Source organism: Columba livia, chromosome 2 (assembly GCF_036013475.1).
Source record: "Columba livia isolate bColLiv1 breed racing homer chromosome 2, bColLiv1.pat.W.v2, whole genome shotgun sequence".
In the NCBI taxonomy this organism is placed as follows: Eukaryota; Metazoa; Chordata; class Aves; order Columbiformes; family Columbidae; genus Columba; species Columba livia.
The window spans coordinates 12,111,315-12,247,707 of record NC_088603.1 but is presented as its reverse complement, the minus strand read 5'-3'; the positions used below and the strand labels follow the sequence as shown (position 1 = coordinate 12,247,707).

General features: G+C 42.0%; 3 protein-coding genes and 1 long non-coding RNA gene across 7 annotated transcripts; 2 read left to right on the top strand and 2 right to left on the bottom strand.

The window, feature by feature from the left end:
- Positions 1–14,721: 14,721 nt before the first annotated feature.
- Positions 14,722–63,592, bottom strand: WDR37 (WD repeat domain 37). Of its 3 annotated transcripts, XM_065050502.1 has the most exons (15): positions 62,373–63,592; positions 57,187–57,218; positions 53,219–53,396; positions 49,331–49,427; positions 46,673–46,768; positions 46,440–46,504; positions 41,014–41,149; positions 39,547–39,618; positions 37,365–37,409; positions 35,539–35,615; positions 33,983–34,220; positions 33,313–33,454; positions 20,211–20,345; positions 19,430–19,544; positions 14,722–17,965 (listed from the first exon to the last, which is right to left on the bottom strand). In XM_065050502.1, exons 3-15 carry the CDS (start codon positions 53,354–53,356, stop codon positions 17,834–17,836), a joined length of 1,488 nt encoding a protein of 495 aa, XP_064906574.1. In that variant the 5' UTR covers positions 53,357–53,396; positions 57,187–57,218; positions 62,373–63,592; the 3' UTR covers positions 14,722–17,833. The 3 variants fall into 3 exon arrangements, with proteins under 3 accessions (XP_064906574.1, XP_064906575.1, XP_021145806.1); XM_065050503.1 differs by lacking the exon at positions 57,187–57,218; XM_021290131.2 differs by lacking the exons at positions 57,187–57,218; positions 62,373–63,592 and adding an exon at positions 53,668–53,689.
- Positions 63,593–65,991: 2,399 nt separating this feature from the next.
- IDI1 (isopentenyl-diphosphate delta isomerase 1) lies at positions 65,992–73,667 on the top strand. Of its 2 annotated transcripts, none has more exons than XM_065050505.1 (5): positions 65,992–66,219; positions 67,759–67,919; positions 68,812–68,904; positions 70,256–70,386; positions 71,510–73,667. In XM_065050505.1, the coding sequence occupies exons 1-5, from the start codon at positions 66,092–66,094 to the stop codon at positions 71,825–71,827; spliced, it is 831 nt and encodes a 276-aa protein (XP_064906577.1). In that variant the 5' UTR covers positions 65,992–66,091; the 3' UTR covers positions 71,828–73,667. The 2 variants fall into 2 exon arrangements, with proteins under 2 accessions (XP_064906577.1, XP_064906576.1); XM_065050504.1 differs by having other exon boundaries at positions 66,027–66,219; positions 67,756–67,919.
- A 7,972-nt stretch (positions 73,668–81,639) lies between these two features.
- Positions 81,640–94,824, bottom strand: GTPBP4 (GTP binding protein 4). Its single transcript, XM_065050501.1, has 17 exons — positions 94,635–94,824; positions 91,874–92,044; positions 90,520–90,623; positions 90,306–90,442; positions 89,609–89,709; positions 89,152–89,244; positions 88,468–88,659; positions 88,318–88,383; positions 87,512–87,601; positions 86,964–87,074; positions 86,615–86,692; positions 86,455–86,506; positions 85,771–85,871; positions 84,605–84,802; positions 83,647–83,712; positions 82,345–82,479; positions 81,640–81,840 (listed from the first exon to the last, which is right to left on the bottom strand). Exons 1-17 carry the CDS (start codon positions 94,680–94,682, stop codon positions 81,688–81,690), a joined length of 1,896 nt encoding a protein of 631 aa, XP_064906573.1. The 5' UTR covers positions 94,683–94,824; the 3' UTR covers positions 81,640–81,687.
- On the top strand, positions 93,903–102,231 carry LOC135578403 (uncharacterized). Its single transcript, XR_010469936.1, has 4 exons — positions 93,903–94,254; positions 98,688–99,466; positions 99,574–99,680; positions 100,744–102,231. It is a non-coding gene; the product is annotated as an uncharacterized LOC135578403 (long non-coding RNA).
- Positions 102,232–136,393: the final 34,162 nt, after the last annotated feature.

Below are 136,393 nucleotides of genomic sequence, written 5' to 3'. Positions count from 1 at the left end.
TACAGGGAACTCCAGTAAAGGGACCTGGAAGTGAAATGTCCTTCACCGGGACCTGATCCAAAACAGGCCTTATCAGCTAAATTAAACTCTTAGCACACTGTCAGCCAGCAGCCATAAGTATGGAATAATTCTCAATTCTTTCCCACATTAAAAGGTGGTGCTCAATGCCCCCAACCACTCCCCAGCCACCACTCCTTTACCACCTCATATGCCTCCAACGTTCAAGATTTCAAAGCAGAAGGAGGGGTAAAGGTTGGATTTTTTTCTCCGTTTCAGTGGGACAAGTTGTCATCATGGGAACTCTGGGAGAGTTTTTGCTGGCTGTCAGACTGTGGGTTGTAGGAGATATCTGTCCTACTGAGTAAATTAGCTGTAACGTGGACATGCACCCCCCTTTGGGAAGCTCACCAGAGTTTCCACAGCCAGAGACCAAGGCAGGTGAGGAGTAGGTGCCTTCAGAGCAGAGGCTGGGCAGCAGAGCAGTTCTGGCAATGACGAGCATTTGCTGTTTATTCACCGTGCAGGCAGGGGAGCGGGGGCATCTGGAGTTTCTCTGAACCTGCATGAAGGTTCCTTTGATCATCTGAACTGAAGCTCACTCTGACTGAGATTTCCTTAATAAACGAATCGTTATTTTGATGCAGCACCTCTGTTTCTCCAGCCGAATGCCCCAAAACACACAACAAAGCCTTTGTACTTTTCCCACGTCACAAATTCAAGCTGCAGTGAGAATTCACGGTGGGAAGGAGGATGTGAAAGGTAGGTGTGGCCATCCCGTGCATACACCAGGTCATGGGATGGATGTAACACCCATCCCCTCAAACCACACTGAACTGGAGCCAGGTCTGGAGGAGCTGTTAGTTGGCAACAGGCAGTAAGTCCTTCTGCCTTCCTCTATAGCACCTTGAGGATCCTAGATGAAAAGGTAATTCAAGTGCAAAGTATTTTTAAAGTATTTAAGGCACATCAGACCGACTCACAGAACTCATTTCAAACAAATGAACAACCTTTGAAAACATTTTATGGACATTATTTCCTCTCCAGCTGAACTTCATCTCTTGAATTTGGTCTTATGTTATGGTCTGATTATTCTCAGAAAGAATTAAATTGCAGGAGGGAAGAAATGAAGGTATTCCCTGGAAATCCTTTTGTTTTATTAAAGCCTCTGTTATTGGTTGTGTTGTGTTTGTCCAAACCACTTGTTAAGATTTCATTACCCCAATTTAAAACAGCAGTACTATGTCTAAATGTGGTTATGACTGAAAATGAAGGTACTGTGCAATATTCCCAGAGAGAGTAGAGCACACTGCTTTTCTGGGCTAAGCTTCAAGAAAAGTTATAGAAAACATACATTCATCCATCAAATATCACACCACAAAATAGTGCTAATGTGCTAAAACAGCATTTACAGCCCAAAAACATTAGTGAATCAGATAGAAGTTACCCTTTTTAAGCGTGCAGTGACCAAAACTAATCAGTACAGAATTGTTTAAACACTATTGATCATTAAGAGCCAAGAGTGAGCCTAGTCCTCTACAAGATTACTTAGCAGCAGTAACTTCTCAAAATAAAGGGCTTGTAAAGTGTTTGGTAAGAAATCAGTCTGGGCAGAGCTGTGGTGGCTTCACACCAGCCCCTGGACAACACACGTGGGAACACCACACCATGAACTTCATCATGGTCTAGCTCTGTGCTCTAAGTGGGTCTTATGCCATCATTGTTATCACCGTGTGAGATCCTGCACATGAAGTTTTGGAACTCAAAAACTGTCAAAAGAGCATTTCAGAGAATTGTTTTTTAGAGCCTCATTAATTTAACTATAGCAGATGTCCAGTCTGAAATACAAAGATTGCTGCACTTTTTTCAAAATATACTAGATACCCATGCTTGATCTCTGCAAGCCAAGGTTTATATTTCTTCAATAATTACATGCTTCAAGACAAACATTTAACTTTGATTTGACACACACGTACACAAAGTTAAACTACTGTTCAGGATGATGCACATTTCAGTGTCATTATTGATCTCCAGCGACTACATGTTCTTAGTATCAATCAAACGCAAAATTCATTACTGCAATTCTACTGTGCCCATGCAGTTCCTCAAGTTTTATTCCCATTCCACATAATTACTGAACTTGTTATCATTCTTTCTCTGTAGGAATGTATCATCTGTATTAGCCACTTACTAGAACTGTATATATAATTATTACAGTTATTTGAAATATATTGAAAATGTGTGCCAGCACAAAGGTAACAACTATGAAATTCTGAACAATATACAATATCCAGAGCACAGTCAAGTGTTTCATTCCCACCTAGTGACTTAAATCTGCATACGTCTACATTTTGTTATAGCTTTTGTTATTGAAATTAGCTGGAGCCTGGGTTTGGTTTCAATAGGAAATGTTCAAATCCCAAATCACTTGAATTCAGCACTGTCCTTCTACAACAGTTTTGGCCCCAAATCAGGAAGTCAACTCTGTTTAACATGTAGGTTAATTGATGTTTGAATGCTGGTCAACAAAATTGAATAGTTGATGGATTCCTGGTGACAAAATCGTGGGATTTAGACAAAACTAAGAAATAAAACTTTTGGGGAGTAATGAGGGCCACAAGGGAAGGTGACCCCTGAGCTAGAGCTGAAGTTGAGGACGGCAGGCAGTGGTCCCACTGACAAGGGCATAGCCAAACCCCCCTGAGCAAGGAGAGTCAAGCAGCTCTAGTGATGGAAACCAGGGACAGCCACAGCACAGCAGTTGCTGGTCAAGTCCATGGTGACAAGACTGGTCCATGGTCAAAGCAGGAAGACAAGTCAGCTAAGGACCAAAGGTGAGAGACTGAGCTTAATGCAAATACTAACCCAACAACTGCATCACTATTGGATCAGCTACTCATAGCTTCATTTCGCACAGCTCTTTCTATCGACTTAGCCCTTTTCAGAGAACTTCACTGAAGGTTACCTCCACATCACACCTGAGGTGTTCCTGAGCAGCCAGACCCTGGGGGTGCAGGAAGAGTTGCCCACCTATTACACAGCCACTGGATGGGCTCCTGTGGTCATGATCACTGTGTCTGCAAATACCGCTGAGGGGTGGAAGAGCTACACCCACTCTTAGTTACAACAGAGTAATGTTCAGAAATGAGCATTTAGAGATGGTCATCCAATGGAGGATGTGCACCACGTGCCTTTGGCCACCCTTCCCAGGACCCTCCAGAACACTCTGACTTCCATCACGCCACACCAAGTGCCAAGTTGGGCAGTTTCAAACAGCATTATCTTTATGAAACGAAAGGTCAAAACATCACTCACCTTCAGTGCAAAGTGTTACCCATCCTCTCATCTCTTCCTGAAGCCAGGAAGCGGAACAGCTTGATCCTGCCCACCACAGGCATTTCCAGCACAGACAGGCCATGTTGCCATTTGAACCCTCATCTGCGCGGTGTCCAGGAGCAGAACCTTCATCCTGGAGGGCAGCAAAGGCTCATAGACCACCTCTGGGAACCAGCCAGGGGCCCGTCCATTGGACTTTAAGAGCGTGACCTTCTGAGGGCTCACAAGCTATTTACAAGCAACAGCTTATGATCTACTAGCTTATCTTTTTATCTTTCTAGGAGCTTTGCATGATCTGCCAGTTAGAGGAGCACAAAATAGGCCTAATGACTGTATTCCAAGTTTTCTAAGGCATTTCTGAGGTATGTAATCTATAAAGAATATACAATAGCTTACGTTAATAGCACAGAGTGGCTGACACTTAGCCTAAGTTATGATAAACACAGAGTCAGCTCACAGAGAACAAAATAAGTATGAAGGGTGGAAAAAATGAGATAATTATAGGTAGATATTTTGCTTTTTTAACCACCTCCCTTATCGTAGGAAAATCACATTCCCCATTTTGCTGAACATATCTGTTATAATGGAAAGATATGCAAAAATAGAAGAAGCTTTTGAATTTAACTTTGTGATTTTGTACAAGTTTCATAAAGCCCTCTTGGTTACTCACTGGGAAAAACATGTCAACTTAAAAGTTTGCATACACACCTATGGGGTGTTGTAGGAACTTATCTCCCATAACACTTGCCTTCCAAGAGCCACACGTTCAGTGTAAGCTGGGTGTAAGTACCTATTGCCATCATGCCCCCTCCTTTTTGGAGGTGGCTGGAGGGAGGCGAGATGAGCTCTCTGCTAACACAGCACCAACACAACCCCTCTCCAGAATGTGCCATCAGCCCAGGCAAGGTCCCAGGTCCCCAGTGCCAGCCCAGAGACACCCAGACACTGGGGACGGATGGGGGCAGGCAGCGAGTGCCCAGCAGAAAGGCACAGGCAGCAACATTGGCTATTCCCCTGATTAGTCCATTGATTATAATTATAATTTAAAGCAGGGATCGAAGCGAGCTGCAGGCAGGGCAGCGAGCGCGGCGGTGGGACTGCTGGTTATGCTCAGCTGCTGCTCCTCTTGCTGCTGGCTGAATGTTTAGGAATTTATCCTATTTAGGGAATTACAGAGCAAGAACTTGGCAGAGTAGACAGCATGAGACAAAATTGGTCCATAAGTTTACAGGGCAAGGTTTAATGAACTCTTAGAGTCCACGGAGGGTACCAGTGCCTTAGGTGCTAAAAATGTTTGGTTATTGCTCCATCAGTTCTCAGAGTTTATAGACGTCTTGGCCAACCAAAACAAGTTTTTTTGAGGATTTTTTTGTTGTTGTTGTAATTCAGGAGAAGTTTTTTTTATTGGGAGATTGATTGGATACCAAAGGCAGTATTGGAAATATTACTCTATCTGTATTAAAGAAATCTTCTCATAAACTGCCTGCTGCTTTCCACCTACACATTGCTTTTACAAGTACAGTTTGGACTATCTGTATATATCTAAGTGTCAGTGTCAGATTATTTCATTCTGAAGGGAAAAATAACAAATTTTTGGCTGGATTGAAATATGTTTTGGTTGACTTTGCAAACTTCTTATTTCACTTGGGGAACTTTTTGGTTTTAGTTACATTGAAAAACCTCATGTCACTTCAAAGTAACACAACTGTTGGGGGGTAGAAGTTACTTGATGGCTTTACAAACTATGTCAGCCAGCCATAACCACAACACTTGGGTTTGGGTGGCAAGTTATTTCTGAAAGAAATATTACCTAAAAAAAACAGTAAAGACAAAGACTTCATGCTGTTCTTGAAATAGAACCTAAATTAGTAACAACAAATTCCTTGGAGCTGCTTTCACCTGTGGGCTTGAGCCAGCAGCTTCCTACCCAACAATTAAACAAAAACCTGAAACACCGAAGTCAGGTGTTGCTGTGTACTTTGTGTAACCCATGCTCACGCAGAAAGCCATGTGTGAGCTCTTTCACCTCTTTGCATGTTTAGAACTGCAAAGGTTCCTGAGATAAAGTGCTTAGTCCAAGCCTGTGCCAGCCACAGAGGCTCATCAGAGATATCAGAGTCACCAGCTCTCAAAGCAGCTGTGGGGCTGTCCCCAGCTGTTCCCAGGCACCTACCCAAGCACACAAGGCCTTCCTGGGAGAGGGATCTAACGTCACTCTGTTATTACCATATACAGACAGTATTTCTTCTAATGAGGCTCTTCCCATGTAAATTAGGGTGGGTTTAGCCAACTGCTTTTTGCCTAGGTCCCAAAAGACAGCGGTACATGGCCCTGTATGACCCCTCCTCAGGTTTGCAGCACAGCCCCAAGCAACACAGTGTGTGTTCCAGACTGATGTGAGCTTGATGCAAGTGAGGACCAAGCCTCCTGCCACATGAAAATCTCATTTTAGTGACTCTGAGAAGAGAGCTGTGATCCTGATCTCTAAGAAACTAAAGGGTGTAGGAGAGTTGGATTAAACACATTGCCTGCTTAACTGAAACACTTTAATATCTTTAAATATTTAAAAACCAAGCTTAGCTATTTATTTTTTATGAGCTACCGGGTTTCCCCTCTGCTCTCCATGCTCAGTAAGCATCAGTTCCCTTGCAACTGGGTTGTTCTAGGCCAGGGAGTCACCTCAGCACCTCATTTCACCAGCCCATGGTCCCATCACCACCTCGTCCCACCACCTCCCTGTCCCACCAGCAGCTCTGGAGGTCCAGCACCAAGCAAGCACCAGCTTGAAGCCCCTGTCCTGTGGACACAGAGAGCAGGGGACACCCTGGGCTTGATGGCTTTCCATGGGGTTTTTGGCAGAGCCATCCATTGCATGGTGTAAAATTACAGTCAATTAATCAATAGATGCCATTAATATTTCTGGTAGGAGGCAGTTGTATATTTGTGCTAGCTGGCTGCTTGCATCTACTGCTGGACAAACTTCTAGGGGATATTTTATCCTCCAGGAAGATCCATATTTGGGCATTTGATGTGCAAAATCCCACCCAGAGTAGCACATTAAGCTGGAAAACATCTAATCCCACAGACCTACATAGTGTAAATCCAGCTCTGAATAGCAACAGAATCTAAAGTTTATTTAATTAAAATTATATAAAAATGAGATATGCAATTATTAAAAAAGCAAAAGACTTCCATGCTTTCAAAAGAGCAAAACTCTGCTTATATTATTACCTTTTTCTAACTATTGTGGAAGAAAGGCTCATGCAAGAGGACCAGGTGAGGCAGGGGAAGAGAGGCTCTTTTCTTCCCATCAGCACATCTAAAATGCTACATTCGTAGTTGTTTTACAATATTTTGTTGATAGCATTTTTCAAAGCAAAATACCACCACTGCCCTGACAGACCAATTATATTCCCTTACAATGTCCCACAGGCACATGAATTATGAACCAACAGAGTTTTGCTTAACTCCTCAGACATACTGAACATACGGAATTTTGTTTTTCCCCGACTGTGTATCTTGGCGTGCCCTCTGCTGGCATTTATTTCTAATGACACATCTCAAATCTCCCTCGCTTGAAATACCTGGGGCCAGCAGCTCTGCTCATCCAGGGAGAGTTTCTGTCAAATGCACACGATGTGAAATTTCTGAAAAAAGAAGGGAAAAAAAGGCAGGTGTGTTAGCAACAGAGCAGAATTTTGGTAGAGCTGTGAGATGAGGGCACATCTTGTGTGGATGCTGAAATTGCCCTCCCAAGCGTGCCCACCCAAGGGCTCATCAATGAGCCTTTGACAGGGGTAGAAGGGATGGTTTGGTGACTGCCACACGCTGACAAACACCATTGTCTTGCACGAATCTATCAGATACCTGTTTTCCTGCCACAGCCAGAACATTTCTTTCATTCTTCTCCGAAGGCTTTACATAGCTTGGTGCTGATTTGCCCTTTGAAAAGAAGTTAAATTGAAAAAAATGAAAGAAAATACCAAAAATTAATAATTTGGCCTTGCATATTATTTATTAAATTATGCTGCTGTAGTGGCAGTGCCAGAGATTTCCTCATTTAATGTCTTTTAAGTGTATGTAGATTTCTGAAGAACTGCTTGTTTCTAAAGCAGAGATCTTTGCACTGAAAGGACCAGGGAGCACAGAGGCAGAAAACTGCCATCTTTTCCCTGCAGAGCCCTTCCCAATGAAGAAGAAAAGTCTGGTTTTCTTCCTAAATAAGAAAAAGGATCTGCCTCTGCTCTCAAATACCTTGTAAAAGCTGATGTTGCTGATGAAGCTACCTCAGTATAAAATCAGTGTCACAGAGAGGAGATGGGCTCTCTTATGAGGGAAAATGGTGCGGCCCTATAGCAGCGCTTTTGGCACACAGCACATTTTCTGTGTAAAGCCCTTGGACAAGAGTCACTCCCAACACATCTCTGAAGGGCCAGCCACTCAGCAAGCACACGACACTGTCCTGGAGCCTGCAGCTTTCTGATGGCCAGAGCTTGCCTGCGAGTCTGGCTATTCGCTGCTGTCTCATGGACCCCAGAAACAAAGGACAAGCCCCATCACTTCAAAGCCCCCTGGCCCAGGTACTCAGATCCCCTGGCAAGGGGCAAGGAGCTTCCTTCCACAGCGTTTGGGTGCTAAAAATCCCATGCTCTCATTCATCTTCTAACTGCCCCTCTACACATTCCCAGAGAAGGATCACAACCAAGTTTTCACACCCTATCACCACTGGTCCCACCTCCCCAAACCAGTTCTGACCCACATTTGCACCAACTGCTGGAGGTCACCCCAAGACCGATCCCTCTCTTTGCTGCACCACGGGAAACACAGAAACCCACGGCCCTGCTGCCCAGAGATGCAGAGCCTGTACTGGTGGCCCCAGCTCATCAGCCACTGTCCAAACAATAAGGGGTTGTCTCTGCCCAAGACCTTATGATGCAGAAGAAAAATCTAAAAGCCCGAGGGAACAGAAGCAGGAGGTAAACAGAGTCAGCAGCAACTGCTGTCCTTGGGGTGAGCGTTACGCGATGCTGCCTCTGACCCCAGTCAAGGGAACCACCTGCCCACTGCACTTGCAGAGAAATCCCACCGTGATACAAAATATTTTGTGAAACTACCTTTGTGGGTAGTTTCTTCAAGTCAAAAATTTGATGGAACCACAGGACCAAAAATCGAAGCCTTGGTAGAGCTCCGCTGAGCTCAGCTGGACTTGCACAAGAGTTTGACTCCCAGGATCAAGGTCTGCATCTGCATTTTGACATTGTTTATTCCCAGCAAGAGCTCTGTAACTTGTTGGCAACACTGCCGGTGTTTAGAGGTCATTTGTTCTGCTGCATCTGGAGAAGAGGAGATAACTTTAAATACTTGTAATCAGCTTATTAACAAAGTGGATCAGAAGTTAGATACCATTTCTCCTATGATTTTATACTTGTAAACTTCAGGAAAACAGGTTAGAGGAAAAATCAAAAGGATATTAACCAAAGATCAAGATCAAATTAAGCCGGATTAAAATAGCTCTACATGTTATCAAGTATAACACAAGGCTTTGTTGCAAGGTGGAGTGGACATCCAGATATATTAATCTTTGGCCTTCGGCAGGGGAAAATAAATACAAAGGGTATTGACAGAGCAGCTTGGTTGCAGCATCACAGAAGCTGCTTAGGAAAAAGGCTGACATGGGCTCATTCACGTGTTTGGCTTCACCTTTCTCTGTCCCTTCAAGTCACTTTGAGACAGGAAGACACCGAAAAAAGAAAAAAAAGATCCTTTTTTCGGTGAGGGCGAGAGAAGAGTAGAAGGGACATCTCAGTGGTTGTGGCTTTCTAGCGGGAAGAGCAGAAATATGTTATATTTAGAAGAGTTCTAGGTGGTTCAAGGTGAAAAACCTCAAATGAGCAGATTAGGCTGTTGTAAACATATAATTGCTGAAAGCTCATTGAGGCCAACAGCACTGTGTGAAGGGATGGGCTTTGGAAGAACTGAAGTACATTTGGATAAGAGTCCAACAAATAAAATATATAACATTAAACATAGTGTTTCTAGAGCACTCAGGGCAATGTGCAACAGTACTGCACACAGAGTTAATCTCCTGCTGAAGAGGCCTCATCCCCAGTAAGATTATTAGAATGGATGCTCATCCTTTTGGCAATGCCTCTTGTAATCACTAATGGAAAGCATGGTCTCTTTGGTAAGGAGACTATTATGCCAATCTTCCCTAAATTTCAGTTATACTTTCTAGGAGTTTGGGGAAGTAGGTCTTTTTTTTTTAAGACTTAACCTGATTTCTCCACCTGTGAAAACACCAGTCAGGATCTGCCTGAACTGAGACTCGCCCCCGCAGCCCCAGCTGAGCTCCTCAAACACGCGAGTGCTGCTGCCCCCGGGTATCACTGCGCTCAATCACACCAGCTCCCAGCCCTGCAAAGGAAAACTGGCAAAACCACCCGGCCTGTCCCACAGCCTGTCCCTCCTCCTCTCTCACAGGTGCTGGCTTTATTCAGTATTTTTATCTTCTAACTCCTTTGCTCACCTCGGTGACTCAAGCCCATCGCTTTCACACCCTCTCACCCCCTCCTGTGCTTTTCATGCCAGGGCCAATATATTCCCCCTTGGGGTCCCCGTCCCCTGTGCAGCCACCAGCCCCAGGGGACACGGGCCATAGTTCTCCTGCAGCACTGCAGGGCCACATTGTCAGTCTTCTGCTGGACAACCTCATTTGCAAACACCAGCTGAGCTTGTATACTGATGGCTCACAAACCCATCTCTCTCCAGACCTTTTTCTTCTGCCCCATTCTGGCTGTCCCAGTCTTTCCCAACAGATCAACTCACCTGATGCTGAAGTAGAGCAGAGCTGCTTCTCTCCAAGCTCTGCCCTGCTCCTAGCCCTCACCTTGAGTTCAGAGTCATCTCTGGGTTCTTCCATTCAGGCCTTACATTTCTAGGGTTTTTCATTTGGGTTTCTCGGGTGTTTGGTTTTTATGTTTTTGTTTTGTTGTTGGTGCTGCTTTTGGTTTGGTTTTAGTTTTATACCACCCATGAAGGCTGAACCTTTCCCTGTTCAGCCAAACTAAAATCGCAGCCACACCAACTGGGGGGGATTTTATTCTTTTTATATATACATATATGTGTAATATCTATCTTCAGCTAAACCTACAGTTTCATTTGCTATGGAAAACTCATGCTATGACTTCTGCATAGGCAAAAATATTTTTGCAAGAGGAGAAATGAGTATCTGAAAGAATGTTCTTACTCACTGTCAGTAAGTACTGATATCTGGAACTGATGCAGTGTAGCTTCAGTTTTCAATAGTAAACTCCAAGCAGTTTAGGAAGGAAATAATCTCTCTGGTTTCCTTCTATTTCAGCAAACCATGCATCTCTGTCCAAGAACTTTTCAATACATTAATTCAGCAACGACACAAAATATATTCAAAAATAGGGTAGAGTTTCCAAAAACAGGCACCTAAAATGCAGTTTCTAGATGCACATTTAGGCGCACAAATCTGATGTTCCAAACTACTAACCAGGCGCCAGAGTGCGCGGAACGCTGCCGGGAGCCCGGCACTTCCGCAGGTCGCACCGCTCGACAACAGCATCCAACTATTGGACAGCCTTCTGGCCGAGACGATCTTCGCAAGCTTCATAAAACATGAAAGGCCAAACCAACACATCTCGTAATTATCCACACTGAAAAACAATCTTAACTAATAATGATACCATCGCTACTCCCTCTACCCTTAAACTGCCGCTGAAAAGTTTTCCATTTCCTTCATTTCTCTCCCTTTTCCCTAATATTTAATCCTGTATTTCAAGGCTTTATCATACCATCAACCTGATTTCATTGGGTTTGTTGTGTAGTGTCAGATTTTAGTCTTATTGTTAGAATTAGTCACCTTACTAAGCTCAGTACCTGCAGCCTCAGAGGACACACACTGTTCCAGCAAAATACTCGGGTTCAGCTTTGTGTCCGTACAAGGCTGATCTTGGTGACATAGCAAGGATTTAGATAAGGTTTAAAAAACTAACACGAAAATGAAAATCAGATTTCTGCCTTTATCTAAATTAAGCACTTAGAGGAAAAAAACATTCATTAAAAGTATTAAAAGCTAAATGTACATATGTTTAGAGCATTAAACTGATAAGATTAACCAGTTATTTGTTCTCCTTTCCATCAGGTAGTGGTTTTGATGAAGGCACAAAATGTCACCTTTGCATAAGAGTGATCCTGTCTGTATTCTCTGGAACATATTTTGACCAAAAGTTATTGAGGACAACTGAAGTCAGAAGTTTGATCGCTGAAGCCAAAACTAATCTTTTGACTTAGTTGGATTTATGAGGGAGGGCGGCACATTTTGACATCTCAACGAAGAGAAGATTTGAAGGAAAGGCCAGTTTCACCTTTCCCAGAACTAAAGACCCTACTGAAAATACAGCAGTATCTCCCTGATGAACTTCCACATTCAGACGCCTCTATTTTGACTTAGCTGAAGAGGTTCCCTACTCAATTCAGACTAAATTGAAATAAGCAGAATTAAGGCAAGCGTTCAGAGTATTTTGCTCTGAAGTCAAGCTCAAGCTAAAAATGCTGAACTTTTCTTTGCAATCTGGCCACATAAAGGGACCACGTAAATCAGCATCTCCTTCTTCCAAATCAATTGCTCACTCCAGAGATTTCCAGTCCAGGCACAACTCCCACTAAGCCACATGCACTGCTGTCATACCTTGAGTTTGTAGGATGCCTCTTATTTGTATGTAACATTTGTAATCCTCTCCTAAGATTACAAATCCTAGGGGTGAACACATCAGCCACCTGAGTGATCTCAGCACCATTACACCACTTGAAATAGAGGAGTGAATATACACATTTGAAATGTGGTCTATATAAGCAAACAAGTTTTTCCCCAAACAAAGAGTATTGAAACCAACAGCTTATTATTTAAAAAAAAAAAAAAAGCAAAGGAGATGTTGAACTCCCAGCAGGTTCCACACTGGGCGCTGGACACAAGCACATCCCAGTATCGGCATTTCCCAGCGAGCTCCGTCCCTGCCCTGGTCCCTTCTCCTCATGAAGTCAGGGTCATCCACTAGATTCTGGTTTCCCAGTACAGTTTATCCCCAACTGACAAATAACTTCCACCTTTGGGACATCCACCTCCTCCTAACCAACCCACACTCTTGTTCTACGTGGTTCCCTAAGCTGCCCCATTTTTATTACAGTTTTTCATTCCTCTTCATTACCCTTCATGTTCCTTATCCAAACACTTTTATCTTAAATTCACCTCTCATGTGATCTTACATTTCCTCTTCTGAAATGATATCTCCAACGCTGGGCTGCTATTCCTGCTCACACCACAGACTCCTTACCCTTAGTCTGCATCCCTTCTCCAAACTCTTCTAGCATTGGAAATCACTGTCTGCTCCTTTCTGATGTCTCAAGTCACGTACGGCATCACTGCAAACCTAGTTTCTCTTATCAGTTAAAGTGCATGGACTTGATTCAGCCTTCAGCAACCCCAGACCATTAACGCACGAAACCTTCAGGAAACATTATTAAAAATTTGTATCCGATCAACTGAAAAAAAAAAAGTTATGAAGACGACAAAAAGCACATTCACATTAGAGTCAGCTCCAAACGTCACATCTCTGCTCCCAGCACAGGGCTGCTGGATGTTCTCATGTCACAGAGCTGCAAACAAGGGTTTCTGTTCCTTGGCGTTCTGCTCCGAAATAGAGACAGAACTAAATTAGTTCAACCCTGAGGAGACAGGAAAGACGACAAATACAAGTGGGAGAGGGAAACCACACAAATTTAGCATTAACCTCTGAAGCAGATACCAAGCACGGCAAGTTTTGGTGGAAGCAGGTGGAACTGTGCAGCTGTCAGCAGGGGGAAATGGGGCCTCAATTAGCATCAGGCAATGCAATTAATTAGCAGTGCAATAATTCCGCTGTGGAGCAGGCACCAGCCCAGCTGAAGGAGTTTCCATTTTCAAATCAGTTCAGGCCGGAATTTTTTTGTTTTACTTTTAGGTCCCCTGTACTATATGCACCATCACGGACGCTTTGCACCATTTCCATTTAGCAAAAAGCCTGAATGATGGAATTTTATATTGAGCACTGAGCTGCCCTTCAGAACCTCCCCAAAATTATACCAGCTGCTAATCCAGGCACTTGGGTTAGACGCTGCACACGCTCACCAGCATCACCACTGCGCAATGGCAGCTCCGGGTACTGGTGAATGGTCTCGCTGGGAGGACACCGACCAGCAGCATCCACGGCACATCCGCAACAAACCCCGCTTATCCCCTGTGACACCTCTCCCAGTCACCGGTACCTTGTAACTGGGATTTACAGTCCGAATTAAATGCGATTTCCTCTGTAAGCTCCTGCAAATTACTTATGTTCTGAAAACTATGACCTGTGGGAATTAGAAAAGGTAACAACACTACTTAAAAATAAAATATCACAAGGCTGAATGATTTTTCAGTGACATTCTTTGGTCCCAACGGAACATTAAATAAAATTTTGACACTAGTCTAAAGAGCAGACCGTGAAGCATGACAGAGTGGTTCTCCTGCAGCTCATCTTCAGGTTAGAACACAGACATCCTACCAAAGCCACTTATTTGTGCACACTACTTACTCACAGGTTGAAAAAATAATAATAATTTAGGCCTCAACACTTACTCATCTTCAAGTCCTCTCCCCTCAAAAATAAACAGAAATGAACACTGTAAAGGGTGTATAACTTAGGTCATTAGAAGATTTACCGAGGTTACAGGCACCACAAGTTTAAATCAGTTGCAAACAGTCCTGACTTGATTTAAATCCCTCAAAGTCAACAACAAAGCAGGGTTTGGTGTTCTGTCTCCATCCAGCCCTCACGTCAGTTATGCCACCTTGTAACTTTGGTCTTTTATTTCTAGTCCATAACACCATGGACACCAATTAATAATAGTCTTCCAGAGCACAAGCTCTTGAGGATTCGAAATGAGGCAATAAGGGATCCTGGAACGCACTAGAGGATACTCGGGGATGTATAAAGCAACGTCCTGTGCTCAGGTATCGGCCCAGCAGCGCTCTGCATGGCACCCGAAACCTGAAGGCACCGGAGTTGATTAATTTCAACATTGCAAAGCGTTATGTTTTGAATAATATGGGTGCAACAAGCAAACAACCTTTATTTTAAGCTGGCAGCGTGACTGATGGCACTACACAAGTCCTGCTTCCAGGGACAGACTTGGTTTTCTTCCAGAACTGTGGCCATCGCTGCCTTGGAAATGAACTTTTTGGGTAGAAAAGGGTGGAAAGCGAATAGGAAGATCCTTTGACTACTAACAAATTGAAATTCTAAGATTAACAGCAACCTTAATGTAATACGGAAGAACAGCAACTTGCAAAACAAAATGTTGAATGTTTTAATGCATTTTGAATCATAATGAAGAACAACACTGTACATCTAAAAACAAATTAGCAGAATAATAAAAAGTGGTTCCACATAACTTATAAATTCTCTTTTTGTTTTTTTTTTTCCAAAAAGGTGGTTTTCACAGATTTAGGCAACAAATAGGATGTTTCATTCCAGATCTTCCTGATTGTAAAATATACACAAATTTTGTGAAAACTGATGTGCATTGCTTGAGAGAAAGACAGAAAAAGCTTGATTTTGCCCAGTGATGAGTTTTCTGTGAAATTCTGCACAATACTGACACTCTAACTGCAACTCTCCTCCATTTTATGAAATGCTGGACATTGTTCAGGGCTGAAAAACACTCTTTAGAACGTTCAAAGCCACAAAATGTTTTCCACGTACTCAGTCACTGCAGCATTATTCACTAACACTGCGCACGGGTGATTCTGCTCCAAGGGGAACGGCAGCCTCGGCTTAACCTTTGGTACAGTATAGAAAATTAAAGTAAGTGATAGTTCAGTGTTTAGCTGATGAAGTGTTCGCCTGCTCGTGAGAACATGGCTCTAGCACCTTATTTGGTTGATTCTTTCCAAAGTGAAAGTGTGTGATCATCCCACTCCCAGTGCCAGAGGATGGTCCCTCTGGTGATATAAAAAGTTGGCAGCAATGATGATTAAACTGCATAGAGTCCAGTGGTCCTGTGTTCCACATGTATTGGAGAAGCTTAAACAGACTATTTCGTTTTCAGCAAGACCAAAACCAGTGACCCTCTCCCAAACCTCAGGTAACAGAAGGACACTCATTGCTCAAGACAGCACATGAAACGCTGCAGAAACGGCTTCTGCTGGCTGGAGAGACATTTTCTCTCCTTTTGGTGCTTTTTTTTTAAATGGCATCAACCTGTACCAAGTTCTCTCCATCACCAACTAAAAGAGAAAGTGAGTATTTTTTTCTTAAAGAACAAAATCTGCAACCTAACATCAAATGGCTTTACTCGAGAGCTAAAAACTCAGGAAAAAAAAAAAAAAAGTGAAAATAAACTTGAACACCATCCTTTAACCCTTGTTATCAGCAGAATTAAAACTCTGAAGGTCCTTTCTTCAACCTCACTAGTTTTGGGATTTTAAGATTATTTCGGTATAATTCTCTGTGTAACTTGTATCTAAAAAATTTACAAAAACAAACCAAAGAAAAAAGGACCACCAGAAAAAAAAACAAGGTATTGAGCTGCTGCAATAACCTGTACTATAAAGATAGTGCATACACTCTCCATTAAATACCTTGAGCTCCCTCAGTGTTACACTCCAAAACCATTTCTAGGACCCTAGTTTCCCTCTAATTACTCAGCGATATACTCACCACCCCATCGCATCGCACTCCAATGCCACTTCACGTCAGTTCACAAGAGAATCGGTTCACACACCTGCCCTTATGTCACCACACACAGTGCTGCAGAGGGCAGTAGCACAGGTACAGCTTCACATCAACACGAGATTGAAAGTTCCCAATACTACAACATGCCAACCTGCCACAAATGATTCCTGTTGCGCACCCCTGGCCTACCCTCACCCTGCATTTATGCTGTGATATGTCAGACAGCTCAGGGCAGCATCCCCCAACAGCTAAAGAGGCATCTGTCTGAAGCAGCATCTCATTCTCTAGATGTCCGCTGCCACCTGCATTCACCTGTATGGTCAGCAGCTGTGGTGTGACACCCCACTGCCAGTGCAAAAAAGGTGAAACCCAGTGAGGAGAAAAACCGGAGTAAGATAATTTGGGAGGAAGAAGGGAGACGTGTGTTAATCAGCCCCTTTTGGAGCAGAGCAGGGACTGCAGCAGCCCTTGCCACGGCTGAGAACAGAAAGGTGACAGATGATGTTTACTTATCGTATTGCTCCATTAGCTTTAAGTGTTAATTATCTTAAGGATCACATTTAGCATGATTGTCTCTCCCCTCATGTCAGAGATCGCCTAACACTTCAGCCAGAGACCAAAAGTGCTTTTTTTTCTAGGCTACAGCGAGATTCAATGCATCTTGACCAACATTTGTTTTTGAGGTAGTACTCCTTTACTTTGTATTGCTGGCTCAAAATAAAAATATGGGAAGTGAACACAATTAAAAGTATGCCCACTGTAGGTATATATATATATATATATATATATATGTTTAAAAAAACAAAAACGAAACAATGCTATTTCCTTTCTGGGCAGATCACCAAAAAGATCCAATCCTTCTTACCAAGATCAGCTCACATTCACTGGTAAAGCCAAACTTTCATAAATGGTTTATAACAATAGCTATAAACTAAAGTGCTTCAAAATTTGCTTGACTAGATTTCAGTGATTACAATCATAATATTCTGGATTTTTGCTAGTATGAAATGCCATGAGATTTCAGAATTACTTTGTATAAGAAGGGCAGAATGAATATTTTTCTTTTTCAAAAGAAAAAGTACAAAAAGCATTCCAAATAAACCTGGCAGTTGATACTCACTACAAGTTGCTTGTGTTTTCCTTCTCGAACCTACTATTTCTCCAGTAACTGGAATAAAAAATGGAGTTGAAGTTGCACTATGCCGCAGCACTAAAAAAAGTATTCCAAATCAGATGCAACCAGGAAAATGTTTACAACCATACAACTAGTGAAATTCACACTTCATTTCAAAGTTTTAGCCCTGCAGATTCTTTTTAACACAAGGCAGATATGTAGAGTCATGGAAAAATGTAACAGACTGCTATACGCTCTCTACATGAATTACAGAAGTTTCACATTTGTCACAAATGTAATGCCCTACTGTGTATCTATTAAACGCTAAATAACTTACGAACATTTATGTGCTCTATACAACAGTGAACATATTGACCAGTGGATGCCAAAATAGAAAAGTTCATACACCAGACGAACTAATTTAAAAAAAAAATCACATTGTCTGTACAATTCATGCAAACTGCGCACAATGTGGTAACAAGAACAATATTTGCTAAAGTCTCCACTTAAGGAAGAGCTTTTACAGCGGCAGCAGACCAGTTTTCGGAAAGTCTGTGCAAGTGTTGAAGTCCATGGCAACAGAAAACGCAAAAATTCTTCCAGCATTTCATTTCTCTTGTAGCAAAGCGGGGATGTTGATGTTCCAGCCAATCGCTTGCCGATCGAACCCACATGTGAAGAGGTTACAGATGGGATGGTCCTCACACCAGGCGGTGCAGCACACCATCCTCCTGTGGCCCTGCGACAGGTCACGGGACAACAGCTGTTACTGACGGCATTTTTTGGAAGCCTTTATGTCTGGGGTGTCAAATTCTTTTTCGCCAGGGGCCGCATCAGCCTCACAGTTGCCCTCAAAGGGCCGAACGTCATTTTAGGACCAGACAAATGTAACTACTCATACATTCACACAGTCCTAAAATGACATTTGGCTCTTTGAAGGCAACCGCGAGGCTGATGCGGCCCCCATGAAAATGAGTTGGACACCCCTGTTCTATGTTAACAACTCAGTGCGACTCAAAAGGCAAACCTGCCAATGCTCTCACTAGTTTTCACAAATGGTACTTGGAATCCTAAAGGTCATTGGTACTTTCATGTGCAATGTAAAAATCTTTATAATGATGAAGCTCCTTAATATCAACACCAGGTCCATGATGACAGAAGCAAACAAACAGGGGCATCAAAACTTTTGAGTTTTCCCAAGTATGTTTGCTATTTAATTGCATTTTATCTATAAAAGCAAATCAAATTTTGATTTTAACATTCTTATTTATAAAAGCAATCTTAAAATATGAAACTATTAGCTGGCAACTCCTTTGTTACAAACCTGCAAGATTAAGTATCCAATTCAGAAAGGATAATACTACACAGCACGAATGTCATACTGAGGAAAAGCAATGCCTTATCTATCAGTCAAGTCCAATAGTTTTAAAAAATGGACAATTTTGACTAACATTTAGGTTAAAAAAAAAAAGAAGCCATGATTTCAGCAGTGTCAGTCTGAATGGAAATCTTAGGAATAAAAAAAGAGCCAAACCATACACTACAAAAACCCTAAACTAGAAAATGACTAAAAAATACTAAATGAGTCTTAAAAACCCTTCCTAAATTATTTCAAGAGTCGCTGAATCCACCCAAAAAAGCCCACTGAGGTGACATAATCCAATTAATTTCACTTAGTCTAATTTGCTCCATCAGTGATGGTTGCCATGCCAAATAGCACCACAAATGCACAAAACTTGATGGCTGCAGCAAGGATGGTTTAGTACTTGGTACCAAATACCAAGAATTTATGTGCATAAGCAAGGAAGAAAAAATATAACATTTATCAGCCAATCACACACAACAAGCTTGCAAAACTGACTCCACTTTCATGTTCCTTTATACAACAAATTAAATACCGTGTAATTGAAAAAAAAAAGCATTAAACCTCAGTGAGTCACTTTTCTGACATGATTCACATCAAGATAATGAAACACATTTAAAATTATGATGAAATCCAGTTGGAATATAATTTCTAATTCCAAATAAAAATTCTAAAATTGTTACTTATTTGCATTTTGGCCATTTTCAATAACAACAGCATATTTGTATCGACAATTACCTTTCAGCATTTGTTCAGCTGGTAAGCTAGAGAGACCAAATCCTAGTTTTAATCTTGTATGAAAGAAGAACAGACACACTTGAAAGCTATAGATACTGTTACCTGTCTATTACTGCGAGGGAGGCGGGCTAATCGCACTCCTGACATGTCAAATAATCGGACCTGCCGGTTGTCATGAGGAAGGGCGATGATTCTTTGGCCAACACATACGTTAATCCTGGACAGAAGAGACAAAAGTAGGTTATGAACAAAACAGTGAGCCTGGAAAACAGAACTCGGCAGTACAAGTGTAAGCTCACTAGAAGCAATAGAGCTGATTTTTTTCCTGATTAGAATTCACAAGTGAAAAAAGAAAGATATTAAATCACTAAGATGTTCTCTATTGCAGACGACACTCAAACGGACTTAACATCTACATCCCACAGAAAAAAATTCTCATAAAAGTAATAGAATGGATTTAGTGAAAATTAATGTTGAATACACCCGCATTTGATAAAACCATTTCAGACCTTTTCCAAAATCTCAATCTCAAATTTGATTTTAGGTACTAAAATTAAGTGTACATTCAGTGAATTAATATAATCGACTATTTCAGTCTGAAGGGACCTACAACAATCACCTGTCCAACTGCCTGACCGCTTCAGGGCTGACCACAAGTTAAAATGTTATTAAGTGCATTGTGCAAACGCCTCTTAAACACCAACAGGCTTGAGGCATCAACCACCTCTCTGGGAAGCCTGTGCCAGTGTCTGAACACACGATCAGTAAAGAAATGCTGCCTAATGTCCAATCTGAACCTTCCCTGGAGCAGCTTTAAACCATTCCCATGTGTGAAAAAAAAAAAAACTAATCAAGAAAAATAGTAACTGAGAGATCTGCTTACCTGTTGACTGCAGAATCTGTGCGGATGGTTGCAATAGGAGACCTCATGTTTTTCAAATCCCAAACTTTCACGGTACGGTCATCGCTACCAGATACAACATTGTCTCCCACAGTGAAAACTGCAGATGTCACAGTGCTAAACAATCAGGAGCAAAAACAAAGACATCAAGCTCTAAAATTCTTTATTAAACTAGTTGCTGATTTAAAGTTCTATTTTCTGTTCCTGTGTTTCCTTTAAAACATATAACTTTGCCCTTCTTTTTTAAACTGAAGCAAACTGAAATAGTGAAAGTCTAAGTTGTGTCACTGAAGGTACACGGGTTTGCCTGGCCCAAGCGCTAAGGAAACAAGCCCAGCAGTGGAGTCACTGGCATTTGTCACAGCACAGACGCTGAGGAAATCCAAAACACCCGAGATGTAGCTAAAGCGATTTTGTACACACACCTAAACATGCTGTAATACATACACAGAGCTTCCAGTATAATTCCACCAGCACCTGCTACAGCAATCTAATAATTTCTAGTTGTGATTTCTACTATTTTACTAGTACCTGAAGTCTGGGAGTCAGACAAAAAATATGCCAAGTAGTAGCAGTAAGAAGCATGACCAGACAGTTCTTCAAATTTTACACATTACGTCTATAAATGCACAAGGGCAGAGAAACACTCCCAAGAATATTTCTAACAATTGGAAACGCAAAATATTACTTTCAAAAGATATTAAATATATAAAAATACATTTTTGTATTTTATTATCTTTGTATATAATACTTTCAGAGCTGAGCTCAAATGAATACGTCTCACGATGATGAGCTGATTTTTTCCTTTTAATCTTTTACGTATTATTTCATATTAACCAATTAAAGGTTTTGTATGCCTCTTTTCATTTTAGTACTGTGTGAATTCCCTACTCAAACCCAGTTATTTTCTGCCCACATAATGTACTAACAAAGCCTTTTTGTCTCTCCCTAAAACCATTAGGGAAGGCTTCTCAACTCTTTTTCTACAGATTTGATTTAATGACCTATCTTGTAGCCTGGGTCACACACATCAATTTCTTAGAATTTAGTAATTTTAATTTAAGTTGTCAGTTGTTACTGTCATTTTGGTTGTTCTGCAGAAATTTGAATTCATGTCCTATCCAAGCTGCTGATTGAGATTAGCACTAGCCAGGTCACAATGGACCAGTTTATGCAAGCCTCTTAATTTAAATTGACACCAAATTAAGTTTTAATTAGGATGAAGGCCCACTTTCTTCATGATAGCAAGTTTCCTAATGCATTATTTGAGTGCAGCTAAGCTACCAGGGAGATGATTACAATAAGAACCAAGTTGTTTTTGCCTCATGTTCTGGACTTTACGAACCAAGAGTCAAAAAGTTAACACATACACCAAGGTTACAAGCGATGAGTCTCTTCCATCAGGCACTTTTGCATTTGGGAAGAAAACTCACTCATGTTGTCAAGTTACTACAGAATAGGGGTGGTAAGCTCTTAGCACCAAACTTGTCTCCCACCAGCCTGACCTTCATTAAACTCACCAACACCTGCATTTCTCTCCTCACTAGTTCTTTATACCAGCTGCAAAATACCTCAGTAAAGCATCTCAGACTGTCACTGAACTCTCTACTGCTGTAACACGTTTGAAACAATGTTTATAAGTTCAAAATGCACTATTAAATCTCCATACTTTGCACGCACAGACTTCCTTGTACAGAACAGTATAAAGAATTCAAGTCACAGAAAAGCTCCATGTGAGTGAATAAACACCATTTTAGTATTCTGCTGCTAACACACACATCTGATCTAAGTTTTAAGTAACTTAATACCACTTCTAGAAATGCCAAAAGCAGTATCATTCTCACCAACTTGACAACTCAGCTTATCTGCACTTTGTTGTCATCTGAGTAAAGACCAAGGGTTTGTTTTTTGTGGTTGGTTGTTTGGTTTTGGTTTTGTGTTGATGGTGGTTGTGATTTTTTGTTTGTGGGGGTTTGTTTGTTTGTTTGGGGCTTTTTGTGTGTGTTTTTTTTGTTTGGTTGGTTTTGTTTTGAAGTGGAATATATTGAGTTAATATTAAAAAAACACATACATTCAAGAACATGTACAACACTACTGCCTTAAAACATGAGCAAGTGCTGTGCTCATGTGTTTTCTTACGCAACTACAGATCTCCCCTGCTGTTCCAAACTGGGGCATCTTACCTCCCATGTGAGGAAAGGCTGAGGGAGCTGGGTCTCTTTAGCTTGGAGAAGAGGAGACTGAGGGGTGACCTCATTAATGTTTATAAATATGGAAAGAGTGAGTGTCAGGAGGATGGAGCCAGGCTCTTCTCGGTGACAACCAATGATAGGACAAGGGGCAATGGGTACAAACTGGAACACAGGAGGCTCCTCTTAAATATGAGAAGAAACTTCTTCACAGTGATGGTGCCAGAGCCTGGAACAGGCTGCCCAGGGAGGTTGTGGAGTCTCCTTCTCTGGAGACATTCAAACCCGCCTGGACACCTTCCTGTGTAACCTCATCTGGGTGTTCCTGCTCCAGCGGGGGGATTGCACTGGATGAGCTTTTGAGGTCACTTCCAATCCCTGACATTCTGTGATTCTGTGAAGGTGAGGGACGTGCATTTCATCTCCATTTTTGTTTTTTTCTAATTAAGACAAAATAGCAACAGGAAGAAAGGCCACTTCATACTTACAAACTAGAAGGGGATATCAGCCCAAGTGAAAGGGGAAGGTGAGGAGAATGGGAAGCAAGGTTTGTGTGGGAAGAAAGAAGCTGGCAGAACAACCAATATACAAATAATCTATCAAAAGTATTCCCTCTCTCACATCACAAAAATCCAGACTTTTTCCTGTATTTTCATGTGGCCAGTTTTACTTTGTTTATACTAGTCTAACCCAGCTACAACTGTGGTTAACATCCCCTTGGCTAAATTAATAAAAAGCATCAACAAAAGATCATCATCCTCCGAGTTAATGGAATGCTAGAATACATTAGGTTTTTAATAACTCAAAAAGATGACAGGTATTACAGGACACTAAAAAAAAAACCAAAACCTGGCAAAGAAGCAGCAGCCTCACAACACTTCAAACCGCGGGTCCCACAGGGAGTTCGGTGCGCTGCAACCACTCTCCAGAAAAGCTTCATCCTCCGCCAAACTCCAGCAAAACTCATTTATCTTGTCGCAGGGAGCAGCCGAGCGTGCACTCGCAGCTGACAGCGCGGCACTTCCCAGCGCAGGCGCCTGCCCGGCCCCGCGCAGCCTGTTCTCTCCGCGGGGCTCCAGCGGCAGCGGTTCCGCGGCGCTGGCACCGCTCATTAGGCCCAACAGCTGCCTCCCCCGTCACGCCAAGACACAAAACTGCTTTGCATAACAATCTGCTGAAATTTCACACATAGGGGAGGAAAAGAAGAAGAGGGGGAAAAAAAAAAGTTGGAAACGTTGGACCATGAAATGCTGATGCAGAACCTTTGTTGGCAATGCATCAAGAAAAAAGAGTTAACACTGCTCTTTCCATTTTGATCTGCAATCTGTACTGGGATTTACCGTGGAACACTTGGAGGTAACATGTTTTCTTGCTTGTGAAAAAGTGTCTACTTGTAAGCATTAATATGCGCGTGGGACAAAGTTCTGGAGAAAATGGACTAAACCAGAGCTTTCCAATAAATTTATTCAACGCACACCAAACTGCAGTTAAACCGCAAGATTTGAGTGCTCAAATAACACCCCACTCATTTTAAGATGTAAAATTCCGGAACAAAACCTAGAGGAGCTGTATCTGAGACAGCAGTTCCTGCATAAGATTTTCCTTCCTTTTAGGGGAACAAAGTTCCCCTATAAAACAAAACAAAATAAAACATCCCCAGGCAAAGCCATCCGTAGGGAAGCCAGGACCTGGGCTTAAAAACCTCCAGATACAGACAAGGGTTTGCCCAATGTAAAGGGCAATGGCTCAGGCCGTGGGAATGCAGTCAGGTTTTGTAAGTGCTAAAGGCACTTGATTCCAGGAAGAACTACACATACAATTCCCAAAGGTCTGTTTGTGGATTTATCTCCAACTGGAGAAACAGTAAGAAAAAACCATGAAGGAATTAACACTGAATGGGGAGATGAAGAATTCAGAAATGATTGTTAGCACTGAAAAGTCACTTTTTTGGTGTTTGAATCAACGATGTCTATTCCAGATACACATGTTTCATGACATTTAGAGAAAATTGACAGTATCTCCTTTTCTCTCTGTTTTAAAATAATGAAATCATACAGGAATGAAAACAATTGCTAGCTTTTACAAGAATTACTCAATGGCAACTTAGTACATTAGTTAAGGTGCAGATATCATTAAAAAAAAATCAATCCATTATATAATGATGGGATAAAAAAGGTCCATTTACTTCTGCAGTATTGTTGCATATGTTAAGTAAGCTTTAGAACAACAGCACGCTACAAAACATTATGTTCTATTCAACAGGATACAAATGAAAGGCCTTTGGCTATGCCCTTCCGTGGATCATTTGAAAAAAATCATGGCACTTTTTAGTGCACACATTCAGAAATGGAATTAAGATTCTTTCCATCTACTGCAGCAAAGCTTAAAGCACTCATAAGCAACTAGATACAGATTTACTGCCTACATCCTCTTTAAAGTGACTGACAAACCCCTGATGGCCACACTGAGTGCAGCTAAACTCTGTATGCTACATACCCCATTCCCCAAACTAAAACACCTAAAGGTTTGTTGTTGTTTGTTTGTTTGTTTTCTTTTAGTTACAGGGCTTTTAATTTTATGCACTTACTCTTAAAGCTTAGGGAGTAGTTTATTCAATTTCATGTATTTCTTTATTCATTAGGAAGCAATTTCTAACATGAGGAAGCCAATGACAACAGAAAGGGTTCAAATACATAAAGGAAGCAAAACTATCAAAGAATATTATCTTTCAAAGCACCTTTTTTTGGTCACGTCAGCAGCTCCATGATAGTGCTGTAACATTCCTGGTTTACCAAACTGTTCATATACTGATATATAACTAACAGTTATAGAATTACTCACTTCCCAGAATTTCAAGAGTTGCTGCAGGGTGCCTCCCTCCATTCCAAAGTGCACAGTATTGGTTAGATAGTAGAGAATGTACTAAGATTAGTTACTTAGAACTCCAAGCAGTATTTCCTACAGTGAAAATCAGTTGCAAGGGGCTTTGCTATGTCATCTCTGTACATTCCTTCTACAGAAAACAGGAATTAAACTTCAGAGAGTTTTGATTATTCTTTTAAAATAAAGATAGCAAAAATAATCCAAAGGAGAAAAAGTTTAATTGTCTTCACTTAAAAAAAAAAAAAAATCTGGAGTAGTTATAGAATCTCTCTAATATCAATTCCATATCACATTTTCATGCCTTACCTCCTAGCCTGATAATAGCTTTCCTTGTAAACATTTTAAGTTGATACTAGTTACTGTGGCTTACAAACTCAGTCATGGTACATTTACGTGCACATGGTAGCAATCGCCTAACAAAAACCTTAATTTTTAATCTGTTTTCTTTGGAGTCAATCTCAGCAGGTGAAGAGATGCATGCATTTACTGAAAAAATAAAACAAAACACCCATCAGAAACATCTGAAGAATAATAAACGACCTTACCACTGGGAACCTACTTCAGATTCTATCAAATGGCAAGCTGAGTCAACTTACAAATATTTATCAAAACTGGTAAAAAGATACTGTAAGACAACATGTTTCTGGATAGCCAATATGAGCTTCAGCTGTTAGCATTTCTTTTTCATTGTCACCCAAATAAATGACAAAAAATGGTAGGCCTAGACCTATGAAGAAAAATGTGATAAATGCACATTCATCCCGCTTTTTATATTTTTATAGAAGAATGCTTGCCAGGAAGTAGAAAACATCATAGCATTTGTTTTTCTTGGTCCTCGCTAGGTTGAGAATTAACAATTTAAAGCTGTCTTAACAACTCCAAAGAACCTTTCTGTACACAAAGTTGGGATGGGAGGAGGTTAGATTAGAAAATAGGGTAATTCATGCTGTGCAAGAAAGCAAAGACAGGTAACCTGGGTGAGCTGAAGGCACGTAAAACATGTTGGCCCCAGTCTGTCCTGAAACAGGTACAGGAAGGGGGTACCAACATGGCAAGTAAGACAAAGTCAGGGGGTGCTTCAGCTGCCAGCTAATAAGACAACTCTAAGAAAACTGCTGAAACCTTACTTTTGGTTTACATTTATTACATCCGTGTAACAGAGCATGTTTTTTAATATGTACATGTTTAGAAGTACAAAATAAAAAAACAGCTAACCCTACAGCTTAAAGTCTAAGCTGTAATCTCCATTTAAAGTATGTAAAGAATATGTACATGCAAATGTGGGATCAGAACAGTGTCTGAAATGGAAGTTTGGGGGCATTTTCAACAAAACACAAGAGAAAAATGGAAAAAAACACAGCACAAAGGACAAGCTAGGAATACTAACGGTAATATGAGAATCATCTAGTTAATCGGTAAGGTTTGGGCAGAAAACTGAATGATTTAACAGGAAAATTTTGCCTTTATTACAGTAGCAGGATTGAGAGATCCACACATGGTAAATGTTTAAGGCATTATTTGATTAGTAACAACAGAAAAACGGTAGACAAAGTGTCCCTGACGGCATTAATAGCTGAAGTAAGAACACGACTATCTTGAAAAGTACAGATGCTTTAAACGGGTCAAACTCCACTGGCAGTGTCCAATTTGTGATATTTTGTTTGGCACAAAACACTCCCTCTCCCAGCACAGCTTTTAGTCAAAGGTGCAAAACTTGAATGTCTAGAACTACATCTAGATATGCTTTAGCTTCACCAAGAAAACGTGGCTGAAGCAGAATACCAACAGTAACCTCGCAATATTGGGGATATCTAGAAGACTACTTTCTACCAGGGAGGTCTATTGAGACTGCTGCCCGAAGCGCTGGCATTTCTCCCTTGCCCCTTCTTTCAAGTACAAGACAGACACCTATCAGGGTACAATAATTGCATTTTGCAGAACAAAGAAAGTGGGAAATCCAGCTGAACTTGGCAAAATAGAGTGTCCATGAAACTAAAGCAATTATTAGTCTCTTTACAGAGAATGCCATTTTGACGTTGACTCCCTATTCACTAAATATCAGAATTCAGCCCAGCATCCTAAGCAGCCACTGCTTAAGTATTTTTATATTCTTTAATTCCGATTCTCCAGCAAGTGTAGGAGTTTGAAAACAAGAAGCTGAAGCAGTAAGACATATCTGCAGTTCTTTAGTTCCAAAGTTCTCATGATGAAGCACAACTCACCACCCAGCTGCATATGTAGGGACATATAGACAGCAAATGAACAGGAACTTTCCCTTCCCGTCTCCTACAGCCACACAACCAGAGTGAAAGGAGAAGGAATACACTGCAGTCTGAAAGTGCTGTAAGACACTTCGTTCATCCCTTCCTCACAAATAACATAAGATACACTTTCAGCAAGTTTTTCTCTAAGTTTGTGCAGAGGGTAACACAAAGGTATAGACTCAAGACCTAACACAAATTCACGCTTGATGCACTGGCTTAATCTAGTTACAAAGATCAGTAAGTCTGAGAAATCATACAGAAACTTCGTAACTTTTTCTGGCTAGGTCTAAAGTGTCTGTTCAAATTCCTATTTTTTTCTTGAGCCAAAAATGCATTTAATTGCCATGACAAATTGGTGCATAACTATACACCGAACAATCAAGAAGCATTAACAAAGGACATTCACTTAAAGATAGCAACCCAAAGCTCCTTCTGAACACAGCATTTTTCTATTGGAAAGATGGTATTTGCAAGTCCAGACTTGGAAATCCTGCACATTTTATTCAAGCATTTCAAGAACTAAATGTCCAACCACTCTAACTTTGACCATCACTAAACAAAACAAAACACTTAATATCTACCAAGTAACTCTTCAGCTGCATAAAGCATCAATATACTAGAAATATATAGCAAAAGCAGTGTGTGGCTTAAAATATGTATATGAATCCATGAGCTAATGAGCATTGTTACCAACAGGGTATTCATTTATTTTCACTGTTACTGAATTGTCAGAATAAATGTACGAAGTCTCTAAAGTACTTGACTGAACCTGCACAGACTAAGACATTTTTAAGCTACAAATAGTAAAATATTTCCAATATGAACATTTTAGAAAGCTCCACACATCAAGATAGACCTCAGCACATACAGAGTACTTGAAGACAGAGGAAAACTCATCAAGCATCAATGTCAGAGTTGTTCAACCAGGCCACAGGCTGGACAAAGAACGACCTGCAGAGCCCTCACCAGACAGGGCCGGGCAGGAGTCACGAAACAAGAACAAAGGCAGGCTGGAATGAAAGCCAACGTGTAGGTGCTGGAAGCATTTTGCTCTTCAGAGCACCACCTTAGTTTAACTTGAAGAGTTCTAATCAATAACCTCTAAATACAATAATTTCTCAATTGGTGAACAGTTGCTGCTGTACATTATCAAATATTTATTTTAAAGCAGTATTGCTGGGAAGAGGTATCAGAATTTGAGTTCTCAATATAATTTTTGGAGGTTTTAATTCAGGAAGTCAATTCAATTAACATGCAACGAATAAGTATCCAGAAAATTACATAAATGTAACCTTTTCCTAGGGCTCCATTAAACATCTCACAGAGAGATGTGATCAGGGATTAGCAGCACTAAATTCCTTGAGGTGCACACACAATATCAGACAATAACAAAGACTTACATTTAAGCAAAAATCAGTCACACCAGTTCATTAGTTTTTTAATCAGTAAAGAACAAATAGTGAGACAAACTGGAGTCATAGCAAACCTAAGAGAAAATGTGACATGATATTTTCTCACTATGCCAACAGGGCACAAACAACACATGGACTGAACTGAAACAGTCATATACAAGAAAACTGTAAAGAAGCAATGTTTACAGATTTAAAAACTTCCCTAGGAAGATGCAACTTCACAAAAGACCTGAACGTACTTTGAATAGTCAGCGGAACGCAGGCTTGAAGCGCAGAAGTACTACCAATGAATATCTACAAGTCAAAATACATTGGGCAACAAACTTTGAGGCAAAATAGATAATTCGTAAAAAAGAACTGGAGGAAAATAAAGAAGACTTTTATCATCGCTTAAGTATCTATTAATACAGGAACCAAAGCTCTTCAAGACCAAATCCAGCAGCTAGAAACTGAAACTAGAGAGGCACTAGAGAAACATAGGGAGGCACGAAAAATTTAACAGGGTAGTTAACTAAACACTGGAATTAGCAGTTTCCAGGATTTTATCATTGGAAGAACCTAACATACAACTGGCATGTCTACTAACATTACCTCCTAATGCAAAAAAGGCACTAGTGCAGGAAGCTCAGACAGATACGCTGATCACAACAGCATCCTTCTGGCCTTACTGCAGGATGACTTATTTTCTTGGAGTGTCACAGCAGCAGGCTATAAGAAATATTCTGCTTTTAGTAAAGCAAGCAGTTATATGCTCAGAACATGAAAATGAAAATAATACGTGATTTCTTAGTCCTTGTACTTAAAAAAAACCCTAAATAATTACCATAGCTGATGTATATACACCTGTTTTGACAGAACATCACCTTACAGTACAAGACAACACACAGCAATTGCTTTCCCATTTCAGATGTCAATTCACGTTCCAAAATGATACTCTGCATATAACAAGATTCTCTCAACACATTAGGATAATTGTGCCGTGTTTTTTACAAGATAACGTGCCATTTTGACTAAATCTAACTCATTAAGGCTAGTAAAACGAAGCTGAAATGACACTATCCATGTCTTGCCTTTGGTGCGCAAACAGGCACAAAGCTGCGGGGAACAGAAAACGAGGAGGTGTAAAGTCTCAAGGCCCTCCCAATCATTTCCAACACCAGAAGCTGCTGTTGGTGGCAGGAATCCCACGGCAGATGCAAAGTTTCAGAAGCAGAAGCCGCCTAGACGTCTGTCCGTCCCCCCGCACAGGGCCGGCACCGCCTCGCTGCGCGCGCTCTGCCGCGGGGCGCTGGCGCCACCTGCTGGCGCCGTCGGGCCGCTCCGCGCAAGGCTGCGCCACCGCGGGCGGGAGCGCTCGGGCAGCGCCCGCCCCGCCCCGGAGTCACCGGTTCGATTCCGCTCCGCGGAAGCGCCCCGGGAGAAGCTTTAGGGCGTTCAGGAGAGAAGCCAGTGCCAAGGGAGTGTCAAACACGGCGTGAGGGAACGAAACTTACATTGCAAGCCGGGTAGTGCGAGGATTCACAGAATGTTAGGGATCGGAAGGGACATCAAAAGATCAGCTAGTCCAACCCCCTGCCAGAGCAGGCACACTCAGATGAGCTTACAAACACCTAGATGAGATTACAGTTCCATGACAGTTTGGATCCCTTATGAGGAGGGATATCGGGATGGAATACGATTTTTGGGGGTTACAACACAACAAACACTGTATGTCGGCCTCAGAATTGAGATGTCTGGCATCTAATTACATTGGTTTAATGCATCAGGAGTTATCTGGTGAAATACACAGGAAACAAAAAATAGCTGCTTCATGAGCTGTAGACAGCTATTCATCACATAGTACTTAGCAAGAGGCACTTAAAACTTATGGCTGAGGACTTTAAATCATCACCGTTAATGACTGTAACATCCGATTTACAGAACTGATTCCAAAAGCCTATCAAAATATTAAAGACTTGGCAAATGATTCAACTAGACATTCAGGAAAGCCAAAAAATGTCTTACTTGTACGTATTTTCCAGTCAACACATAAAACAGTTTAGTCTACGCTGCTTAATGCGAGAAGATTGCTCAGTGTTGATTTGAGAGTAATTTAAAAATATTTTGCCAATAGGCAGCAAAATAAATGGACCAAAACTAAAATCCCTCAAAATGTGTCTTGACTGCAAAACACCGAATTCCTGTCTCCCCTCTGACTGCATCCCCCAGTGAAATACTCATCTTCTGTAACAGAATCATCTCTTCAACAACTGAGAGCAGAACAACCTTGGTCACTGCCCAGTAAAGTCAGTTTAGGGACTCCTACAAGTTACAGCGCATTTGGTGAAAAAAAAACCTATGTCAATACTAAAAATTCCTACATCCAAAGAACAAAAAGGATACAGACAAACACAAATGTGAAGACAATTAAAAGTTGGAATGAGAATGACCTAAGATACTGTTTTAAGGTCTGTTCCACTCATAAAAAATAAACTCCCTGATAGTTTACAGGTCTCAGTGACAGAGGCCAAAATAGCAGCTAACAGCTTTTACAGCACGGACCACCACCCCAGAGCAGCATCGTTTGGTCTACACATAGAAATGGAAAACCACGAATGTCAATCACGTTCCCTCCTCCGAAAAAATGCCCTGGGAAAAAACAATTAACTAGCTCAGAAAAAAATTGAGGCACCAATTGACAAAAAAAGTTCCAGTTTTTACAAGCCATCCTATAAAAAGCGATACCAAGAGTACAAATATGATGGCATGAAACAATTCCAGGATGCAGACCACAAAATTTTCCATCGGAAGAAGATGGCTACTTATATGGGAAGACTGTTGGGCACCAAATAATTTACCAAGCTGCAGAGTCTGGACTGGGGGAGTGGTTAAAAAGAGGTTTTACACCACATAGGGGTTAGTCAGCAGCTGGAAAAATGAGAAAGTGGATGCTGAAAGTCATAATGCAAACAACACATTTGAATTAACAAAAAATAGAAACATGAATAAATATTTGTGGTTTCTGCTTCAAGCTACAACTAACATTCATCTTTTATTCTGAAGACAGGAAGTGAAATTTCTTTCTGAAACAGTCTAGTTCAAACATTCCACAAGCTTAAAAAAAGATTCACTTCCTTGGGTAAAGTATTCAAAGCTACTTCTGCACTGTGTACCAAAGCTCTGATGAACAGAATGGCAAGTCAACACCGTAACATAGTTTCTCATGACTACATTTGCCATATTCAACAGTAGCCAGTAAAAAAACTTCAAGTCTAAATTGGCAACCAAAAAATGTTACCCCAAAACCACGCTCTTGACAGAACACAGTAATCAGTGCTCTTACTTTAATTTCTTATTTTAAGCACAAATTAAAAGCTTTAGCTTAAAGAGTAAAAATTAATCCTGCCTTTCTTTTCCCCACTGCTTCCAAGAAGTAACCTTTGTTACAGCCCGAGTATCATGGCAGGCACAGATGATTTGCTTGATCAGCAGCATGACAGCAACACCCCTTGTCCTGGTTTTGGCTGGGTTAATTTCCTTCCTAGTAGCCAGTATAGCACTGTGTTTTGAATTTAGAATGAGAATAAAGCTGATAACACACTGACGTTTTAGTTGCTGGTAAATCAAGGACTTTCCACCTTTCCAGGCCATGCCAGGTGCACAAGAAGCTGGGAAGGGACACAGCTGGGACAGCTGACCCCAACTAGCCAAAGGGATATTCCATACCATATGACATCATGCTCAGTATATATGTTGGGGGCAACTGTCTCGGTAAACCACTGCTCAGGGATGGGCTGAGCACCAACACCAGGTGGTGAGCAATTAAATTGTGCATCACTCGTTTTATATATTATTACTGTTATCATTACTGTTATTGTTATTATTATTTCTCACTCTGTCCTATTAAACTGTCTTTATCTTAACCCATGAGGTTTACCTTTTTTTTTTTTCCCCCCGATTCTCTCCCCCCTGGACTGAGAGGGGTTGTAAGCAAACAGCTGCCTGAGGTGTTTAGCTGCCTGCCAGGTTAAACCGTAATACCCCTAAACTACAGGCACAACCAATGCCAAAAACAACCCTCATACCTTGAGTTACCCTTAATTGTGAGAAGTCTTATCTAGACTTACCATATAAGCAATATGACACCAACAGCCCTGGCTGCCGTTCTAGAAATTAAGTACTGCTGCATTACATTTGAAAGACGATAGTCAGGGGTTTCTGTGAAAATCCATCTCATAAAATAGGTGAATGAACTTAGTACCTCAAAAAGAGCAGGGGAACAGTTTCGTTCAGATTGGCAACTGAATACATTTATACTTTTGGAACTTGTAAAACCTGTGAAGGAACTGTCACTTACTCTGTGTGGCCCTGAAAGACATTCACAGAATGGATGGAAGGATCTCTGAAATCCCACAGACGGAAGGTTGTGTCGCGTGATGATGTCACCACAAGACGTTGGGTGGGATGTGTACAACAATGTGTTAGCTCTTGGTCATGCCCTACAAACGCAGATGAGAACACGTAAGGTAATGAAAATAAAGACTTCTCATTTCCACATACACTTGGAATGAAATGTTGATGATTCTTTTTTTCCCCAAACAGTAAAAGAATACTAATCATTCTGAACTCTGATGTTACTACTACTGCTGTAAACATTTACAACTGTATTTGAAAGAAAAAAAAACACACTACTCTCTTCACATAATTATGAAGTAGGAATAGGTTATTGCTACTCAACATGTCATATCAAGTAATTTTGCAAGAATTAAAATTTGTTTTAATTCAGTTTAAAAACAACTACTTTATAAGATATATCATAAGCTTAAAAGACAACAAATTCATGCTCAGATGATCAACAAGGTTGGAATTCTAGAAACCGCTACAAAATTGAGCAGCGGCTCAAGTCTTGTACACACTCAAATTGTAGTGCAGAGAAACAACTTGCTTTTCTCAATATTACAATATCTACAAACAATCCCACATATAAAAACAAACCACCAATTTATCTTTTGTGAGTGAACAAATACCTGTAAGAGAATGGACAAGTTCGGAAGTCTCTACATCATACAGATTTGCTGTCCTATCCCACGACGCCGTCACAGCTTGCTTCCCCCCAACCAGCCAGTCGGCTGCTATGACGACTCCTTGATGGCTTTTGAGTGAAGTTAAGGGCCCTCTGATAGTGGGGCAATCACTAGAACCTTCTCCATCTCCATCAGGTTCATCTTTATCTGAGCACTCAACTTCGTCTTCTCCGGACATTTGCTAAACAATGCAAGAGAAAAAATATTTAGCAGATATAGGAAGGAATGTCTCCAAGTCACATTTTACAGTGTAAATGCTTCCCAGTCCCCTTAATGGGAATGTGGATTACCTAAGCCTGCAGAATCCAGCCTATTTGGGTATTCACTATCAAAAACTTAGCTGAAGGGCTAAACACCAGTGAGTTAAATGCAGTTTTAGTATCCATTTTAAAACACCTTCTGAACTGTTTAGCTCTGAATTTCTGTCCCCTTTACTATGTGACATGTCTGCATTACAATTAAGTTTCACTGTAGCACATGTATCAAGGGACTATTTTCTTTAAATTTTTAAGAACGGGAAGCATCTAACAGGACAATGACTATTTTAATCTTTGGGAAGACAATAATATACAGCTTCATTTTTATCTATTAGAATCAAAATCATTATATCAACATCTGCCTGTTGGTCAATACACTGTTGTCATGCAGTGCCGATGTAAACTGGATGCAAAATACATTCTTTTGCTAACCAGGAAACATCCGTTTCTGAACCGTATTTCACCTATGCAAGACAAACATGATTTTCTTTGGTGTGAAAAGGATAACATTTGTACTGCTCCTTCAAAACAGAAATGCCAAATCAAAGAAACTGAATCAAACATTTTCCATTCAGAAATGTCTCATATTATACAGCTGTCTCTTGCCCCTACTGAGCTTACTGAGAAGCTTGCGCTATAAAAACTGTTTTCACAATTTAGTAAGGGTGCTTTTAAGTCACATACAGGATTTGACAGCCTACAGTAAATACTGACTAAATAAAAGCCTGGGGAACAACAATGTCAGGTAGTGTGATAAGTGTGGGCAAGGGTTGATCAGAAATCAAATTTCAATATCCAGTTAAATTAAGGTCAAAAATACAAGTCTTTACCATCAGTTTTAAATTCATAGCAACTACAGTAAATAGAGGTGTCTCAGTAAGTTAAGCTACAAGAATTTAACTAGTTGAAAAAGAACATTATTATTTAAAATCTGAATTATTAAAAAAAAATGTACTCAGTTCATTTACTTGCACATTTATTACCTTGAACAAAGAGTCAAATAATGAACTTGTAGCTGTATATTCTATTCTGCACCATAGATCTTTGAAAACAATAAGCTATTTTTTTAAATAAAGGCTGAAATATATGTTAAACTAAAAACCTTAAAATCCTATCTTTTGCATTCCTGAAATAATGTAATTTTTAAATTATGTATAACTTTAACATTCAGTCTTATCATGAAACCTGTATCTGATGAAATTGCTGTGCAATTAGTTTGGTTGCGGTAAGTTGATTGCTTACATTGCAGTCTGCAGTTGGCTGAGGTGTCGGCAACTGCACAATGTACCTCCAGATGTGAGCTGTCTGGTCTCCAGATGCTGCACAGGGGGAAGAAGGGAAAAAAGAGAAACTAGATGAGAACATTTCCATGGACAACAAAAGCAAGCTTTAACATCACACTTGGCAACACTGTCTGAGTTGCACCTTTTTCTAACAGACACCATTATGACCTTTTTGGTAAGCAAGTCTCAACATCAAAGGCTACTTTTCAGGCTTCAATAGTGATAAGAATATAAATCATTATGGAAAATATAGGTAGCAACCAAATTAATCATTCCTCCAGTGAGAGCAACCACTTAAATACTACACATCAGAACATGAATATCACTGCTGATCTAACATGTAGCATGTGAAGAAGGCATTTAATGCAACAACAGGTAACATCCTTCATTTAATGTCTCAAAATACTGGAGTTCCTCCTCATTCATCAATTTCTTCCATTGAAAGTTTTTAGCATGTTTTGAACGAGAAATCCAAGAGAGCAGGTGTGAGGCTATCCTGCATCTGCCTTAAACAACTGAGCTTAACTAGCACCAGTTTACAGCTCAGCAGGCACCATCTGATTTTAGACTTCATTTCGTTTGGACATAAACTTATCCATTATTAGTTAAGCAGAAACTCAAGACTCTCCTTGTTACAAACAGACCAAACATGCTCTAATACCTCTGGGTACAGCACTGAGAGATGTAGACTGAGAAGAAAAATAGTTTCTTATGACTGTGCATACATCTGGCAAATGCAATGTGCATGAAACCACCAGGAAAAATATCCCATCTAATAGACCAAACAAGAATGTTTAGAAGAAAAGTCAACCTCCTATTATTTCTGGTGCCAGTATTCTGGATGAGAGTTCTAAATCAATCAAATGACACTGAAGAACAGGTCCCCGGAAAGCTTTCAATGGAAATAGTTGGCTTCTAGAACCACCTCTCAGAAAAATAAGTGAAGAACAAAAAAATCTAGCTATGAGCAGCTTTTCTTTGGTTGGTTGGTTGGTTTGTTGGGTTTTTCTGCTTTTGTTTGTTGTTTGGTTGGTTTGGTTTTGCTTTTGTGGCATTTTTGTTCAGTTTTGGGGTTTAAGTGTGTTTATTTGTCAGTTTATATAGCAACATTGTTTATAGTACTGAGACAAAGACTACAGTTAGCATATGAAAACAGCAAAATCCAAATTGCCAAACTTAAATCATTGTTGTCCTAGATAGAAGGCATGCTACTCCCTATCTTCCTTTTATAGACACTGTAGATGCAGAATTAAACAGTGTTTTAATTTCCAACCTCAGAAATAACTATCCTCATTCTACAATTACTTACCTAACAGCAACAAATTGAATCCAGATCTCTTTTATCCCAAAGCTAATGCCCTAATTGCTGGACCATACAAACCACACTATTAACCACATTAGACAGATTCCAAACCCAAAGCTGCACTGATGGTATTCTCAGTCCTGAAAACACCTTTACACTAAGAGTTGTATTTTGCAGTATTTTTTCTGCACACTCAATATATTACAATATTATTTTCCTTTATTTCTGGAAATATAATGTATTTTGAAAGGGTTAAGATGCATGATTCTAAGTGTCTGTTCCAGAGCAGGTAAGCAAAAATGGTATGACAAGCACCAATGGAAAGATCTACCTCTGATTTGTTACGTCTTGTAAGAATAATTCAATGAACAAGGACAGTGACACAGCACTAGGAAGAGGGGCTATAACCAAAAAGATGCTAGCAAATGGCATTTATTTTTCCATCACAATTAACATAGCAAAAAAAAATAAGGTTTACATACCTGTAAGAGCCACTTGCTCAGTTGGATGAAACTTTACGGAATTTACTGTGTAAAACAAAGTAAAATTTTAAGCTAGCATACTAAAAGAATTATTTCACAACGTTCTATCATTAAAAAAAATGATAAAAATCATTAAGTCTTCAGTTTAAAGTTATTTTTCATGGTATAGCAATCTCTTAGGTGAGATAAAGCACAGTGGTATTTGATTTCACTACATAAACCTATGCAGTATCAAGGAAATGAGCTTAGTTGATTATACAATACATATTTTCTAGCAAGTTATTCCTGAATCTAGTACAAGTGTTTCATGTTATAAAGGATAAACAAATCACATTGAAATAACTGTGTATAAGCTGGCAGGAGGTAATGCTCTGGACTTGCATAGAGAATTTAAGTACTCATAATTATTTCTAATATAATGAAAACTTGCTATATGTGACCATCAGCTTTCTCATTATTGCTTAAGATTGCAAGAACAAACTCCTAAAAACCTAATGTAAATAATACAAATTAGATTTCAGTCCTGCAACCATATGTAATCAAAACGTGATTGTTCTAAAATAATCCTGCAAGAATTCTCTCAGCCTACAAAGCTCATGTTCTTATTTCAGTGACTAAGATTCCATTACTTTTGATTACTAAGCACTTTCATTTGCAAAATCCATAAGCTTCTCTTCAAGAAAGAGCTTAGAAATCATTTCTACCCATCATACAACTAAAATAGATGTGCATGTTTTCAAGAGAGTGCCATGTAATGAATCTAAAAAGATACTCCTTAAATTGTTCCCACTCAACTAACCCAACAGTGCACCAACTGCTGGCACCCAACATCTTTGCTCTATTTCAAATCAACTGTCAAATGTAAACAAGTAAAGTTTTATGAAATTAAAAATACATTAACTTTTACATCATGTATAGAAAATTTATTGGTTTTATGGATTTTAGTGTATAAACATTTTACGTAACTTTTTAAACTTTGTTTACACACAACTGTTTAAATACAAGTTAGGGCTTTTTTAATTTCCATGGTTAGCCAAATAACAATTAAAATAAACCAAAAACAAACAAAAAAACACCACACACACACACACCCCTATCAGCATGAAAGTACAAGTGACTGGAGTTTTCAAACATGACTTTATGGAGGCTAAAGATACCCTCTCCATGCAGCGAGCAACCTAAAATCTGAACAAGTGAGTGTTATCTGTTGTTCCTATGCACCTATCTTGGTGCTGCAGGAGCTACAAGTCACATAGCAGGGAAAAAGAAAAGTAGAACTCATGGCTGAAGCAGCTGACCACTCTCTGCAGAACTTAATTCTGTTTGTATCTTTGCCACAAAGTTCATGTGATGCACTCACTGAATTACTTAACCAAATGTATCAGGTCAATAATTGCATTCCTCATTTTCTGCGTCCATGACTCTACAGCCCAGGGTATGACTGCTCAAAGTGCTCAACTCTCAATAGCAAGTTAAAGATATAATATGAAAAACCTCACCACCTCTGGTCTATAAAACCCTATATTGTAACCTGTTATGAAACAGAAGGGGGCTAATCAGGTGCTTGCTGAATTGTACACCAAAAATTCAGATTAACATCAAAACCACTTACTGCGCTTCACCTCTCCATACAAGGAGGGGTTTAAAAACACTATTTCTGAAATATTCATACTGATATAGAGGAAGATAAATGCCTACACTGAATTGTCTTCAGAACAAGATTTTAATACTGTGCAACAAATTATATATGGGATAGCATATTAAACAAAGTGCAAATAGATGGTCACCCAGCATCTGCATCTTGTATCCCAAACATAACACCAATCCTGAAGAACAGCCAGTTTCTGACGATATAAGCTTCTCTTGCTCTGCATATGCACAAGACCTCAATGAGTTCTGATATTTAACTTCTGAGTGTCATAACTGCACCTGTAGATTTCTTTATATGGACTTGTTTATTCATTTAACATTTACAGAACTGTCTCAATACACCTCCGTAAGAAAGAAACATAGTATGAAACATTCTTTCTATGAAGATTAATGGAACTTCACAATTGACTTGTTAAAGGTGTTGGCAAACCTATAAGTGAAACCACAATAAAGATTTCTGCAGTTGTCCAAACACATTTCCCCCTCCCAAACACACTCTGTTCCCAGTTTTTACAACATGCCCTGATCTTACCTGATCCAACGTGCCCTACATACTTGGTAACACACTTCCCTGTTTCTATGCTCCACAGCAAAGCCGTGTGATCTACAAAGAGTAAAAAGTAGCTTTAAATATTGTTATAAACATACAGTTTTCACTTTCAACCAATCCAACAAACAAGTTGTCTTCAAATGCAGAGCGTACCATATGAAATAGACTTCAAATGCGAGACAGACTAACTCATCTTGATTATTACCTCACATATAACACATTAAAAATTTCTATCATTATAACTTAATGCACATCTCCCCAAAAAAGTAAACATGCTGTCCCAATCAGATTAATTTGCAGTAAGCACTGAAAGGCAAATTCTACTTTGGATATTTTTCCTAACTTGCTTATATTTTTATGTATAATGTTCCAGCTGTGTATCCTGAGATTCAGAAGGAACACAGAGAGCATTCAGTTTGAAGGTCAGGCAGTCACCAAGGGCAAGAGTTCTAAAACTATTTGCTTCCTGCATAGATGCATATAGGTCACTGCAGAGTGCTATGAAAACTTACTTTAGAATGAAACTCCTGCCATGTCATTCCTTTACCCCACACATCCCAAAATAAATAATTAATATCAGTATTTGTAAGTGGGGAGAACTTAAATGCTGAATGAGAGAATGGCTGTTTGCAAGTTAAATCAGGACAAAGACAAGACGTCCCACACAGACAAAATGTGTGTCTCAGTGGACACAAAAATTATAAGAGTTTCATTTATGGACCAGAGATTTCTGGTCCATAATGTTCATACCCTGTAAGTATCTTCAGATTCTGTTCCAGTTTCAAAAGACTGTCACTTCAAACTGACCAATTCTAACTGGTTATGCTTTATTTCCCAAATAATGTGACAAATCCACACAAGACCCCAGGTTGATTTTTGGACCATAGCAGATTTAGTGACTTATTCATTAGTACCTGTTTCTTCTCTTAAGTAGAGAGGAAGGAATCCAGTAAGTTACATAAGATCTGAACATTGAGATTTTAAGATACTGAATTGCCCCTAGATCCTTAGGCAAAAGTCACATGAATGTAAGAATAAAAGAATATGCAACCTTATGATTAAGAACATGGCTTCTATAAAACAAAGGCTGAACCATACTACAGCAGAAAGTCTGCAGGGATCTCTGTGGGAGACCTCTCCGAAGAGCAGCTCTACACCCCACCCAATTACACCCTCCAACAGGCTCAAAACGACACCAAGAAGAGCGTGACCTGCATGGACATTAACTGCCACATACATGATGGAAGTTCAGCAAGGACGACTGAACCTTCTACAGGTTAAATGCATTTCAAGGTAACTCCAATTCAAGATTTTTTCAGTTACTGAACTTCTTTAAATTGACTTTTTCAGTGCGGAGCTAAGTATCCAAGTACGCTTTTGATCTACATTTGCTTTAGCTTAGGAATTAAACCAGAATTATCTCAAGATTCAAGCAAGACAAAACGTTACCAGCAGATGCAGTTCCCAACACCACTGGTTGAGTCCTCGCGACACTGATATCCCAAATACCATCCCTGTGGCCAACGTATTCCTTTACCAGTTGACAGATTGCCCTTGATGTCGTAGTTTTAAAACTGGATACAATCTGAAATAGCAGAGAGACCAACATTTTTTTTTTCCACATTGACCCAAGATTAAGTAATTACCTCATACATACAAATAGATACTTCCTCAAAATAATTCTTCAGTGTTCTGACACTTGACTATTGTCAAAAATTTGATATTTGATGATAGGAAAGTGAGTCTGGATGCAAACATACCTCTTATGGTCTTGTCTTTTTTTTTTTCTTTTTTAATAACACCCACCTTTATACAAAACACAAGGTAAACTACTCTATACTACAATAACACAATCTCAATGGAGTAATGAGTTGTGCACCTGCCATTCAGTTTGGGTAAAGGATTATAAGGATTAAAAAAAACAAACCACCACCACGAAAACTTTGCTCACCTATTCCCAAACAAGTATATCTGATAACTTAAAGGCAGTCCATATTATCCAGAGTAATGTCTTTAAAAAAAAATTGTCCTTACTACATAATTCTAGTAAAATCTAAAAACATTCCCATTTCAAATGCTCACTGCTGTTCTTCTTCAAAACTGCACAAAACTAATAAAATCAAACATCAACCAGAGCATATGTCATTTTATTTGTGTAATAAGGTTTTTATTTGTTAAAAGATATGTCAAATTCATCTAAACGTTTGATAAGTATATTCCCTCCAAGTCAAGGCTATTTGGGGAAAACAGAAGACTTATTAAATGAAAGAAAAAAATCTAGCAAAAATGGTAAAACTACAAGGCACTGTAGTACAGGAAGGCTGAAAACACTCCATATCTACAGAAAGAAACCAAAAAAAAGAATGTTTGTCTTGCTGGAGCACTGCCAGAGACAAATGAAATCAAGACTGGTGAAAGATGACTTAAAAAAGCAAAACTGTTAAAAATACCCTATTTTTACCCCACAAGTCTTGAATCTCATGATACTTCTCTGAGAAAGACTATCTGAAAGACTATCTGTTTTGTTAAAACCAAAACAAGAAGACTTCAGTTTATCTGTGTCTCCCTCTGTATACACTTACGGGCAGATTTCTATCTGACCAGTTAAGTCAAAACCTTTAAATGCTTCAAAACAAATCACATTAAGACTCATCTACAGCTTAGTAAAAGTTAAAAAGTTAAGCCTACACTTCAGATACAATAAACAAAGGTTAAAATCCCATTCGCTTTTGGAATCAAAAACTAAGGTCTTAAGTATGTCATTGAAGCAAATTAATTCCAAAAGGTCTTCAAAAGTTAAAGAATATCTGCAAGAACATTCCAAATGCCAAGTATGTCAGCTTTCCAATGATGAAATGATCATGTTCTATTTGAATTCCAAATTAACAGCTAATACATATCACTGTTTCACAGCAGAAGGAACGATTGTTCAGGATGCATTGAAGAGAAAAATGGGTTAATGAAAAGATGATTAGTTCAACCACACTGCAGAGTTTCCTAGAGCTTGAATACAACCCTATAGACACAACTTTCATATTGAATATAGTCCTTAAACTAAATGGTGTCATGTATGAGAAGTGGAACAGCAGAATTAAGCAAACAGTTAAGGACTAACATACCACTCAGCTCAAATTCAAAACCTGAATTCTTTGAACTCTCAACCCCACATCTGAATTCTGCTTACATTCTGTCTTTCTAATGCTCAGTCAAATCCTCATGCAAAAGTTTTCTAGGACGAACTATCTTCTGTTCATCAGCAAGCACAGATTTTCCAAAACTGCTGGACAGTGGTTTTATTGATCATTTAATAGCAAGGCTGTAGAACTCCTTTTGGAATATTAGCAGTTTCGAATTGAAAACAAGGAAGAAAAGAGTTCAACAACACTCTCCAACACCAAATATCCAGATACAGATATTTAACACACACTTTTTCCACACCTTTATTTTTTTTTCTTCTTTCTTTCTTTTTGCTGTCCTTCACTTCACATACCAGTAATTGGATAAACTAAGTTAGTATTGCCTGGATTACTTCTTGGTTCCTTAACCATACATAAACAGTTTTCCAAGAAAGGAAATTAAATACTTGCATAAAATGCAACTTGCTAAAAAAAGGCCTTTGCACTGCAGAAAGTTTTTAAAAGTAACTTAAGCAGGTCTCAGATTATCATAAACAGACATTTACAAATCGTATCTTGAGTGCGTTTCAGCTTTGTCTGTCCTCTTTCTTAAATTCCTATATTTTCTCTGAAAAGGGTTGTCAGGCATTGGAACAGGCTGCTCAGGGAAGTGGTGGAGTCACTATCCCTGGAGGGGTTTAAAAGATGCGCAGATGAGCTTCTTAGGGACATGGTCTAGAGGTGGACTTGACAGTGTTAGGCTAACGGTTGGATTCAATGATCTCAAAGGTCTTTTCCAACCAAAACAATTCTATGATTCTACACAGCAATTTGTGTAGAATGTTTGCCATGTAAACAACTGAAAATTGCAAATTGAAACACCACAAAAGCAATTGTTTACCATGTAAACAATTGAAAACTGAATACAAATTGAAGCAATTGTATGATAAACAAATTGAAACAGCCTATAAAAATGTCTCTTAAGGAGACAGGACACATGAGAAATAAGCATGAAAACTTGGACAACTCAGGACCAGTCCAGCAGCATTACACTGTGACTGATGAACCAAATTTCCTGTGGAGCAACATTAAGCAGTGAGGTCAAAAAGTATGTCTTCCAAAAAGTTTTATTCCCTTCAGCTGCTGGGTGAAGAAATACCTTCCTTTAAGAGTCCTTTTCCTGATCCAAAAGAATCAGAGATCCTGGAAGTTAGTTTATAATGGAGCGAGATATAGCTTTCCAGCTTATTTTAGGATTCTGCATAAACTGTTAATGTTTTCTTGATGTCTTAACAACTGTCATGGCCAGGGACTGTTAACATCAGCAACAACATCTTGTTAATATCAAAACAAGAATTTCACACAGCAATTCCTGTATCCATAAACAATTGCTGTTAAATTACAGGATCTTGTCCATTAACATATACAAAAAACATTTTTTAGAGTACCAAGCACTAAATCTAGCCTGTGTCTTCATGATTTGGGCACTGGTGGATAACACTGCTGCTAAAAGCATCCTTTCTTAACATGAATTTTGCCAACTTAATATTCAGACTCCTAACTCAGCCGAGGGATTAAAAATATCTGGGTAGGGGAATTTTCTATGAAGGACTCAAATTAGGCATGTTCGCCTCAGCATTTTCCCCAAGAAAAAAGAACAGATTGCTTTAGTCTTAGCATGCTTTACCAATACTAAAGTCAAGGATCAGCTTTTTCATTAAAACAAGCAAATACGAAAAGCTCTTTTCAGAACAAACCTCAACTCTTTATAGGTTGAAATCAGAAAAATATAATTCTGGGCAATTACACAAAAAAAATTAGTTCATAAAACTAAGTCTCTCATAATTACTCACAGGGAAGAAATAAGAGACTTCTTTTTTTTTTATTTTTTTAGAAAAAAAAGGCTTCTGAAAAGTTTTAAATTATACATGCAGTAACAGTATAAAGGATGGGCTGAAAAGAAAACTTGCGATCCACTATCCCACTGAGTTTGGAACTCTCAGTGACCAGCATTGTCCATTCCATGATCATACAAACTATAAACATATGAATCCCAAAGCCGTTGAATTCTTAAGTCTCTTCTAATGTCATTTCCCAGACAGGATGTTAGGAAACTCTACCTGCATCCAGTCAGGACATGGAGAGAAAGATCACCATTTGTTGGAAACTTAGTTATGATCTTTCTGGAATTTTGGCTATCGTCTCTTTGTGGGTCAAGGTTACAGCTTTGACTCTGCTGTGAAGGAAGGAAGCAGCAGTCGAAACAAAGCCATTCCCATGAGGTGCAAAAGGTTTCAAAGAACGCACTGGGCAGAGATGCCCTCAACTTGATCATTTCCCTCAGCCCTCCTCTCTACTCCCCAGGAAACTCTGACTCAAAGTTGTGGGAGGAAATATTTCAGTACATACAAACATCTGATGGTTACCAATTGATACAATAGATATGTACGATGTCTGTAATAAGGTATTAAATTCTTCACGTTCCACTACTCATGACTATTCTGCTGTGCATGCCTATCAGAATCCCAGGAAGCAAATCAGTTACCCAGGAGTCTCCACCCCGCTTCCCAGCTTCCCACTCTGAAGCTGGGAGGTCCAGCTGCTTTGCCTGGGAAAGAACGTGAGTGCTACACTGCAAGCAAGTATTATAAAAGAAAATAAAACCATTTAGCACCAGTATTTAAAAAACAAAACAACAAAATACCACACTACACTAGAAAAAGTATCATAACTACAAAGTAGGCATATTAATACTATATTGTCCCTATTTAAGTGACCTCATTAAAGAATTTGTAAATCATTAACCCACAAGAAAAAAGAGGCGGCATCTCTGTGCATCAGATTGGCAAGAACAAAAAAGAAAGTTTGACAAACAATAAAATAAAAAGGAGACCAAATAAAACACAGTAACTTAGATCTATTTCACCACTTTCTTACTCTCAAACTTTCCGACTACTTAACAGATGGTATTTCCATGACACCTCCAGTCAATTCCATAACCACACATCAGCCTACAATCCGGGTCACTGCAGAGCTTCTTACACACTCGGTTCACATACCAGATCTCACTGTGATTTCCTCACATTTCATTCACCCTTAAATGAAATGACCCTGAGATAAGGCAAAAAATAGCAGCAGGTAAAGTCTCTATGAAAACTAAAAAGGGAGAGAGAAAGAGGGAAACAAAATACCAGACAGCTGCAGATGCAGAAAATGAAAAACATTAGAAAGGGTAACTATGCTAACAGAACAGGCAAAAAAAGACCACTAGCTATTATTAATAACTTGCAAGGCTTGCAACATAAACAAACCCTTATAGTCCCACAGCTAAAAAAAAATAAAACCAAAAACCTATAATAGTACCCATATAGATGCCTACTTAAATCCCCATTTCAGCTGCAATACCCAAATCTTCACTCAAAAATTCACTACCTACTAGACTCTCTATTTCTCTCATTAAATAGAGGGGGGTTTCAGTTCTCATTACAAGAGTAATCCCACATACACATGTGCACACACTGTCTCCCCTCCAACATTCATTCTTTAAAAAAGGTGAGCAATTATTGTAAAATGTCATATAGTGTGGTTGAAGTAATGGGTAACTGATTAATTCAAGATAAAGATACTGTTCCTCATGAGGCAGGTTTACTTAAAGAACAGCACTACTCAGCTTAAAGAAACCACAATTTACAACGTAAAAACAGCTATGTTAGTCTCACAAGTACACATGGATGAGTAGAGGTTTAATTTGTCTCATACCTTGCTAGTAGATGCCTTGTAAGTTGTCTTTAATTTCTGAGAAAGCTGACTGGTACTATGACTGGCTGTTGAGACAAATAAGTTCAAAAGAAGATATTTCAAATACAGCGTTAGCTTATTTGTATAAGTAACTGGTATTAATTTCCTTCAATAAGATTCTAAGTTTTGGCCAGCAAAGTACAAAAAAGGTAAATTCAAAAATACTAGTTTAGGATTCTTTGTGGTTCTCTTACCTTTTGTTTTCAGCTGTCCTTTGCTCAGTTCAGCTCCATCAATTGTCTGTCCTTCACCTGCTAAACGCTCATTCAGTGTATCAATCTCTCTACGTACTAACAATAAAAAAAACTCACATTAATACAAAAAATTGAGTATCATTACCAACACCATTAACATCTTATTCAACAACTGCTCCAGTCAATAAGCAGTCCATTTTACGCTACAGACAGGAAAAGAGATCAGCTGTGATTTTACAAAAGCAAGTCACACCAAGACATAAACCAAGACTTGTGCTGAATTTTCCAGGGATTAACCTTGACCCAGATTCCAAGGAAAGCATTAGCAATTCCTACTTACTATTACTTGTACTAATACATGTGGCTAAGGATTAACAGAACAACTTCTATGAAATACATAGCACATCTGTATTGACTTAAATCCAATAGAAGACAGAAAACTTAGAGCATCATAAACATTTTAGCCACAGAATTAGTATGTCACTTCTTGCCAAAGATTGTATTAATCACAAAATAGTATTCTCCCCCAAATGCTTGTCTATCGTTAGAGTTTCAGTAAGAAAAGCAATGCAGCAAATGTGTATATTTTTTACACTTTGAAATAGGTTACAAATTGTAGAATGACATAGAAATTTTCCATTCAAATGTTTCAGAAACACTAAATACAATTAAATTATTTTCATTGCACAATAGATAAAGCATCTATTTGTAACAGGAATATGCTTTTCTGTCAGTTATTTGTAACTCCCGCCAGTGTCATTTCAACACAAGACAGAGTGACGGCATAGCTAAACCAAATCGGGAACTCTCAAATTATTTCCAATGGTTGGGCTCATTTAAAGTTACTCAGCTTCATTTTAAAAAAAAGATTTTCAGTGGCTTATAGCTTTTTCTCAAAACCTGGACTGATACTCTTTAAGTGTTCTCCTCAGGTAAAATCTTGTTGATTTAACTGCTATAACCATACAGTTTTTCACTGTTCTTGAGAATAAGTCTAGGTCTGTCTTCCCACAAAATCTTAGGACTTATTTAAAAACAAGTCATTCACTCCCAGGCTTTGAAATGTGGGAGAACACAAGCCATCAGGAGTATGATTCCTGCCATTTCCAAGAAATTCACTTAAGTCTCAGTTCTAAGAACTAGAAAAGTCAGTTTATGCTTCCATACCACATCCAAGTGCTTGAAATAAGCAAAGCAAGATTCTCTTTCCTGCCTTCCCATCACATAAACCTAAACTTCTTCAAAACACAGACAATATGAAAGAGAAGTAAACAAAGTGACAGGCTTGTAGTAACAGATGACTGAAACAAATGCCAGGTAGATATACGAATTGCCTGAAATGATTAAGACTGAAGCCTGGAAGGGATAAGAAAAGAAAGAAACTAGAAAGAAGTTGTAATAAGGGAAAGCGAGTGTATGAACAGCCACGGAGGAAAAACCTAAGATTCTCTACATACCAAAATGGCAACACTGATGTAGCAATTAGACCAAGAACAAGAAAATAACAGACTGAGCATCAGAAGAGCAAAATTTAGAAACTGTCGGGGGAGCGAAAAGAGATCACAAAGGCCAAGAGTGAACTAGAACTGTGAGGTGAAGAAGGAAAATGCAGAAGAAACAGAAATGGAATGTAAGGAAAATAATCACACTCTGTGGAGGGTACAGACAAATTCACCACCTGTTTTCTAACAAATATTTTAAAAGTTTGATGGGAGAAGAGGTTCCCCTATGTTTCTGGCTACCAGTCAACTTCTCCGCAAGAGGCTGAGAAATAAGTTGTGCAAATTGTCACTAAAAAAGTGTAGTGTTGATCATAGCCTTTAACCAACACAATCTCAGGTCTTAATAAAAAAACAGCACGTTTTCAAAAAGCACATGAGAACATTTTTTAACATGAGTGTTTGGTTTAACTGTGGGAACAAATTAGGTGTGGAAAAAAATTTTGACCTGGAGCCAAACCAGACAGATTCCAGAATTCAGAAGTCAAGCCATGCAACGCAGCTTCCAAAATCCAGCAAGGAAAACTGAGCAGAGGTTCTACTGTGTGACTGCCTCTGTTACCTACTTTGGATCTTCTTCCATTGCCCTGAATCACTTACATTACCATATGACTGCACTGTCATTAAAGAAATAACATTTTTTGCAGATAACACCAGGAATTTTTATCTGAGTGCTTGACCTTGAAATTCATGAACAGTTGCGGATGCTGGTTAAGCAATGCACTAAATAGTATGATCCAGAAATAACACATTTTAAACTTTATCAAGAAACAGACTTTTCCAATTTTATATGTCACTAAAATTAAGCCTGTAAATATACAACAGAGCCACAAAGGTCAAAGGCTGAATGAAGTTACTGCCAGATTAGCACAGTATACACCAGAGCCTACAATGACAAGGAGACAGTCACTTCATTACCTTTGTTCAAGAGTCAAGGAGGATAACACACATCAGCTCCCACTACTTGTGTCAAAGAGCTAAGAAAGTGATTTTTCCAAAAAGGTACAAAGCCCATCTTTGCCTACAAGTTCAAAAAATTCTTTAACTCCTCACAGAAAAGCAGCACTAATTATACTACAGTGTCCAAGGTACCTCAGTTAGTGCTACTATACCCTAAATCCAAATAATTCATACACTACTAGAAAAAATAGATACTCACGTTCCAAATTTTCAATATACAGGTTCTCGAACTCCCGTTCTATTTGTCCAAAAAGTTCAAGGAGTGTATTCCGGACAGAAGATGGTAGTTTCGAATCCTAGGAGGCAAAATATTGGGGTTTATATTTTTCTTTACATATATTTTATGTAGTTACCTTTCAATCTTAAACTGATTTTAGCAGTTCTCTATCTCCCAGCAATAACGGAAATTAAAACTTATTACTAGTGTAGAACACAAAACAAGAAGCTCTGTACCTCATAAAATTATTCATTTTACATACTCTTTCAAGGGACAGAATCCAAATCACCTGTGGGTGGTTTTTGTTTTGTTTTCACTAGAGAAAAATTATAAACTGTAAAGATACCTGTAATATTCACTAAAGAAAAAAGGTGTAAAAAATGTATAATGTAATGTCAAGGTGCTTCCAGTTCAAGAAGAAAGAATACCTTTGGTTGACAACATGTTTCAGATGTTGCCAATGCATTAGGTTAGGAAGTCGCCATCACAAAGCACCTTATTATCAAAGCTTGAGACAAACTAACCTTTTAAACATATTTTCAACATTTACCTACTTTTGTGAAGGAAACTGCAATTTCTCATCCTTCCTTCCCAAGACATTATTCAAGCATATCCTCTTCACAGAAAGTGTTTTGAAGCAAATTCAGAGGAAGAATTATTTTTTTTACTTCAGCATAATCAACAGAGCAATTCTGAGGCACAAAAACAAGTATGCAATAAAACCACTAACGCAGGGTTTCTATGATCTGAGCTCACTACACAGCTTGACCACGAGTTTCTCTTGGTAAATTATTTAAATTTTATGCATCTGCCTATAAACCAGAGATCAGCACCATATTTTCCCTGAGCAAATGCATACCATGTTCAAAACAGGTACTGATTTCTGTTGGGACTCAAGGTTCTCACTGTATCGATAATTCTGTTATCAAGCCCTGTTGAGCAGACAGTGAATAAAGCAGAAGACAACTGACCACAGTACACTGAGAACCTAATACTAACAAACATCTTAAAACTTAAAGCACAGCATGTTACAAAAAAAAATGGAAAATCAGAAAGGAGAAAATATTGTCATTAGTCTAAAAAGTATAATCAGTTAATTCACTAGAAGATGGACCAAAGGATGACCCATCCTTGCTTGCTAAGTAAATAAATTCTACTAAAACTGTTCTATTCAGTTGCTGGTGGACCACAATATGAAGGTTGACTTACTGTATTTATTATTTATCTAGGTAGCCAGCTATAAACTTTAAGAAAAGCTTCTGCTTAACTGAGCCTTACCCTAACAATGAAAAAGCTGAACTACGCCTTTGTAGCATATCTAACCTATCATCTCAGAATTCAGTAAGACAATATCTAATCACTGCACAAACCTGTAAATAATGCAGCTGTATTCAAAAACTGAGAAATAGCTACGCAAGGAAACAAGCTACCAAATTTTGAAGTGAAATACCAATATATCAAGGTTCATCTATTAAATACACAGGGAATGTGTGCATCAGCAACATCTCTTTTGATAAACAAAGCAAAAGTATGTAATTTCAAGAACTCAAAATCACCAGCTATGAGCACTAACCACTATTTCAGGTCTAGAAGTACAGAAGCAGCATTACTAGAATAGGAGTACAAATATTAGCACAGGATATCACCTAAATGTCACTGAACTGCACTATTCAATGCAAGTTTAAGGATAATTACAGCTTGTTTTGCCCTTAAGTGTTCCTGCAAATCCAAACCAGAAGAAATTGGCTCCATTCCTATAAACTGAATTGGGAAGAAGCATGTGCATACTGGCCATCAGAGGGCAGCATGCGCCTTCCACCAAGTCTGCATCTAAACAACCAGAATTTAATTTGACTCACAGTTTGTTTAATACAGTCAAGATGATTGTCTTCAGAAACAATTAGAAAAGCCTATCATGATCCCGATTTTCTAAGTTATTCCTGATCTTAAATAGAAGCGCAAGAGAAACCACTAGTAGCCACGACACAGAGCACATGTGCTTTGTTAGATTCAGTTTTGCACCCGTTTCACAGCTACTTCAAGCTGTGGCACTGTGCTGAAACAGGCACTGTGCTGACAGAAGTGGTCCTACGCTCCTTATGTCCCCCCAGGATATTCCTTTCTGCATCTTCATCTGCCTCTGCATTGAGACAGTACTTTTGTTCATGCACTCACAGTCAAACAGAACATTGAACAGATGTCGATTGAAACCATCTTGAATAAGACTGATTAAACAAGAATACTATACAAATGAAACACTATCAAGAGAAACATTGCAGTTAGAAGAATTATTTCCAATTCATTTATCCAATAATTCCATACAGCAAGATTATTAATGAAACTAAGTTATCCTACAACTTTCCAAACAGAAAAATAAATGTAGGAAAGGTTTTCAATCCACTTCTCAGAGTCTGAAAGCATAAGCAAATCTGAACCTGTTCTAAAGTAACCAGCACAGTAAAACGTGTCCACTTTCTTTACCCTCTTTAAAGTTGGTGTTATTTAAATTAGCTTATAAAAATATCACATAATAATGTTATCTGTTTATCTGCAAAAGTACTTCTCTAGATCTCATGTGGTTTACATTTTCACTGTGAAGGGGAACTAATACTCTCTACTCGTTAGAAACTGCTACTGGCTGTTCAAGGTTAAAGGAAAATTAAATTAAATTAAATTAAAGCAAAATTAAATAAGATGATCCACATAACATTTAACACGTTTACCTACTACAGTATAATACATTTACAGAGTCTGATAAGAAATACAAAAGCAGCTAAAAATGTTAGTTTACTACACAGAAGTGACATCATGCCTTGAGCTTTAAGCTGCCCTTCACTCCTTCCCTGAAGGCTGTAGAAGTCCAAATGCAACAACTAAAAGCAACAACTTGGGCTTTGTTCCCAGAAAACTAATGTTGTAATTAAACAAATAATAGATTCAATTAAAAAAAAAAAATTGTCACAACACTGAGAAAACACAAGGTTTTCCTTTCAGACTATCTGCAGAGTTCAGAAAGTCTTCTCATAGCCAAATACCATTAGTATTTCAAACTACCTCTCCGATAAAAACCAAGTTTTGTATCATCTTTGCCAGGCCTGCATTAACACTGCATATTCAATCTGACAGCAAATAGCTTTCAAACTGCTGTTTGCTTATCTTTGATAGCTCTACTTCAAGCACTTCCTACAGGAGCTTTACCTACAGTTAACCTCAATACAGTCAGCTGAAGCACTCCAAGTGGCTCCAGACTGCGTTCACTACACAGACTGACACGTTTCAGAAAATTACAGAGGTCTGTGATTGCTGTTCTTTCCCTTAAGTTTAATGCACAGAAGACCATACCTTCATTTGAGCCAAATTATAAAAACAAACAAACAAAAAAAAATTAAGTTAATTCATACCTCTGTCAAGCAGATGATATTTGTTTACTTTATGGAAAGGAATGCAGAAGAGCATTCCCACTAATACTATCCACATCAAAGTCATAATAAGAAATATTTCCATTTATTCAGAAAAGATTCCAAATTTAAACTTATAACATCAAGAATCAGTCCTCAACTGTAAGAGGTGGGGGACAGGTGCAGAAAAATAAACAGGCTGTTTCTTTGTATTTCTTCATGGTTCTGTCATTCATGTAAGAATACATAAAGGCCAACAAAAAGCTCCACAGGTTTGAACACAACCTGAAACACTGTCAATATCTATGTCACCAGTCTCCAAAGACAGTCAACACTTAAAAGCAAAAATGTCTGCTGTTCCTGCATCTTTACTGGACATATTTCATTACTTAAGTTTATTTAATTTTGTCACATAGAAAACACATCATAGAAATGTTCAGGAAGTTACTCAAGCAGCAGCGTGTTCCCTTACCTGCCCTTCCAACATGTCTCTCTGCAGTCCTGCCCGTTCTTGCTCGGAACTGTTGGTTCTTCGGATTGAAAGGCTGTGCGATTTACGTTTTTGCTTTGCTTGGCGAGCAGATGCACAACTTCCACTTTCTATTGGCATTACTTCAAAAAAACAGCTTCACAGAGGCTCCTATGATAAACTAAGGACAAGTATTACACATTACAAATTGTTTTACCAAACTAAGCAGAGTTTTAAATTTTTTTCTCAGAATAGAAATATTTAGTTCTACTAAATTTTGGAGTTGTTTGGGGTGTCATTAAAGAGAAGGGATACCTAGTACTTGCAACTATTCTTCAAACAACATTAAGTTCAAAACCACATATGCATATACTTAAATAAAGTGAAATCACTTCTGCATTACTTAGTCATTAACCAACAAACCTCCACAAAAGGAAAATAAATTCCACTACCTTGCTCATTTTGGAGAACACCAGCAGAGAGAGCCCCAAAATGCTTCCAGGAAACAACTATAATGCACTGAAACTATATTGCACTGAAATGCATGCAAAATTAAAACCCAGCTGGAAAATGAAAGCAAACAGACATGATAATTCAGGGACACTGTCAGGTTAAAAACCTATTATGCAACATTGTGTTAGTATACAAAATTTAATAGATGTGCTTGTTTACACATAAGCAGAAATTAATTTTAATGACAGAAGTTCTGAGGGCTACTTTCCACCATTTTTGACAGCTTACGGTTTAACTTTCTTGGATGGTAACAGTGCCCAAGAACTGATGAGAAGAGTGAAAGTGCACCTGACCTACCAGGTGGTTGTTGGGTTTAACTTTGGCAGCTTGTTAAAGCCAAATATGCGTTTCAATAGTCTTAAAAACACCTGACAGTATCACCAATTAATATTACCATGCATGATCCACTGCTTTCCTGTGTTTAAGAAAAATCAAATTATGTCTGATTTCTTGCAAAAACATGAAGAATACATTCTTAGCTGTCAAAATCTTATTTTTTTTACAAACAATTACTGGATTTTTTTTTTTAATTAAACCTGATATTCAACAGAAATTTTTAGTTTCACGGGGTACCGGTTGTTAAACATTTCAAATGTCTGAGGACTGATTTTCAAAATTTTCCAATCATGAACACTGAGAACAAAATAAAAATTCATTCTCCAGCATAAATGATTTCTGAAACAATTACAACTTAACACAGCTGCAATAGTCTGCAGAGAAATAGGAGAGCAGAGTTGGCAAAGCTAACAAGGCAACTGAGCTTCCTTGTAAATAAGTTGATCAGAGAAAATTTAAACCAAAGCCAAGACCAGTTCCAATTTAAGATCCGCCAACACACTAGATCTCAAGCTAGGAATGAGCACCATCGCTGTTAACAAGACTAGGCATTAACCAGTTTGGCGGTTTTAACATGGTATTTTCAGCTTTTTAACATATCATAAAGCCAAGGAAAAGTATAACTTACTAAAAACGCAGTATGCACCATGAATAAAACAGCTTTAAATTTGCTTTGGTTTTTATATCACAAAATGAAAATATGTAAAGATACATAAACCATACTGGATTTAGTGAAGGTTCTGATGCCCATCCAACCTCAAATTTTCTCACTGAAAAAACTAGTATTTTGATTAGCTTCTGACACAAATTAGTAACCTGACACAAATCCCATAGTGAATCTAAAATAAAAATCAGGTTGCACCAGTACCTTCTACTGCACTGAAATGATTTTGTTCATCTCCTCTGGAATCTGCACAGTCCTCCGTTGTACCTAATCCCATCAGAGCTTTTTATGTGTGATTAATCAGTAGTAACTAATTAGCTATGTTCACAGATTAAAGAAGAAGATATAGAACTACCATTAAGTAGTTTCTTATTTGACTGGATTTCATTTTTCACTGTGGCTAGACTCCTCTACCGTAGAAAGCCCAGCCCATAAATAACTTATTGCCAATTTTCTGGGCTTCACTAAGTATCTCCCAGTTCGAAACAGGTTCTCAGTGCTCACATTTCTGCTTCTCTTCAAAATATGATCAGATCCCAAACATATGTATGCTCTCCTCTCTTCCACCCTTCTTCCCATCTCCCTTGGGAACCACTTTTTCAGTGTCTTCCAGTTACTGGTTTCTGCAGTGTTTGGGTTTACTTTTTAAGGCCCAAAGCACCAAACTGTGTGCATGCACACAGATGTGTTAAACAGTTTTATATCTATGCATACACACAGTTACATATAATCACATAAATCAGTTAACACTATTTCACTTATGCTCAGTGAAAAAAAAGATCTCATTTCTAATTGCTGCCAGATATAGTTCCTGAGTTGTAGTTATACACATAGCTGTTAACATGGTTTATATTTTCTCCATATCAGGTGTTGTTTTAACTGTCTTAACTTCCATGTGCCCTCTGCTGACAAGCTCTTCCATTTTAGAGGACTTTACCAAGAAAGACCCTTTTCTGAATTGCTTCATGGAATCACAGAATGGTTCAGTTTGGAAGGGACCTCCAAAGCTCATCTCGTCCAACCCCCTGCCATGAGCAGGGACATCTTCAACTAGATCAGGTTGCTCAGAGCCCCGTCCAGCCTGGCCTTGAATGTCTCCAGGGATGGGGCATCTACCACCTCTCTGGGCAACCTGGGCCAGGGTTTCACCAGCCTCACTGTAAAAATTTCTTCCTTGTGTCTAACCTGAATTTCACCTCTTTAGTTTAAAACTATAACCCCTTTTCCTGTCACTAGAGGCCCTGGTAAAAAGTCCCTCCATCTTTCTTATAAGCCCCTTTAAGTATTAAAAGGTCATAATAAGGTCTCCCCAGGGACTCACCTTTTCCAGGTTGAACAACCCCAACTCTCACAGTCCTTCTTCACACCAGAGCTGTTCCAGCCCTCAGACCATTTTTGTAGCCATCTCCTGGACCTGCTTTAAAAGGTCCATGTCTGTCTTGTACCATTACTTAATGGATACAATTGGCTTTCTGGGCTCCAAGCACATAGTGCTGCCTCATAATTTATTTTTCATCCACCAGTACCCCCAAGCCCTTCTCTGCCAGACTCCTCTCAATCCTTTCATCCCCAGTCTGAACTGATATTGGGGATTGCCCCAACCTTGCACCTGACTTTGTTGAACTTCATGAGATTCACACAGGCCCTTTCCTCAAGCCTGTCAAGGTCCCTCTGGATGGCATCCTGTCCCTCAAGCAAATCAACTGCACCACTCCGTATCAGTATGTACAGATTTGGCAGCTATACATTCTATTATGTAGAATTTAAAGGGACACAGTCATAAGCATGAAATAACATTTTTACACAGTGAAATTCTCACATTAACTACACAGAAGTTTCCACTTTCCCAGCTCATAAACAAACAGAAAAGAGGAGGTAAGAAACGCCCCCATTCCAGTATCTATTTGGTAGCAGCACTTCACCTGCAGCCAGTGCCATTGCCAGGAATTGCAGTCTCCTCATGCACCAGCATGACCACGTCGCTCATGCACCGCTCTGGGGAGAGCAAACATGCACCCCCTCCCCAGGCCTGCGAGGGGCTGCACACAGCCAGGGATACGCTGCAACCACAGAGCTGACAAGCAGGCATGTGCCTCCAGAGGACAGGGAATGAGAAGCTGGAGGGAACGAGCTTCACTGCCTTTAATATCGTTCTAAATTCCACCAAATAGCCTTATACACTTTCAGTAAGGGAGCGATACTTAAAGTTTTTTAGACCCAGGATGGAAATTCATTTTTTTAAAAAAAGTGTCCCTTTAAATATTAACTTTATTTTGACAATTTCAGAACTAATTTGATGCTAATTGCAACAGTAAGAAGCAACAGGTTTTTCAGGAGGAGATTTCATAAAACAGATCCTTGGCAATATGATGTTAAAAAAATAAATAAATAAGGTGCTCATTTCTAGCAGTTACCTGATTCCCCTTATTATGTAAGGTTTTCAAACAATGAAAATTACCTGTCCAGAATATCAGTGTCATGTTACATATCCTATGAAAACCATATTAAACATTGATTAGTGAAACAATCAGTAGTATACAAACCAGTCAAAGTCTTTCACATTTTTTGAAACGTTTGTAGTTTTGAAGGACGGGAAAGGGGGGTGAGGGAAAACATTAACACAAGTCAAGGCTAAGCACCAAATCTCAACCTAAGCAAGAAAAAAAGGCTTCAAAATGACCCATTACATAGTTAGACAGATGTAGTCAATGATAACTTTTGAGTGTTATAAATGGGTTCTGAAAAGATAAATTCACTTTCCTTCTGCTTAGTAATATTACAAGTAGGATGAAAAATCACCTAGAGGTATGGGGCTCTTGTTTCCTGAACCAAATAAAGGTGAATTCACAAAAGCTAAAAATTAGCAATCAAGAGTAAAAAAAAGCCAACCAAAAGTACTTTCTGACAGGAAAAAAAAAGGAGGGGTGAAATAGTTTTGTATTACTGAACTATATTAATTACAGGTGGTAGCTGACAAACACTGTACTACTAAAAAGTGAACTTCTGAGACATATTGAACTACCAATTGATTTGGAAAATGCTACATCTGCACAGTGTTCTTTATACAATGACCTGTGAAAGCCTCAAGAGAATGGTACCAAATGAATTTCTGACAAAGTTAATCAGCAGAAGTAGGGGAGAAAAAGATGTCCTAGAAAACACATAGACCATAGGTGATGACTGATTTCTGAATGCAAAGATACTTTGGTATTTAAGTTATGCTGCTTAATTAAACTCATAGCATATTTTACAGTGTCTTAAATTAAAGTTCTGCTACCTACCTTTCTGTAACAGACGTTATCATATAATCAGCCACAGGAAATATTTCCTCAGAGTAACAGTACAGACCAGATGTGTAAGAAATTACTGTTTTATTCAGCTACAACAGAGAAATGGCATCAAATAAAACTGCACACACTGGTCTTACTAGACTTAAAAATTCAGTGCAGCAAACAACTTGCCTACTTCTATTCTTGAATAAGGAATAAGCAGACTGCTGAAAGGAAAGAATTCCTGGGCTATGCATGCTGCTGAAGCCAGGGAGAAAAATGTGTTTTCAGAAGTGTCAGAGCACAGACAGAATGGCTACAGTATTGCATTTCCTTTTTTGTTCATTCAAGACAACACACAAGACTGTTACAGGAAAGTATCAGGAAGTTACAGCAGCAGCTCTTACACAAGATCTCCCTGCTCCATTTTGTTTAGAGTTGAGCAAAAGTAATACACACCACTTAAACGATTGTTTTTAAAAAAAAAACAAAACAAAAAAACACAGAAACCATGATTTTACTGTATTTGTGTGTACTTTTAGATCTCTTAGTCTCACATCTCCCATTTTCAAACATGGTTTAGAAAAAATGCCAGTGTATACTACATAAGAAACAAAAGCTTTTTACAATACTAATTTTTGCCTTGTGCAACATTAAAACCTTAAGATACAAAGATGCCAATTAACGTGGGGTTTTGTTCCACTTAAGGGAGGAGGGAAAGGAGAGAGGAGAATGATTACCATTATTAAGTTCTTAATTACATGTAACTTGGTTTGACAGCATTATTCATGAATTAAGGGAATTTAAGGATCAATGTCTGTCACTACAATCTTTATTAATATGCAAAGAAATCAAATTTAAAGGATTAAAACTTCCATTTTGAGGTCTTCAGTGAACAATTAGTTTCAAGGATGCTGTACATTCAAGTGCCATTAATTCAATGCAAGCTCCAAGAATACAGCACACCTGAGAAAGATCAGACTTCTTTATAAGACTAGTTGTTTTGCTAAAGATAAATATTTAGGAAACAAAACCATTCCAGATCATCACAGATGATGCTACAACCACTGATAAGTGTGCTCAAACCTTATGAAATCCACTCGAGCATTACAACATTCTTTTTTCTAAATTTAGCGCAGCATACTTTCAAACAAAACTGGACGTTCCTCAAAATATAAAAGGGGAAAGGATCCATCACTGAAAATGTAACAAACCTCCCTCTGACAGAAAGCATAGTAAAGAAGCTGCACCAATTAATTTTAGGTGTGTTATACAGCTGGAAATCAATAATAAGCTTTAACGCATTAGTAAGTATATACGCTAAGCAGCCTTCTAACATCAACATCCAAGCGTAAGCCAGCCCAGTTTTGCTGCCAGCAAGCTTTGATCTTGCTAATTCAACTATGTCAGCAAATGCTGCGATCACACCAAAATGCAGTGCAGACCCAGCCTGCCAAACAGTCTACTACAGCAAGAAATGTTACCCTCAACCATACAGACTTGGTTTAACTAATATTAGACAAAACCAGTAATTATCAAACTTGGATTTTTCTTATTATTGTTTAGAACAGAGAAGAAACCCACCTGCGTCCACTAATAACCATCAGACCAAGACCTGTTAAGTGAAATTGCTGATGTCCTGAAAGTGCATGACTTTCCTTCGTGATCTGTGCCACCTGTGCTCGCTGTTTCAACTAATGGTTCAAACTACTTACTGCTGGTTTAAACCTAAAATGTGTTTGAAGGCTGCTCTATTTCCTTGGCTGTTTCAGCTCCCATTCCTGTATTAGCTAATCCCTCATAGCCCAGCAGTAGTCTGCATGCATGCACAGGTATGCAAATACAAGACCTGAGGGTGAAGAATCCTAAGGAAGTTAACGAGCAAAGGCGGTTTAACCAGATATTTGTTTAAGGAAGCACTCACCACAGAGGCCAGAATCTCATTGTGCTAGGCTCTAAACAAGCAATATTTCAGCACTCATTACTGATATACTAGATAAATTCCTATTATGCTTTTATGCAGAGTGACCTCTAATATCATTGCTCTTCATTTGGGAATATATTACTTGCTAATAAATTTAAATCTTTTACTGCTTAAGACACAAAACACCAACAAAAGCAAGTAACTTTGACATTAACTATAATAAATTTTACAAGCTTTTCTGAAGCAGCAATAAATATCCTTAGCACAGGACATTCTTGAAGCATTACCTCATACAGCTACCACAGAGCACCACATCTTCCAAGAGTACATGTAACAGCACCACAAGTACCCAGCCCTACCGTCTCGGAACACTAAATCTCAAAATAGTCAGTAGGTATTATTCCAAGATGAGAAAATAACAAATCACCCTGGCTTGTCAGGAAACCATCCCAATATCTGTCCATTCCTCAGTGGTCACGTGTGGAGTACTAACAAACCCTCTCTGCAGATGTCTGAAGCGGTGGCCTGCAAAACAAGCCCCTCACCGCAGCCTTCACCTCACAAGACAAGCTACTAGTCTTAGTTCCAAGACTTAAAAACTCCATCACATAAAATGATCCCAATCTTATCTCAAACATATAAAATGCAATACCACTTAACTTGTAGTACACAACACATGCTAGTTCTGGTTTGCAATTTCTGGATTTTGTGAGAAGTAAGCTTATTTTAAGACACTATCAACACACTCACAGTATTTCTCCCATGACTGTACCAACAATCTCCAGCATTTCAGTGCATACAAGAGACCGCATCCTTTAAACAAGTTCTAAATTTGGAAGAAAGATGGAGAAAGGCCATGTCTATATTAGAGAGACAGCAGAGTTACCTTTAGATTTAACATGATAAAGCTAGTATAGGGACAAATGTACACACAAACAACTGGCACTATTAAAAAAATCCCCACACATACACATTACACTGGCCTCTGCCTCAAATTCTAATGTTTGGTGCAGGCACCTTTTCTTAAAATAATTGCCCGTGTCCACAACACACATAGGTACATTTGAAGTTATTACAATAAGACACGTTAGGGCTGACACATGCACACACAAGATCTTATCTAATGTAAACTACTCATTAGAAAACATACTTGAGGATTCTTGAGGTTACCAGCTCACTTTCAAAAACATCACATAAGAAATGCCAACAGTAGGCTTGCTTGGAAAACAGTTTCAGAAATTCGCCTAAGGAGAACAATCCTGCTGAGATGTTGCAAAATGGGTGCCTGAACAATAGACATTTGTATAATTTCAAGGTGTACTCAATGACACTGAATCACCTTCAAAGAAGCTGTTCCACCAGTTCTTTACATAAATATTCCAAGAATTACTGTTACAGAAATCATACTTTCAAATGCTATAATGAAACAAACTTTGATAAGCTAGAATACGTAACAAGAGGGATAAAAACACAGGCAGAAGCTTCTCTTTCCTCACAAACACCAAGATGTCCTTGAACAACGGTTCAAGGCTTAACTTGAATAAGTTTTCCTCATCTTTGCATAAACACAATTTAATTTCCTTCTAAAACTATAACCTAACATCTACTCAACCTCTGAACACATTAAGCACATTAATTCTTCCCTCAAATTTGTTTTCATCTCTTTAGCCCAGGAAAAGAGAGAAATACTGCAAATGGCTCTTCATATACATAATTTTTACCCATCTCAGGCCTTTCCACGTCACCCTGCTGCCAAAGGCCAGATCTACCCCACCACAAACAGCACTTCCCTTCCTCATGCACTTGTACCCCAACTTCAGAGAACCTGGGCGTTTCATTTTTACTCCCTTTTGTGCGTGTGTCAGAAGATCTAAACTCAGCCTGGAAACTAATGAGGTCCTACAATTGGTCTGTCCTCAGGCTATGCAGTAGTACACAAACAAAGTTAGTGAGCAGAGCCTCCTCAGCAGGCACCCCCGGGTTCTCTCTCTGCAGACCTGACAGCAGCCTCACAGACACGGGCTGCCAGCGTTAAAAATAAATAAATAAATAACATTTTTTAAAAATATAGTAATAATAATAATAATTGCAGCATATAGAAGAGGAAGAAGGGCAGATTTTCAGTTATTTCGGATTTTAAGAACGAAGGTGCCATCCATTTGACGCGGAAACAGCCCGGAACAGGACGGGGGTGCGGAGCAGAGCCCGCTCCCCGCTGCGGGCCTGGAGAAGCGGCGGCCCCGCGCAGGGACCGCCCGCTGCCCGCGCTTCCCCCAGACCCCTGCCCGGGCCCGGCCCTTCCCCGCCGCTCCCCGAGCCGGGCCGGGCCCGCCCACAGCTCCGCAGGGAACCAGCTGCCGCCGGCTGCGGGGGTCTCGCTGGGCGGGAAGATGGCGGAGGGTCTGCGCGCTGCTGTGAGGGGAGAGGGGCGCTGCGGCCCTCCGCACTCACCTGTCAGCCACAGCCGGGGCGGCGGGCGGGAAGGGGCAGGGCCGCAGGCGGCGGGGGGAAGGAGGAGGAGGAAGGCGAAGGCGGGAGGGGCGACGGTGGCAGCGACGACCCGGCCCCGCGCTCCGGCAGCGCCGCTCTGCTGAGGAGCCCCCGCCGCCACATCCGGCGGCGGGCGGAAGCAGCGCGCGGCCCCCGCTCGCCTCCATGGCGACGGGCCGGGCAGCGCCAGCCGCGCCTCCCGCCCCGGGGCTCGGAAACTGCACCGGAACGGGGCAGGAGCCGCCATCGGACGGCTCGTTCGGGGTCCCGGTAGATCGGTACCTGAGCCGACAGGCGCGGCACTGGAGCTGAGGTGCGGTAACGGACGCGGAGCCACCACACACACGCAGAATCACCAGTATGGCAGCAGGGCCCTCAGACTGGGAGGAACGGGGGCCAGGGGCTGCACCACCACCACCCCGTGGATCCAGCAGTTGCCCTCCAATTCTGCACCTCCTAGGTATTAATGCTGACATTTAAAAACCCGAGTTGTGTTTCATCCTAACTACTGCCCAAGTGGACCGAGAAGGGAGATTAAACTTTCACAAAATGCCAGTGGAATTCCTTGGTGTTTTGTTTTGAATGGGGAATGGCTGGAAAATACTGGATCTGGGCTGTTTGCGCTTCATCTGCAGACAGTATGACAGAAACAGCGAATCAAAGCTAACCACAACATTCAGCAAGTAGGCTGTTCGCTTTGAAGCTTACAACACATAATTGAAATGTGATTAATTCCTTTGCTCCTTAACACTTAGAAGAAGCCTTCACATAAAATTCTTATTCATTGTAACAGATTGTGAAAGTCAAAAGAGGCCTTTGCCTAATTATTTTCTCTTCCTGCAGATCTATCTAGCTGCCTCAGAAGAGGTCTGTGAAAAGGCCACAAGAGTATGTGCCTCAGAGTAAAGGCTGAAAATACATTTTCTTTTCATGTACTTCCCAGCTACAAGTATGCCTGCAGTTCTCTTTGGTCTTCATTTTCCTTTCTGCCTCCTTTTGTGCAGTAAGCTTAATTGCAGCTGTATTAACACAGGCAAAAATAGTGTGTTTTACCCACTTACTAGCATATTTTTCATCACTAGAGGTCATTCTACAAGGTAACCAGCTGTACTGTTTGAGATGTTCCCATAATTTTAACCTTTTCCCTTCTTCAAAGCCACCAAAAGAGAAGAGAGCAAAAAGAAAAGCTAAATGGCTTTAAGGAGGGGAAAAAGAGGGAGACAGAACAGGCAAAAGAAGATGGACAAAAGGTAGAACAGAGTTGCTTGGAAGGAAACCTAAACATAACCTGACCAAGTGCCAGTTTGCTGCTATCTATTCTCTTTATAGCTGGAGCAGCTGCAGCTCCCACAGTTGCCTTAGCCAAGTCACAAATTCAGTCCTCAGCTATCCAGTTCCTAACTAAACATTTAAGCCTCATTACTCCTACCAAAATTACTTCATCCTAATATAATTCTGCTGTACCATAACATTTTTATCTCCAAGAATACACACTGGAGAACACTTGGCAACATTCTTATTTTCTGGAGCAGCTCACTGTCTAGCAGCAGGGGGCAGTACAGAGATCACAATTTTTTTTCATGAAGAAGAAATGCAAAATACTGCCATATGGAAAGACAGGGGCTTAAACAACTTTTCACTTGATATGGGGTGTCTCTCACCTGAAAATGAACAGGCCTTGTATGGATCCAGATGCTTTTCCATGAGAAAAGAATGGCAAGTGGCTTGTTGTCACTCACCACATTACAGGTTTGGTTTTGTCATGGTACTACGGGAATAGCAGGCACTGTGTAATGTATAGGAACAAGTACAGAACAAAAGACTGCAACAAGCTACTAGATGTAAAACGAGGCATAGATAGCAGTGCAGAAGTCTAAGAAAACGAGGTGGAATACTAGTTATCATCTTACTGACAGCTGAGAAGCTTTTTAAATGGGCATTACTGTAAACAGAGTGGCAAAGTGTGGTTGTCCTGGGTATCACACCTTCCAGACCTACTTGTGCACCCATGACTAGACTTGAAAAAACAAGATACAAAGTTTAGGAAGCCAGCAACAGAACAAATAATAATTGAATCTCTCAAATCAAGATTTTCCAAACCTGTAAAAGTAGCAGGAAAAAGCAAAGCCTCCTGTCCAGACCTCCAACCAAAAGAAAGAAAAAACAGATCTAGAGGAGAAGAGCACTCAAAGGCTATTTCTTCCCTCCTACAGGAAACCTAATAACTCCTTCCTAAAAGAGCCAGTTCCTGTATCGTTAATCATCACCTTATGCTATACAAAAATATTTGGAAGCCATCCATCATAGCACTCTTTCCATCTGGCCTGAGATAGCAAAACTAAATGCAACTGGAACATCCTACTTATATATATAGCATACAAGTATTACATTTTTACTGCAAAGCCTTCTCTGAAGCGAGCTGAAGCAAACCAATTTCCTGAAACAAGCCTTTTAAAAGATTCAAGCAAACAACAGCAGATTAGTTAGGACCGTCAAGTATTTACCTCTCAATTCAGGTAAAACCCAGCCTGCTGTTTGCTGTGCACAGAAGTGTATCACCTAGACAAGTGTTTTTGGAAGAGCTGTGACTCCAGGGCAGGAGTAGACTTCCAAAATGGATTCTTCAGGGAGACAAGGAACAAGGATACTGAAGAAGGGTGAGCTGGAAGCCTTAAACATTAGAACAGGAAGCTTAACAAGAGGCAGATTGGATGTGAAGAGCGGGGATAAAAAGCCTTAATTTTCCTTGGGTAATTGTGTGTATCTGGGACTACCCAATCTCAGCGGTTCATCTTGACATCTTGTCCATGCTTCCTATCCAGAAACTGGTGGTTTTTTCTCTATCCCCCTAAGAACTTAATGAGCAAGACAATTTCAGAACTCAACTAACACATTAACTGTCTTCTACAAACCGTAGCTGCAATGAAGGAGGGAAGACAACTGGCCAGCGTTCCCCACCCCAAGAGTGCCGCAGGCTGTGACCTGTGTGCACACACTGAACCGCTTTAGTTCAAGGGATGTTACTGTGGAGCAAAGAAAAACATCCAAGATTAAACATGCTGCCAAAAAGCCCCTCGACTCTACAGCCTCGTGATGATGGCATCTACCTGCAAGAACGGCCCCAGAACTGATCAGAAATTACTGTTTTCACAGATGGGTGAAAAGACAAACAGCAGTGTTCAACGCTAGAATACTCAAACCTCCTGATTATCAACACACACACAAAAAAAAGGCGCCTTTCGTCTCTGCAAGTCACAGCAACACCACGCTGTAGCGCAGTTCGTTCCCCTGGTAAAAGCCCGGAGGCCGCTCTCCAGCGCCGCCCGGCCCATCCCCGCAGGCCCGGGTGTCGCTCCGAGCCGGACACCGGAGCCGCCACCCGTGCGGCCGCCGCCAGTGAGGGGCCCGCTGCCCGCCTGCCGGAAATAGCTGAGCACACTGGGCGGGGCTGCGGCGTGACCCTTTCCGCCGCTCCCACTGGCTAGCTCGCCGTTATCCCTTCATCGTATTGGCCGGTGCCTTCAAGTAGCTGCGCTGCGGTTGGCTGCGCCCGACGCCTTTCCACTCTGTCAATGTTAGTCCCTCCTCCTGGGCAGCCCGCTCTGCAGTGGGGCGATCGGGCGATGCGGTGACGTCGGTGTTTGAGGGCGCTGCCATTGGCGGCAGCGGCGTGACGGGCGATGTGGCGCGTGCTGCGCCGGGCCCTTAGCGGCGGCCGCCGCGGAGCCGCCGTCCCCGCGGGGCAGCGCTGCCACCGGCCGCTCGCGTCCTGCGCCGTCCTGTGCGGGGGGAAGGCCCGGGCCCACAGGTGAGGCAGCGGAACGGAGCGCGGCGGCCGCTTCCCGCGGGGGAAGGGGCTGCTGAGGGACGGGGCTGGGCAGAGGGGAGCAGAGGCGGCTGCTGAGGGGGCGGTGGAGGGGTGCGCGGTGGGAGCTGAGGGGAGCGTGTCTGCGGGGTGTGGGAAGTGCATGGGCTGCGTGTGCTGGGCAGGGAGCCCTCGGCTCTTGGTTCTTAACGATGGCGGGGGGGAAAACCCATGCACCTGCTGTCACAGATTCACAGAGTGTCTCACGTTGGAAGGGACCCAAAGGGATCATGGAGTCCAACTCCTGCCCCGCACAAAACCGCCTACAACTAAACTGTATCACAGAATGTTTGGGATTGGAAGGGACCTCAAAAGATCATCTAGTCCAATTCCCCCACCGGAGCAGGAACACCCAGATGAGGTTACACAGGAAGGTGTCCAGGCAGGTTTGAATGTCTGCAGAGAAGGAGACTCCACAACCCCCCTGGGCAGCCTGTTCCAGGCTCTGTCACCATCACTGAGAAGAAGTTTCTAATAATATTTAAGTGGAACCTCCTGTGTTCTAGTTTGTACCCATTGCCCCTTGTCCTATCATTGGTTGTCACCAAGAAGAGCCTGGCTCTATCCTCGTGACACTCATCCTTTACATATTTATAAACATTAATGAGGTCACCCCTCAGTCTCCTCTTTTCCAGGCTAAAGAGCCCCAGCTCCCTCAGCCTTTCCTCACACAGGAGATGCTCCACTCCCTTCATCATCTTCGTTGCCCTGCGCTGGACTCTCTCCAGCAGTTCCCTGTCCTTCTGGAACTGAGGGGCCCAGAACTGGACACAATATTCCAGATGTGGTCTCACCAGGGCATATAAGTAGAACCATTGTCCCTACTTTCCCTGAAAATTGGTCCCGATTCCTGCAGCCTGCCACAGTTTTGCCACCTGCATCAGTCTCCCTCACTGGGGTCTGAACTGAGTTGGGTCGAATGTTGTTCATGGATTTTGGTTCCATTTGAATGTCATTTGAATTTCAGCTCCCATGGCAGTGCTAACAGGCTTGCATCTCACCTGAGGCTGTGAATAGTGAGCTTTAAAGAGGGTAGCGAGAGCTGAACTAAAACCAGAACATAATACAGACATCACTAAGCAGAAAATACAGAGACATCCGGTATGGGGAATGTAACCCGGCAGTGTGTGCAGGGCACACGTTGGCTGTGGGGTGACACAAGGTGAAATTTGGCCTGGGTGAAATCTGACATTGGATTTCTTATACTACCAGCCCACTTGGCACATCTGTTCTGCAGCAGCTGCTGCATGGAGCTTCAAAGAAACAAAAAAGAAATCTAAACACCTACACGTCACATTGCAACATTTGGTATTGTGAGTAGGAAGTTTCAGAAATCCAAAGGCATGTAAAACCCCAAAAATATAATTGGTGCATGATTTAAGCTGTGTTGGACACCTAGATTTTTGATTATTTCTCACACTCTGCCCAGAACCTTATAGATGTTAGTATTCCTGAATGACTCTTCATTGTTTTTTTCAGCAGAACGTGTGCTGCCATCACGATGCCTGAAGTAAACACAGATCACCTGGATGAGCAGCAGGTGCAGCTCCTGGCAGAGATGTGCATCCTGATTGACGAAAATGATAATAGGATTGGAGCAGATACCAAGAAAAACTGTCACTTGAATGAAAATATTGATAAAGGTACAGCGTGCTTACCTTCTAATAGAACCCTTAAGTTGATTGAATATTTTCCGAAATATAGCCATTATTAAATTAAAGCCTTAATCTCAGGTGCGTGTTGATCAAACCAGAGCAAGTACTTACCACACCCCTGTCCTCCCCCAGCATACAATACTGCAATGTGGAGGAACACACCACTGGAGAGAGAAATGTATGATTGTGGATATAAACTGTATGTCTTGATAAATAGTTTGGAATCACATTTTTATGATAAAACAGTATTGTTTCCTATTATAGAGACATGATTCTATGTAGGCTTTCCTAAAGAATGCCACTTGCTTTGTTGTCATTCTCACTGATCGTGGTTTTTATTTGAGGTTGGTCCTATTCATGAATCTCTCATAGTAGTTTGGGATCTCCTTTTCTGTACTCAGGGGGAAACATCTTCCTGGAGACTGAGGAATAATAAACTCTAAAGATGCAGAAAACAGCAATGGTACCGTTTTTGAGGGAGCCTATTGTACTCTTGCAATTCCTGAAGCGTCTTGAAATTCCTTACAGTTTTTTAGGAATTTTTAAGTCATGACTTTTTGATAGTTAATTTATGGATGCTGAGCCCTCCTTAGAAGCTTGCCAAAATGTGCATCTTCACAATGGTGAACTGATTAAGTAGGACTCTTCCATTGTATTGTTGTTCTTAGCACTTTTCTGATTTCATAATGTTTTGCATAAGCTGACATAGAAACTTAAATAATAACTCTGAGTTTTTTTATCAAATCCTTGTTCTTTAACATATATGAATTTTAACATAGGTTACCCCAAAATAAGGCATTCAAGCCTTTAAACTGTCTTCATATTTTTTTTTCTCCACTGTTAAATAGCTCTCTGTGTTTGTTTGTTTGTGTATTTTTAGGTTTACTGCACCGAGCTTTCAGTGTTTTCTTATTTAATACAGAAAATAAACTATTGCTGCAGCAGAGGTCAAATGCAAAAATTACATTTCCAGGTTAGTAATGAAATACGTTGTATTTACCAAAATGTTTTCTTTAAATCAATATTTTTAAAATACACCGGTCTAATCTTGCAGTGTAACTCATTCTGAGGTTTTAGAATTCACTACTTTGGAGAGGAGATACTTCTAAATATTTCTAAGAGTTCAAGATGTACTTAGCATGTGGATGAAGTGAGTTAATGGGAACACCAGCTTATTGTTCTGCATGTTGTTGGGAAATGATTGTTCCCCGAGGTGTTTGATCTTGTTTATGCCAGTGCAGAGCCTGGAGACGTGTTTAGTGGGGTTGGAGCCCCTGCTCTGATCACTGTGGAGAGTTCTCATTGCACCCGTGAAGACGGGCAATCGATGTGTAGTGGGCCCTGCTGCTTGGCAGCAGTTGCACTGTGCTTCAGTGAGATGTGGACCTTTATGTGTATGTCTTAACAAATGCCTTTTTACCTATAGAGGGGAGACTGTGTGGCAAAACTATGTAGTGCGTTGTTTAAGACTCCTCAACTGTTACTATCAAACGCAAATGGAAAGGCATAAAAATAACATGTGGAAGGAAAGAGAAGTAGTTTACACAAGGTGTTGGAGGACTCATAAGGCTGTCTGTTTCAGAATTTTGGATGGAAAACAAATTCAGGTGTTTCTAACCCTCTTCAACTTGAGGGAGAGACACCTATTTTTTCTTCTAAGGGAATTTTTGCTTTGGAGATTGTTTAAAAAATTGTTTTTTCCTTGACTGCTAACTAATCAAAATGCTTGAGTGTAGTCAGGTTATCTGACTCTATTTTAGATGCTTTTGAGCTAGACCTTTGCAGATAAAAGGTTGGCCGATCACAGTTGTTTTACATAACTGGAAGTAATTTTTACTGTACTTGCAACAGAGTACAGAGGATCTGTCCTTTAAACACAGCATAAACTGCTTATTTACTTCTGCTTACTGTCAGCTGGTCTTGAAGCTCTAGGAGTATTTTCAACATTTTATTGCAAATAAACTCCCAAAAGTAATTTTAACTAGCATTTGCAGGATAAACAAGGTCTTCATAAACTGGCTGTGTAAGTAGATGCTATCTCAGCTATGAGAATGTGTGTTTTCATGTGCATCAAACACTAACCTGCAAAGTAGTACCTGGTAAAGGCAAATCCTGGTGCAAACTATGTAAGGAAAAATAGGAGGTGAAAATATCCTCCTTCCTCCCTGCCCCTTCTCTGCAAAGGGAAACAAAGCTCTGATGTGTTGTATAACTGTTCTATGTCTTTAGTGGGTTTTTTTAGTGTGGTGTGGTGGGTTTTTTTTAATGTTTTTTATTGATGCTTTATATGCGTTAAAAAATGTACTGATACAAACTTCTTGCAGATTGTTTTACCAACACTTGTTGCAGTCATCCCCTAAGCCATCCGCTAGAACTGGAAGAAAATGATGCCATTGGGGTTCGGAGAGCAGCGCAGCGGCGGCTGAAAGCAGAATTAGGAATACCCATGGAGCAGGTAAAGGGAGCGGGAGAAACAGGAATTCTTGCCAGTCTTTGCCAATTTACAGACTAAGTGCATCTGACAGATAGTGTCAGCCTGAAACCTGAAAGTTAATTTAATTTTGGAGATATAGAGAACTTAGTGAATTTGAGACTTCTTTATCTATATTCCAGAGTCTCAAAAGCTTCTCTTAGTAAATAGTATTTTAGAATATTACACTGCTCAAACTAGATACAAGCCAAAGAGTAAATTGCCCTGTAAGAAGGGGTTGTGTTGCTTTCATGTGTAACTGTGGGTGCCAGGGCAGGCTGTCCTGCTTTGTCCTACTGTCCCGGGGAAGGGGACGTGCCATGGTTCTCCAGGCCGATAGCTGAGTGTTGGACATGTTCTGTGTGGTGGGAGGGCGTCACTGTGAGCTGCTGCCATTGCCCATCTACAAGTCCCTCTGCAGTCCCCAGTGTTCTATGGGAAGAAGGGTGGTCTGGGCACTCGGTGCTTCTTGCAGAACAGTCCCACAGCCACTGCTGGCTGCTTTTCCCTCTGGTGGCACTTTGGAAGTGCACAGAGAGCAGGGGAAGCTGCCTCAATTATGCTCATGGTCAAAATCTCTTTCCGTGTTTTGTAACTGATTCCCTTTGGGTCATGGGACACAGGAGAAGCAGCACGCTGGTGGGAAACACCGTGGTTAGCTTGTCCCAGAACTCATTACCCGGTCTGCAACTTGCACAGATCCCTGGTAGAGCAGGCTTATGTGCAGTCTGTCCATGCACAGTTCTGACCTTGGCGTTGAGTAGTCACCAAGTCTTTTCCTTGGGAGCGGAGGGGTAGGTGCAGGTGTTCATGTTAGTCAGCACTTCAGTAAGTGTTTGTTAAGGTCTGGTAAACATATTTAAAACTTACTACGTAGAATAAGTCCTCTCAAAATTTTACAGGGTGAGCCAAATTAGAGAAATGTGCAATTAATGTCATCAAAGTGCAATAAATTTTTTTTTGTAGTAATTCTTTGCGAATAAGTACACTGAAATTGTACACTTGGGGGCAAAAATAATTGTTAACGATAGCTGATAGTTCTTCTGCAATGCCCAGCAGTGCAATTGCTGGTGTTCGGCACTGGCTCTGACAAGTGTTTTGGTTGTAGGTACCTCCAGAAGAAATCTCCTATCTGACACGAATTCACTACAAGGCCAAGTCTGATGGGATCTGGGGTGAACATGAGATAGACTATATCTTGTTTGTACAGAAGGACGTAACGCTGAATCCTGACCCCAATGAGATCCAAAGCTACTGCTACGTGACACAGAAAGAATTGAAACAGCTCTTGGACAAAGCCTCCAAGAATGAAGTTAAGATTACTCCATGGTTTAAACTAATTGCAGAGACTTTTCTTTTTAAGTGGTGGGATAACTTATCCAACTTGAACAAATTTGTTGATCATGAAAAAATACACAGGATGTAAATTGGGGGGGTAGAAGATACAGAAGGCCAGCAGCGATGTGCTGTCTCATTAACGCTATGGTAGCTCGTGACTCTTGGGTGCAGAAAATTGGTCCGCCTGGAGCATGTTTAACAAATAAGTTCATAGAGAAATGGTTGTAGCAAATGTTTTTTCTTCTCTCTTCACCTCCTCTTCCCCCCAGCCCTGTTTCTCTTACGTGAGTTAAGCTTGGTCTCATGTAAAATGGACAATGGTAACATAAATACCCCCTGGGTTCATCTTTCTCCATTACCTGGTACAATAGGAAAGACCCTCAGCCTGCATGTGCCGGTTTGCTCTTCCTTCTTGTGTAGCAGCACACGCTGGCCGGGGCTTCGGGCGCCCACCTCATCCTGCAGAGCTGGCACGTTCCCAGCGTCCTGGGGCTGCACCTTCTCAAACAACAATTAGAAATTAATTTGAGTTCTGCACTGATAATGAGAAGACGAGTTGCCTGAAGACAAAAAAATCAATTAATTCAAACTAATCAGGATGATTTTATTTGCAGAAAGCATGTCTCTTTAGCTACTGTATTCTATAATTAACCAAACACAGAAAAGTTCAAGTAGTTGGATTCTCTGTGTGGACCGAGTTTCACTTTGAAGTGCTGCAACATGTGTCATAGTTGATGATGATAAACACTGGGGGGTTGCTTTGGGTTTTTTTCCCCACCACCCTTTTCTGGTTAGTTGATGGCTGAGTACTGGAGGTCTCTTAAAAAATAAAAAGCGGGGTGTTAATTATACCTGATGTAATGATATCTGTTGTGTATAGGAAATAGCCTGGCTTTGGAGAGGGACATGCACCAGTGACTCTTCCCCATCTTCCAGAAAACAAAGGCATCGTGATCCAAGCTTGTCTTTCCTGCAACATCTACTGTAATAGTCATTCCCAGAAAACTCAATCCCCTTGAATTCTGGAATTCAGGATTGACAATTTACAGGCTTACGCTAGGTCTTAAGTTCACTTAATCAGAAACTGGATCAGGATGCAAGAACTAATCCTTTTTGATCTTGCAGTCAATTGCGAGTAACAAGTTAAATGGAAGGCTGTATTTAATAAGACAAATAATCAAGGGTATCTCAATTTGAATTAAAGGTTTTGGTTCTCCCTCCCCTCCAAAGAAAAGATTAATTATGATTTCTTCTGTTAGCACACTGCTGCCTCCATCTTCTCCCAGAGGTGTCTTGATAGAGGATGTTGTTCACGCCCCTTTCTCCTGGCATGTAAACCATGGCTGTAACTAGTCTGTGTCCGGCTACATTTTTCCAGGGGCAAACATTTCTGTTTTCAAAGCATCTCTAGTGGTTCAACACTGAGAGGTTTTGGTTGTTGAATTGATGAATTGTCTGGAAGTAAATGACGGTGGGTGAGGGAGCAGTAACGCAATGTAACAGCTCCTGAACTCAGCGCCATCAGCCATGTGACCTGGGTAATACCCTACATTTCAAATACTTTAAATATTTTTAAAATAAAATATTATCTTAAGATTAGGATGAAAATACCTAACTTAAGGCCTTGGAACGTTGTTGTCTTTCCAGACATTGAGCCACATGAAAAAATAATCTCTGCCGTTACTACACTATGAACAACACGATGCCTACTAGATGTCACTGAAGCAGCACAGTGCAGGGAGCGGGGCACAGATTTATTCTGACAACATTCTCTTTTTCTAGTTCAAAGGGCCAGCTTGGAGCAAAGCTGACAAAGTTATCCTGAAGTAGAAATAATGTGCGTAAGGAAGCTGAAAGCAAAGTTTTGCTAAATAGTTCTTCAAGATCCCTTTAAACTTTTGACAATAAAGTTTTTCTTGACATGGAAACTCTTTGCAGCGTTGTGTTTTTCATACTGAATTTATTACACAATGTAGATGAGGGAAACAATATGGATTTACACATAATGCTCCAATATGCTAAAGTTGACATCTGAGCACTCATCTTACCCTGTTGTATTTAAAGATAGTTTAAAAATAATGATTTAAGTATTCTTCCCCCTTACATTATTGAGTTTTTGTTTTACATGCATATTTCACTGGATTCCAGTTTAATCTTTAAAATTGGACATTTTGAGGGTGTTTGTATGGGAACTGCAGAAGATTGGGCGAGGAGGAGAAAGGTAAACACGCTCAAGTGACGCGCAGCTGGGGTATAAAGAAAGCACATACATCACACTAATTGTTTTACTGACCTTGTGTGCTTGACAAGTAAAACCCCTGTGTGAGATAACATAGGCCTGAGAGAAACCCTACAGTACCTTATCATGTCTGAGATTCCTGCTTTGTTTTGGGAAAGAGCAGAGCACCACAAGAGGCTGCATCTGCTCTAAGCCTTTGAATATAGGCGACCGTAGCCAGCCTAACAATGTTCCAGCAGGGCTGAACTTACCAACGCCTGCGTCCCCGCTTACGTCGCCTCTGCCTGGGAGCTCAGGTGCGGTTATGGAGATCCCCCAGGAGAGAGGTAACTAAAATAAAACTTGCCCTTTGCAATTGCATTGGTGGCCTCTGGCTGTTCTTGTGACGTGCCTGTGCTTGTGCACACATTATGCGTAGCCGGGGCTCGCTAGAAACAACCATGCCAGGGACAGGGGAGGCCTCACGGGTGGCTCCCCACATTCCGGGGTGGCCCAGTACGGAGCCCTGGGCCCCCGTGGCTGCTCTCCTCTATGAATTGGCTCCACCGGAGGAATGGCCAGAGATCGAGGAAGGGGGGGTGGTTACTCCCCAGGGAATTGAAGCGGCCATACTAAAGTTTCCATGGAGAGCAGCTTGCAAATCTTCTCGCAAGTTAGTGGGCAGATTGGGATGGCTATTTGTTGCTGGTCTTAGATCTCTTAACCGTGAAATTGTTGTATTACAGAGTAAAGTCGCAGATTTAGAGAAGGAAATCGTGACTTTAAAGGATGGAACCAAGACTTTGCGAGAGGCAAAGGTGATAGCGCATGAAGTAATTGCGTCTCAATCAGAGCGCTGCTCTGGGTTGCAGGACAAGGTGGACTGTTTGGTAGCGCGTATTGCTAATAAACGGCGAGATAAACATGGGTCACGTAGAGTTTCGATATCCGAGGTTCATGCTCTCACCATGAAACGCTCCTGGGATCCCAACGAATGGGATGGAAATATTTGCACTGCATCCTCAGATTCCGAAGTTGAATTTGAGTTGGATTCAGATTCAAATGGAAGGGATGTGGTGCAGGCACAACCCCTCATACAGATGATGGGAAAGCGGGAACAGGCAGATGGGGGGGTACAGCTTGCGCGTACTTCTACCCCCAAAGAGTTAAGAGAATTTTTGGAGCTTTACCAGCAAAAGAATGGGGAAGGTATATTGGAGTGGCTTTTGCGAGCCTGGGATAATGAAGCTGCATCAATCCACTTGTTAGCAGCTGAAAAGGATCTGTTATGTCCTATATCTAAGAATGATTCAATACAAAGAGAATTTGTCCAGCTGCGGAATATTAGAAATGCAGATGGACAAGACATTACCGCACCTACAGTATATCAGTGGTTGTGTGCAGCAGTTTTAAGAACACATACAGACCCTAGGGAGTTAATGCCATCCCTCGGAAGCTGGTTTACAATATCAGATGGTACCACTTTGCTACGGCAAATGCGAATGGCTCATGCATTGTTAACGGAGACTAGTCCAGATAATATACTGATCACAAGAAGTATCAGAATGGAGTTGTTGAAGAGAGCACCTGTCTCAGTGAAACCCTGCCTTATATCAACGATACAAGCTGCCACGGGTAATGTAGGTGCTCTGGTGACTGCCATGAAAGATCTTGAGACTATGCTCTCAGGACCCTCTGTCCGAATGGTGAACAATGGAAAGTCAGCAAAATCAAAAGGGTCTACAGCACAGGTGACCAGGAAACAGATGTGGCATGATCTTTTACAGGCTGGCGTCCCACGGTCAGAACTAAGTGGGCTGTCAACAGCAGAACTGTTTCGCTGCTGGCAGAAGTTAACACCTACAGCAAAAAGCCAGCCGTCTCCAGCCCGACAGCCCCCCCGCACCCTCCCTCCACCCCGCCTGCCGCTTCAAAGCAAGGCGCTGCTTGGCAGTTGCCTAAACAGCAGGACTGAAGGTTCGGCGGGTCCCCCGAGGTTGCCGCCACCGTAGCTTCCTGTCATGAGGGGGATCAGCGCCTTTATGTTCTCTTAATTATAGAGTGGTGGTCTGGAGGGATTTTGAATGTATTAGCTCTGGTGGATACGGGGGCTGAGGTCATAGTGTTACATAGTGATGTCAAGATCAGACACTACATCACAGATTTGTGGTTTGGGGGAACATCTGACCCCTGCTCTCTAAGCTGCTGTTACCCTCACAATCGCAAATGCCAAGCCATTTACCTCAACGGGTGCTGATTGCCCCAATTAAAGAATATATCCTGGGTACTGATGTCCTAGCAGGGCGGATGGTTGAAACCTTAAATGGTCGTTTTCTTTCGGCTCTCCCTGCACAGGATTAGCTACCCAGTCTGTAACTGTCTTGCGTGGATTCCCAAAATGGGATCCTGTTGTGCTGCCTGCACCTGCCAAGGCGGTGACTATAAAACACTATCACATCCCGGGGGGGAGGAAGAAATTACTGAGACTATTCAGGCACTCCAGCAAGTGGGGATCGTTAAACCGTGACAGATTTCAATAATCCTACCTGGCCTGTTCGAAAAACAGATGGCACTTGGAGAACAACAGTAGACTATAGAGAATTGAATAAACTCACCCCCACCCTTGCAGTTACACTGCCAGATGCGGTTACACTCATAGAAAAAACTGGCAAGAACTTATTGCTATGGAAAATGGTCCTAGATCTTGCTAATGCTTTCTTTTCAATTGCCATTGCCCCAGAAAGACAAGACCAGTTTGCTTTTACCTGGCAGCAAAAGCAACATACCTTTCAGGTACCGCCCCAAGGATACAAGCACAACGCCTTTATATGCCGTTAAATGGCAGCAGCTGATGTAGCATCATGGTCAAGTACTCTTACTGTATACCATTATATTGATGATCTCTTGCTTATGGCAGAGTCACAACAAGAAATTGAAGCAGCTGCTGAGTCATTGCAGTCACATGTGCAGAACTGGGGCTGGACAATCAATCCAAAGAAAATATAGGGCCCTAGTACCACTGTACAGTTCTTGGGGGTCATCTGGCATGGGCAGATTAAGGAAATACCAAATAAATGCAGCAGACAGTTCAGCAATTTCCTGTACCAACCACGGTAAAGCAATTACAGACCTTTTTTTGGCACTTCTGGGGTACTGGAGGACTTTTATCCCGCATTTGGCAATTTTAATGAGGCCTCTGCAGAAACTAACTAGAAAGAAGGCTCTCCGGCAGTGGACCAAACAACAACAAGAAGCTTTTGATGCCTGTAAAAGTGCCTTGATTGAACATGCATGATTACATACGCCCAGACAAGGATATCCTTTTGAACTAGAAGTAACAATTGTGGATGATGCAGTCTCTTGGGGATTGGGGCAGACGACTGGACCAAAAAAGCAGAAGAAACCCGTAGGGTTTTGGTCTAAAGCCCTGCAAGGGTCTGCTACTCATTATACCCCAATGGAAAAACAGATTCTGGCTGTTGTTTGGGCACTGCAGGAAACTGAAAGAATCACGGGTCAAGATAGTGTAACTGTACACACCCCCATAGCTATTCATGGCTGGGTTGCAGGTGACTCTGTCAGGGCCCATGCAGGAGAAGCTCAGGCAGCTATACACTGGAAATGGAAACACTATCTGCAGCAACGATTTTCACCAGGAAACTCACATGTGACTACCCCGCATGCCACCCTTCTTGGTGCAATATCATTTAATCATGTGCCTGCACTTGGGAAACCCTTCCCCTAGGAGACATTCCGACCTCTCCTGTGGAGGAGGCTCCCCCTTACGACCAGATAACAGAAGAGCACAAGAAGGGTGCCTGGTTTAGTGATGGCAGTGCAACATACACTGCAGCTGGACAAAGGCAATGGAGGGCGGTTGCGTACAGAATCACACAGAATCACAGAATCGACTGGGTTGGAAAAGACCTCAGAGATCATCGAGTCCAACCCATCGGGTCCAACTCCAGTCCATTTACTAGATCATGGCACTAAGTGCCATGTCCAATCTCAGTTTAAAAACCTCCAGGGACGGCGAGTCCAGCACCTCCCTGGGCAGCCATTCCAATGCCTGACCACTCTCTCTGTAAAGAATTTCTTTCTAATATCCAGCCTAAATTTCCCTTGGCAGAGTTTAAGCCCATGCCCCCTTGTCCTATTGCTGACTGCCTGGGGGAAGAGACCAATCCCCACCTGGCTAGAACTTCCCTTCAGGTAGTTATAGAGAGTGATGAGGTCACCTCTAAGCCTCCTCTTCTCTAGACTAAACAACCACAGCTCCCTCAGCCTCTCCTCATAGGTCTTATGTACGCTCCTTTACGAGACATAATAGTATGGCAAACGGGTGTGCAGGCCTCTAGTCAGTGGGCTGAACTGATTGCAGCATCCCTTGCTATCCTGGAAGAGAGGGCACATTATTTATATACTGATAGCTGGGTAGTATATAAAAGTCTCACAACTTGGTTGCCCTGCTGGGCCCAGGACAATTGGCATGTACAGAGATATCCTGTATGAGGGGCAGATATATGGCAACAAATTTGGCAGCATGTACAGACATCTTCTTTGAAAGTGAGATATGTTTTAGCTCATCAAAAAGATGACTCACTTGAGCCACAGAACAACAGAGGTAGATGAGATGACCGCTGCTGACATACATGCTCAGGCTTTACATGCACATATTGCTTGTGGTCATCGCTCAGCTTCTACTGCAAGTGCATGGGACGTTGCTCATAACCAAACCCCTTTGCCACTACATGTGCACATAATTGCGCTACTTGTACACGGTTACACCTGAGAGCACTATGTAGGCCGTGGGGACAGATAAAGTGTGGTCAGTGGGCTTTGAATACCTGGAAAGTTGATTATGTGGGCCCCCTACCCCCATCTAGGGGGTGGCAATATATATTCACTGCTGTGGATACAGTGTCAGGGCTATTATTTGCCAAACCCACTAAACATGCTAATCAGCATAATACGATTGAGGCACTAGAACAACTCATCCGTCACTACGGACCTCCCCATCAAATACAGAGTGACCAAGGGACACACTTCAGTGGATGTAATGTACAAGACTGGGCTCGAGGGTTAGGGATAGACCGGTTGTTTCACATTGCATATCATCCCCAGGCCAATGGTTTAATTGAAAGGATGAATGGGATGTTGAAGGAACAATTGAACAGACTAACCAGTATTAAAACTTTGCAACATTGGAGCCCACATCTGACTAAAGCAGTTTTTTTGCTTAACAGTCAGATTATCCATAATCAAACACCCTATGATCGCGTCACAACACCCCCAGTGCAAAACATGGTGCGGTTGAAATCCTTCTAGATGGCATTTCTCCCAAAATACTAACTACAGGGGAAATGGAATTATTCACCCCAATGGATTGCGAAGTGGGACCGCAACCTATTAATCTGGGTGTGAAAGTCCACATAACTCCTGAGAATGCTGCATGGTTGTGTACTCCGACTTCTCCTCTTATGTTGCATCCTTTGCTAACATCACTCTCGAGTTCTTGTATTTCAGGTATGTTCAATGACTACCTGTGCTTTGTCTAGAGGAGACAGCATTGGAACGCTGTTATTGATGTTGCGGACCCAACATCGTGTTGAAGTTCAACCTGAGCAAGCACAGGCCACGGCTTTCCAGTCTGTGTGGGTAATTACCCCACACCAGGTTGTCAAACCCAGAGTAATACTAGCTGAAGGAGCTGGAGCAACAGCATATGTATTATTAGAAGGAGAAGACACCCCTGTTTTCCTCCCTTATCACAGACTGGCTCGTCATACCTTGTAACCCTGTGTTACAAGTATAATATGCAGGACACACCTCCACAAGACTAACAGCTGCAGATCTCTTACTGTCATGTATTAACACAATAGTCCTGTTACAGATATGTATTGTGCCAAGGGTTTTTGTTTGGTTTTTTAACAGTAATGTTTCTCATTGTTCTTTCTCCTTGGGTAGGTAGTGGCTGAAGTTGCTGCCCTGATTTTAAGGCAAGTGCCGCTTCTAGACAGCTAATGAACAAGCCAGAATGGAAGATAACACCTAAATACTTGTGGGACTGACATGTAAAATGAAGCAATCCACTGACAGTGCCTGGCTGAAAGACTCATCTCATTCCTTGAGAAGATGGATGGGACGCCAGATGCAACCTATTATTGCACACATATATCTGTTCCTTTTCTCTCTTTATGTGTTTGTTGGGTATCTCTGTAAATTGCTCTGTTCTGAACTTTACACACCCACGTGAACACCTCTGGCTCTTCTGGCCCCAGCAGAGACGGTCCCTCGGGCGAGGGGGTGGAATGTATGGGAACTGCAGAAGATTGGGCGAGGAGGAGAAAGATAAAAACACGCTCAAGTGACGCGCAGCTGGGGTATAAAGAAAGCACATACATCACACTAATTGTTTTACTGACCTTGTGTGCTTAACAAGTAGAACCTCTGTGTGAGATAACATAGGCCTGAGAGAAACCCTACAGTACCTTATCATGTCTGAGATTCCTGCTTTGTTTTGAGAAGGAGCAGAGCACCACAAGAGGCTGCATCTGCTCTAAGCCTTTGAATATAGGCGACTGTAGCCAGCCTAACAATGTTCCAGCAGGGCTGAACTTACCAGCGCCTGCGTCCCCGCTTACGTCGCCTCTGCCTGGGAGCTCAGGTGCGGTTATGGAGATCCCCCAGTAGAGAGGTAACTAAAATAAAACTTGCCCTTTGCAGTTGCATTGGTGGCCTCTGGCTGTTCTTGCGACGTGCCTGTGCTTGTGCACACAGTATTGCTCAGGAAAAACATTTGTAATACATAATTTTACTAACCTCTAGATAATTCCTACCTTGCTCTTGACCAACCAGGGAAAAATAGGGAATATTTCACATTGACAACATACTTTGCCTTGAACAGGGACAGAATTTTTGTCTATTAGCTTCTGAAGAGAAATATGTCTTCCTAAGCAGAGGATGACTAGCATAATTGACACGAACTCAGGACAAGTTCCAGTCTGTAACTCTCATTTTCTACGTATCTGAAATATTAATCCAAAGTATTAAAAGCTGTTGGTTGTAGCTTTCCCTGCCCGTGCTGGTTTGGGTTTCTGGAGAAGCCGGGTTATTCCAGGCACAGGTCAGCACTGGCACTGCAGTGACTCCTGCAGCTTCAGGCACCGCTCAGCTCATGGAGCTGGCGAGTGTTTCTCCGGTTCATTTAAAACCGGTCCCGCACCTGTGCACGGGCTTTGTGCAGCACTTGTCAGTCTCCCGTCCTTCCCACCAACTTCAGCCTTTACCTGCAACACAAACTCATCGCTTACTATGCATCAAAGAATTAACTTGCAGACAGAAAACCACACCTCCCTGTTGCAGCACCTTACACAGCTGTGCTTTTTTAATTCTCATAGTAGCTTCGTTACCAAATACTTCACTTTTCTAGATTTAACCTCACTTTAAATTTCTTTTTACTGCTACACGAAAGTCACTCGTAAGAAAAAGGAACAAAGGGGTATTTTTTATGTCTACTATTTTTATGTCTGCCACTGGTATGGACAAATTCCTCATAGTATTAGAACCGCAGGATCAAGGTAGCAAAACTTTCCCTCTCCGAGCTTTGAGTATCTTAACCACTAACACAAAACACGTATTTTTAAACATTATATTACTAAGACGAAACACAGGACTAGAAATTAGTTTTAATAAACTTTGTTTTAATTGGTTTTAATTCAGAAGACTGCTTATCTTCTCTGTGTTTTACCAGATTTTCTCTTTCCAGCCAGCAGGTGTTTTGGCTTCAAGTCAAATATGTGTCTGTCCGACTCTCCCTTCCTGCCCAGGCGATTCATTTTCTTCTGAGCTTTCTTTGCCATAGTCTTGACCTTCTTCACCATCTATTTCAAAACAAACAAACATGCAGAGTAACTTCCTCAGTAACTCAGATAAGTCGCTTTACCAGCTAGATGATTTTAACGAGGACATCAACACCCATCACAGGCCGCCATCTGCAACTCTAGAACAGGATCACTGCAAGTAGCACTAACCTTCCTCAGAAAAACTCTTTTTTTCCAATACACTAACAATGCGATTGTGCTGACCCTGGAATTCCTAACTCACTAAAGGTGGAGCTCCGCAGTTTGTACAACTCTTCCTTCATTGTTCTATTTAGAGAGAAACATTTAAAATGTACTTTCTTTGTCTGTATTATCATAATTTATTTGTAAGAATGAACTAGGCATTTTTGAAGTACAGAGCACGTACGAACAGAAGATGAAGCTGCAAAGAGAACAGAAAGGAACCCTGGACAAACATAACCTGCCTAGCACGCCTTCCCAGAAGCTGTTTTAAGTACAATCATGCTGTTTTAATTTCTACAAAGGTAAATAACTCCAACAAACCTTTTCATCACGAAGGCCAGAAACATCCCGTGGTGTGCGAGAGCAGCTGCGACTGCGTGCCACAGATTTAGGGGTTTCAGACTCATCACGTTTACGTTTTCTCGTAGCGCTACGGGACCTTCTCACGTAATGTGCCTGAAATTCAAAACAGCACTTTATTAAAACCAGAAACAATCAGCTCAGACATGCTCCATTTCTAATTAGGCTAATATGAAAAAACAGGAAGCGATACATTATTTTGTTTATTCTTATTATTTGTTTTGCTGTGATACATTATTTTGGTTATTCCATAGTGACGAAGACCTTGTCAACTGTTGGTTGCTGCCCTTCTGTCCTACAGCAATATGCAAATTTCAGTGGATATTAGCATATTCTTTTCACAATTATGCATTCCAATTTTATTACTCTTTTTCTGAGTAGAATCCTAAGTAACGTATAAGAAGACGCAGACAAATTGATGCACAGCAACACTGAAGCAATTTTTGCAACGGCAAAAAAGCAATGCAGAAACCTGCCCTGCTTAGTGTCCTGTTCACAGGACATAAGCCTTGAACAGTTTCAGACGTGAAGACTCACCATCCTACAGCATGAGGATTAAATTCCTCCTCACTGAGATCGCTCCTAAATCAACACGGCCCGTCAGCTCTGAGAAGCACAAACGCTTGCTTCAGATGTGTAGCGCTGACATTCCTTGGTTCCTAACTCCTTGTTTAGTTAAAGAATTTGAGGTCTCGAGATTTAGACAGCCATACTACTGCTGGGTTTGCTGTACAAAAGTGACTTTTTAAAGAATTTCTAATACAATGAAATGTCTCCCAAAGGCAAATCTGTTTGAAATACTGTAGCTGCCTTACATCTCAAGATGCCAGCCGCCCTCAAAAGCGTTAATTAGAACTCACAGAACTAATGACCTGCAAAAAGATAAGCCTGATATGCCATTATTACTATTTCTGACACAGCTGTGTCTCATCCAACAAAGCAGGCTTGAAAATTAACGAGTATGTTTAGCCAAACACCATTCTTGAATCCTATACGAATTCCAAAAGAGTTCTAATAAAAAGCTGTGCATATATATATGTGATCTTTAAAGATGTTTATTTTTTCAGCCTACCCAACATGATTAGATCACACCACTCAAAAATTCCAGTTTCAACTGCCTCATTTGAATTTCCTGTTTTATCCTTAATAGAACCCACCTCTCTCTTGTGCCAACTGTAATACACATTTCAAATGTACTCAAAGAAATCTAGCATGTAATGAAACTGATCTCTCATAGCTAAACATTGTGTTGCAAAAACTCACATCATCTTTATTAGTCATGTCAAGTCCAAGATCAGTCATTTCTTTCTCTAGCACCTTCCGCTGGACCTGTAAAGACAATTAAGAAAACATGTTTCTTTCAAAGAAGTATGGTTCTATCTTACTTTTTGTCTTAATATGCCACCATAAGCTCATTATATTCACTGTATATTTGTTTCTTTGGCACATCCCACAAGCAGATCATATAAGTCATAACTTCAAATTTCTTCTACTCCAATTTAATTCTCTTCACTCATAAACGCTTCTTCACCAGACTGAGAGGTCGCAGCGTTCCCTAAAGATCTGTCAAATAGTGTGCTTTTTTGGGGGGAAGGTGGCAAAGAGAGGTATTTCAGTCAGAAATGTGTCCTTCTCCCCCAAAAGGCACACACTTCCAGGAGGGTGAGAAATATTGGGTGTAAAAATCAGCAAGATTCATTTTTTCCCAAAGTCTATTTATCAGTTTGTTATCCTGCAATCAGTCTTGGACTGGTCACAAGAGATTCTGATGTTCTGAAGTGTGACACCTAGCTTCCAAAAAGAAATATATATATATAATCTTTTCCAGTATAGGGCTCCATAGCAAATTTTACATCATTTTGATTTTGATTTTGAGTATATAATTCTCCTGATTATTTCCATTTAAAATAATAATAATTTTAAAATGCAGCAATCCAATTAAATGAGCTGAACTGCATTCTTCAAAACCTTTTCTGTAATATATATGGAATTTTACAAGAGAATCACTTGTGTGACACAGGGCAAAAAGGGCTGCTGTCACTCATTTGTTTGGCCTCCACAACTACATGGTGAGCAGAACTCCAAGGAGCACAGAAGGAAGGCAGGGAGAGAGCCAAACATGAAGAAAAGTGATCAGTTCCACTGCCCAACACTGTTACACGTTTTCATTAAGTTATTAAACGTCAGCAAGATTTTACTACAGAATATACTCTGAACTTGCCTTTTTAGCTGTTCTGGGCATCCTTGGACCTCGAGTGTCTTTTTCCTTTGACTGCAGGATTTTCAGTTTCTTCTTTTCTCGGATCTGTTTTGCCAACTGCCGGATTTCCATCATTTCTTCATCCTCACTTTCTGGTTCACTGTCGTATTCTCCAGCAGCTTCTCTCAGTTCTTCCTCTTTCTCTAATTCTTCCAGTTTCTTACATTTTGAAAAGGTGAAAAGAAAATCAAGATGCTCATCACATCCTTGACTTACCATCCTCAGCATTACATTCTTGCAGAGCCCAGGGCCATGACAGTGAACAGACCCTTCAATGAAGGAACTACGCTCCTTGAGAATGACCCCTCCAGCCACGCTTAATGCAGCTGGTGATACAGGTTACTGTGAACCTATGGGGCAGGCTATTGTGCAGACTTACATGATCACATCACACTTTAGTTTGGCTGTATCTGTGAGACTGCCCCAAAGCTGCCCACTGCGGGAATGCAGATGTACTATCCTCTGAAATGTGCTGGCTGTGCCGGTTCCGGAAACACACTCCAAAAAAACTTGCTTTTTCTACATGTAGTGTGAGTCTGGAACACCAGCAACTCAGAGAATCATAGAATAGTTTGGGCTGAAAGGGACTTTTAAAGGTCACTTGGTCCAGCCCCTGCAATTCAGATGAACCCAAGCACATAACCAACAGGCTCCATAGTCTGGACTCACTACTGCTCCTTAACAGCCAGCAAGAAATAAGAACAGTGCTTGTTACTAAATAAAAATACTATAAATTGAGAACTCCATCCACTTCAACATCATACCCCAGCAGACATAAATTTTATGGGTGATTTCATATTATTAATACATAAAGTTTGATAGCTACATTTCTTCTGGCTGTAGTGAAAGAATGAAGAAATATAACTTCTCCTGTAAACCTCATATTTTAGGATGGAAAAAAAAGATCACCCTCATTGACAAGGCAAAGCAATTTTCCATTCTTTTAAAATTCAGTCCTTGATCCTTCAGAAAATAGTATCTTTTCCCACGGCAAGCATAAATGTAAAACGTAAAAGAACATGTTCTCATGACATCTTGTTTTTAATCTACAAATACGGTAATTTAGACTAAACGAGTAAAGAAATAAAGAGGCAAGAAAAGTGTAAAAACAATAACGGAAAACTCACTCTCATTATATCTGGATCAATGTAGTCGAGTATATTATGACCTTCCCATATCTCTGGTATCTTATCATATTTTTCAGATGAATTCATTAAGTCCCAGTATTCTTAAAAATATAACAAAAGTTAATAGAGAAAAAAATAATGTCAAAGATGTTCAGTGACAGAAAACAACATTCATATCGCAAATTAAAAAAAAAATTCATCTCCCTACATGGCCAGAATTTGGTAGCATCTCTGCCATATTTACAAATACTTCTGGATCCCCTTCGTATCACCAAATATTGTTCAATGATTACAAGATCCAATGTCAAGCCATAATAAGCAACAGATATCCAGCTGACACAGAATATATGCAATCTCTCTCATAGTGATGCTTTCTTAATAAAGACAGCATCAAGAATCGATGAGACAGCACAGTATAAAATGGAAGGGGAAAAACACCCAAATCATCAGACCAGTCGTTATATGTCTGTGATTCTAAAATGGGAAACAACCGAGTGACATCATGAAACAAGAACAGGCACCGAAGATCAACAGGTCTGAGACAGCAGTGAAGGACAGTATGACATCAAATGGTGACACTGGCACCTAGCTGAAAGGAGCCAGGTTTAGGTATTCTCCCATAAACTGAAATAGCCAAATGTTACTGCTTAATAATAATAATACTGACTCCTATATAATACTTACTCTGAAGATCCAAAACATAATCATCCCCCATTTCAAGCTCAATATCTCTCTCCTGCAAAGAAATACACGGCTTAATATACCATCCACTTTAAAATCTATGGGCTAATATAGCAAATTTAAAATCCATCTGCTGCTTTCCTAATTAAGAGATGGCTCTTACCAGCTTCCTCTTGGGTGTGTCTACTTCCATGCGCTTCTTCCGTGCTACGACTCCCTCAGGTATAAAAGGCAACCGCTCCTGAAATTAATGCAACAATCCACCCCAATAAACAAACGGGAAAAGAGGCTGAATACATTATTTAATAATGCTATAAATCACCACTGCAGACTAATTTATTTCTAAAGAACACAAAATCCCAAACTGCCTCTCCCAACAGCAAAGGCCGTTATAGATAAAAACCAAGCAAATTTCACTATATTAATCTGTTCATATGTTATGACAAGAAAGAATTCTTGTCCTACTTAAGAAGTACTGAGAAATACACTAGAATTGTAAACATGTAGCCTACCTTGTTATCTCTCTTAATTGGCATGGCCAAGTGTAATCTATTCAATACCTCATTCACTTTATTTCCTTTCATTTTAGTATCAACACGATGGGCCAACAGTCTGTCACAGGCCTGAAAATGCACAAGGCAACATGAGGTAAGGAACAAAGCTTTCTTGATACAACAAATGTCACAGTAGCGTTTCAATCCCAGGTACCTAACTTCACATCTCATCTCCTTTCTAAGGTCTTCTCTCTCTAGCTTTCAAGAAAGCACTGGAATATTTTATATATAGAAGTATCATGGGAAGATGCATAGGATCCTTTCTGATTTTTTTTACAATTAGCTGATAACAAGAGAAAGCAACAGGACTCAGAAAGAAAACACCAATTTAAAAAAAATATCATTTTTATTAGACATAATTTTCCATTTGCACCTAAGTCCACTGAGGATCAACAAGCTAGAAGGATAACAGGCTTAAAATTTATCACAGTTTAACTGAGATTGAATTCATACAAATGAGGCAAAATGCTAGCTGTTCATTTGGAAATGAGAGGAAAGTGACCTACCTCTGTTTTAACCTGGATTACACCTTCTTCTGTTAGGGTACTTGTCTCTATTACAGAAAATCCTTCTGCTTCAAAATTTTCAAATATTTTCTAAAATAGAAACATTATGCCAAAGAATGACATTCTGCACATTTCTTAACATGCCAATACATTAAGAACAGAAATTTTAACCTAGAATCAATAGATGCAATTGGTTACTATTTTACTAGAATGTGTTTCTAAAATGATGGCAGAAACTTTCAACTACAGTTCTATTTAGTCTGCTGCTTCTTTTATAAGCAAAGAACTACTTTCTAAAAGGCACCTATAAATGACTCATAAAAAAAAGTAAAAAAAAAAAGAGGAAGAGAGAAACACAAATTCTTATGTCCTTGAACTTGTAGATAAAAAAGAACTAGCTCTGCACATACCCAACGTGTTGCCCAGAGGGACCTTTTACTGTAACTGTCCAGCAACACCTCTCAGTCTAGTGCTCTAATTCTTACAGAAAGGATTATTTAACAGGTCTATTCAGTCTTACTCCCAGCTACAGTAGTAACTGCAAGTTCTCACAGCATCAGAGATTCCGAAATGACTAGGGACTTGCACTCTGTTTGGCATTTACAATATTCAGGCCAGAATATCCACTAGACAGTACTTGAGAAAGGCAGAGGTGAGGACCTGGAAAGCTACTTTCCATTACACTAAACAAAGAAGTGATCATGTAGAAGTTTTTGCCCAATACAAATTATATCCATCCACGACACCTGCACATAATGTTTTTGTAAATGCCAGAAGACAGAGAGAGGTGAGGGAAATAGTCTAACCTGACTCTCTTCAGGAAGCTCTGCAATCCTCTTCACATCACATTTGTTTGCAACAATTATAAGTGGCTAATAAGAAGAAAAAAAGAATCATAATTCAAGCTACAATATTATAAAAACCCGAGGTTTATTAATAACGTAAACCAAACCTACCTTATTAGCAAACAGTGGTTTAATATTTCTGAAGAGCTCTACTTGCTCCTCCAGGCTATGGCCACACTGCTCAGACACATCCATCACGTAAAGCACAGCAGCACGAAGATGTGCCAGCGCAGTGATAGCCTGCATCTCGATGGTGTTCCTGTCCTCCAAGGGATGATCCAAAATACCAGGAGTATCTACTACCTACAATTAACATCATTAAGTCAGGCCTTATTGTAGGATAACTGAGACACTATTTTAGAACATGTGCTTGGTTTCTGGTCAATATTGTCTTTTTAAAGGCAGCAATATTCTTTCAGTCATAAATAAGACTACAAACTCAGCCAAATTGAGAATGTGAAAATGGAGTAATGGGAGAAGAACGAGGTTTCAGAATAACGAGCCTTCAACAAGTAGGGAAATCCCTGCCCCAACGTGGCCCAGGACATGACAGTGATAAAAAGTGAACTGCCTTTAATCAGTAATTCCATTTCCAGCCTTCCTCACACTGAAAACGCACCCATATATGTACAATTTTAGAATACTACTGCCCTCGTTTGGCACACTGTACTTCACAGAGCAGCTCTCAGACACAGCCTGTCTCCTCAAGACGCAAAAAGGCAACTCACATTGCAAAACTGCAAATCGGATCATAACCAGGTAATTCTTTAAAGAAAATAAAAATACAGTTCTTACCTGCCAACGCAGATACTTATAATCCATATGTCCCACAAAGAGAGATTTTGTGGTAAAGGCATAAGGCTGCACTTCTACATCTGCTCTTGTAACCTTAAAACAAGAGTTATTCACACATTTACTGAAAACTTCCTGCAGTTGCAGGCAGTAGATCCTAATTATAATACACTTCATTGGCTACAAAAAAACCTAAAAAATGGTATTCAGGCTTCTCTGCAAGAATTTAGCTATCAGAAAAGATGTTAATAGGATACAAGCTATCTTGGAAAAGATAGTGATAGCTATCGTAATTTTCCATTTAACCCTCCAGGAATTTCAGTCAGTCCCTACTCACACAATTGAATTTGCTACTGCTCACATCAGGCAGTGCCATAATGATATCAAATTGTTTATACGTTACCTTGTTTTAATTAAACGGTATATCAGTATTATATTTGAAAAAAAAACATTCACATACCTTATTTATAAAGCTGGATTTTCCAACATTTGGGTAGCCACACAATAGAAGAGTTCGTGTATTGGGATCAATGGTTGGCAAACGAGACAAATGTTGTCGCACTGAAATGTTAAAAAGATTTTCAAATATTTGCAATAATTTAAGTTTTACTGAAATTGAATGAAAATTCATATGCTGAATTGTTTATATACAAATTAATAACTTTTCTGACATTATAAAGTGATTGATCATTTACGGAAACGTACAATAGTTCCTAAACTCCACAAGTATCGACATACAAAGAAAAAACTTACTAAATATTTAAAAAATGAAGACCACTGTCTTCTAGCTAGAATGACCCCATCAAATCAGGCAACACAACCTGAAGGAATGAGCCTGAAGTAAGGAGCAATGGTTGGAAAACCTTTAGAGCTATTTTTCAAATATTTGTAAGTGAAAATAACAATAAATAAAAGCATGGCTGTGACTTTTAAGCAAACATTTTATAACTGTTAGTATTACCATAAAACTTAAAGAATTTTCAAAGAGAAAGTTATTCAGTTAAAAAATAAATTCTAAGTATTTGGGGGTTTTGAAACTATTTCTGTGTTTCCTGTGTCTACACTCTGTATTAAACACATTCTTCTAACTGTTATTAAGCATAAGAAATTTTACACCCAATTCACAGGCCTTATTTTAGCCTATTTGTAACACAAACCTTGCTCCAAATATTCCAAGCTTTGTTTCTGTCTTTTGATAATGGTGCACATTCGCCCCAGAGCAGCACGTTTCAGCTGTTTGCAGCGGTAAAGGGAATCACCGTATTTCATCAGCCGCACATAGTCTTTAGCAACACTGCAGACACAAGAAAGAAGAATTTAACCACCGATCAACCAGGCAGGTACTAAATCAAAGAAACTGATGTCCCTTACTTGTCAATCAGATTCTTGGCAATATTAATCTGGCCCAAAGCCAGCTTGTAGTGATCTTTGTCATAGAGAACATTCATCAAATCCGCATAAAAAGGATGAATATCCTAAAACAAAAGCATAAAATTTAGATTAATATTTTCTTGCTTTAAGATGACTATATCTTGGCAACTACGTAAGTTCATTTTTTTTTCCTCCAGTACAGTAGCACAAATAACAATACAAGTCAAATTGTTTTAATTACTATCTTGGGAATTACTGCTTGGGAATTGAATGCATAAATCCTATTCACTTTGGCTTTCTTCTACAAACACATCTTGGATTTATTCACATGGAGTTTCCATTTCATCATTTTTCTTTGCAAAACACTTTGTATTACAACTTCAAAAGTTTTTTTTAAATGATTAGAAACTGCAAGAAGCCTGCAAGAGTAGTTCCTAAAACCAAATTCATACTATACCAGAAACACAGCAACAATATTAATTCTTCCGTTCTTCTGAGTGCTACATTAAATTCTGTGAAAGACTAGACATGAAGGATTTCTTTAATGCCCAAATAAATCCTTCAGCTTTCCAAGAAAGCAGCATCCTTGGTTCAAATCTTTTAAACAAAATATTTCAGCTACTTACGTATTCATTTGCAGAAAATTCATCATGTGATGTTACACAAAACACAGAAGATATTTGTGGGAATTCTGCACTAATACTCAATGGATATGAAAACATCAGGAATAAATATGGTTGCAGGTCAACACTTTGAGCATAAGCAGAACACTGCCTACAAAAAAAGTCCCACTGGATACACAGATCCAGTTGCAGTTGGTGGGATGTTAAGACTGTATCTCATCAGTGTGTTTCTGGCACTTTCCCTTATGGGGTCAAGAACAATGTTGATGTTGTCAAAGTAACTTCTGAAGAACTGAAGATGGGAGGCAACGTGAGATGTTTTTACATATCTTACTTCCCACAAATATTTCCTAGGAAAAACTAACTATAAGCACAATTTACATATGCATACACAAAGAAGAAATAAGCATTCTTCTCTTCCTTCAACAGCAACTTCTGATAAACATATCTGATCAGCTAAAACCTTGTAAAACCCAGCCTCCAATGGCCACCCACGGGCACAGTTTAGATTTCCTTCCTGAGTAGGAACACACTATTTTTGCAGAACAAGTTTGCATAAAATTACTCCCAGAAAAAATCTAGGGGGAATCAGTCAAAATTATCTACACAGTGAAACTGCAAGACGTTGCTCAGGCCAAAATAAACTCAAGTAAAAGAACTAAGCTCTTGAAGAAGAATTCCTCATGTCAGGAAAGCAAAGCTCCTTTATGATGAAATGACAAAGTACTTACATCTAACTTGGGGAAATCTGTTAAGATCTGAGTGAGTCTATCATGGTAATTCTGTTGAGTATATTTGACTTTTCGCATGTAAAAATGTCGAATCCGATGGATTTGATAATGTTTATGAATGACAGTTGGAGTCTTCCGCTGAGTCTTTGACAATGTCAAATCGATGAAGTCCTGCAATCAAAGAAACATTATTAGTTACACAAACTGTGAAGTTCTAATAAGAATGCAAGGTATTAATTTCATCTTGGTGGAGGAGCATGCAGACCAGCTAAGCACACCCACACCCGTGACAACCTTGAAGCACTCCCCCCATCCCAATTAAAACAAAGCATGATGTTATATCTTAAACATCTAGTTTTTGATACGTTGGGGAGAAAAGATAAATGGCTGTGGAGGCAGACACCTTGTCTTTTCTTTACCAAGGTTTTGTGAAATGAAACATAGATTTTTAAGACAGAGGCAATTAACAGCGTTGCTGTGAAGGCCTCATGGCCTAATTGGGATGACAGAGATGAACCATCTGTCAGACAAACAACTACCAGAAGAAACCACAAACCAACAGCTACCCCAGATAGGCAAAGCAACTAACTTCTGGTCAGTATTGTGAACTTTCCCCTAGTTTGAAGACCCGAGACCCATTTCCTCTTACTAATTAGCATGAGGAGTGAACAGAGAGAGAAGACAAACCACCCTCTCCTATCTTGCTCATAAATGAACTGGGTTATAAAATGACCTCCCATGTGACATGAGGTGGTTTTGTGTGCCAAAACCTTCAATGCGCCCACCCCTGTCCAGTGGACATCACAGGACCAATCGACCTGTGGAGCGGTGGTATCTAACTCTCTCCGATATCTTAAGTTTTCCTTCTCTCTCTTTTTCTTCTTCTTGAACATAAAAAGGTAATATAATTTTAAGTTCTGCTGCTAAAGTCTTGAAAAGTTTTGTAATATAATAACATACTTTAGCCAAGTCACCAATCGCTGTAAATTGTATTCCACCAAGTGCTTTTAGTAAATCCATAACTGAATTGGACCTCTGGAGTGACTGTCATTCATTTCGCATTACCACATCGAAATACCCAGACTTAACTCACACCTAATCTTACCTGGTAAGACAGGGTGTCGTGTTCAGCGTTACAGAATCACAGAATGTCAGGGATTGGAAGGGACCTCGAAATATCATCCAGTCCAATCCCCCTGCCGGAGCTGGAACACCCAGATGAGGTTGCATAGGAATGTGTCCAGGTGAGTCTGAACGTCTCCAGAGAAGGAGACTCCACAACACACCTGGGCAGCCTGTTCCAGGCTCTGTCACCCTCATCATGAAGAATTTTCTTCTCAAATTTAAATGGAACCTCCTGTGTTCCAGTTTATACCCATTGCCCCTTGTCCTGTCATTGGTTGTCACTGAGAAGAGCCTGGCTCCATCCTTGTGACACTCACCCTTTACATATTTATAAACATTAATGAGGTCACCCCTCAGTCTCCTCTTCTCCAAGCTACAGAGCCCCAGCTCCCTCAGCCTTTCCTCACAAGGGAGATGCTCCACTCCCTTCAGCATCTTTGTAGCTCTATGCTGGACTCTCTCCAGCAGTTCCCTGTCCTTCTGGAACTGAGGGGCCCAGAACTGGACACAATATTCCAGATGTGGTCTCACCAGGGCAGAGTAGAGGGGCAGGAGAACCTCTCTGACCTACTAACCACCCCCCTTCTAATCCACCCCAGGTACCATTGGCCTTCCTGGCCACAAGGGCACAGTGCTGGCTCATGGTCATCCTGTTGTCCCAACGCTGCTCTCTAACAGGTCATTCCCCAACTTACACTGGAACCTGGGGTTGTTCCTGCCCAGATTCAAGACTCTACACTTGCCCTTCTTATATTTCATTAAATTTTTCCCCGCCCAACTCTCCAGCCTGTCCAGGTCTCTGGATGGCAGCACAGCCTTCTGGTGTGTCAGCCACTCCTCCCAGCTTGGTGTCATCAGCAAACTTGCTGACAGTGCACTCTGTTCCCTCATCCAAGTCGTTGATTAATACATTGAAGAGTACTGGTAACTCATCCCTAACCCTAGCCGGTGGGACAGGACATCACCATTCACCGTTTGCATTGTACATGATACGATCAACACCCAAACGACAGGCTCTCATCTCTGGAGAAACAGTTCGCACGTTCCCTCGCCGGTTTTCATTTCGGTTCCCCGAGGCCCGGCCTCCAGCCCGCCCCCGCCCAGCAGCGGTTCGGGCAGCGCCCCCGGCCCCGCCAAGGTCCGGGGCGGGCCGGCCCGGCCCCACCGCCCGTCCCGCTGTGCAGCTCCGCGCACCACACTTTGAACTAAAGATCCTTCGTTGAATTTGGAAAGAACCTTATTCTGAATGAGGCTGAGTACGATACGGGTTTGGAAAACAGGAGGGGTTTTTGTGGGGGCCACTACGACATATTAGGGGCTGAAGAGAAGCGCAGCCCCAAGATCCCTCCTCATGCCGCAGAGCCCCTGACAGGACCTCCCGTTCCTCACCCCTTCCCTCCCTCCCCCTCACTGTACATGGTACAGGCCGCCAGGCCCAGGAGCACTAGTCCAGGGCGAGTCCACGGGTCCCGCCGGAGGGGGAGGAGGCAAAGGCCGAGGCCACGCCGGCAGCGCGGTGCGGTGTGGGGGAGAGCAGCGGTCTCCTCACGCGTGGCACGGGAGGAGCCGCCGCCGGGCGGGTGGGGCTCGCACCCGCTGAGGGACGGGGCCGGAGCCGAGGGAAGGACGCGCGTACCTTGGCGGACGGCACCACCGTGATCTTCTTGAAGTTGTAGAGCGCCATAGCAGCCGCCCGGCCGAGCCGCACGCTGCCGGAAGAGGGAGCAGCTCGTTCTTCTCGCGAGAGCCCCGCGCTTCCGTCCGGGGAGGCGGGGCCGGGCTGGGGAGCGGGCCGTGCGGGCTCGGTCAGTCCCTGTGCGGGCTCCAGCGCCGGAGACCAGTACTGTTCAATATATCCATCCACGCCTTGGATGAGGGAACAGATGTGCTGCCATCCAGAGACCTGGACAGGCTGGACAGTTGGGCGGGGAAAAATTGAATGAAATATAATAAGGGCAAGTGTGGAGTCTTGCATCTGGGTAGAACAACCCCATGTTCCAGTATCACTTGGGGAACGACCTGTTAGAGAGCAGCGTAGGGGAAAGAGACCTGGGACCTTCGAGAGCTCCTGAAATACTGTATGACAGTGCACATATATACCCATCCATATGTGTGTGTATGTATGAGCTGGGAGACCAGGGCCCAGCTGCTGGATGACCTGAGCGCTGGGGGGGTGTGTGGCTGGCCGGGCGCACGAGCACGCCTGTACCTGTGCTGTCTGCCTGCGTTCCCACTGGGGATCCCGCTCAGTTGTCCTTCCAGCTGCACTTGGGGCTGTGGAGCCACAGCAGCCTCCCCTCTGCCAGGGTACTGGATTTCTAACCCCAAACACACACTTCTGCTTCTCCTTTTTTTATTTTTCCCCCAGTTTCTTTTTTAATAGCAGCTTTCGGTGACTTGTCTCATAGTAAATTGTAAATCCTTTAAGGTAAAGGCTGAGTGAATTCTGGAGCAATTCATGATGTTGACTGTAGCCTGTGCTCTGTTCCTTTTTGCGTATCTCCAGCAAAAATGAGATCCAAACAGAGACCTAAGACATAAACTTGAAAGGTACCTGAGCGCAGGCATGTACTGCAATCTGCATGTCTGTCCCTGTTTTCCACTTGACACTAACAGTAACCGGGCATGCACTGAAATACATCAGGTTTAAATAAATTACAAGTTACTTGATGCACTTTAGAAGGCAAGTTAGATAAAAAATTAAATATTCCCTTGGTTTCCACACTTTTTTTTCTCTCTGCACACAAAACATGGCATTTTCCACTTGAGAGAATTTAGTCATGTGTTACTCTGACATTGCACATTTTTCTACAGTACTAGAAATTTAAATGCATAACTCCTTCCACATTTCCTTGTTTCATTGCACTCTCAGTTTTGCTGAAATGCTCCAGCTGTCTGAGGCACTGGAAATTTGTGAGGTATTTGAAAAGTAAGAATTTCTCTAATCAGCAAGCCAGTAGCTAATCCTTTCCAGAAATTAATTTTAGTAATGACTATATGAGCACTATTCAATCATAAACATGCTGTTAGAGCCTTCTCTGTTTCTATAGTCTCTCGATGGTGCTGCAGCTGCCCTGTTAAGAAGAAGCGTGCTGCTTCGTAAACATTTCAATGTGACCACTTCAGTCTCCTTTCTTGACGTGTTCTTGCATCGCGAGATTTGACTTCACACTTCATTTATATTGTGTTTTACCTGCAAAAACATTGTTTTATAGAGCAGAAGGAGTTTTTCTGTAAGCATATACCCACACCTCCCCAGTTTCTGGAAAGGTCCCTCCAGTAGCTGGTCTGGGACACTCAGACCCCTGGCAACTGGCTCAGCGTCCCCAGTCCTGCCAGTTTCTGGTGCTTTCAGGTATGACTCTTGGCACCCAGGTCACCCAGTACCTGGCTCCCGGAGCCCCTGGTCTCACACTGCATGTACATTCCTACTTTCTTCAGCAGTTTTCAAGAGAACTAGTTCCTTCCAAGACAAAATGTGGGTACTGTTCTAAGGATTGTGTCCTCTGGAGACTTCTTCCAGGAGCCAGAAGAGGTGAGACCGTGTCAAGGTGTCTTTCTTTTGGTTCATACAGTTCCCTATCCCAGCTGGTTTTCTGCACTCAGACATCCTTGTTCATGTTTATCATAGAATAGCTTGGGTTGGAAAGGACCTCCAAAGCTCATCCATTCTAACCCCCCTGCAATGAGCAGGGTCATCTTCAACCAGATCAGGTTGCTCAGAGCCCCGTCCAGCCTGGCCTGGGATGTCTCCAGGGATGAGGCATCCACTACCTCTCTTGGCAATTTCTTCCTCATGTCTAACCTGAATTTCCCATCTTCTAGTTTAAAACCATCACCCCTTGTCCTGTCATAACTGGCCCTGATAAAAAGTCTGTCCCCATCCTTCTTACAGGCTCCTTTTAAGTACTGAAAGGCCACAATAAGGTCTCCCTGGAGCTTCTCTTCTCCAGGCTGAACAACCCCAACTCTCTCAGGCTGTCCTCACAGCAGAGCATCCAGCCCTCTGATCGTCTTGGTGGCAGCTCTGGCCCCTCTCCCACAGGTCCATGTCTGTCCTGTGCTGAGGGCTCCAGAGCTGGATGCAGAATTCCAGGTGGGTCTCACCAGAGCGGAGTAGAGGGGGAGAATCACAGACTCCAGGCATAGGACTCTTATTCTCCATTTCATGTTTTAAAACACCATTTCGGTAGATTTTAGCTCTTATCACTTTGAAATGAAATCAGCACAAAATTATTCTTGTGCCTTGTTGAAGGACAACTAGTGGCACCCAGGAAGATTCAGACCATGTGCTGTGCTGACTGGCACTGGGAATACGGGCACAAGAATGGACATTGCCCAGGAGCCACCCAGGCATTCCTGTGTAACAAATGCTTCTGCAGGATACATGGGGCTTTTTCATCGTGCCTAGACAGGGCATTGGCTTAATATCCATAGTTTCTCTAAAGCATGAGCTTAAAATTCCAAAAGTAGCCTCAGATTTGGGGTATCCAGTCTGAATCTGATTTACACAAGAGTTGATAGAATTGGTGTATTTCAACTAGACAAGATCATTTCTGCCTAGTTCCACCAAATGAAAAGACCTGTTCAGGTAGGATTCTTCTGTCTGTAAGTACATTAATTCTGTAGAATTTCATCCAAATTCAGCTGAAGTCTAAATCAAGATTGTCTGCCATTTCAGCAATCTGCTATTGTAAAGCTGTTTTCACTATCAGTCCTTATGTATATATGTGCTAAAATTTTAAAGCTAATTTATCATGCAAGCATGCACAGAATGAACTTTGCCCAAGTGAAAAGCCCAGCCTCCTGTTTCCTTGTCAAGAAATGCTTATGAGTGGGGTTTATTTGGTAACCTGTTTGTCTTGCAGCAGTTTGTCTTTCACCTTTTGATTTTGGCAGAATGAGTTCAACTAACAGGCTGGTCAGCAAATATTAATTCTGCAGGCAATTTTGCTTCAGTTTGGTTTCTTGGGTTTAAAAAGCTGTTCCATGTCAGTAGCCAGGTTGTTGCAGAAAAACAGTCCCATTCTGGCCATCACAATGAAGAGACACAAGCCTGAACAGACCTGGCAGCTTCCTTAGCCTCTGGCTCTGTAGGTCGGATGCAAAAGGTCAAGGCCAAGGGACACTGGTAAATGGCGGTTATGGAAACCACTGCTTCTTCTCTAGCAACTCCTTTAGACTTCATCAGAGAACATCATTCTCTGAACTGCCAACCCAGTAGCGTTGCGTTAATTAATTAGAGAAAATAAAGCTATGAACACGACACAGTGCTTACACATATCTGCACTATCTGAAATATCAAGAGTATGATTTTGTTTTGAAACAGTGCCATTTCATATCAGCACACAAAAGGCAGATAAGGTGAAGTTCCAAAATTGAATTGTTAAGTATCAGTCTCTGTTACTAAATTATCCTTACAGAGGGCATGCATGGTGATCCATCAAAGAGCGTTGGAGAGCAACAATACTGCTACAGATGAGTAATGCCTTCTAATCTCTCCTGGTAACATGGGTGAGACACACTTAGGAACACATCTGCCCTGGTAACATGGATGAGGCACACTTAGGAACACTCTCAGGAATGCAATATATGCTTGTTAATAGTTGTAGTTGCTGTGTAATGCTGGGAGACTTTAAAGTTGTTAAGGGAAGTATAACCAAGACATACTGTATTGTGTCTTTCCTAGCTGCTCCTCTTCACGGTTGCCTGAGGACAGAGACACTTCAACCAACACGGAGATGGTGGAGTATGTCTTTTTGTTATGTGATTTGCAGTTGTAGCATTATGGAGAACAGTGGTGGCAAGTGGAGGATTTGCTCTGCCCCTGCTGCAGTTGAGGGGGGGCCTGATAGAGAGAGCCCCTCAGCATCAGGATGAGCAGGGACACATCTGTGCTGGGTCAGGTCAGCAGCACACGGGCAGGGAAGGGCTCATGAAGAGCTGCCTTCTCCTGTGCCCGTCCTCTGCAGGCGTTCAACCAAGAGCACCAGCTGTGAGAATCCTCTAAAAGCTCTAAAGAGCACCAGGAGGAACTTCTGAAACATCTCACCCACCTTCCCCAAGGAGTCAACAGCCAAACTGAAAGAGCAGCGAGCCTCCGCAGATCACTTACTGGCAGCTGCTGCACCATATATTCCTGATATTAAAAAAATTTCCTCAGGACCCACTTGCAGTCTGGTGATTATTATGGTCAGGAAAGAGTTGCTTTGCTGATCTTTCTGGATATGGACTCTCAGTCTTAGGGCTGGCAGAGCTTCATCATTCTTTAAGGAGCGGGTCATTCCTCTGCAAAAACGGTGCCTCATGTCAGGCCCATCAACGCCCTGGCCTGGACAGTGTGGCATCGGCGGGTCACATTTTCAAGAGGACTTGCACCCATCCTGCCTTGGCTGGAAGAAGATGCTCACCACGCACAGCACCATGCTGTGTGCCCTGGGCAGCTCTCCCAGACACCTGCAGGGTACGGTAAGCTATTGCCTGTCCCTTAGGTCCCAAACAGGTTATTTATGATCCACTAGCTCACTTTCTAATATGGAATTATCACCCTAATTTTAAATTACTTTACATCCTAGGTTGCTGACCTGGCCGTGACTGACTGTAGCTCCACGGAAAATGGAGTGTTGGCTAAGACTGCACTGTGACTGCTTGTGACCAGAGGCTGTGGACGAAGAGGCCCGAGGTGTGGAATTCATTTGTACTAATGATTAAACTGCACTCACAAAGGGCTAATCACTTCTGCAAGACTTCCCTGAATGGTGACAGGAGGAATCAGCCTAATAAAAGTTTCCATGTGAGAGAGAGAGAGAGAGGAAAAGGAAAGGGAATAAAAAAATCACAAATAGTTGCAGCATTGGGAAGTAACACAGAGGAGGGCCATATTAATATTTTATTTAATCATGATTTTATTTGTCCTTGGTTAAGACTTAAAAGCCTTTAAGATCCAGAAGGGTAACTATCAGAAAGATTCAAGATTACTGAGTGGATATCCCTTAAAATGCAAAAGTAGGGTGCACTTTTGTACTCACAATAGATATTCATGTTTCACTTTTTTCAGACTTCACATGCTTAGGAATTATTTCAAGTGTTCTCAGATTTTTGCACTTGAGAACATCTGCAGGTGTAATTTTTGCTGGCACATATAATTGCAGACACATTTTATTGTACTTAGATGCCTATTTTGTTTTGTCTGGAAAGTGAGCAGTTTGACATCTAAATGCCCCTGCAATCAGCTATGACATAAACTCTATCTACAGACGTATTCTTGACATAAAATTGGAAATTAAGTTGATATCCTTTCCAAAAGTAGTGTCTTCATCCTCACATTGCTAGGCTGAAGACAGTAGGTTTCAGGGTTTATAATAATACTTAATCCTTGTCAGCATACGGTTAAAAGGTATGAGCAACAACAAAAAAATACAGTCCAGATATTGCTAAAGCCATTGAAACAGCCAAGTAGCTGCAAGTAGATAAAACAATATTTGATGAAGGTGGCAGCTGGGAAAGCTCTGCTCCTGTGTGAGGAGTCAGCAGGTGGTGCTTTTGCGTCACGGCATGGTCACCCTGCCAAAAGCAACACAATGCAGTTCTTCTAGTTGTAAAGAAGATTTATGTCATTCCGCACGATGTTTTGGTTGTAGTGTAAGGCACAGTAGAAATATTTTTGCCAAGTACTGTATTTTGAGCCATTAATATTCTTACAGTTTGCCCTAACCACTAGCTCTGCATGGACCTAACTTCTGTAGGTGACCCCAGGATCTCATGTGCTTGTAACCTCCGGATGTCTGGGTAGCAATTGCTGGTTATCCAAGTACTGGAAGAGTGAGTTGTGTTTCCTGGTGTGGATCCCACCGAAGGATCATCCGAGTGTCTGCCAGCACCACTGGATTTTGGCCTTGCAAGTCACTCTACCATGCCAGGCCATCAGTGGTCTGAAGACCAAGCTTAGCTGCCATAATCAAGAACACAGAAAAGCTGGTTGCAGTCTGGTTTAAGCTAACCAACAATATTTCTGCAGTTCCCTATTCTTGCAGCCACAGAGGCAAGAGAAAAGACAGAACATTTCTCCTGAGAAAAAACAGAGACTTCCTCGGGTGATGGGCGCATCCTGCCCTCTGAACACAAGGCCACCAAAGGAGTCTGCACTCCACAATTCACATTTTCTGTTTTCTTTACTTTATGGTCACTGATCTCCCTCTCCCACAGCCCTTCAGCTGCCAGTCTCCCCACCCATCACAAACCCTTTCTTTCCACGTCTTCCATTCCTGGCTGTACAGATCCATATATCATTCATACCAACATTGTCCTTGTCAATCACATACATGCTGACCGGAATTCTTTCTGAAGAAAAACTAAAAATACTCATAATTATGTGGCTGTGGAATCACTCCTTGTTTTAAGAATTAAGTTCTTTTTCAGTTATTTTTTAACCTTTCATTGATCAATGTGAAAGTCCTTGCTGTATTTCTTTCAGCCATTAAATCAAGAAAACTCCTCAAGACATAAATATGAATTGTTACTCAGCATTTCAGGCTTTCCTTTGCTGTCACCTTCCCTGTATTTGCATATGGCACACAAACACTGTGCTGTGAAAAGATGGTATTTGTATCACAGTGGGATGGAGGAAAGAAGAAAACCTTCCTCACCAGTTTCTGCCTGGATTTGTATAAGGTCACCTTGTCACCAAGCTGTTAAAGAGCCTTTCAGAAGCACCTGAATGTCTTCACAGTTTCTTTAAATAATAGTGGGTGAAATCCAGGAGGGCCTTTGGTAGCAAACTGTGATGGTGACTGATTTAATACCTATGATTTGCTATATAATCTCCTATTTGCTATGAATCATTGTGACTAAGGTAGTGTCAGAAGTATAGGAGTTGCGGACCTGAAAGGACCTGCATATTGTTCCTGGGGGAAAGTATTATCACATAGCATCATCTGTGAAGAATTACTAAAACTTCTCTTCATCATATTTTCCCAAGACATACTTAAGAATATATAGATACATGCATGCATACCTGGTTTTATATATATATGTATGGGTATATATGTATGTATACACACTCTCGTAAACATATATTATATATTATATATACTATATATTATGTATTATACATTTTATAGATACTTATCTAATGGAAAAACAGTCATTGTGTTTAGAATTTACTTCATGTATTTGGGGGGAATCCTTTGACACATGGTATACTGAACTATTATTGTTAATTGAAATTTGTGTGCTACAGGTTAGGAAGTTAAAGATGCAAAGAAATATCAGAAAAACAAACCAAGGTTGTGAACCATTGCTCTCTAATACTTAATACTTAGGAACACTTATATAGCGCTTTTCATTTTTGTGACTTTAAAAAAAAAACTAATTAATTTTTTTTGCAACTTTCCTGCATAGAAAATTCCATTCTCAAATAATACTTTATTTAGCACATTTCCAAACAGCCCAAAAGGAGATACAACCGAGGGCTCCGGAGACAAGGTCATGTTAGATGAAGCTGCGCTGGTTGCACAGCAGTGCTGCTGCCTGCCTGTGGTCTGACCCAGAGCATGTGCTCCCCTAAGCTACTAAGTGCAAACAGAAGGGTAATTGGTGTTCACTTATTCCTGTTTTGGATGTAGTAACACTAATGATTTGGAAGTACTTCTACCTTGTGCATGTGACACAGAGAAATGATCCTGAAACATTCAGACTCTGGCATTTGGGTGGAAATTAAACAACTGATGTGCAAGTTACTGACACAGAAGAACCTGTGGGGCCCCACCTCGAATCGTGTGTTCAGATTTGGGGCCCTCGCTACAAGAAACACCTTGAGTTGCTGGAGAGAGTTCAGAGAAGGGAACGGAGCTGGTGAGGGGTCTGGAGCACAAGTGTGATGAGGAGCAGCTGAGGAACCTGGGGCTGTTCAGCCTGGAGAAATGGAGGCTGAGGGGAGACCTTATCACTGTCTGCAACTACTTGAAAGGAAGTTGTAGCATGGAGGGGGTTGATCTCTTCTCCCAAGTGACAAATGATAGGACAAGAGCAGAGGGCCTCAGGTTCCACCAGGGGAGGTTTAGATTGGATATTAGGAAAAATTTATTCACTGAAAATGTTGTGAAGCACTGGAAAAGGCTGCCCAGGGAAGTGGTAGACTCACCATCCCTGGAGTTGTTTAAAAGATGTGTAGATGAGGTTCTTAGGGACATGGTTTAGTGGTGGACTTGGCAGTGTTAGGTTAATGGTTGGACTCAATGACCTTAAAGGTCTTTTCCAACCAAAAGGATTCTGTGATTCTCACTCTTCCACACAGTCTGTAGGTGGATGCTGCACCACTGATCCCAGATCTCTGCGAGCAAGGTTACAAAGCCTAGGTTGCCTTTTGCTCTCAGCTCTTGCTCCCCACACTATTTCCAGTGGTATTCTATGTGTGTTGCCCTGTACACTCCAGGCACGTGGTGCTTCTCTCCCTCTCAACCTCCCAGCCTCGGCTGTGTAAGGGGCAGAAGATGCTGTGGCTCCCCCTGAGCTCCACAGGACGCTGGTGCTGAGCAGCCCGCTGGCAGGTCAGGCTCAACGGGCAGGTGTTGAACTCACGCTGCCTTTGCAGAGTCTCCCTCCTCTGTTCACCCACTGCCTTCTGTTGCTTGTAGAAAATTAGCTTCCATAGAAGCAGGGCGCTCTGGCAAATTCACTTTAAGCTTATTAACAGATCTCATTCATTGGAGGGTGTGGGAGAGACAGACAGGAAGCAGTATGGTAGCGAAGACCTACTATTTTTATTAAACAAGGCTAAAAAGTGTTTTTTAGGGATTCAACTTCACTACCTCTCTCTGCCTCAGCATTCACTTTGTTCTCCTGTCTGCTAACATTGCACACTCAAGCCAGATATCACCCACCACACCAGGGAAGGTGCAGCAGATAGATAGCAATACAACAAGAGTTACAGCATTCTCAGACACTCAAGGTGACAAGAAGCAACTTGGGGACTCATCTACACTGTAGTTTAAGAGCAGTCTCAAGCCCTCGTATGCAGCCCTTGTTCCCTGATCATCCACTCCACGTACTCCCAGGAACCAGGGCTACAACTGGGGCAAAACCAGACCGGTACACAGAAGGTAAAAGGTGTGCTTTGGGGTGTGCAGAAAGGCAAACAGAAAGTTGTGACCTCAAAGGGAAGGACACAGAGCAGGGTGCAGCACATTCCTCCCCAGAAAGCCCAGGTGTGGGGTGCTCCTCCGAAGCACGGTGCTTTTTCAGAGCTTTCAAAGAGTCAGCTGGGCTGTAACGATGTAAATTAACCTCTAGTGTGAGCAACAAGATGTGCCAGACAACAGTCAGTTGACGTCTCCATTAACCATAAGTTTGCAGGTGACACAAAAGGTTGTGGGGTCATAATTAATAAGGTCAGCTCCCATGAGTGATGTGGTGATCATGGAAACTGTGATCTGAAACTACGTCTGAACAGAAAATGCTGTAAGGAATTTGAAGGCAAGGTCACGTATGTATGAAACAAAAATCTAGGTCATGGTTATATATTGGTACTTGGAAAAGAATGGTTTAGAAAATAATTGTGAGGGCCTGATGAGTCACTAAGAGCACATGAGCTCACAGTGTGTTGCAGCAGCCAAAAAGCAAAATGTCAGGTATAAACAATGTCATTTCCACTGAAAGCAAAAGTACTGATTGGAGTATTGGCTCCTCACTTCACATTTCCATTTCTTAAAAGAATGTTGGCAAGTGTAAAAGGGTTCTGAAAAAGTCTATAATAATTATTTGAGATCTGGATAATTTCTTCCAATGAGAAATGAAAGGAACCAAGTCTCAGTAGAGAGAAAATCCTATAAATACCTGTACAAAGAGACACCTGGCAGTAGAAAACTCTAAGCTAATAGGGAAAAGGCTAAAAGCTGAAAGGTTCAAATTCAGACTGAAAGTTGAGCTCGTCAAGGATATGTAATTAGAGATTTCTAGTTGTGGAATTCTCTCCCAGTGTAATGAGTAATGAGTAACTTATCATGAAATGTAGTTTATTTCTGGAAGAAGCCACAAGCCTGAGGAAGTACGTACTTGATGAAACTGTCTAGTCGGCACTACACAGGACATCAGAGCAGATGGTTGCAGTCTAAACTGCACATATCCTCGTTCACATCCAATCTTACTCTGAAGAGAAATAAGCTGCCTCCTGGCCAGGGAAACTCAGACATAGACCAGAGAGCACAAAAATCCCATCCAGCTCCAAAGAGCTCACATTGACATTTCCTATCCACTATATGCCATCTAAAGCAAGCCTCATGGTGTACTGTGTCTCTCCCTAATCGCGTATAAACTATACCATAATCTCCATGCTTCACGTTCGGAGTTACACTGCAAAAAGCCACATCTGGCTGGCTGGGAAGCAGCTGTGCCTGTGGTCGAGATCTGCAAGCACCATGCTTGCACCCACAGTTTCTTTGGAAAGATTTGCCAGCAGCAATATGAAGAAATATCAGACATATAAAGTACAGAGAGCTTTTTACAACTGAGTAGTGCTGGTTTGCATTAGAGATGGTGGAAACTGCATACAGACATGGCCAGGCGAGAAGACAGGCCTTGGCTGCAGTCAGGAACGGCCAGCTTTTGTGCCAAACACCGTGTGGTACTTGGGGGCTGTGTTGGCACCTCGCATGGTCAGCAGCCTTCTGCAGTTAGAGCTGCATGCTGGAGCTTGACAAATGACAAACATCTTCCATTTCAGAGTCTTCACTCACTGCAGCAGCCAAAGCGAGAAAGACAAAGAGAGGGAGAGAAGAGAGAGGACCAGGCAGGCCCCGTCTCCCTCCTCCCCACCGTCCTTGGAAGAAGACTTGAAGAGATCAGCTCATGGGCCAGAAACGGAGCTTCAGCACACACTCCTGATGGGATGTCCTTGTTACTGTCCAATAAAGAGGGAGGGGGCTGTGCTTAGTGAGAATATCCTGACAGATAGTTTGCAGTTCATGGCAGCAGAGAACAAGAATCAGCTGCTTCTGGTGCCCTGAGGGTACCTTCCAAAAGTGCTTCACCTTGTCCTGAGCTTGCCTTCACACACAGAAGGGGAACTGCTGACAATTCACAGGGGTGGTCTCCTGTCTTGTTTGCTTGTAATGATTTGATGGCCTGTTGTTTATTGGTCTTGCTCATTTTTAACAGCTTCACAGTAAGCTGGATTGGACGGCTGTATTCTCCACCCTGGTCTTCCACCTCACAGCTACCACCAATGAGGACAGACTTGCTATAATCCACAGGATGATTTCTGCCCTCTGGGATATAGGCCATGAGGTCCTGGACAGGAAGTGTTAACCTTCCAGGAAGATGGTTCCAGCCACAGACTTGGCAGATATTTGGCAGCATCCTGGAAGACACAGATCTGGCTTTCTTTAATGTCTGGGATGAGGAAGAGTTCTGTTACCCAAAGTGTCTCCTCATCCACCATGGATAGTTGTGTGCCATCCTGTATTGTAGGGATCACACTGACTAAGCCAATCTTCACTGCCATGATCAGCAGCAGTAAGAGCTGGCAGGATGTGCAGCAGGCACAGAGGAGAGGCTGAGGAGTTCCTACAAGCCTGGATTTTTATGTTGGTTGTGTTGGCCATGATCATGTGAAGGGCGCAGGGCAAACTTCCCTGTGTTTTCAAAGTGCAGTGTGCATGGACAGCTTTTTCACCACAGAGTACTCCTGCCACAGAAGCCATAGCTGTGTTATTATACTGAACATGCCCAGAGCCCTTCTCAGGCATGGACTGGCCCTTCTCCATGTGATTAAAAGCTCCTTAATCCTCAGAACATGGGCAGTCACATGCAGGTCACCTCTTTGGAGTGAAGCATCTCCCTTATGAGGAAAGGCTGAGGGAGCTGGGTCTCTTTAGTTTGGAGGAGACTGAGGGGAGACCTTATTAATGTTTACAAATATATGAAGGGTGAGTGTCAGGAGGGTGGAACCAGGCTCTTCTTGGTGACAACCAACAGTAGGACAAGGGGTAATGGGTTCAAACTGGAACACAAGAGGTTCCACTTAAATTTGAGAAGAATCTTCTTCTCACTGAGGGTAACAGAGGGTAACAGAGCCTGGAACAGGCTGCCCAAGGGGATTGTGGAGTCTCCTACTCTGGAGACATTCAAAACCCATCTGGACACCTTCCTGTGTAACCTCATCTGGGTGTTCCTGCTCCGGCAGGGGGATTGGACTGGATGAGCTTTCGAAGTCCTTTTCAATCCCTGACATTCTGTGATTCTGTCCTGTCCCTTACCTGCTTCTGAACTACAGCTGGGAACTGGCTGGGAGAGGACTGCTTTGCATGTCTAAAACCACGCTTTGGCTGATGCATCATAAGTGATGTAGGTGCAGCCCCTGGGTATGTTCCCTGGCACTGTCAATGTACCGGTACAGACATACCCAACGTGTGTCACTCACGGGCCTCAGGAGCTCAACAATACCATCACAGCCGGCTCCACACAAGGTCCGGCACATGGCCTTGGCACTGCAGGGTGTGTGTCATGAGCGCTGTAACAACAGTATGGGCACAGCCAAGGGATTCCTCCTGTCGGCCCAGGGTCTGTGTAAGTGCACAGGTGGAAACCAGGATACCAGTTTTAAACCCCAAAACCCTAATAGCTTTGGATTAGGTTACCTGGAAATACCCTTCTACGTTTGAGCGGGAGTTTGGTGCAACGAAGGCACTGCTGATGGGCTGTACTGTCCAGGGGGCTTGGACACAGGGATTCACTGTGCTGTTGTCTTGTAACCACCTCCTTGAAGTTACAAGAGCCCAGACATCATTCTGGCTGCTTCAGCATTTCTTCCTTTTCCCACCCAAGCCAGGGAGTGGGCAGGACAGGGGCTCCTCTTTGTGAGAGGCAGCACAGACAGAGCACTCAGGAAAACCAGGCTCTCTCCTTAACCCAGGACAGTCCATTTGTGTGCCTGCACTCTTCCTACCCTGCAGTAAAGCTGCTGGGCAGGAGGTGCTTCTGTGGCTGCTGGTGCCAAGCTCAGGTGCTGCACAGTCCAAGTAACCACAGATTATAAACAAGCTACCCAGTGCTGGTGGCTGTATCAAGGGTTAGATGCCTACTGGTGTTCTTCATATGCCTGGAGACACAAATAAAATAAAGCCACCCAAGGATAAAATTACAGGGCGTAAAAGCTCCTGGAGTTCGTGGTGGATCAGATTGTGCTCCCACGGTCAGAAGGGATCTGACATGTCACATCCCCAGCATCTGCCGTCCCCAAGGCAGCTGGTCACGTGGTGCCGTCTGTGCGGAACGATGGAGTCTGTTTTACAACAATACCGCATAAGACAGGCTTTGAAGAGGTGCTCTAGTAAACTGCATGCAATTTTATTTTCTTTTCAATAAAGGCAATTTAGAATTGCACAGGGGTAGAGGAAACATCTGATGTTAATTCTTTCTTTGTATCACCAAAATTGAAAAAAGAAATTAAGCTTCACTAGCAAATGGCTGAAACACAGCAAAGATTATTATATGTCAAAATACAACTTGAAGTAATCCTTCACCTCCACATTATGAATTCATAAAAGGAATTGCAGCATGTTTTTAATTATTAACTACCACATAATGGAGTGAGCAATACAATATACTAAAGTTTTTCTTTTATTTTTTTCCATATGGAAGATTTGAATTTAAAATCTGGATATGGCCACAAGTTGAAGCAAATTCTCAAATTTCAGTCTCACCTTTCAATATCCACATGACAAAAGCCCAATTAAAAGGAATTCCTCCAGGAACAATTAGGCCTGGGACAGCAGTGTTGATGCTATACAGTTCCAAGTGCAGATCAACAGATCCATGTGAATGGATCCTGCACAATGCTTGTGTATTAATGTCAGCAACACCACATCACTCATCCAGAAAAAATAAAAGGAAATCTGATGACATCGTTCATCTTCCCTGTCAAGTGACCCACAATGCCTCAATAAACGGATATTTCATAACGCATTTTTGTAACTAGCAATCAGAAACAGTGGGAGTGATGAGTACAATATTTTCCAGTCAATGACACCAGAGTCTAGTGGCTGTTTGTTGTGACTTCTGTACGGGTTGAATACATTCCCTGCTCAGTTACCTCTAAGAGATATGGACATTGACTGGGTATGACTACCAGTTAAGCTAAGGTGCTTTTTTATGACACTTGATTAGTCTAAAGGAATCTGGAAGTGAATGAGAATGATGCTTTTGTGGTGCTCTCTGTTCTGAGGACCTGCAGCACCGGGAGGACCAGCACCGTCTCTGCTGCTGGATTGTCCCGCAGAACTCGGCCGTGGCTCAGGAGCACGGTGGAAGTGTCTGAGCACACACCATGAACAGGGCACAGCTCCTCAGCGTGAAACACAGACCCTCGCTCCACGCGTTGAAAGGGTTAACCAGCTCTGCATCAGATCACAGTGGAGTGCCTGGTCATTTCTATACTGGAAAAGAAAGACATTTTTTTTCCTGCTGCTTGTGTCTTAGGTAAAATACAGTTTGAGTGCTTTACATCAGTGGTGCTCAGTATCTTTTGACATGTTACAACAGCAGAAAGGTAGAGATTGGCTCTGTCTCTACCGAAAAACAGAACGGAGCAAGCGTAACCCAGCCTGGCCTCGCCTTCACCTTCCACTGCTGGGATCTACCATCTGGAGGTGGAGGACTAATATCTAACAATCACAGCTCCTTTGAACAAAGAAGAACATGCAGTGTTCGGTCCACACCCTTTACGTGAGCCCAGGTGTAGGAAGCAGGGCTGAGCACTGAGAACCAGCAGCGCTGCCTCGGCCCCGAGCCCCAGCCTGCGAACCCGCAGGGTGAAACAGCTCAGTGCGCGAACGGAGAGAGAAATGCAGCCAAAGTGCATACGGCACTTCAGGTCTCATTATGTTTGTACTGAGTTCTTACACAGAAAGGCCAGTTTCTGGGTTATAGGTCTGTGCAGATAGGATGAGATCAGCTGTGTGGACCAAGGAGTTCGCTGTGAACATGCGGCGTGTGCCAGAAGATTATCTTCAACAGAAACAAAGCAGTGACAGAACAACCTATGCTGGTAACTGGATAAATCTTTAGAAATACCATAGTAGTGTCCTCACAGCAATCTCACAAATGCTAGACGTTCACCACCACCATTTACTTTGCTTTTTGCACACTAGGAAATAAATTTTAGGGCATTGCTGCCCTAGCCCTGTGGCCCTGACAAAACCAGCGTGGTTAAAAGCACTGTCCTCAAGGTGCAGGTTAGACACGACTCAAGAGAAACTCATAGAGCACTAGATATCAAGGTGAAATCCTGGTTCTACTGAATACAGGGAGCAGGTCCTCTTCTAGAATGAACTCTGTATATCCACATACATGATTAGGGATTCCTGAGTGCTCCGGTAATAATAAATAAAAAAATTTTCTGGTTTTGGCTGATTTCAGTAGAGAAAGAACTTTACCTGGTTTTCTATATATGTTCATATATTCACAAATATATTGACGTGCATTGTATATTGGCACTGAGACATCAATGCAATTTTTCTAGGAGTGTCCCTGAAAAAAATATTTTCAGTAACAGAGCTAGTCCCTATCTGTAGATCCCACTTCTGTGGCTAAAAGGAATTAAAAATGTATATTAAGTCTGACATTAGCGATGGAGGAGGTATTCTGAACAGCTCCTCCATCATCCTGTGCACACAAAGGAATTCCCGTTGCGTGTGTATTAGAGCTTTGTTGGGTGCAGCTGTAGGTGATGCACAGAAAAGTTCTCCCATGCATGTCCATTGTTCCTGCACAGTCCTACTGATCTCACTGTCAGAAAACTTTCCTGGACACCTCCTTGTTACTTTCATCTGCTTTGTCCTACCTCCTACATACCTTATAGCGGAAATGTCATTCACCACTGCCAGTCCACTCCTCTGAGTGCTGCACCAGCCAGGGAGCTAATGTACAGCACCTGGGGGTCTCTGGTCATGGGTCTGTCCCCTTCAGACAACAGACACCCAGGTGGCTCCAGGCACTCCCTTTTCTTCACTTTGTGGAGACCAGGACTTGATTTAGGAGAGAAATGGAGTCTGCTAGCTGGGTTTAGCATGGCTGTGATTTATCTCTCCTATTTCTGAGGAAGGTGTCCGAGAACATAAAATTCTGTACTAAATTTCCAGAGAACTGACACATCTCAAGGGCACAAGTGTGGATCCCTCCAGTGACTTGCAGTGTAGTCTATCAGGAAAGAGTTTTCCTTAATGAATTTTTGCTTGTGAACTTGTTATGCCCTGGTATAGCTAGTGAATTATTATCCCTCTTAATGGCAATTCTTGAGGGCTAAGTTTTGAGATATTAGAGATTATGCCCAGGATCATTTTTTTTAAAAGGTGCTATGTTATTACAGTACACCACCTTTTCTTTACTCCCGTTTTCTTGTACATATTGTATTTTACATGATTTCTCAAGCATTAAGATGTGTTGTACAGTTTTAAACCTGCCAAAAGATGCACTCTAGTGCACAGGCAAGCAATTGGATTTTTTATACAGGAAATGTATTTGTTACCTAAACAGCTGAAATCTTTCCCCATGCTTTAGAAGTAAGCTAGATAGGAAAGAGAATCACCCATACACTCAGTAAGACTGAGCTCCTCAGAAGACTTTCTTCCTACATAGTATCAGCGTGCTGCAAAGAGCATCACGGTAGGACCTGAGCACATGTGTGATGGACCAGGAATTTTCAGTATGAGGAATGTCTTTTGTACCCCCCTGGCCATGTTTCCTCACACTCTCAGATACACCAAGTGCAGAGACCGATACTGCTGGGTATGAAGGACTCAGAGAACAGAAGGGCAGGATCGGGCCACAATGCATACAGGATGTCTACATACAGTGTTAAACTCAGTAAAAACAGCATGTCTAGAGATGCTCCTTATAGTTCTTTTTCTTCTTTTATTAAAGAAAACTGCCAGACAAAGCAATAAAGAACATTTCCTTTTACAGCTTAACGTGGCTGCAGTGTCTTGGCTGTTCTGACATTTGGCTGGTGGTGCAATGGGTTGGAATTCACCTCTCCAGGGCAGGAAGGTACCGGTGCTCCCCTGCTGTGTCCCACCTTCCCCTCAAAGGGGGGGACTGGTAGGGTCTGCAGCTCCCATCAGCAGGGCAGATGTTAATGGAGGAATTGCAGAGTGCTGTCAAAATTCAAAATTTAATAGAGGAGCCTAATGCTAGAAGAGAAAAAGTGTCCGTGACTCAGTCTCCTGTTCACTCGGAGGAACCAGCTGCTGGGGAAGGCAAGAGGAAAGGGAGGCAAGGCTGGAGGTGTGGCCTCCCAGATCTGATTTTGCTAGAATAATCCGGTCAGAATAAACCAGATACAGCAGCCCAAGATGGGTAAAAATGTTTAATTCAGTGTTGTTCCTTTCAATTTTTCTGAAGCAGAGAAGCCCTGAGTCTTGCTCCTTCAAAAGGTGAAAGCAGCTGATATTTATTTGGGATTTTCAGGGCTTGTAGGCTTCTTTGGAAGTGCAGCTGAAGGGCTGGAATACAGTGGATCCAGCTTCTTCATGTCTAGGTTGCTTCTCATCAAGAGAAGAGACAACCAGGTTCCCCTGCCAGCACTAAAACCTCTTCTGTTTTGCAGGAGAAACTGGGTTCCCCAGAATGAGAGCTCACCATCAAGAGAAAGCGCTTCTCTATTGAAGAGCTAGGTTGTGGGCTTTCACTTCCCCACCTGGGAAGTGAGGAGGGCACTCCATGTTTCCCTGAAGTGGTGGAAACCAGAGATCAGCACAACTGGAGGTCCTTTTCTTTTAAGTTAGACTGTTTTAATGTTAGAGGGAGTGTGAGGCTCAGCTGAGATTGCTGCAAGGAGAGTGGGGTCTCTGTGCAGAGTGAGTAGCGGAGATGGGTTTGATCTTGCTGAGTACCCAGACCTTTGGTTAACTGCCTTGTTCATCTTTATTTTTTTGGATGAAAGCAGGTGTTTTCCCTGACACTGTTCTGCAGCCTCTGCTCTCTCCTCCCGCTGCATCTGCTCCACATCCTCCCGCTGTGACCCCTACATGACGGATGTGCTGCAAGCTCGCACAGCTGGATCAGGCTAACAAGGAGTAGCTGTTACCGTTTTACTCAGAAAAATGCCATGATAATTTCAGGGGCTAAGCGGTCCAACCCATGCTTGGGAACATCACTGTCGGCAGCCTGTTCCTCACCTGCTGTGGACAACCTGATCTGTGTACCATGGATCCTGGCACTGTGACTGAAAATCTTCAGTCTAAGTCCTTGTCTAATTAAGTCATTAGAGTATTTAATGTTTGCAGTTTAATATGAAATTCAGCTTATTTGCCTGGGCTCCTAATTTGTCCTGAGGGACGCTACTAAGGGTAGATACTGAATCTGTACATCACTAGACCAGCCTCATAGCCAAGCTCAGCTGTAGCACAGGCATGTACAGCTCCAGAGACTCATGCCGATAATTACAGCGCATGTCACATCAGCAACTGCATCTCTGTGTGCCTCTGAGGAATGTCACCTTGCGTGTGCCTCCGCAGTGGCTGTCACCCTGCTCCTCTGCAGAAACGATGGTCAGCAAGGAGCTGTTAAAGCTCATAAGGCTGGTCAGCGGGGAAGGATAAGAAAGTGAGGCCATGAGCTTCCCGCTGGCAGGCAGGACGAAGCGAGACCTGTGCCCATCAGTGATCTGAGCAGCTGGATTGCTGCGGTAGCTCTGAGTGTTGGAGCCTGCAAAATATCACAGATGAGCAAGTCTGCCTTAGTGTACGGTCTTGTTTCTTTCACTCACTGCCTAGACACAACTGTGACAGAGAAGGAAAGGATCCCTCCCTGAAGGATCATTTGGTATGAACCAAAAGTTAGGAGTGAGGAGCAACTACCCCTTGGTAGAAAAGGACACCGCTCTCTAAAGCTGATCTCCCTCCACTGTCGCTAATTCACTGCCTCGATTCCCCCCAGCTGTTCTTACTCTGTGGCACTCAGGGTTACGGCTGGAACTTCATCATGCTGAAGTGTCCTCACACTTTGAGGAGTTTTATAGTTAGAAGTTGTTCTTTCCATCTCAGTTTGGCACCCAGTGATGATAAATTCAGAGATGTTTCTGGGAAGGCAGCCAGTGCTTTCAAAACCCAAGAAAAATCAATCTTCAGCAAAGAAATAAATTAAATTCTGTCACTATCTATCAATATTTGCCTCTGACTCCACATAACAATTATATGAAAATGGACCATTTGCTTTAAATATGGAGAAGAAGGGAACTACACACAGATATGTTTTGGAAAAATAAGCATGTATTTTGCAGCATAGAGCAATTCAGAACATCCCGTATGATCTCCTGGTAATGGGCACTGCAGGAACAAACACAAAGCCAGTCCTAAAGAAATACAGTCCTGTCACCTCCAAAGTCTTCACACCTGTAGAAAGAATCCTCTCAATTTTTCAGCCCTGCTTTTTATAAACATTTCATATTGACTTCATAGCCTAAATAAGGTGAAAATATAGCATGTGCCACTTAACTAGAACAGCAACACCAGTGGGGCATCTCTCAGCGAGCTGGTGCAGCTGCCCACTGGTGAATAGATTGGATTTGCGCTCCGTGGGAACAGACTCAGCCAGCTGTACAGGAGCAACCGCTGAACGTAAAGATACTATATGTGGCTCAGGAAGTCCCCGAGCTGCAGATTGCTGGAGGCTGGGCCAGAATATATTCGGTTTGCGGAGGTAAAACTACACATTGTCTTGTTCTCACATGCTTTTGTGGGGATCCGCTCTAAGATACTGTGAGAGGCAGAGTACAAGGCAGAGCTTTAGTCCGACCCAGCTGCCCAGGCTCATGTTCCTCACAGAGACACTGCACCTGAAGAGACCTTCACTCCTGTGCCAGCCCCTTCAGCCATGGGGAAGCTCAGTTTTACAGATCTACCTAACTTCTGAGGCCTCCTCACTGGCTATACATGTATCGCCTCTATTATTATTCGTATTTGCATGTTTAAATCATGCTTCCACAATAAAATACATATATCTAAATTATTTCAAGCCTTCCTTTTTACATGTTTCATCACTCGTCTGATCTCTAAACTAAGAAAAATGTGTTTTTCCTCAGAAGATTGGTAGATAGGTTCTCCTGTGTCCCTAGCCTGGATCTGTGACCATATCTATCTGTTTTTTTTGTCTTTTCTCTGCTTTTCCTGGACATTTTTCTCATTCTTGAAGGAAGACAGTAGGATCTTTCTTTCTTTTGTGCTTGTTGAAAACTCTGATGTCCTCTGTCTTTCTGCTTGTGTTCCTTGTGACAGTGTGCTCCTCCGCCCTGCCTGTCCATAGAGATGACATCGTGTTGAGGGTCCAAGGTGCCTATGGATGGATCCTCGTTGAGGCCTAACAGAAAAGGATTGGGTCTGAAGCACAAATGTTATATGTAAGCTGTATATAAGGGCTGGGTCCGAAGCACAAATGTTATATGTGAGCTGTATATAAGGGCTGCTTCCACGGCACATGTATTGGAGCGACAACAGAACACGCAGATGTAACAGGGAGCACAGGTCCACTTGTCCAACCGTAAACGCAGTAACGTATCCTCCTGCCGTAACAAATACAAATGCTCCCCTGAGCTGCTATATGATTTCACCATAACAAACTTTGATACAGTTCAATTACCAAACACTTGAGCTGTCAGGAAGGAGAGGGATGGAGAAGGAACTGGTAGAGGTCTCGTATCTCGCAATTGTAACAGGTTCTGGCTGGTGTGAATTTCTTCTTCTTCACAGAACACCTGACAAAACAGAGCCTGCAGGAATCCTCATCCCTTTTCAGTGCTCTGTAGCACCACTCAGCATTTTCCACAGGATGGATTTCTGAAACACCAGCCAGCGCTAACTACATCCAGGGCTGCTCCCTGTTGCATTGTGTAGTCTGGGCAGGAGTGTAGAGCCAGGCATCTTTCTCTTGTTCCTCTTAGCCCCTTGTTTATTGTATATCATGGTTAATTGGGAATCCTAGGTATAAAAATAAATAATTTATTGCTGCCCAAAAATAGGTCAAGAAAACCACTGGGCGTGCGTAAGGGAGAGCCAGCTTTAAAGCACTGACTAAAAGAGATGAGGCTCCAAATTCATGTGGTTGTAATTCTTGATGCAAGCGATGGTGACAGTAATTATAACCACAGTCCTTCAAATGCAGTCAGGTCTCCAGGCTAGCCTGTCAGCACACTCGGTCACTGGGCCTGCTTTCCTGCAGGAAATTCATTCAAATATTACCATGCAAAGTCACCGTGTCCTCTGCCGTGCCCACATTCCCCTCCTGAGGTCAGCTTCCCAGGTCAGGGGACGCTGGCTCCTCAGGACTGCAGAAGGGAGTCGTGACATTAAAAACACGAATCCCAGGTGGGCTTGCTTAGGAGACACGAACCAGCTCAAATCATAATCCAGCTGCTTTCCTTTGACTGTATGGATTGCTACCTCTACCAGTAACCTGTTAGCTGTGTTATTCCAGTTTTCCTTCTGGAGCTGAATCCCAGCAGCGCACACCAGTTACACCCCCTCAGCAAGCTGCACCCCTGCAGCCCCCCAACCTCCTGCAAGGCTACTGAAGGCCGCTGTCATCAGCAGCCAGCAACGAGCAAAAAGTTAACGACGCAACAGCCAAGTGTAGTATTTGTGTCAGATACAACAGGAGGCCAGCTGGTTTTGGCTGAAGGCTCCAGGCTCCATCACAGTGTAAATAAAACGCATGGCTACTCATCCAAATGGTGATGAGCACCAGTCGCCAAGAACCACATCCGTGCGTGTTGAGCTTGGTGTGATCAGCCACCAGGAGGAGCAAGTGTAATTTATTTCCTGGATAATTAAGGTATGAGCTTTCAGGTCATATAATTAGTTTCAAGGGGCTGGGGCATGGGGAGATGCTGCCTGGCTCCTGCCTCCTTTTCCCATGGAGCACCTCGCAGACTGGTTTTGTTTTAAGCACCTGCCGAGGTTCTCATGTCAGAGATCTTTGAGGGCAACACTTCTGAGTTTCCTAAACAAGGGTGCATCAGTTCTTGAGCACTAGCTGTGGTCCAGGTGTTCAAAAGTACTCGTCACACACAGCGATGATGATGCATAGAAAGCTCAGAAGCTGGCATTGGGTGATGAATCAAGGTCACCAAAATGAAGGTGTCTCAACATTTTCCTTTTTGTGCTCAAAGAAAAAATGCGTGCCTAAATCTAGGTCTTGGCTTAGCCTCATTTCTTTCATGTGCTCCCAAAGAAAATGAATATAAAATTGTAGTGTGTGAGATGAAGGCACTGTTACTTTGAGTAATGTGAGCATTCCTGAGATTATTATTGTTGTTTTGGGGGCTACCAGAAAGCACGTAAGCAGCAAAACATGAACAGGAGGGTACCACATATTTGCAGATTCAGTTAATGGAGTATTTGAGGTCTCTGTGCTTCCTTTAAACTTTTGATTGAGGAGGAAAAAACACGTAACACTAATGAAGAGAATTTCCCTCCTTCATGCTACTCATTGCCAGCTAGAGAGTGAGTTTTCCTGGCTGTGGGTGCAGCGTTACAGCAGGGACAGCTCTGGGTCCCCAGCAGCACTTGTGGTGTTTGGGCCAAGCCCTGTGCTGACACCTGGCTCCCCTGTCAGCATACACAGGACTTCTACCAAGTATCTTGTTTTTGGAAAAGAATCAGATTTTTGCACCAGTTTAGTTGTTTCCAGGTTTCGAGCTCATGCAGCAAAACACAGCTTGGCACAGGTTGAATTGTCCATCATCTGACAGGGAACCTGCAGCTCCAGCCACAATGGGCTCTGGGCACCACAGAGCGGCCAGGACTTCCCCGTCCTCCTCTCCCAGAGCCTCCAGCACTTTCTGAATCAACATGGTTTGCGTGTGCTCTAAGGAGTGAGAGGTTGCGTTTACTTTTAAATATTTTGCCCTAGGAAACACTTTAGATATTTTTCTTTCTCAAAACATGTTTCATGACACTGTGGAGCAGCTGGAATGACTGAAATGCTGAAGAACAAGGTAATGTATGACTCCATGGGATTGCTTTCAGATGCTGAGTTACATTAATTGTTTTAAAGACAAGGGTGCCGCTTGTGGTGTAAGGAGACCTAAACTTCAAAAGGCTTCAGGCTGGGATATTGTGTGGGAATGCTGTTGGGACGCTCTGCCAAGTATCTGCCGCTGGCCACTGTCAGGAAGGACAGCAAAAAAGCCACTGGTGTGTATTTATATTCCTTTGTGTGTCAGGACTACCATTCCATAGGGACCTTCCTTTTCCCTATGCTGTTGGATTGCCCTCCTGACTGACTAGACAGGCCAGTCCTATGAAGCCTGTTTTTATTGTGCTGCAATTCTCCTTAATGAGAGTTCCGCATTTGGAAATCACAAAGGACCTATATTCAAAACTGAAGTGATCAGCCACAGATCCCAACCAAGCTGCGTCCAGAGAAAGTGGTAAGGAGGTGGAAAATACACCTGGAATGGTCATACCCTGGCTCACCATGGGTGGCAGAGGGCTGGCAGAGCAGAGGACTCTCGGAACCCATCTGCCTAAACCCAGCATTGACTGTTGTCCTGGGTCTCCATTTGGGAGGAGATGGAAAAAGTTTTGTGTTTAAACACAATCGGAAGATGGATTTTGCTGAAATGGCACATTTACATCCTGGGCCATGAGAAGGCGGTGTGGTGCCTCAGCTCCCTGTGAGGAAGCAGGGCAGGTGGGGGGCAGCAGGGGCAGCCCCAGCCCTGGGCCTCGGGCACTTCCAAGCCAGGACATTGGCCCTGACACCTGCAGGACCTCGTTGTTGTTGTGGCAGGGACACAACTGGCATCCCCCATCTTTTCATAGCTGTCAGGATTTTATTAATATAGTTGCTGTGTCTCTTCTATGTCACAGAAGCAACCAACATGAATATATATATTATTACTTGTGTAAATGCAAGAAGATGCTTTCTGAATCACAGCTGAGGAGTTATCAGTATCATGTCTCTAAGGAACACTGTTCTGGGGATATGTAGGTAAACAGCTGGGTCATTCTGCACAGTGCCAGGTTTATCCCCAAAGCGTCACCTTGCAGGGTACCCGAGCAGCTGAGAAGCCTGGTGCCTGGTGCTCACCTCCATCCTGGCCTGGTCAAAGGGGCCAAGCGCTGTTCTCCTTAAAGAACAGGATTGCCTCAAATGTACTCGGCACTGGTGAGGCCACACCTTGAATCCTGTGTTCAGTTTTGGGTCCCTCACTGTAGGAAAGACATTGAGGTGCTGGAGAAAGTGCAGAAAGGGCAACGAAGCTGGTGAAGGGTCTGGAGCACAAGTGTGATGAGGAGTGGCTGAGGAACCTGGGGGGTTCAGCCTGGAGAACAGGAGGCTGAGGGGAGACCTTATCGCTGTCTGCAGCTACCTGAAAGGAGGTTGTAGCATGGAGGGGGTTGGTCTCTTCTCCCAAGTAGCAAGTGATAGGACAAGAGGAAATGGCCTCAAGTTGTGCCAGGGGAGGTTCAGATTGGATATTAGGAAAAAATTCTTCACAGAAAGGGTTATGAAGCATTGGAACAGGCTGCCCGGGGAGGTGGTTGAGTCATCATCCCTGGAGGTGTTTAAAAGGCATTTAGACGAGGTTCTTGGGGGCATAGTGTAGTGCTAGAATAAGGTTATGGTTGGAATTGATGATTGTCATGGTGTCTTTCAACCAAAACAATTCTATGATTCTAACTCTCAGCTGAGAGAAACCCCATCTGCCCTGCCCTAATCACGCTGTCTTAATCATATTGCCCTCTTTGCCTTCTTCAGTGAAGCAGAGGTTTTAATGAGCTGAAGTGGAGTTAAGTGAATATCAAATGAAATGTTTGGCTTGCTCAGGTTTAAAATAGTCTAGTGCTTCTTATTTGAAAGCTTTGTGCCAGAGCAATCATTAAATGAAACACAGTGTGGTTTTGATCTGTTGTGCTGAGTTTAAAAAGTGGGTTTGTCCCTCTGCAAACAGCAACTCACAGGGTCCCTTCCCAGTACTGAAGATTCCTGTATGGTGCATCCAACAGTGTGAGAGAAATCATCCTGGCGTTACAGGGAAGAGGAAAAGCAGTTTATTACACTGTGTCATTTTTACAGGCACGGCTGAGAGCCCTGGTAGGAGTATCCCCAGAAGAGCAGCAGGACATGCTCTGAAGTACAAATTGATGCCGCTTGCTCTTGCATGAGTGTGGCTGCAACGCACGTACTCAGAGTTTAGGAGGTCCCTGCTGCAGGCCAGCTCTGACACATGCTCCTGTGGCAATGCCGAGCGCTCCAGCACAGCTGGCAGCTGGATGCCACTTTTGGATCCTCCTTGCAAACCATCTGGGCGCGGTGGTCGCCCTTGGCTCTAAGCAGCATATTGTGTGCAGCTGTAGGGGACTCGGTAGCTGGGGTTCGCATGCTGTTCTAGCAGATGTTTCCATAAGCTGCTTCCTCCTATGTGAATGTATGGATGTCTAAGCCTTTTGCCATGCTATTGGCCTGGCTGTACTTTACTAAGAGCCATTCTCTACTTCCTCTTAGACCACAACAAAAAAAGAAGTGGGCCTTTGTCTGGATAATATGTTATTTGTGACCCAGCCATGTTTGGTGATGGAGTATGACAGAGTGATCTGCATGGAGCAGAGTCTTCCTGACCCTGGCACAGAGTGAGAATGTTCCTCACCTTCAGAGGAGACACAGCACAGGAGCGCCACGTCTCTGCCCAGACACCTTCTTGTACACTGGTTCATCACTCTGATTTCCTCAGACTTCTCATATTTACAGATGTTGCTGCCATTCATCTGGGTTTGCAGATGTTGACTGTCAAATACTGAAGGTGAACAAGACAGATGGAAAAGAGTGGAGCCAATCCAAGGTTTTTAGGAGCTGGTGTAGCAGCCTGGTCTGCCTGCTCTCAATATCCACAGCCTTTGAGAAAGTGATACACACAGCTTTGAAAGCTGTGCTGCAGAAGTTCTGACATTCTTAAAAATAGAATAAAGATGATATAATAATTAAAATACAATCATTTTAAATTGTCCTTTTCAACAAATTAACATTATTCATGGCTGGGAGATAGTTATCTTAAGTAATTACCCTGTTATGCTAGTGACAGACTGATGGTGACCTTTATGCTGCAAGTGAATTATGCAAATTGGTATTTTCATTAAACATTAAATAACTCCCTTGGGAGGAAAAAATGTTACTTACTGTTCGTTGGCTATTAAAGTCTAATGATATGATTTACCACAACTTTGTTTTCCACCTCCAAGGGCTCCAGAGGAGAAAGGATTAAAGCTTGGTTTGGAATTTGAGGCTTAGACGTGTGCAGACAGGTCAAACAAAGTTAAAAAGAAAAAAACAAACCAAATCCCAGTTACTTCATCCTGTGTTCAAAGGAAATGTATGTTCTCTCTGACGGAACACTGGTATGTCAGTAAAAAGTCTCCAGGCGCACACTTTCTAGTCCTCTGAGCACCTCAGAGCCAAGTGGGACCCTTCCCATTGACTTCGTCTAATTCTCACCACTGGTCCTTACTTCATACTGACTTACCAGCACGCCCCAAACTTTAAACCATGGCTGGTTCTTTGGCTTGCAGCAGTTCACGTGGACCATACACGGTCTCAAAACCAGCCTGGTGCCACTCAGGCCCCGAGGCAACAGAACGCTGATAAGTAAAGACTATGGAAAATTAAATTCACCTGATGGACAGATGCAATGGGAACGCTGGAGAGCACGCTTCCAGCACAGTGGGAATGACAGAAGTTTACTGAGTTATGTCAAAAGTCATTAGAAATAAGGCAAATAATACAGGCTTTAGGAATAAGAATTACTCTGCTTATTACAAATGATTCCTGTTGTAAAAAATGGCCCTCGGTAACAGCACAGGCTGTAAAGCGAAGCAGACTTTGTCAGTGCTTTAGTAGACAGGCTTGGTCCTTAAGTGTTGCCATGTCTACACATTTCTACAGTTTAAACATCTTTTTGGAAACTTCTACTATTGCATTAAAAGTGATCTCAGTAGGAATGCAGTTTATTAAATATATCCCAACATCTACACTGAGAAAAGCAAGAGTATGCAGGCTTCCAGGAGGTGCCATGAACTACACACCATGAGGGCTGAAACTGTAATTGCATCCCAAAAAAGCTGACTTCCTCCTTGCAGAACCAGTTTTTGCGATGTGTGGGACCGTATTGCAGTGTTTCACAAGCAAAAAGCAAAAATATTGCCTCCATGTTATTTGGTGGTTTGTGCTGAAGATAAACCAGTAAACAGACTCCTCTGAAATGTCTCTATTAATACATTAATGGTCTAATCCAAAATGAGAGAATCAGGGTGCCTGTGCATATGTGCAATGTATATTAACACTAGAAAATTAATTTATTTTGCTTTTAAAATATTAAAGTATAAGATCAACAGTCTGAAGAGCAGATGCTGATGCAACAGCTTTAGAAAGCATACTGAACTGTTAATCACTTTTCATTTTGAAAGAGCAAAGTTTCCTGGCCCATTAAACTACAGTTAATATGTCCTTTAAATAGATCATCACAAACACACTAATTCACACTTCTCTAGTGGGCTGCAGGAAAATTCCCCTTTTCAAAACTTTGTGACAGTTACTACAACCCACCATTTTAAAAGTTTATTTTAAGTGTATCAGGCTGTTAGTACAGTGTAACTGTTGTGTGCAGCCCTGTAGGAGCCTGAGCTGAGCAGGTGGGACCTGCACCCTCATCCACTGACTTGGAGGGACAAATACTGAAGCCTTGGCCACCAAAAGCATATTTATATTACAGTGGGATCCAGTCTGCTTAATTTAGGGAAGTTCTTGTAGATACTACATCTCTGAAAAATCATTAGCCATCTAAGTTAATCTAAATTATCACTTGTTTTCCTTTTAGAGCTAACGGAGAGAGATAATTGCTTGGTGGTAATTAGGGAACTGTGTTAGGTGAAGAGGGAAATTTGGTGTTCTGGTCTTTGCCCCAGGGCAGGGTCCCCTCAGCCTCACAGACACGGGACTATTACAGAAAAGGTCACCATCACCTTGACATTCAAGTGCCTGTTTTGAACACAAAAAGTAGTGGAGAAGGCACCATTTTCATTGGGTAATCTGTTCTAATCTTATTTGCACCTGTTGTTAAAATAGTATTCATTGCTAGTAAAGCTTTAAGTCTTAGCTTTTCTTCCATATTATTCTTGTCATTGCTAGAGTAAACAGCTCTTAGTTTCCCATGGTATTTTTCCCCTTATATACTATAATCAACCCATCTCTCAAAGCAGAGATAAACTAAACAGAACCCCATAAATCTCAGTATACTGAAACAGCTTGTAAGGCAGGAATCAAACAATGCACCAGAAGCTCGTGTTCGTGTCACAAAGAAAAAAGACAAAAGATAAAACTGAGCTTTTCCCACATTTTCAGGTTTGCTCAGAATTAAGAAAATATTATTATTGTTTTTATTGTTGTTATAATTACTATGATTGTTAAGCATATAGACTGTTAGTTTCTTGACTGATCCTATCACACGGAACTGCAATAGCTCATTCTGGAATAAACACATTCTAGAAAATACTATTCAGTCTGGAAATACTAGGAAGTAATCTTAACATCTAAATATGCATTTTCAAAATAAATGTTAGTTCATGATGTTTTCATGTAATTAAGTTGTACTTTAATGAAGTAAGATTGCTTTATCCTAAATAGCCTCATTAAACTTCTGCTTTCAAGCAAAGCTATATTAATCCTTTCTTGTTATTATGTGTCCAAAATTCTTAATATTAATAAAGATTTCCATCGGTGCGTGGCACACTGCCAGCCTAGCGCCACCTTCCCATTCCTGTTTTCCACCATTCCCATTCCCACCCCCTGCTTCCCTTAAGTATGACAATTCAACTGAAAGGGCTGGGTTGCCAAATACCACTTCTTTTGTGAACCACTCTCTATTTTTTAAAGCATAGGATTTCACGGGGTGTCACAGCCAACAGAGCCAGCAAGGCCCAGAAGCCCGTTCCTCATCTGCAGCTGGTGGTCGTATGAGTGGCCATACGAATATAACCCGGTAGCAAAGTGCCTCAGACCTGGCCGTATGCCTGGTAAAAGCTTAGGATTGCGGAGGAGAAACAAATAAACACAAAACTGAAACCAGGGAAGAGTCAGAAAGGTGGTATTCCTCCCATGGACTGGTGGTGGCCTGAAGCCTCCAGATGCCAGCTGCTGGCAGAGGTGCTGGCTGCTGGGAATGTCCTCTTCCTCCACAGTGGCTTTATCTGGGACAGTGGTTCAGTCACACACAGTTGGGCATTCCCTTTCCCACCAGCAGTGACAGCCTCCAGGGACCCAAATGTCCAACCATGGAGTATCTGCTACACTCCGGAGCAAGGCAGATGTCCCAGCTCACAATGCCACTGACCCATTCTCTGACAGATGGACGCAGCTTCCCATCCCTACAGCGTGTGTTGCTGCACCTGGCCTCCTGACAGCTGCTTTTCAGTGTTGCAGGTCCCTTTGCTGTCTGTGCTAAAACACCAACATGGAAATGGGATACAGGCTGTGTCACTGCCTGTACTGCTGCTGCAGGAACAGTGACAGAGCAGCTTTTCCCCATAAAACCAGTAAGCCCAGTACCTCTGCCCAGCCCCAGTTTGGATGACAGTAAAAAGAACAAGGCAAACCCAAACAATGTGTAAATGAGCTACTGTGAACACAACTCCGACCTGTGGCCCTGGTTGGGCAACTCCATTTTTTGAACAAATGTAATCTGACAGCAGGGCCCTATCCGAGATCAACATTTGTGTAGTGGAGCACTTGTGTATTTTTTTGACCTGATGCTGGGCTCCTAAAAGCTGAAAGTACTAACCACAGCCTTCCTGAGAACAATTATTTAAGGTGAATAAGCCACTGAGGATATTCTGAAAGCTGCTCTGCTGCAGATGAAAAAGCAAAATCCCTTCTGCTCACCCCAGGAGACATCCAGGACTTGATTCACTTTCTTAACACCACTGTGTCATGCTGTTGGAGACATCACTGGGCACCCGCGATACTCACACAGATATGACACAGAATCTACGAGAGATGCATGTCCTGCTGAAGTGACATCCAAAGGGCAGGTAAGATACACTCAGTTATCCCAAAAGGTGCTGATTATATCCACCTGCTTGTCTCAAACACCTAATTTGTCCGGTCACTGGCCAGCTGCATCACTCTCCATGAACTGTGCTGGCCAGGGGGCACGATTCAGCTGCCATAACATAAATATGTGGAGCCATTTGAGACACTCTGGCATAGCTGCCTTGAGTTACCGATTCAGATGAATCCAGATCTTCTACGGACTCTAGAAATTTTGGTGAGAAGGGACCTCCAAGGTCATCTGGTCCAGTCTGAACATCCCAAGCCACAACTCATGGCCACTGTCTCTTGTTATATTATCTGATGCTAGTGAAGCTGAGAGAGGAAGAGCAATGATTCTCCTACACCACCGCTTCTCCCTGGAGCAATGGCATAGCAGCGCAGCCTCCAGCAGCCAGCCTGTGAAATGCTACATAATTCTTTTAGAACACAGCAAATAGACATTATATGTTGTCTGAACCTTTTTTTGATGTGGTAAAAACAGGTTGAGCTTAGGCACAGCAAATACAGCTATTTATATTTAAACACTGCATCTACAGCAACCATAAACTTCATTAACTGCTGTCCTCCCTTCAGCTTCGCCAGAAAGATTAAGGATTTATTCTGTGATATTTTCTTCCCATTCCTATCACTACCCCCTGGAGACCAATGACATAAACCCCCTACACTGCTGGAAATCTCAAGGTCACTTATACTGTCATAAAGGATAACAGTTGGTGCTGCAGAGGTCCAAGAAGGTAAAAATGGCCACACAGGTCAGGCCAAGATCCATTTGGTGCAGCATTTCATTTCTGATATGTGGCCAAAAGTGGGCGCTTAGGGAAAAAAATGCAGAATACAGAAAAATAATAAATAGTGGTGTTTTCTTAGAATAAACACCCAATCTGCCACTGCTGGTGGCCCAGAAACGTTCTGAGTCAGGGGAGATATTTTTGGATTTAATATTAGCCCATTATGGACAGTTCACACTTAAGTCCATGCACATCTAGATACCTCTGATCCAGGTTGGTCAGAGCTCAGAAGCGTGATCTTGAAGGTCCCTGCCAAACTGCTCCAAGTAATCTCTTCATCTTTCTAGACATACACTGGACCAGGGAACACACACAGATGTTACGGTTCAAAGCTCTAGAAAATACGCAAGCAGTAACACATTGTTTGAACCCTACCTCATATCTGCTCAGCATACATTCAGAGATATTGAGGCCAGAAAAAATCCATAGATCATCTAATCTGATTTCCACTCTAAAAAATAACCGTATCCAATAATTGTATCCAATTATTGTACCTATTATTTGGAGTGTGGAGTCAGCTTGCAGATTAAAACCCTTTAGTGTAGGTTTTTACACCAGAGTATCTACATTTCTGCTACAGGCACTGCCGATGCATTTAGTTCACTCCAGGACTCTGGGAGCTATTCACCTCACTCTGATGATTACATCTGCTATGTCTACATGTATGCTCTGTATGTCTACATCTGCTGAGCTGAGCAGCTCTCCCGGCCCCATGGGTGACATGGGTGACATTGTCACTACCAGGAGTGAGAGCTCAGAAAGTGCCGGGGAGTCCTGAGCAGCAAGGTGAATCAGGCTCCTTATAACTGATAAAATCAGCTCCCAAAATGACATCCGAAATGGCCTGGGAGTTCATGTCTTTTTATGACAGGGTATCATGTCAGCCTGAAGCTTCAAACTCTACAGGTACTAACTTTGGAAAGACTGTTTTCCAAAAGGGTTAATGAGTCATATCACTAGCTGACAGAAATGCCAATCAACAGGGATCAGCTGTAGAACAATCAGATGCAGAATGTGAGCAGTAGGTATGCGCAGAAGTTACAAAACCCAAGAGGATGGTGTAAAATCGGCGTTCTTACGGAGCTTAATCTCAAGAAACTTCTGGTCAAATTACACCAAATTTTGATCCCATTCCTCTATTTTCATGGCAGGCAACAGTTTTCAATATAATTCAAATTAGCTTATCTATTTTTAAATATTTAGACCCTTAAATAGGCATTCAACTTTATTGTAACATACAGTCGAAAATTATTTGATGGCTACATCTGGAAAATGCATGAATTGTAGTGGCTGATAACATCTGCAGTCACCTAGCAACATATTTGTGACAGTGACCTGGTAAGTTGTAGAATGACATTTTTAACTGTGTCACCACTGGGCTCAGTAGGTTTTCCCCATTTCAGTCAGACCTGCTATTTGATTGCACATATGGGAAAAAAAGGAATTAGGCATATATATGCACTGAGAGTGATTATTATAATATTATAAAAGTCATTGTGATATGTGAAAAGTATTCCTGTGATTCCAAGGAAGTAATGCTGAGAAGTTTTTCCTACCTTCCTTTTTTCTCATTCACAGACAAAAATGATTACCACCATGGATCTGCAATCACCTCACCACAGAACAGCTTTCATTTGCCTTGGTAAATTAAATTATGTCAGGTATTTGATTATCTGACTTTCAGGCTATTAGGGACACAATCAATCTATTAAAACATAAACTTCAGTTTTACATGTATTTTCTGTGCCTTAGAGAACAGTACTTATTGCTTGTATTTTAGCTAAATAGTATTAGCATACAGAATATTAGCATGTAACATGATATATTAATATATAAATATGAATAGATATGGGTACAGTGTGTGTCTCTTTTTGCATGCCTTTATGCTGCATCATTTCAACCTTTTCATATTCCATATAGAAGGAATTAAATTACGTACTAATCCTGGAAATAGGCATATGAAAAATTCACAAGTTATCATACCTGCCGAGCCTTAGATTTTGCAGGTCTGTGCCTTTCATCTGAAACACAGAGAAGTGACCTTTCAGTTATATGCAAAATGATTTTCAGCTTTTTATGGCCGGTGAATTTGCTTCTTCGTAGCCTTGTTACAGTGAGCTCAGCAGCAGCAGAGACAAAACTTCCATAAGCGCTTTGTTTCCGTGACCGGCTGACAACACACGGCGTGTGACGCACACTCTCGGTTCAGCTCATGCGCCGCTGGGTCACTGCACACCTATGGCCACCAGCTTGCTGCACATGGTGGATTCAGCTCTTCCCCAAGCTCAACACCAGTGTTAGTTAGCGAGCTTGTGCTTTGTGGTCTGCTGCCTGCCTCCATTAAACTTTCATTGACCAGAGTGAGTTAAGATACCTGTGGGGTCTTCAGCAAAGGGGAATGTATAAGGAATGCTGAATCATGCATGAATAATGAATGAATATCCTTCCCCTGGTCTCTTTTAGGTTTTACACAACATACAAAAGGCAAACGTCCCTTGCAGGTCAATATCTTAGGGGATTGTAAAACCACGAGTTTCTAGTTGGCTCAGTGCACATTTCAACACACTGCAATTTGTGCAGGAATGTTCATTCCTTGCTGGAATAGGAATTCACCCGTGAAAATTCATGAGTGAACATGTAGAGACCGCGAGCTGAAAAACTGCTCCCAGAATCTAGCTCGCTACTTAGTGGCCATGAATGTAAAACAGGGACACGTAGTTGAGATGTTCTAGAAACCTTTGTGAGAAGTTTGGATGGACATTCCCAGAGCATCTCAATGAGGATTTGGATTTAAAAAAAAAAAGTTTGCTTGTGGATGGCAGGTAATCCCATTGGCTAAAACTCTCCTAAATATAATATAACAGATCAATAGATCAATATAATAGATTCAGTGCCTGTATTTTCTAGACTTAGAAAGACCAGGTTTAATTTAGATTCAGTCTTGTATTGCATGCAAAAATGTATGAACAGGGACGAGGATAGTGTCAGGGCCTTATGAAGGCATTAGGTGGGCATTAAATGGGAGATCGCAGCATTCAGTAAACAGGCAGCACACAGTTTGCATGTATCTCAATTAATCAGTGTTACTTTAATTTCATTTCATACCAGCTCCTTTAAACCTGCATTCGTGAATGGAAACAGCTTGTCCTCAACGTAGTCACTACTTAATACCCCTGTAATTTCTCTTTACAGTCACGCTGTTGCTGTAATGCCCATAAAACTACCCGGCAATGGTTACGCAGCTGCTGTCATCTGATTTATGCTCATTACACTAATTATAAGTGTCTCAACAGTGTCTTCTACTTCCCTGCCATCAGCTGGGCCATAGTCTTCATTTGTTTCTGGAAGTTCTTTGGGGCAGGAAGTAACTTCTGGAAAAAATGTCCTGTCTTGCACAAGAGAACCTTGACCTTTGACTGAAACCTCTGGACACTGCGTGTTTTTGTCTATGAACACAATGAGTCTGTATACACCTGGACAAAGCCTCCTGGTAAAGGAGAACGTAGAAAAGAGCTCCTTCCCACGTGTCTGAAACCACCCACGGTAAGAACAACCTGTAAAGAATCTATGAGTATGCAGGACATACACCGCTGCTGTTCATTGACATTTCTGGCTAAATATATCAAAAGGACAGGAAATCTTTACCCAATAAAGTTAAAATTCACCTAGAAGAGAGACTTATTGCCCTTCTCCAAAATGAAGAAACTGATGAGGAGGATATTCCAGATGAACCCGCTTCAATTTTGGTGTTTCCCCTCCACCTTTCTAGCAACCACCTCTCCCACTTCCTTCCTCCCTGCCCTGCCCCATACATTCCCTCCTTCAGCATCGCTTATATACTTTCAGGTGTACACGTATATAAGCAATGGTAGCTTTTGCCCATCCACTTGCTGAAACCTCTGTGAGGACTCCTCGGTATGCTCTTGCCAACCAGCACAATAGCAGGGCTCCCAGCATTCCACCCCCCTGGCTGCAGGCCTGGGCCGCAGCTCTTCAGCAGAGTCATCCCCAGGTATGATTCATCAGGGGATGTTTTGACGTGCTGCTGGAACGGCAGCGAGCCCGGCGCTGGCTGTGCGCTGGCTGTGTGCTGGCTGTGCGCTGGCTGTGCGCTGGCTGTGCGCTGGCTGTGCGCTGGGAGCCGGCAGCCGCAGGCAGGCTCGCCCCGGCGCCGTGCGGCAGCAGCACAACCCGCCCGCACACCCGCGCCTCTGCAGAAGCGACAGGTGACATCCCGCAGGGTCGTCGCTCTGAAAGGACACGGTACCAAACAACACCACAGTCATTAGGCGCTAATACCACATGTAGGGCTAGTAATGCTACCTGTAATTCCAGTCATATGTCCTACTCAGCAGTGCTGAGTGTGGCGCTGCTCTGAGGCACCTTTGATGGCATGGTTCCTCCCTCTTATGCTTCTCTGTGGGCACACGCAAACTGTCTCTAACCCTTCCTGCTTCCTTACCAGCAGCATTCCTCTCTTTTTTTTAACACACAGGAGGAATCAGAGGAGCCCCAAATGGCTGTGGGTAAGGATGACTGATGGATTTGAGTCCCCACACAAGGATGTGGAGAGGTTCAGAAGGCCAGCGGTTCCTCCTGTGCCCCGTGACACCCTGTGCTATGGCTTTCCATGATGAAGTCTCCAAGGAACAGACTATGTGCCCCAACAAGATGAGATTATCTGATGAGTGGAGGGTTTGGTGAGGAAAGAGAGCTTTCCATCAAAGTCCCCAGCCCCAAGGCTTACTAGCACTTAGCACTATAATTAAAGATGCATGGACACAGAGCTGCAAGAGCAGAAGCAGCCATGCAGTGCTATGGAGTTCAGCCAAAAAGCAGGATGAGCACAAGCACTGTGATAATCCAACAATGTCCCGGCTCTTCAGAACATGAACAGTGCTAGTGCCTGACTGCACAAAACCCATGTGCCCCAAGTTCCCTCCTGGTTCAGTTCTGCAGAGGGTTTTATACATCTGTCTAGGTGAACTGGAGCAAAACCTGAGCCAACAAACCATGGAACTGAACATTCCTAAACTCTGAGAGGTCCGGATGAATTTGCCAGAAATCCCAAATTTTGGATCTGGAGATCTAGTCAGACCTGGAACTCATGGCTTGGTTTCATCTTTAATACACAGAGAAAAAAAATACATGAGACCGTAAAGCAATTCTTTTTGTGTGTTGCATGACTGCCTTTCCGATTTCAGGACTTCAGAGATGACTAAAGACACGGTTGTTACTGACTTGACCTCTCCCAGCGGAGGCATCTTCTTACCTACGTGGTTCTTTGGGAGGCAATTATTTTCTTCCTGCTTCTGAGGTTTGCAATTTTGGAGCTAGTGCTTTCTTTCAAGCTTCCTCAACCCTCTCAGGAACCTTTCCAGGTAAAAGCAAATGTTATCCCAAAGGGGAACCGAGGCTTTTATTACAACCTGACTTCACTTCTGTAATTCATCATTCGCTGATCTACCTGCCATTTCCCTGAGGCATTTGCAGTTCACGTTGAACTTTGCTGTTGAAACCTGGATTTCTGAGCATTTTGCTTCTTTCCTGAGAGAATGTCTCTGATTTCATCCTGGTAAAGTGCTAGTTTCAGGCTGAACTCAATTTGCTGCTTATCAGCTTTCAATAGGTCCTTTCCACTTCTCATCATTTTATTTTTCCTTTTACTTCATTTGCTGTGTCTCATCTAGTTCCTCCTGAGTTGCGTATCATCTCCTTCTTCTTTCAGAATCAGTTTTACTGGTGAAAAAGAAGAAAACTGCCAGAGCCCCATACTGTGAGCAGGCCTCACGGTGACTGACAGCCCTCAACTACCAGTTCAGGCTACCCAAGGTATAAATCGGTAGAGAGGGGGATTATCCAGGGTGGGTTCTAGCCTCTTCTTCAATTGTCCTGACAGGTTCTTCTTGCCTTCTCCCTTTCTCTCTCTGTCTGTGATGACCACCTGTACAAAAGCCAAGCACATGGCTTACTTGCCACACAACTGGTATGATAGACAATTTCTGCTTTGCCTCTCTCCAAAGCACAGGACGGGAACAGGCTGCCCATGGAAGTGATTGAGTCACCATCCCTGGAGGTGTTTAAAAGATCTGTAGATTAGGTTCTTAGGGACATGGTTTAGTGGCAGAGTTAGGTTATGGTTGGACTTGATGATCTTAAGGGTCTCTTCCAACCAAAATGATTCTATGATTGTATGAAAGGTACAGATATAACAAACTGTGAAAGACATAAAGGCTAAATCCATCATATGGATTCTCTAGCAGTAGCTGGAGAATCGAAGAAGCCGCATTTGGGGAGACAATACTTGTGTAAGCGTAGCTGTTTTGTTGCACGCTGACATTTGGTACAAGCTAATGAGCAAAGTTTAGAAATCCTTTCAAAAGACTGCAAGTTTCTGTGTAAGCTACACGCACAAGGTCAAAGCCTGCCCCCCGTTCTACCTCCTTTGTGCAGGTCCTCTCAAGCTCCCAAGGGTAAAGGCACTTATTTTGTTTTGTCTAAGGGAACAGTCAGGGAACAGTGACAAAGCTGGTGTCACCTGCCTCAGCGCCTCAGCCACACAGAGAAGGTGGGTGCATTCGGTGGTGACCCTTGGCTGGGAGATCCTCGCAGTCGGTGACCAAGGCAGTTCTGAGACTTCCCCTGCTCTGCTCTGCTCCTAGGGGTGCACGGTGACGGGAAATCAGCTGTGCCCTACCTTTGGAGTGTGCTGAATTCATGCTTCTGGAAGGCACTCAGACAGTCCAGATATGTCTGCTCTCCCATGTCTCCACCTGAGAAGCCGAGTAAGTCTGCTGGCATGGAGCCAAACCCACACTACTCCTGTTGGACAGCTTGGGGCACATGAGCTCTCCCACTGTGAGCCAGCGAGGTGTCCCCAGTCCATGGCACCAGTGTTGGGCATGTGTTCCAGAGTGCTGTGTGTGGTACAAAAACCTAGACAGACAAAGTGGAAGGGAGCAGGAAATTCCAGGATGCCATTCCTTGAGCAGGCATATCCACACCACCCTTCAAAGAGGCCTGAATGGCCTCTGCCCAGAAATGGGGCCCAGGGTAGTCAGACCTGCCATCTGCTCCAACTTGCTAGAACGCTAAATATCAGCATGCGGAAACCGCAACAGTTTGCTTCTAACTCTACAGGCATCTGCTTCCCAAGCACAGATCAAAACCACCCAGGCCATTGACTGTGCCTCCACAGTGCAGACCCATTCGGCACCTTCACACTGGGTTGTGCCTCCACGCACGCAGATGCCCACACCCTCCTGCAGGATTGCACAAGCATCTACCTCTGCCTGGTTTGCTCTGCATCCTGATAAATCTCGCCTGTCTCTCCCTCCCCTCACAGAACCCCAGACATCTGATTGTGTTCCTCCTGTCTGGCCCTTGTTGCCAGCGCTGCCGAGTTCTGCCTTTTCCCACACGTGCTCCACTAACACAGGGGCAGCCTGTCCATGGAGCCCACCTGCACGTCACAGACCCACCGGCTCAAGCAGGGGCATCTCTTCTGCTGCTTCCCAAGAACAGGGAGGACCACAGCATGCCACAAGCATCTCCACAACATGCCTCGACAGCCGAGCAGAGAAACTATGCGAGACACCATTCTGCACCAGCAGGCTGGCAGGATTCCTTCGCTGTATTTCCAGATTTTGTAACATTTGGGTGGCTTAATGAAGACAGTGAAAGTCTGGTTTCAAAAGCTGGCTGGATTCCACAGGAAAACACTTTTAAAATTAGCTCTTTTTAACCGTACTTTCACATTTCAGTGGCTGCTGTATTGGTGGCAGCTGGGTTTAGCACCCAAGTCCTGACTTGGTTTGAATAAACTGAATGCTTACTGATCAGTCCTCTTTCCATTTTTACAGGGAAGCAAAATACTAAAATGAATGGTAAAAGGTATATACCATTTTTGGGGGCTTTGCCTTGATGATAGCAATGAGATGATCAATTTTTATTAATATTTTCAATTGTTAGCACTTAGGCATAACATTTTAAAAAATCTGTAGGTCAGAAATGGGTCTCACTTTAAGTCAGGACCAGCTTTTCTACTGGTTTCAATGAAATTAAAGTTTGATGCATTATCACTGATGTATCAGTATCTTTCAACTTGTATTCAGCACTGGCATTGCTAATAATTTTATGGTGAATGTTATGATCTATAAAAGGTTTTTCACATTCATCTTACTACCAGAATATGACATTTAAAAATGTTTCTAATTGGTACATGTATAGATGATATCTCAAAAGTATGAACCCTCTGTATTTTAACAAGGAATATAAATAAAAACCCAAAGGTAATATTTTTGTATTTCACTCCTTAACCCAGTCTTTGCCTATTTTGGGGTCTCATGCACAATTTTTTGAACTCCATAACTGGCAGAACAGCGGATCTTTGTTGTGAACAATTGGAATCATTATTCCAAGACCAGGAAGTTGTTCGTTGGCTCAGACTTCTTTAGTAGATCTTCATTTTTGTTTCACAGATTCCTGATGTAAACAGCCTTGATGACATTATCAGCAGTATCCTAAATTTTAGGCAGGTCTGCCGTTCTCCCCCAAAACCAGGCAATTCAAGAAATCCAACAGTCTTACCCCTGGCATCTCTTTCCCTGTTGCCGCTAGAGGCCACCTGCACGGTGGACACCTGCGCTTGGTACCTGCAGCGCCAGGTCATCCCGGTGTGCTCTGAGCCAGGCTGGTACATCACAGAGCACGTCACTAATCCTACTTACCAACAAAGGAAGAAGAAACAAACAAGAAATGAAGCTCAGGAAGGAAGCCCGTTGTAATGCTGAAGTTTTTACGCCTATTTACGGACCGTCTGCTGGTCAGGGTCATGTCTTCAAGTACAGACTAGCATTTAATTTGAACGGGCCTGGAAAAATGGACTGGAGGGATAGTAAAGCAGCGGTGGAGAACACGGCCATCATTTATTCAAGTGTGATGCAACAGCGACTTTCTATCTTACTGCATTTATTCATTCATTCACTGTAATTTTTCAGCTGTCTTTTCCTTCCTGTCTACAGTGTGAACCGCAGCACCATTCCGCAGCCATCTAGCGAAAGCCATGCAGATCTCACCATGGATACCCATTTAAATAGAGAAGTCACAGGACAGTTGCTATTTGTGTGCCTGAATGGAAGTCTATTGTGTTATTTTTTTTGCTCCAGTGAAGCAGAACAAACCCTTCTTTTTCTTTGCTTATATGAGGTGAAAAAACATACTGGTACTGACTTCCAGATAAAAGCTCTCAGTGGCAGTCAGTTCCTGCACACTTTGAGAACATCTGGGAATATAGAGACAGACAGTCCATCTGTCCTGCTCCCACACTTAGGCAACATACCTGTGAGGTTAAATACTCTTCTCATTTCCTTTGTCTGATCACACCTCCTGCTGTAGTCCCTTGTGGTCACAGACTGTTTCTTTTCTATATCTAGAAAAAACAATCAACTTTCAGGCACTACCTAAACACCGATTTTTGATACATAATACCATGCAAGGAAATGAAAATTTTTCTTGTTCAGGTGTTGAGTCAAACCTCAGAACAACTCAGCCTTGTCTCAGAAGGCCTGTGTCATCTTTGGCACACAACCCCTCTCTGCACTTTGGAAATCATATTTTTAATTTGTTTTGCTACAGTGTCCTTGTCAGAGACCAGGTGCTCCCTGTGTTTGTGTTCTATAAACATATAAGCAAAACACAGTTCTTGCTGCAGTAAGTTCACATACTCAGAAGGAAACACTTTCTGAGAGAAAAAAATGAGAAAGAAAGGAAAATAATGGAGATGTGTAACGCATTTTCGGTAACAATTGAGAAGATTTATTCTCTGTACAGCCTTCTGCACAAGACAGTGCACAACACAAGGTGAGGTGGTTCTCCACACGAGCTGATTCTGCCCTGCGTCTCAGCAGGACTGCTCAGGAGGTTAAAGCATTTTCACAATGCTAGCATCAATCAATTTTTCAATACTATCTTGTAGGACACTACAGTAAGTCTTGTCTTGGGACACATCTTAAAGGACACTAAGATTCCCCTTGCAGATTAAGGCACCTGGCGGGTATCCACATGTGAACTGTATGTGCAAGCTTTTGTTACAGTCAGTGGAGTCCAGAGATCCATCCATCTCACCCTAAAGCAGAGCTCTCGGCACACAGAACAGTTGGCTAAGCTTAGTCTAGTGCCTGTGGTATCCAGGGCATTTACACAGAATTGCCAAATATTAAATGACCTTTCTCCTTCCAAAGTGGCAGTTAGAAATTGGGGCCTATACAGGGTACCTGTATACCTCAAATGGCACTAGACAAATATATGCAGGCAACTGAATCCATCACTGCCTGTGATGGGAGCTTGGATATATCTCCCAGATAAACATTTAATCCATGAGATAAATGCCACCCTGAATGTCACACAAGAAGAAGACTGTCTGACAATATTTTTTCCTTCCCAAAGGGTGGGAAGTTTGGCTCCAAGTTCCCAGTCAGCTTCTCCCCGGAGGATCTGTCCTCCCAGAGGACAT

Excerpts from the sequence above, each read along its gene's own strand:
- IDI1 (XM_065050504.1), top strand. The coding sequence starts at position 66,092 with ATGTGGCGCGTGCTGCGCCGGGCCCTTAGCGGCGGCCGCCGCGGAGCC. Across the intron at positions 66,220-67,755 it reads GGGAAGGCCCGGGCCCACAG|CAGAACGTGTGCTGCCATCA; the intron begins GTGAGGCAGCGG and ends TGTTTTTTTCAG. Across the intron at positions 68,905-70,255 it reads TGCAAAAATTACATTTCCAG|ATTGTTTTACCAACACTTGT; the intron begins GTTAGTAATGAA and ends AACTTCTTGCAG.
- GTPBP4 (XM_065050501.1), bottom strand. The coding sequence starts at position 94,682 with ATGGCGCTCTACAACTTCAAGAAGATCACGGTGGTGCCGTCCGCCAAG. Across the intron at positions 90,624-91,873 it reads CAGATTTCCCCAAGTTAGAT|GATATTCATCCTTTTTATGC; the intron begins GTAAGTACTTTG and ends CTTTTGTTTTAG. Across the intron at positions 84,803-85,770 it reads TTGATCCAGATATAATGAGA|AAACTGGAAGAATTAGAGAA; the intron begins GTGAGTTTTCCG and ends TCAAAATGTAAG.
- WDR37 (XM_065050502.1), bottom strand. The coding sequence starts at position 53,356 with ATGCCAATAGAAAGTGGAAGTTGTGCATCTGCTCGCCAAGCAAAGCAA. Across the intron at positions 46,505-46,672 it reads AGGACAGCTGAAAACAAAAG|CCAGTCATAGTACCAGTCAG; the intron begins GTAAGAGAACCA and ends TTGTCTCAACAG. Across the intron at positions 41,150-46,439 it reads ACAAGGCATCTACTAGCAAG|ATTGTATCCAGTTTTAAAAC; the intron begins GTATGAGACAAA and ends CTGCTATTTCAG.